Genomic DNA, 104610 nt, shown 5'->3' with positions numbered 1-104610 from the left:
ACACATATTTTTATCAGATTCCTTTGAGAACATATAACCAATCATTTGAGAGCATACCACCAGAATTAGTTATAATCACCCAGTTGTAGGAAATTTGGGTTTGTCCTCTTATTGCTATATTTTGATCTGAGATTCATAGTACTGCTAAGCTAATAAATAATTTTTTTTCTAGCTGTTTTCCTAATAATTGAGATCTATTGAAGTATCAAGAATTATGGATAATACATCATCATCACCATTATGAAAACCTACAAGCATTATTTTGTCTAACTTGCTACAGTGATTATTTCTAATTAGTATGGGTTCTGTTGTCTGCAACATGAGTGTATAGTAATCCTGTTGTTTAATTAAATAGAATTTTAAAAAGGAATGTTGCCTAATTTCTTGTAGTTCTTCCTATCGTGATATATTTTCATGCAATTGTCAAAACATTTTCTTTCTTAGACCTAATACAGTATTATTTCATGCATTCTTAAATATTACTGTATCTTCCTAACTTAAAGCACGTGTTACTGAAACAATCTAAAACCTGTTGAAATTGATGCTAGCCTCCTCTTTTCTTTTAAATTTAATATTGTAAAGAAAGGGGGAAAACTTTACTTGTTGGTTTTTCCATACTGGACATCTGTTCCAAGAGCAAGAACAAGCTAGGCTTTTTAATTTTGTTTTTAATCTTTTCCCAGGCTAGTTACAAATCTTTTTGATTTCTTTTTTTATAAAAATATTTTTGGTCTTGGTTGGATTATTTACAAATGAAAGACTTCTGTTCCTGAATTTGAATAGCATCTTAATCTTGGAAATTGAGCACATATGGCACTGTGTTTAGCTTTAGAAAGCTGTAATCTGGATTTAACTTCAAACAATGAATTGACCATGTGCTCTTAGCCCAGCTCCCATTCTCTGAAAAGTCTCAACCCCAACCTGCATATGGTATCCTTTACAGAAAGGGATACAGCATCGTAATTAAATATGCAGAATTTTAATATTGGGAAACAGTTGGCTTTTAGTTGAAAGAGCTTGTCTATCTCAGTAAATATTGTTTTAGTCTTGCAACAGCCCTGCAAGGTAGGGACAGGTAATCTTATTAGTTCTGAGGGCCATGTCAGCTGTCAGATCAGGCCACAAAATGTGTGCAGTTTCAGATAATACACATGCACAAATATTCATTGTATGTAGAAAGACATTTTAGGGTTAGTTTTAAAAATTTTAATATTTATTTTAATTGACAAGTTTTAAATTATGGGCCAAATTTATAAATTATTTTAACTTTATTTTTAACTGTGATGTTTGTATAGATGTTTTTTTATCTGGCTGTTCACCGCCCTGAGTCCGAAAGGAGAAGGGCGGTATAGAAATTCGAATAAATAAAATAAATAAATAAATAAATAATACCTGAGTTGTCCATCTCTACCTTGCAATAAATATTATCTCCATTTTGAAGGGAGGGGGACAGTCATAAGATACTTAGGGCCACTTTCCTGATCATGGTGGCTTCCAGGTACAGTAGAACCTCTGATCACGACCATAATTTGTTCCATAACTTTGGTCACAAACCAATATGGTTGTGACCCGAACCTAATTTTGGAAGTTTGGTGCTTACAAAAAAAATGGTGCAGAAGGGGAAATGGCCGCAAAAAAAAAAAAAGTGAACTTTTTGGTTGGAACCCAATTTGTTCGTGGTCAGAAGTGTTCGTGACCAGAGGTTCTACTGTATTTGAAACTTCAGTTCTCACCATCCTTCAGAGTATTGTGTTAGAAAAAGCTTTCATTATTTGTGGTACTGGAAGGATGCAAAGAACAAGGGAGACTTCCCTTGTTCATAATTTAGTTTTTTTTAACTATTCCCTTTTTTTTTTCTTTCTCACACTAAATTTCTGCACTTTAGCTTGCAAGGACAAATTCAAAAATGCAGGCAGGTCTTCTCTCATTCAATTGTGACTTTCGTTTATCCTTCCATCTGTGGCCTTGGAACCACACCCTGAAAATGTTTCCTAGGGATTCAGGTAGGAAGTGGTTAATAAGAAAGAGTAAAGGAGGAACATTGTCTTTCTTTCACGTAGTACAAAGATACTGTGGGAAGAAGCCTCTGATTTCATCACTCCTGCAAAAGGAATGTGGAAAAGCTGCATCGGCTGTCATTCTTGTGTGTGTAACCCAAATGGCTCATCCTTTCTCCACAGATAGGGGACGTGTCCTGGCATTTCCGCATCTAGTTTTCAGATGAAATTGAGAGTAAGAATGGCAGGTTGCAGCTGGACACATTCTGATTTCTAAAGGTACAACATTTCAAAGAGAAAGTGAGCAAGAGATTCGCTTTTTGGGAAAGGTGAGGCAACCTTCTTCAGAATTAATGTCACATTCTAGAAACACTTTTGTTCAATAACCTTTTGGGGAAACTCTGTAAAGAACCATTTCCTCTCTTTTTCGAGGAAACATATTTTTTTCTCTACAGAAAATGCAAGGCTTGCTTTTGAACTGGGATTGTATTTCACAAAACTGTCAAGCCGGACATTTTAATGGAAACCATCATGTTCGTCTTCTTTTAATGCTGAGAGATTGAGGACATCTGTTCCTTGAACTGTTTAGATCGCTGCCCTCCTGAACTTCACTTGAACGATGAAAATTTTTCAGCTGCCCTTAACGGACTCTGACTTGTCAGAGGAATTGTTAGATTTTTATAAAAGTACAGGAATATTTTTCTGGAAACTGAGAATAATGCACCAAGGAAAAGCATAAAGACCTGGAGGCTTGAGAAATAATTGGGTTCATGTGCTGCATTAGATTCTGGAGCTGGTAGATTATCCTGGTAAAGAACAGAATACAGAATTTGTAGCACTGAGGAACAAAAGTGGGGAATATAATCTCTAACCGGGGTCCGAGGATGGATCCCAATGACTTCAGGTACCCTTGCAATGGCAAGCAATCAGCACTGGATATTCAATCCTTAGCCAATAATCCAGAACTCCTGAGTGATATTTGGGTCACTGCAGAAGGCCTGGGTGGTAGTAAGTTCTGCTCTAACAGGCTCCTTCAAGTCACCAAGAATCTACGAGACATAGATAAAAAATTCCAGTGTTTCCGGGAACTTTTACAGCAAGATGGTAAGTACTGGAATTTTTTTATTTGCTGGTGTGTATTTTGTCAATTTCATCTTCTGCATTACTTATAATTAAGCAAGTTTATTTAGCCGCCCAACTCATACACAGTGGCTCTGGGCGGGGTGCAATATTAAAAATCTACAACTAAAAATGCACATGGTGGCAACAGCAAAATCAGACAAGCCATTTAATTGGCTCTAAATGGAGTCTCCAAGCTTGCAGACAAAATCATGGCTTCAAGGCCTTTTAGAGAAGAAACAAACTGAGGCCAATCTTATCACTGAGGGAAAGATTTCTATTATTCTATTATTTATTAAACAAATTTAATTAAACATCCTCTAGGACAGGGGTGTCAAACTCAAGGTCCAGGGCCCGGATCCAGCCCGCAGGGTGCAGAGTTCGGGAGCCCATTTTTGCTGGCAGAGTGCTTGGGCCTCAACAGGCACCCCCAACACAAGTGATGTCAAGCTGGCCATGCCCACCTTGGCCAGCCGCCACCCCCCCCTCCCACTTCCGAGGTGAAGCACAACCCTGATGCCGTCAATGAAATCAAGTTTGACACCCTTGCTCTAGGAGATCAGAGGAGACTATTACCCATGAAAACCCTGATGTAGGATGCCAGTTTAATCACTTATTTCAAATTCTGTATTTTGTTTGAACCATTGGTCTTTCTCTCTCTCCCTCTCCCTCTCTCTCTCCCTCCCTCCCTCCATCTCTCTCTCTCTTATATATCTGAATGCAAATTGTAAATCTTTTAATCTTGCAACTTTCTGAGAGGTGGTGGATAACTTAAGTCCCATTGCCTGAGTAGATTGTTTACATAAAATTGCAAAAAAGCTTGTACATTATTATTCCCCAAAATTAGCAGTGTACTACCACCCTTGTAAGCAATTTATGTTTTAGTATAATATAATATTAACTCAGAAGCTTTAATATATTTGTTAAAATGCGGGAAAGATGTCGATTTAGGAGTCATTTGTCTGTAATTACATGTAATTAATTGTTTTACATATATAGCTGGCCCCATCCTGTTTCTGGGCTAAATAAAGACTCTTAAATTATCCCATTAAAACCAAATGAGGTTAAGAGGTGAACACTTATTGACCACAAGCCGAATGAAATCCATGGGCTTAAATGTGCTTAATTTTGTATTGGCTGTAGCCAATTAATTTTAAAACTCCAATTGCACTATTCTCTAAATTACTAGTCTATGAATGCAACAATAATACCCTTTCATATTTTTACAGATTTTTATATTTCAGATATTTTTGTATCTCTGTAATAAACAAAAATATTGTGAAGATTTTTCTGACCTTGCTTTTTTTCTTCTTCCCCCTTCCTAAAGTAGTGCTTCTCTCCCTCTCCCCCTCTCTCTCTCTTTCTCTCAATTGTTTTCCAAGGCATTTTGGAGGGATTTTTGGCTAAAAGGTGGGATAAAGGTGGATTGATGCAGAATTCTGTATCTCCTCTGAAAATTTAAAGTTGATGTGGAGGGCAGTGTGGATCTGTAATACAATAGTTGTATGGTATTAATCAGTAAGTTGTTGCACAATTCTGCATAGAACTGCTCACTTTAACAAAGCAGTATAATTAGGGGCATCCAAAATTACATGGCAGCTACAGAAAGTTAAACCTTTAATCGAATGGTTGAAATACCCACATGTTTATGAGCCATCTTAAATCTGATCCTTAATTTGCCATTTGTAGTTCATCTTTGGGCTGTTTCAGCAAGTCCTCATGGTGCTTCCAGGTTTTTCAAATCAGTCAAGGTTCCCACAAGATGGTAGACTTCAGATATGTTATTCTTGAGGTTACGGACAATATGGAATGGAATGGAGTGGAATATTCTTTATTGGCCAAGTGTGATTGGACACCCAAGGAATTTGTCTCTGGCGCATAAGCTCCCAGTATATATATATATATAAGCAACAAAGTGATAAATCATAAATCATAAGATACACTCATAAATCATAAAATACTATCAGCAAGGTGATACTCATAAGATACCAGTAACAGCTATGGGGTGCCATGTTATAAATAGCTGTGATATAATCCTATCATTCCTTGAGGGAACAGAGGAGCTACACTATTTGCAATCTATGTTGGCATTTCCTTGATTTTTCCCTCATGGAAATACTGTTTTCATATAAAAGAGAATTATTTTTCTTTTTTTTTCTTTTTTGACAGAATAATATGAATTCTTTACTAGCAGTTGGTTTACATATCAAAGAATAAGAGGCACCAGTTCTAATTGGTGAGGCCCAAGCAGACATGGTTTTAGGTTTATATGGGATGAGTAGTTGACTTCTCCCCAGTCATTAGATTATTGCAGCTAGGACTGGCAATCTAGACTTGTTGACTTTCCCTTTACATACACACATAAGGAAGTGTGAACATAAAAAGGTGTGGAGCAGCTGCCTGTTTTTTTCCCCCTTAATTATACATTCTCATTCACAACCTTGCCCGTCTGTTGAGTTAGTTCTATAATAGGCAAGGAGCCACACACCTCCAACCACTATTTATTTATCTTATTTTATCCCACCTTTAATACTTTTATTAATTATTATAAAGTTATTATTTCATAACACAAGGCAGTGAAGATACCTGATACTCCTTCCTCTTCCTGTCATCCCCACAACAATAATTACAAGCCTCTAGTAGCAGATAAAGCCACAAGTATCGAAAGGTGGAGATGGAGGGTGGAGTAAGTGTACAGTAGCAACTTCCATTAAGGGACGAGTTTCTACCTGGCCTTAAGGACTTGAAGGCTCCATACTGAAGCCTTCAAGTCCTTGTTTTTCATGATAAATAGGCTGGAAATCAGTTTAACAAATCCTTTTCTGGATTTCAACCCCTCTGTTTTAGTCACAATGATAGCAATAGCACTTAGACTTATACATCACTCCATGACCGAAGAATCTTCCCAAAGCATGTTTATCAGGGGTCCAACTTCCTTGGTTTGCTAAATAATTGAACAAAAAGAAACTTTGTTTTGCCATTTTTCCTGTCCCTTGGACCCTGCCTATAATAGTACTGCTACAAAGCAGGAGTTTCAGACATCAGCATCATAATGTTAGAAGAGTCACATTCTCAAAATGGCCACCATGGCTGGATGCTTATTTTACAACATAAAATAAAAGGTTGTAAAAGGTTGTTTCAGGCAGAGAGCCAGAATTTTTTTTTTAAAAAAAAACTCTCTTTGGTAGAATGGTAAACTAGGGAAGTTAAATATCATAATTTCCCAAGACTAAATGAGGATACAGATGAGGGCTGAAACACATATAAACCCAGCACAAAACTGCACTTGGCACGACAGTTTTCTGCTTTAGCTAAAAGCCATTTCTTTCTGCTAATGCTAAAGGAGAAGCAACTTCATCCTGCAGCTTGCCTAATGGCCAGGAGCTTTTTGAGTTTTGTAGATTGCTCTGAGACTGAAAAAAAATCATGAATGAGGCCTCTTATTTGCATAAATATAAAGCATGTGAGAAAGGATCACCAGATGGCGCCCAGGAACCAAGAACTGCTCCTGATCAGATTTTTTTTCAGCATCTCCCCTAAACTATATTTACATCCAGTCTGTTCTTACCTTCTGATCCAATGATCTAATAACCCATCTCTTTTTAATTGGCAATGTAAACTGCACAGTAGTATTTTAAATAACAACAAAAATGAACTTTCATAGTACATTATTTCACTGACAGTTTAGTTTTAATCCTAACAAATGTCAAGAAGAAGCTAAGTTAAAGAACCAGGAGGAAAATAAGTATTTCTTCAGTGGTTCTGTCAAAAATAGTTAGTGATAATGCAAAAAATGGATCCAGTGAAAATTATGTGAAATGGCATATCAGCAAGTATTATTTATATGTGCAATACAATATGTGTAAAACACAAATACAGACAATACAGGATATTGTTCATCCTTCATTACAAAATAAGATAGTATCTTAAATCAGGGAGAGATAAATTGGTGCTCTCCAGAAGCTTTCCATTAAAACCATCAATCTTTTGACAAGCGGAAACTGATGGATACTGAAGTCCAAGAATCCAGAAGTTACGAAGTTATCAATCCTTGCCTTAAATGGTAGAAGTTCAGATCCATATATTGTGATATAATTTCATTAGGCGTAAAGCAATTTATTTAGAAGACATGAGGTGAACAATTCCACATTTTAAGCTGTACTTGGGCACTTAATTGTAATACAAAATTATATTATAATTTAGATGGCAAAGTGGTGTTAAATACTTCACTAGACATATTATTCCCTGTCAGAAATAACCAGATACCATTTTCATTCAGTGTATCTCCCAACAAGGCTTCAAACATGGCCTGGCAGGAGATAAATTGGCTTTAACCAGACAAAGCACAAGTAAATATCTGTAGGAATCAGTGGAGGTTCCACTCTTCCAACTTGATAATTTCCTTCTACAAATTCATCTTTCAATGCTTCCTTATGTTGTCTTGGCAAACACATAATTAGAAATGAGCATTTGTTACGATAATGTGTTGTTTTAAACACATTCATAGGATCTGAGGCACAGAACACAATATTCTATCTACTCTCATCCCAAAAAATAGTGGCTTGAGAATTGCAAGAAATAATGTATACACACTCTGCCAAATTATTAATATTCTATATTGTTATTATTGACAGTCATTTAGATATAGTGTCTGGAGCACTAGGCTAGAAACCAAGAGATTATAAATTCTAATTCTGCCTTAAGCACAAAGTCAATGGACTGACCTACATTTTCAGCCCTAGGAAGAAGCTAAGGGCCAACCACTTCTGAAAATGTAGCCAAGGAAACTGCTGGGACCAGTCCAGGCAGTTACAGGCGTCAACAGTGACTCAAAGGCACAAAATAAAAGTGATGGTGATTTAATCATTATTATGATTATTATTATAGGAGGCATGCTTTCAGGCCCTGCTGAAATTAAATTGGCTGAATTGCTCCAGTCTGTCTCCTGCTTTCTCAGCAAGTATCCAGTTTTAAATGCTTGCACCATCCAAGCAGACATAGCCTCTCTTATCACATGTGTGAATGGTAAGTTTCTAAGCTCAGATTCTTTCAGAGCTTCATTAACAATAATGACAACAAACATTAAGATCATCTTTACTTGAATCAAGTTCTCTTCAGATGTATTAGACTATTATCCTTCTCAGCCTGTGCCAGGATGGCTAATTCTGGGAGTCTGTCTATACCACATACATGCCATCATGCTTTTCACCATGGCCAACTCATTTGTGGCCAACTTGCCTTGCCCAACTTGCCTGAGGCAACTCACTGCAGGATAATTCAACAATTCAATTTAATTAAACTAATTTAAAATTTATTTTAATTTTTGCCATTCACATTTCATTTTGTCCCTCCTTTTGCAACCTTTCTTTAATGATGTTATTCCACCATTTCTTTGATATTAGTGTAAGTCTTGTCCCATATCGAGCTGTCCCATGGCAAGTTGGCTGTGTGAGAGGTCCTGTGGTGAGTTGGCCACAGCAAGTTGGCTGCGGTGAGTTGGCTGTGGCAGGTTGGGAATAGGAGAAGATATGCAAACTGCAGGAAATGAGTTGGGAAAAGTAAATAAAAGGCACTCCATAAGAAAAAAGGAAAAGGAAATGCCACTGGATGGTCCTTCAGTTCTGCTGCCCATTGTGGCTTTAGTCAATCAGAGTTTTCATGTAATGATTTTTTTAAAAAATAAGATAGAGAAGGAATAGACTAGCTTGCCAGCTTTAATTGCACTGTGTTGCATGCAGCATTTCCTGCTGAATGTAAGGGCACATTACTGGTCAATTTGGATACATTTTAGCCAATCCCAGGCCAGTTTTATCTCAAACATACTAATGCTGTTCTATGTAAGCAATATCTAATGCATATCTAATCAAGAAACCATCCTGCAAGCCAAGATACTGTTGCTTACATTCCACCAACTAGGAAGTACATGCCGCATTAGGCGAGGAAGCCTTGTTTCAGAAAATACTATTAAGACTATAATCTACCTTGTTGCAATATTTTCAGGATCAGACTCAATAAAAATAATAGAAGTTAGAGATTTAAATATATTTCTCTTTAATCATAATAGACATTCTATATTCGCTGAATATTCAAGATAGAAGCAATGAAAATGGGGAGGATGGCTCCTTATATATACAAGGGGTGGAGTCAGGAATGGGAGTGGTAAATTATGAATACATTAAAGTCCAAAGAATAAGTTAACCCCTGATGTTCCATATATACATTATTTACACATTAGAGAATAAGGCATTTACATCTGACAAATCCCCCTCTAAATGCCGGTTCGTTATACAACACCAGTTACATTCAGATTCAGGACAATATAATACATATAATTTAGAAGTTAAATATTTGTGTTGTTTAGAAGGTAAGGGTTTTGTTAATATGTCAGCTAATTGTTCAGAAGTATCACAATGTATTGCTTTGATGAATCCGTCTTGAGATAGTTGTCTCACGTGCTTAAATTTTATATCAATATGCCTGGACCTTTGTCCAATTGCATCGGATCTAGATATTTCAATGGCCGCTTTATTGTCTTCATGCATAATAAATGGTAAAGTAGGTTTCTTCCAAATATCTGTGATCAAATCATTGAACCATACAAGGTTATTTGCAGCTTTAGACAAGCAAACATATTCCGCTTCTGTGGTAGAAGTGGCTACCAGTTCTTGTTTACCAGTATACCAGTAAACTGGACAATCGTTCAATAGAAAAACATAACCAGAGGTACTCTTTCTGCATGATGTATCACCAGCCCAATCTGCATCAGCATAACAAGTAATTTTTGGTTCTTTGTCATTATTGGGTTCCAATATTAAACAAAAATCTAATGTACTTTTTAGGTATCTTAAAATTCTTTTGACAGCTTCCCAATGATACAAGGTTGGTCTGCTAACATATCTTGACAATAAATTGAGAGGTAATGCAATATCTGGCCTAGTCCAATTAGATATATAAAGGAGTGAACCTATAACTGATCTGTAAAATGTGTTGTCTTTAAACTCAGGGGAAGATTCATCAATGTTTCTGAGAAAATCAGTTTGCATAGGTGTATCACATGTTTTGGCATTATTTAAGTTACATTTGTTTAGGAGTTCAATGATTTTATCTTTCTGAGTAAGTTTGAATCCCCTTTTTGTTTTGTTAATTTGTACACCAAGGTATTTGTTCACTCTACCTAGTGATTTCAATGAGAAGTGTTCGTTTAACTTATTTACAAAGATTTCCCTGCTCTCTTTATGCTTTCCAATATATAAAATATCATCCACATAAATTAATACAAATTCAATATGATCATTACTCTTTTTTACAAAGAAACAGTTATCAGCAGTGGTGGCGTTGAAATCCATGGTTTTAAGTACTTTTACCAAACAATCGTACCATCTTTTGCCAGATTGCTTCAATCCGTACAGACTCTTATTTAATAACCAAATTTCGTTCTTATTAGTGTATTGACTGTGTGGTGCTCTTACATATATTTCCTTATCTAATTTTGCATGTAAGTATGCAGTCTGTATGTCATATTGAAACACGTCCAGATTGAGTGCAGATGCTACTACAAGAGCTGTTTTGACACTCTCTGTTCTCACTGTTGGTGAATATGTGTCAGTATAGTCTTCTGGATATTTTTGTGCATAACCTTGTGCAACTAGTCTGGCCTTGTATAAGGTATTACCTCCTTCTAAATTCTTAATTTTATAAATCCACCTGGTACCTATAATTGTTTTATCCTTAGGTGCGATCGCAGGTGTGAATACATTTAATCCTTGTAAACTTTCCATCTCTTTTTCCATAGCTAGTTCCCATTTTTCTCTTTCTTCACGGGGAAGTTTCAATACTTCCTCATATGTATTAGGTGTTATTTGTTCTCTATCCATATGCATTATGTAATCTTTGTATTTATTTGGTATTTGGTTTCTATTGTTTCTAATATTTCTTTCAGGTTTGCTATGGTTGTCATGCAGAAATCTAGCTTCCTTTTTTGTTAATGTGTCTGTCTTTATTTTATGCTGACTATTTGTCCAAGTTTTGGTTTTGTTCTTACTTTTGTTAATACTTTGATTTTCTGTTGTTCCTTCCTCGCAAGATATATTATCTTTGCTTTTATTAGGAAATATTTCATTAAGGTGCAATTTAGACCAATTGGCCTGCTCATGGAACACAGCTGTTCTGGATACTATAAATTTGTTATTATTATCAATGAATCTGTACCCTTTGGTTCCAGTTTCGTATCCCATGAATTTTAATCTCCTGGATACGTTTTCTCCCTTTCTCCTCAATTGTTTAGGTATGTGTACGTCTGCAGTAACTCCAAATATGTGCATGTGTGCTAATTTGGGTTTTCTATTGTACATCACCTCATATGGTGTCTTATTCACAATACTGGACCATGTCCTATTTTGAGTGTAATTTGAATAATGTAAGGCTTCTGACCAAAATTGTTTGCCTAAACCAGCATCCTCTAATGTGCATCTAATCATGGTTTGTAGTGTGGAATTCTTTCTCTCTGCAATCCCATTTTGAAATGCAGAAAATGGATTGGACGTGAAATGTAGCATCCCTCTATCCTTTAACCATTGGGAGAATTCTTTAGACATGAATTCACATCCCCTATCTGTCATAATTTGTTTTATTCTAATATTATGTTGTGTTTCTATGCGTTTGTAGAATTCCTTAAATTTCTGAAAGGTTTCATCCTTGTGCTTTAATGTGTAAACAAAACCATAGCGACTGTAATCATCCACTATTGTTAGGAAGTAACGTTTTCTATAGGTAATTGATGGAGTTAATGGACCAACTAAGTCCATATGTACCAAATCAAAAATATTGTTGGTTGATCTGTTAGATTTTTTTGGTCTGGGACTGGTTTTTAGTTTGGTGGATTTACATACTGAGCATTCCAAATAATTTTCACAATTTTTTATTTTGACACCTTCTGCGTGTTCAGTCATTTTTTGTACTACAGGAAAGCTTGCATGTCCTAACTTCCTATGTAAGATGTGAGCACACTCATCATGAATTGGTTTACCTATTTTTGGTTTCTTCTCATTGTGTGTATTTTTGTTATCATGAGTTATTTTACATTCATCATTGTCACTGTTACTGACATTTTCATCATCTGCTTCAATACAATCTTCCATATTTGAATCAATGTTATGTAACCATCTTTCTTTGGTTATCAGATAGGGTAGACCCCCTTTTATCATCACAGTGCCTACATTTGTTTTGTTCTTTTCTATAGTTGCTTTCCCCTTTGAGAAAACTATATTGATGTCAGATTCTCTGCTTAGTTTTATAGCACTCAGTATGTTGTGAGGTATTTCTGGGATTAATAATACCCCCTCTATTTTCCCTAAACCAGGCAAGTTCACATTTCCTCTGCCTAATACTTGAACCTTTTCTTGATTAGCTACCTTTATCACAAACTTATCTTCTGTAAATGAAGATAATATACTTTTGTTGTTAGTGGTGTGATTTGTTGCACCAGAATCAATAAGCCAATTATTGTTCTCATCTTGTTGTGTTCTGGTGCTGTCTTGTTTATTTAGCCCATTTAGTGACCCAGATTTTCTCTCTTTTGAATTTTCTCTACCCCCTCTACTTTCTCTGTAATTTGGTGGACTTCTATATTTGTGTCTATCTGTGGAAGATTGTCTGTAATTGTATTTGCTCCTATATTCTGGTCTATGTCTCTCTCTTGGGACTTTGTGACAATCTCTTCTACTGTGTTCCCTGGGTCCACAATTGTGGCATCTAAAGGCCTCATTATATTTATCTTGGAAGACTACTTTCCTAAAAGATTTGTGTTCTGTTTGGTTACTGAAACGATTTTTTCTTGAATTGTCTTCTGCTATCAATTTGTTAGATAGACTTTCTATTGATAAATATCCCAAATTAATGGTATCTAAGTGTGACATAAAGCTATCCCATGATGGATCAAGTGAATTGATAATAACACTTTTCATTGTTTGATCTGAAATCACTTCCCCCCTCAATTGCAGCTCAGCTCTTATTTTGTTTAGATTTATCAAATGCTCACTTATAGAAACCCCTGGTTTCACTCTAGAAGAAAAGAAATCCTTAGACATTCTTGTGGTTGTGGCTACGCTATCGCTGTGAAATAGATTAAACATGCATTGAATTATTTCTGATACAGTTAGGTTTGGTTTGATGCTATGATACATTGCAGGAGACACGCTAGAAATTATTATGAAAAATGCTCTATGATGTAAACAATCTATTTTTAAAGTCCAAGGTCTTCTTGGAGGACTAGTTATAAAGAATAGTAAATTTTCTTTCATAAAAATAACCTGAAGCTGTTGGTACCACTCTTGTAAATTAATGCCATCAACTCTAAGTTTTGGGAAGTCACTGGGTAAATTCCCTACATTATTCTGTCCATTACTTACAACCTGAGGCAGTCCGTGGTCTCTCAAGTGCAGGAAATTACAGAACGGCATTGGGATGCTTGTAACGAGTCTGCGCGGTTCTCTGGCCAGTTCAAGTCTTTCGGGGCCGTCTATGTAGTTTTGCACATGCGCGTTGCTCATTTCTTCTTTGGCGCCGTTGTGGAAGGTTCTCTCCATTTCAGCTCTCTCGATCCGCTCCTCTTCAGATGAGTCGGTCTCTGGCTCGGTTTTTGGGGTTTTGGTGATGGCGACGGTTCTTCTCTTTCTCTTGTGTGCGCTGACACTCGATTCTGTCTGCGGTGTAGGACGGAATCGGCATGGCTCTCTGGGCTCGGGTGTCGTCGTTTTCGAAGTCAGGATGGGAGCGTGCAGGTCTTGAGTTGTCGGTTTGATTTCTTGCTTCTTTGTTGATGTCTTGGAAATTTTCAATCTTGGCCCAAAAGCAGCAAAAAGCGTTTTCATTGCTAACTTTACTTGAGACTTTGTTAAATCGTCTTCACTTTCTGATTTTGGTTCATCTGAAGAGTTTGTGACTTCTTTTTCACTTTCTTCGTCTGATAGCGTTTTTCGCGCCAGAAATTTTGAACTGAGCGTTTTGATTGGCTCTGCTTCACTCTCTTTTGAAGTTCGTTGAAACCAAGATGGCTGCCATTCAAAATTTCGCGCGATGTCACATCTTTTCTTTTTTACAACTATTTTCTCAGTAGTCATTTCACTCACAGTTTTTTGGTCTTTGGGTTTTTCTTTAATGACGTTTTTCTTTCTCGCTGCTCCGCTGTTTCTCAGCATCTCCTGGAGGTCCGCGATGAGGCTTTCATCATTCTTTTGGCTTTTTAGTATCTTTAATATCTCTGACCTGAGTTCGTTATTTTCTATCTCGATTTCTTCCTGGTCGTTATTTTCACTCATCAGTTCTTCTTCTTCAGTGGTGTATTCTTTGGATTCTCTCGAAATCGCATTAGTGGATTCGTTGATTGTCTCTTGATCAGTTTCTATTTCTTTGCTGTAGGCCCTGGTGTTGGGCCTATCTTTCTTGGACATTTTTAATTACTTATTGAGTCAATTAACCATCCTCTGCTACCAGCTTGTTGCAATATTTTCAGGATCAGACTCAATAAAAATAATAGAAGTTAGAGATTTAAATATATTTCTCTTTAATCATAATAGACATTCTATATTCGCTGAATATTCAAGATAGAAGCAATGAAAATGGGGAGGATGGCTCCTTATATATACAAGGGGTGGAGTCAGGAATGGGAGTGGTAAATTATGAATACATTAAAGTCCAAAGAATAAGTTAACCCCTGATGTTCCATATATACATTATTTACACATTAGAGAATAAGGCATTTACATCTGACATACCTACTCTGAGGGAGATGGGAAGTTAAATGTGAAAAACAAATAAACAAATAATGGAGCTAGAACATTGTGCCCAGTACTTTGCATCAACATACAGAAGAGAGTGTGCAGTCTATTATAAGAGGTGACACTTGTCTCTACTCAGATACTTTATATTATATTTATATCCATCTCTTTGTGCAAGGAGCATGAAGTAACAGGAGTAGTTTCACAGCCTCATTTCTCTCTCAGATACAGTAATAGGCTGAGAAGAGCATGATTACTTCAAGATCACTTCATTTGGGCTTGGTCACTGAGGGCCTGTCCCCATAGACAACTAAGCAGTCTCTTTTTTCTGCCATGTCTTCATGATACTGCATTACCTCACACCTGGATCATATGCACTCAGGGGTTAAAATAAGCAGGCAACAAGTTCAGTTGCTTTGCTGTGGATACACTCTGATGTGTTTCACCAACCACTTTACTGGTGGCTCTGTTAAATGAACCCATCTGACACCTATCGGCATCTTTAGATTGGGGTGGACTTCCTCATTCCCTGGGCCCTGCTCTCAAGGACACTTCTGTTATGGGAATGGGACAGACAGGGTTTTTCAAACTGGCCTGTTTCCAAGCTCATTCTGGTTTGGAGATCTGGGTCAGCTCAAACAGTAGATGATCAACCACAGCTGCAGAAAATCTAGGCAGTGAAGAAGGAAGGAGAGAACTGTCATTTTCTTTGGCACTTCATGGCACGCAGTCTTCTAAACTCACACCATGCAATTGTTATCCTGGCTGTTTTTGAATATAGGCTCAGAATTCTTCCTGGGTTCAAAAGCAGCCCAAAGAACTGAGAGGCCAAGGTGGGGATGGTGTGAGCCAGAAGGTTCAACTCTTAGTTCAACTATACTTTGCATCCGAGAGATTAGAGAAGCGCAAGGATTGTACAGGGCAGCAGGATTCCTGCTACATTGTACAACCTTCCTGCATGCTTGTCAAGTTATTTTTAAGTACAAGTAAAATTAGCCAGGCTAACAGGTGATGACTGTACGATACAACAGAGGAGCTCTTTCATCCCACTCTTTCCCCTTCCCCATCGCAGGTTTTTCTCCTGTTAGTTGGATAAAAGCCAGATATCAAAAGTCATCTTCTTCTGGGTCCCAGGTCTATCCTGCATTAAAGACAGTGACTGCAGTATGTTTTCCCATGCTGATGGGTTTTGGTTTGAGGAAAACACCTTTGAGGGTATCCACCCATCTCTTTCCTTAACAAGCTCTATATTTAATGGCAGTATGCCTGTGGCAAGTTAGAAATTGGCAATGAGAACAAAGCATTTTAGGCCAGTATAGTTTTTTATTGGTTCGAGAATGAGTTGGTAGCCATTTAAATGAGTTTTAATATTTCATATTAAATATTAAATCCGTGTATAGGGATTAACAAGTTAACAACCCATATGATTTTATATATGATCACAACCTCAGTAAAATATTAATGATGTAAACCAATAGGGTTTCATATTTGGCAACCAAAGTGCATGAAGGGAGGCTGTCAGACACTAGAACTCAAAAACAAGGACGAGACTGAATACTATAAAATTTGGAACAAAGTGTACCAATGGTTGGAAAGGAGAAAAAGAGTTGGAACAAAAAAGAATTATGGTTTGTAAAATGGATACTGGTTATTTAGACAAATACGTAAATGAGGACATAATATAAGAACAAAATAGTAATGTATGTTAAATAGTAATTATATTTGTTATGTTAAAAATATGGATGGATATGACAAGACCGGGATGGTCACACTGTGTCCAATGTTTTTAATGTTTGCTTAATAAAAAACTTTTAATAAAAAAAAGAAAAGAAAGGCAGTCAGAAAAAACAGAAACATATAACATATAACTTTATTATTTAATAAGCACAGTTGAAAGCATTATTACACGTACATAGTAAACAGGAGGGAACATACCTTTGTTTCTTTGGAAAATGGATTGCCAAGACTTTATGGAAGAAACCACTGAGCAACCAGAGTCCCAGAGATATATCAGAGGCAGCCCAGATACAATCAATGCATTATCAATCTATAACCAAAGTTCAACCAAGAGACGCCCAGAAGGACTAGAACTTTTAAGCCAATGTAGAATACTGGAAGGAAATCTTGTTATTGTGATGTCACGCTAGACTTTACTTTCCGCAATGAGCACCAGTTTTTAGTAGAAAGTTCTGGAAACCCATGTCATAGAAATGGGACCTCTACTCTTAAATCTCTGTATTAAAGATGATATCCAAGTCACTATTTAAATGAAATGTACATTAAACAAAACAACTGGGGTCATAAAAGTTTCTTTGCTATCTTTTGAACATTAGCCACATATTAACAAATCTTTTCTCCCTTTGTTCTCTGAGGATTGCCTCCAAAGAAGTAGTGTGGTGACTCCAAAACTGCTTCCAGACATTTTTGATGAAGCAATGGTATCTTTTCTGACTGTGTAGGGGCTTTCTGAGATAGGATAGGCAACAGTGGTGGGTTCCTCCCGGTTCCGCCCGGTTCCGCCAAGCCGGTAGCGGTGACAATATGACATCACCGAACCGGTTCTACCCCCCGCCTCCCCGTCCCCCCACCCCCCGCGTTATTCATACTTTTTATTTGGCCCCACCCCCAATCTATTGCTGCCTCCTGAGTCCCAGCTGATGGGCTATAAGGAAAAAAACTGTTTAAACTCTTCCCCTGGGCCTTCAAAGGGCCACCCTACAGCTGATCAGTGGTAAAAGGCAGTTTGGTGGTAGACCGGTGCCTCCAAAAACAAATAAGTAGACCGGTGCCTGCAAAAATACATGAGTAGACTGTGCCTGCAAAAATACATGAGTAGACCAGTGCCTGCAAAAATACATGAGTAGACCAGTGCCTGCAAAAATAAATGGGTAGACCGGTACAGCTCTGCAAGCAGTTAAAAGCCTGGTAGACCAGTACCTCTGCTAAATCCTAAAGAATTGTCATATGACCGTCAAGCCACGCCCACAAAATAAGCCACGCCCACAGAACCGGTAGTAAAAAAATTTAGAACCCACCCCTGATAGGCAACATTACTTTCTCTGAGGAATGAATGTAGCTCTTGATCCTTTTTTATTCTCAGAGACCCCAGAACTAATTTTCAGCATAGTGTAATAAATAATATTTAAATAAATGTATTTAAATAATAAATACATATAAAAATATTCTCTTGTTTGTCGGTTCAACCGATTCAACAGAATTTCAATTCTGCTTTTCTATTCATAGGGTATTCAAGGCAACTAGCAATAAAACAAAAGAGATCTCAATAATTACATATAGATTTTAACCAGTGATGGGTTTCAAAATTTTTTACAACCGGTTCTGTGGGTGTGGCTTGGTGGGTGTAGCATGGCTTGGTGGGCATGGCAGGGGAAGGATACTGTAAAATCCCCATTTCCGGAGGCAGAGAATAGATGGGGGTGGGGCCAGTCAGAATTTTTACTACTGGTTCTCCGAACTACTCAAAATTTCCGCTACCAGTTCTCCAGAACTGGTCAGAACCTGCTGAAAGCCACCTCTGATTTTAACCCAGGCTAGTTTTTTGAACTTAATCCATATAGCCACTGGACATGTATGAGAAAAATATATGGCTTGGAAATAATCATTTTCCATGCTTAGCATACAAAAAGAATTTTTTTCATGTTTATTTTATTTTTTTATAATGTAAAGCTGCCCAGAATTATCTGGACTCAGGCAGACTCTAAATGTAATAAAATAAATAGTGACTACATAAGGAGAGACAGGATTTCATCACCATCCCGATGAACATAGTTTTTGATGTAAGTAGGTCAAGGATGGATTTTGATTAGCCTTCAGAGTCCTATCCTACTTGTGTCAGTTTATCTGTTTTATAAAACATAGGTAAGAGGGGTTTTTTTTTATCCTAAATGAGATTATTTGATGATTTGAGTAATCACTGTTGTAATCAACTAATCAGACTTTTCCCCAATGTGGTTGTATATAATAGTTTAGGAGTCACCCCACCTTCCCCGTTTTTTATGGTGGGCACTGGGCAGGATTCTTCCTGAACAACCTGCTGGGATTTATATGCTGGCAGTGCATGGGACCAAAGTCTGCCGTGGGATTTTAAAAAGATGTTTTAGATGTCATCTCTTTCTCTATACCGGGAGTCCCCAACCCCCGGGCCATTGCCTGTTCGAAACCGAGAGGTGGGAGAAATGGGCAAGCGCGCGCGTCTGAAGCTCCAATCGCGCGAGCTGCAGGCAAGCGCGCGCATGTGCTCGAAGCTCCATTCGCGCGAGCGGAGGCTGTTTGGGCTCGCGCGCTAAATTCTACTCGTGCGAGCAGAGGCGAATGGAGCTTCGCGCACGAACGCAAGCGCCTTCCACTCGCGAAGCTCTATTTGTGCGAGTGGAGAGCGCACATGCGCCTACCGCTCACACACCGGGCCAGCCCGGGCCACCAATCTGGAAAGATAGAGGACTGCTGCTCTGTACTATTTCCTTCTGCCCTTCACTTATTTCTTGCCAACTGGTGGCCAAAAAAAGTTAGATAGCTCCTGTCAGGAATAAAACAAACAAACTATCCCTTTTAACCAGTTGCTTATAGAAAGTTTTTAAAATTAGGCAGAGGTTTGAGAGTGCCATATTAACTTTGGGTTAAGAGAGTTTGAAATGTTGGCAAGTAAGACTGGGAAAGATGGTTCCTGAGATATTTTTTGTGGCTTCAAGAATGCAGAAGTAGAAGCTCAAGAGCTTATTTCCTCCTCCTGACTCACTTGTCATTCAGTTAACAGTTCTTCTAATCCAGCTATGTGACCTTGGGCTAGTCATTTTCTCTTATGGCAATGGCAAACACTTCTGAACAAAAACCAAAAACCCAAAAAAAAAAAAACCCAACCCAACCCTGCTTGTCCAGATGGTCTCTGAGAATTGGACACAACTGAATGGAAGATGGACGGATGGCTGGATGAACTGGCAGGCAGACATCTGCCCTCTCAATCATGTGACTCAGGGTGGCTAACAAAAATTAAAAACAGGTAATTGATCAAAAAAATTAAAACACATTTCACTGAAGACGGTCAGCTCTTCAGAGTGTAATATATACGGTAATAGCTTGTTGTGGGAGATTCTAAACCGAAATCCTCAGTATTATCCCAGAGGGCAGATTATTACACAGAATACTTTGGGAACATTTTTAAAGTCTGTAAAATAACATTACAGCAGCTGCCATGACTTCAACAAATGTTGAAAGTTCTGAGCAATTTCTGCTGTTGCACCACAGAGGCACAAGTTATTGTTCAGTTGCTAAGTTGTGTCTGACTCTTCGCAACCCCATGGACCATAACACACACACACACACACACACACACACACACACACACACACGGTCTTCAGGAGTTTGCCTAAATTTCTGATCATTACATCGATGACACTCAGAAGCAGAAGACTTGGCATTAAATTTGAGTATTTTTTTAAAAGTATAGTTTTACTTGCATGAGGGTGAATGTTAATATTTTCCAACTGTTCTTACCAGGGACAGTCCCTAATTTGAAGAAATCATTACTAGTAAATCACTGTTCTTATTTTGGCTTTCCCAGAGACTGGGGGCTGCCTTCTTAAAATAAGCCCAGGATGTAAACTCCCCCCCCCCGCATAATAAAATAATTTGTCTGAGCGGAAGTTACTGCAGCACAAAAAGTGTGCAGCAATGGTGCATGAAAGGTAGACTGCTCTCCATCTCATTATGCTTGCTAGTCTTTACAACTGTTGTAAGGAATGCCAGATGAAATAAGCTTAAATTCTTAAGAAAGATCAATATTTAGATAAATTATATCTTTAGTGGTAAAAGATTCTTTGTTCCTATTGTTACTTTGTAAATTGAAATATCTAAATTCACCTTGCAGATTCAATGACTGGATTCACATATTGTGCTAAGCAATTTTTAAACCATGGTTTGTTGAATAAACAATAATTGGTTGGGTTCATATAACAGACTAAACTATAGTTTTAAATCACGGGGTTAAGTCCACATAGTGCGCAAAATCAAAATCAAACAAACAGCATCCTGGTTTGTCTCTAATGCCCTCGAATAAGATCACCTTAAACTGAAATAATCATTTGTAGGATGATCCTTATCATCATCACCCTCTTATTTGCAAATTTGCCTTGAACTTTTTTTCTTGTATTTTGTTACCCAACATCCCTCATGTTGGAATTCAAAAGGAAAGCGATGGAGAATCTTTGGCAATTGAAAACTAGACATCACTTTTATGGATAACATAACTCCATTTGATTGGGCCATGTTATCTGCAAGGGCAGAGCCAATGTATATCTTCTGGCTTCTGGGGCTGGATATGTTTTTATTTCTTTGCTTTGCTTTTCAATGTGGTTAATGCAGCCTCTCTCATTGAACCATCTTTTGCCAAGACATTTGCAGGTTTGGTAAAGACATGGTGCAGCATAGTAACTAAGAAGAAGGACAGCTATAGACTAATCTAAAACAAAAAAAACAAAAATGGGATAAGTGCCTGCCTGATTAAAATGGTCTTCAAAAATTATTTCGAAGCAGATAAAGTATGATTAGAACTTCTGTGTAAAACAGATCCACAGTTTTGATATCACAACAACGTATGCCTTGTCTCTGTCCCAGTTCTAATGCCACGAAAGGAATAAAATGCAGAACAGTATAACACTGTTTTATAGTATAGTTTTCAGATGGTTGTTTTCTTAATAGAAAGTAAGAGCAGCGATCTGCATAGGCTAAAGGCAGACTTTATGCATTAGGTTTATTACCAGAGGTTGGGGCTCTTATTTGTAAACTGAAAAATATGCAAATGAAAGAACGAGTAAGTTTCTTTGTACGGAAATGTAGTCAGCAGGAAGCAGTGAAGTTTCAGTGGCTGTGAGCTCAGAAACTCTGCAAAGTATGCAGTGTCCATGGGGCTGCCTATCAAAATTAGTGGCTCCTGAGGTATCCAAGGATTTGTGCTGGGGTCCAAACCTGGGGGTCCTGCTGAGGATTTCATCATGGCAGAGCCTAAATCTTCTGGTAGGTAAAGCAACCTTTTTATGCAAGGACTCTGAAGCCTTTTTTCAGCATACAGCAAGTCATTGCAGAGGGTTCAAAACCCTTGAAGTTTTTAGGTTAGGGCAACAAAGGATTGCTTTGAGATCTCTGATCCCTGAAAATAAAACTTGATTCAGTGCAACTACCACAATCAAGGCTAGAAAGGGATGTGTGTATGTGTGTGTGTATATGTGTGTGTGTGTGCGTGTGTGCGCGTGTGTATGTATGTGTATCCCTTTCTAGCCTTCATATCAATCACTTCATATCAGTCACTTCAGAAATCATTGCTGTATTTTAAAGATGTGTTCTAAATGAAGGTGATGGTTAAAATGTACTTAAGATTTTAAAAAGAGCATATTTTATTTAGGATCAATAACGTTTTAAAAAGTAGATTGTTAAGTATTGTCTCACACATTTTAATATTTGAAATTATATTTTTATACATTTCTGTTAAAAAATATGCTGCAGTGTGACATGGGGATTTTTAAACACTTGTTTAAAATTTCTATAAATTTGGTTCAGTTATGGCCTTACAATAGAAGTTTTAGGAGAAAGCATTTAACAACTGATGAAGTGTTATCCTTCATCCTCTTCTTCATCTTCATTCTCTGTCAGCCATGTTCACAATTACAATTTTTGGAAGTTCTTATTTCCTGGCCTTTTTATTTTTTTGCCTAGCTGAATGATATACATGCCTGCATACTGGATGGAATGCTTGCTCTACAAATATTGTTCCACATGCTAATCCTGCTATATATTTTGTGCCTCTAGCAAATGTGTCTTCTAAAGAGGAGCTTGTAAGAAGCAAGAAATAATTTAGGAGGGAAAAAAAAGTCATACTCAGTTCTTTGCCAACGGTTGTCCTCCAGCTGATTTGAGGAATTTTTACTTTTAAATCTTACTTTTGAAATCCTGAGAGGTGGCCCTTTGCCATGTGCATGTGAAAATAAAGTACCTATGAAAAGACTGGAAGAAAAAGAAAATGATATCATTACAACTGATCTATTTGTAATTGTAAATATTTGTAATATTTAAACTATTAATTAACAAATTACAAATAGATAATTGTGATGACTATTTTCTGTGACGGCCCTTTCACCGCAATTCTCAAAGACTAATGAAAAAGGATGACTGTATTGTTGGATGCAGCAGAAAATTTTAACAATGAAAATGGATCATGAGAGTGGAGATGCTGCATGTACACAAGAAGAAATCTAGAGAAATTCCACATACTCGCCATTGCCACTCTTTAAACCTTACAGTTTCTCAACAGGCTGATTGTCTTCATCACAGCCACTGAGAACTTAAGCCAATCAGCATTTCCCAACTAACCAGTGGGAAAATGAAAAGATAGACATCACCTAACAGCGTATATTTTTCTTTGGGAGAAGTAAAAAGCATGCTCCTTTGCTCTATTTAGGAAGCTCAATCTGAGAATACTATGGCAACATGGCAATTTACCAGTTATGGCTGGGTGGGGTGTATAACTGAGGATTAGGAAGTGGGCTGAAGCAAGAGTTTCCCTGATGAGAAACAACTTATTTCTAAGCTCTAGAAGCAGTGTTTCTCAAATTTGGCAACTTTAAGATGTGTGGACTTCAACTCCCAGAATACCCCAGCCAACCATGAGCTATACCTGAGTCAGAAGGAAATATATTCTACAATTATGGCAGAAAAGGACACAGGTATGGTTCTAAGCTGTGATTGAGACCAAAGACCCAAAGAGTTTGCCTTTAAAATGGGTGGCTATCTTACATTCACTGAAAATATGATGTTGGTAGACTATTTTTCGATTATTATTTTTTTGTTTAGTAGAGATTTTTTTAATTGCAAAATAATCTTTCAGATACAGTAATCTTTCAAATAAATATTTTATTTACTGTATATTGGATTAGGTATATGATTAGATATATGAGCAAGTGCAGAAAAGTAACCTTTGGATGTAAGCCAATGCATTTTGGGTATTATTGTTTTATACTTTGTTAAATTCAAGGTATTTCATATTTATCATATCAAGTATTTGATGGATCAAGATGCCCAAATACTATATTGGGAACAACTGGTTTTTGTTTTTAATTAGTGGTGCAAATCAAGACTAATTTGAAATTTCTTGATGTTAAGCTATTTGAGGCAAAATATCAAATGACCCATCTTCAAAATGTTCTTTATTTTTTATTTATTTAAAACGTATCAGTTTTGATGACCTATCATCCCCCTATTCTTGTGGACTTCAACTCGAGAATCCCCCAGCCACTATGGCTGGCTGGTTGAGGAATTCTGGGAGTTGAAGTCCACAAGTTTTAAAGTTGTCAGGTTTGGAGACCCCTGCCCTATTCCAATAGACAAATGGGGGAGCTGAGCTTTGGATTCAATTATTGTATATTTGTAAAATGTAGATGTTACGTTGAAAAAAACGTGATGTGGAAATGAATGGAAAAATAAGAAAAAGGTTATACTTTGCTTTCTATGTTAGATGAGTTGGGTCTTCAGATCATTCTAACATAAGCATATTTATAACTCCCATTGGCTTGATTTCATGAATACAGTTATTCAAGACCAAAGATGCCATATTGTGGTTTAGCACTGGGTTGTTGTAATTGGTAAATTACAGATTATGGTTTGATTAAATTGACTTGAATTATACAATCATAGATATCTGGTTATGCAAGCCATATTTTAGCACATTGTGTGACCAAGATTCTAGATTCATTCATACAATGTTCAACTAATGTATTATACAATTATTGATCTTAGTTCAGACCAGCATTGAACTACATAAAAACATACGCCTGAGTAAAACAGACCATAGCCTTTTCTGAATGTATGTTTTTACATTTAATTTGTGCTTGGCAAGAAGGCAGAAGTTCTACTTCCTCTTCTTCCCCCTCTTACCTCACTTCACAGGAAATATCAGAAAGTTCTAAAAAAATCAGCATCTTTCCTTCATTAGCACTTTACTTCCAGTTCTGACACATTCAGAATCATGTTGACACTGGCAAACAAATGAATGCTCAGAAAATAGTACATAGCAATACTTCCCTATTTATATAGGTCGTATATGAGTGAAAATCCTTCCATATGTAAATGAATGTAGATTTCCTATATAGATCATGATGTACGAAATGGAATAACCATCAGACCAAGATGTTTAGATATTAATTTCTATGCAGACATTAGAAGTATTCTTTAAAAATAAAACAATTTTTGACAATTCACTAATAGAAATTTGTCTAAGCATAGGATGGAAAGCAATAACAAATAACAGCTAAATTGCTCTATTTCATGATATTCCATCAAGATTATCTGTAATCCTTAACTTCAAAAATGATGCATAATATGGGGATTTGGCAAAAATGAAACTTGGAAATCATAACCCTTAAGTATTTCACCTTTTTCTCAACCCTAAAACCTGACTTTTTGTTCAATATATCACTATCGTGAGAAGACATATTCTTGATCAGCATTGTTGTTTTCTGTTTGTTTATTTTGAAACCTGTCAAGGCCCCAAGCTCATTCAATTTCCTCATCAAATATTCTATATTGGAAATCAGCGGATACACAATCATGTTTGTATCTGGATCCATTCCAGTCGGGCTTCAGGCCTGGGTACAGCACGGAAACGGCATTGGTCGCGTTGGTTGATGATCTCTGGAGGGCTCGGGACAGGGGTTGTTCCTCTGTCCTGGTCCTATTAGACCTCTCAGCGGCTTTTGATACCATCGACCATGGTATCATGCTGCACCGGCTAGAGGAGTTAGGGGTGGGGGGCACCGTCCTATGGTGGTTCTCCTCCTTTCTCTCTGACCGGTCGCAGTCTGTGTTGACAGGGGGGCAGAGGTCAACCCTGAGGCCCCTTGTATGTGGGGTGCCACAAGGGTCGGTCCTCTCGCCCCTTCTGTTCAACATTTATGTGAAGCCGCTGGGTGAGATCATCCGTGGTTTTGGGGTGAAGTACCACCAGTACGCTGATGATACTCAGCTGTACATCTCCACCCCGGACCACCCCAATGATGCCCTTGAAGTGATGTCCCGGTGCCTGGAGGCCGTGCGGATCTGGATGGGGAGAAACAGACTCAGGCTCAACCCATCCAAGACCGAGTGGCTGTGGTTTCCGACATCCCGATATAGTCAGTTGGTGCCATCACCGACTATTGGGGGCGAGTCACTGGCCCCCACGGAGAGGGTTCGCAACTTGGGTGTCCTCCTGGACTCACGGCTGTCTTTAGAAGAGCACATGACGGCCGTGGCCAGGGGGACTTTTTATCAGGTCCGCCTGATTCGCCAGTTGCGTCCCTTTCTGAATCGGGACTCGTTAAATACGGTCACTCATGCTCTCGTTACTTCCCGCTTGGACTACTGCAATGCTCTCTACATGGGGCTCCCCTTGAGGAGCACCCGGAGGCTCCAGCTGGTCCAGAATGCAGCCGCGCGGGTGGTTATGGGAGCGACGTGGTGCTCCCATGTGACCCCCCTCCTGCGCGAGCTGCACTGGCTCCCGGTGGTCTTCCGGGTGCGCTTCAAGGTTTTGGTTACCACCTTTAGAGCGCTCCATGGCATCGGACCGGGGTATCTACGAGACCGCCTTCTGCTACCAATAGCCTCTCACCGACCAGTACGCTCCCATAGAGAGGGGCTCCTCAGGGTGCCGTTGGCCAAACAGTGTCGACTGGCGGCCCCCAGGGGGAGAGCCTTCTCTGTGGGGGCACCTACCATCTGGAACGAGCTCCCCCCAGAGATACGGAAGATCCCGGACCTGCGCACGTTTCGCCGTGCTCTCAAAACTTTTCTATTTCAGCAAGCTGGCCTGGCCTAACTCCCATCTTTTAAATTTTTAAATTTTTTAATTCGTGATTTTACAAATTGGGTGTTTTAATCTGTGTTTCGGCCGAAATATTTAATAATTTTAAGGGATTTTTTAATATTTGTATTATCTGTATTTTATCTTGGCTGTTCACCACCCTGAGTCCTTCGGGAGTAGGGCGGTATAGAAATTTGATTAAATAAATAAATAAATAAATAAATAAATAAATAAATAAATAAATAAATAAATAAATGTTTAAAGACAAATAAAAAGGAAATATGAATGCTGAGCCAGGTTAGATATGTACTAGTAGTATGGACAAAGTGAAAGGGATGAAAGACTGTGGATATACTATGGTTTGAGTTGCTTGAAAATGCATACAGGTAATCCTTGATTTATGACCAGTCGCCTTGTGACTGTTCGAAGTTACCTCAAAGATTTTTACAATTCAGTTCCAAAGTTACAATCAACAATCATATGACCACATTTCAGGCATTCAGCAACTGGCCTGCATTTAGAGCCATTTGCCCATCCTGTGGCTATAATGAACACAATTTATGAAGTTTTTGTCCAAAATCAGCATTTACTTTGTTTTTGACAAAAATGTCCCAAAGCAAACAATGGATTTGCTGCAAAATTTGCTGCATGGATAATGACTGCTGCAAAATAAGATTGTAAAATTAGATCGGTTGTGACTTGTTTTATGACCACTATGACATATGACCCTAATGGACCAGTTCTGTTATGATCATAAATCAAGGATTACCTGTATAGCAGGTACAGATGAGAGTAAATCCTGTGTGTATGTGTGACAGAGATTTATAAGAGATAAGGAGGAGGTTACAAGAGATTAAGAATAAAGAGTAATTTCAGAATGCAGGCACTCCCTCTCCAAGTATAGACAAGGGGTATACTGAAATACATAAAGGAAACACTGAATTAAACATTAAGGACTCAACTTTTCTTGGTAAGAGAACCTGTCTTTCTTTGGAAATAAAATACTGCCTATGTTGTAAACTAGCTTGATAGCTCATGTAACTTATATTTCTGCAACAATACTGTTCAAGTACAAAACTTGATACAAAGAACAGCATTTTGTATCATAGTATTTCAGCTTCCTTATTTTCCATTTAATATGTCCTCATGCTTAAAAGTAAACAATATGAAAGCCTGAAGATGTAATTTGGGAAAACCTTAAATAAATACATGTCTATGCTACCCAACTGTCAATGAGTCTGGGTGGCTCACAGCAATCAAATAACAAATAGGATTTGTAATAATTCCATTATTCACAAAACTATTCATTTCCCAAAAAAGTAAAGAATCAATTGGAATCAATTTGGCCGACCTTTCATGGTCACAAGAAAAGGCAAACAATCTTTCAAAGCTGTCCAAGACTTGGCAAAAGAAGTAACAGGTGGAAAATCATTAAAGAGAGAACCAATCTAGAACTAAGGAGAAGTTTCCTGACAGTGAGAACAATTAATCGGTGGAATGGCTTGCCTCCGGAAGTTGTGGATGCTCCATCACTGAAGGTTTTTAAGAAGAGATTGGACAGCTGTTTGTCTGAAATGGCATAAAGTCTCCTGCTCAACCAAGGGGTTGGATTAGAAGACCTCCAAGGTCTCTTCCAGCCCTGTTTTTCTATGTTCTATTGTAAGAACCAATTTTGTGATGATATTAAAGACAACCCTCTTTTTTTCTTCCAATTAACATTTATTCTGACAATCCCCATAGTTCTGTAGGAAGGCAAAGAAAAGATAACATTTAGTTGGGTCAGAAGGTCTCAGAGAAGTGCTGGCTTTTCTTCTATCCAATGAACAAGTTTCCCATTGCTGCTTGATGAAGCAACCCTTTTAAGACAACCACATCCTGTTTCTGGGGCAGAGGAAAGGAAAACATGAAGATTTTGCTCTGCTAATATCATAAGCGCATGACTAGTAAAATTTTCTAAATTCTACAGCTACAGGCTTCCACTTTTGTTTGCCCGCATAAGTAAGTCAGAGTTCAGTCAGAGTCACACATCATGATAGTTTGTTTGATTCTGGGTTTATGGTTTAGTATGATGTGTGAACTATGTGATGATAGGTTGATCAACAAACTACAGTTAAAATAAAGCATGGCTATATATTTTAGAATAAGAATCTGAGGAACAAAAACGAAGTTATGAAAGATTGTTAACACAAAGACATATGTTAACACCATGAAAATTCTACTTATTGTAGATTTAAAACTGTGAAGACTAAGATAAGGAGAATAAAACAGAGTAGCATAAAAATAAAGATAGACCAAGATTTTTGACAGATCAAACAATCTAGGTTATGTTGTCATCTTCATATTGATTGCATGACATCGATATCATAAGTGAGCCCATGGAATGTTATATCATGTCTTAACCATTGAGTGGCAGCCAAAGCTCCACTACAAAAAGGAAAGAAATTTGCTGCTCCATTTACAAATAAACAACAATCCCAAAATATTTTAAAGATACCAGATTGAGAAAGACATTGGACTTTTGCCACTTTTGGTCTTGCTTTTTAGTTCCTCCCATTCAGCACACCCTTTAATCTTTCTCCCTCATTTATTTTCTCATTCCTAATTGTCCTTCTCAGTATTTTCAGTCTTTCTTGGGAATAATATATCCAATCTTGATTTTTCCACCCTTTCCATGCCCATCTCTTAGAGTGTCCCCCTAATCCTCCTCTCTGCCAATTATCCCTTGTTCCCCTCTCCCCCAAGCTGGCAGAAAAGCTGTAGCATTGTCAAGGTGGGTAAAATCTGACACATTTCACCAACTATTCTGGCAGCATTAAGTCAGGTGATCTGTAGGGAGCAGTGACAACTAAATGCCTAGTGGCAATTTAAGCTAATACAGCCACATCATCATCCTGGGTTCTTGGAAGTCTCTTCTACACCATTCTTTCTTTCTTTTTTTCCTCCAGGGAAAAATGCAGGGCACACTATTTGCTGCCCCCATAGCAGGAGTTCCTTGAAGCCTCCTGAACAGCCTGTTGGCAGCTGATAAGGAAAGAATCTCACCACTCTCAGAGCAGGGGATTTGAATTCTCCCATTACTGTACTGAAAAATTTCTATCCAACTGATCAAGTATTTGACAGACTTATTTTGACTAGAGATGTAAGGTTCTGCAATTGCAAAAGGGCACTAAATCTACTGCCAAAATAAGCCTTTTCTTGTTCTCAGCTCTTCCTGTTTTATCAGGCAGTTTATTCACCCTGTGATCAAAGGCAATTGAGGCAGGATAGAGATAAGGTGTACATATACATTTATCATCTCTACAAGTATATCTTACTTCCATTGAGCTATTGGTCATTCTGGAAAATGTCTGGTCCTGCCACATTATGCTAGTCCCACTTCAAACTCTGAAGCCGTTCAAAGCCCACCTGCTACCAACAGAGGAGAAATGGGGAGAAATCCTGAGCTTCAAAGAAATAGACGACTTGACACATTTTCAACTCCACCTCATAGAAATCACAAATACCCTTTTTGTAGGCAGCCACACAAATGTATATAATATGAAGTAAGGATGTGAATGATATATATGTGTGTGGGATCCTCGGTGCTCTCTGAGCTTAGTTGTTCTCTTGCAGACCTTTCATGATCAAACTAGGTAAGTGCTACTAGGGGTCCTGTCACTGTTACTGAGAGCGGTCTTGGTTGCTCCTTTTTTTTTCTTGACACTTTCCTCCCTTTCTCCCATTCCCCTGCCGCCTTCTCCTCCTTTTTCTTCCCCATTTCTTTCTCTTCTCTTCCTTTTTGAGACGTATTCCCCCATCTATTTTTATTCTATCACTATTAATCCCAGTGTGATCATCTTTTTTTATTTTATCACTGTTAATCCCAGTATAATCATTTTATTCTGTCACTATTAATCCCAGTGTAATCAACTTTTTTATTCTGTCACTGTTAATCCCACTGTAATCATCTTTTTTATTCTGTCACTCTTAATCCCAGTGTAATTATCTTTTTTATTCTGTCACTGTTAATCCCAGTGTAATCATCTTTTTTATCCTGTCACTGTTAATCCCAGTGTAATCATCTGTATCTTTATTTTCATTTATTTCCTTCCCAATTCTCCATGTTATCAATTTAAAAGGCAAGGATTTTTAAGTTTATTATTCCTTTACATATACAGTAATTCATATTCAAAGTCCATGTAGTGTCTCTTTTTTCTTTTTTATCTTTCCAGATAGTGTCTAATTCAAACGTTCCTTTGAGCCATTCCAATTTTAGTCTTTGTTCTCCCCGCTCCTCTTGCAATCACATTCTAGTTATATAAACAAAACATTGTACAGTACTTCCAGAATTTTCTCACGATGATATAAGTTTAGTACGATACTTTCTTTCCACCAGCAGATGTCTCTCTCCAATTCACAAATCCTGCAGCCGCAAAATATCCCTTTGTAAATCCACAAAAATGATTATTTCCTCTTCTCCGAATTAAATCCTTTTGTTGTTTAAAGAATACTTCTCTATCTCCTTTTTTCTTGTCTTATTTTAATATCATCCAAATCCAGTTTTAAATCCCGGTGAAAGGTTCCTTTTAAGGCTTTAGTTTGAGTTTTAAAATTCCTTTTGTTCCTTCGCTTAAATTCCTGAGTGCCAATTAACTGCTAATTAGTCATTGGGACTTCTTTCAAGCTTTTAAAAGTTTTTTCTTCTTACCTGTGAGTTGACCAATTACTCACCCGGTAACAATACTCTGTTCATTCTCCACTCCTGTTCACATCTTAATCCGGTTGCCCCAGCTTGTAGTGGACATAATGGCCGCCTTCCCCACCATCGGGTCAAAGAGCTGTCTCCGACCTTCCGAGGAGTTTGCCTGTTCCTCTTTGATCTTTTGAGATGCCTCTCTCTCTCCCCCATCCCTCCAAGACGGTTCTGGTCCAAAGACCCCCCGACAGCGGTTTGTCTGGTTGGGTTTTCACGAAGCCCATCGGAACTTCGCTATTTCCCAGCCAGTATCGCCACGAAGGTTCCGGTTCTCCCTTGGTTGCTCCTTGACTGGGTTGTGGTTTACTGTTTGTTTGACTGACTTGGTTATTCCTTGATTGGGATATTGTTTGCTTCTTGGTTGTTGGACTAATGTTCGTTTTGGTGACAATCTCTGTTCATCTGAGTGTTGATCTGAGCATCTCATAAAAAGTAGACATGAGAGATGATTGCTGTTGAGGTGTCGTGATCTTTTTGTTTCCTTTTTGGCTTTTTGATTGTCTCTTTTGAATGTTATGTAGATCTTGTTTATTTCTAATAGAAAGAAGGAGGAGAAGGAGGAGACTACTGGCTTTCCCTCTTTGCTCCTCTGACTACTGACATAAAAACAAAGTAACAAAGTCTGGCCAGCTTGTTGTTTTGAGATCACTCAGGAGCCTGACAGCAATGCTTCCCATTTTTTTTCTCTTCATTACCCAAAACCACTTATTGGAGCGTCTTTATTATCCATTGTAGGTAAAATACTTCAAGTCAGTTTAAAAGTCTCTGTTGTGATTGGGTAATGGGTTTGTGTGTTGTTATCCCTCCTCCCCTCAAAAACACCAATTTTGCCCCAATTTTGGGTAATTTACCAAAGTTTGGGAAGTATCTGCTTACAGTAACTGTGAGGCAGGTTCCTCAGAATTTTGCCTTAAATTTTGCCTTAAATCTACATTTAGAACAAATCTTGGTTTACTCAGCCCACTCTCCCAAACACACATATGCATATCATACTGAAAATTTCCCCTGCACTGTTGTTCTGTCTGAGAACTTGAACCTACACAAAAAGCAAAAAATGCCAGCAGAAAAGAATTTGTGGCATGCTTGCATCTCATAAAAAGTAGACATGAGAGATGATTAAAGAAGAGCTGAAAGAGTGAAGAAGCCCTCCAACCCATGCTAAAATCTGCACTTCTCAAAGGAGTTTAAGAGCTCCTCATTCTCCTCACCCCATGCATGGAAATGAGAAGTATCAGAGCTGAGTGTCATCTGCACATAGATGATCCAAAGCCAAATCTCCAGATAAAGTCCCACACTGATTTCATATATCAGTTGAAAATAGATTTTTGCTACACGCTTAAACAAGAAGTAGAACAGATTCTTGTAGAACTACATGGAACTGCCTTAAGTAGATGATCCTAAAGAATGTCGCATTCATTGACATTGAAAATTACTGTGAAGTCCAGGAGAGCATTACAGTTACCAGCCAGGGCCACAAGGATTATTTCTGTCTTCAAAACAGTCCCCTATTTAAACAGGAATAGATTTCTCTAATCAGCAGGTTGCCTGCTGTACTTGTAATTGGCAGATTTTTGTTTCATGCAACAGATATTTTTACAATATATTATTTAATCAATATTTAGTGTGGTTTTAAGATTCAAGTAAATACAGATATGTTGGATGGAACATCATGTAGCTTTTTATGATTCAGCAAGGCCTTTTTTTTTGTTTCTTCTTTTTTTTTTTTTTTTTGCAAACCCAATCTGTATTTACTGAAAAACCTGTTACGTGTAAAGAGACTACACTTTCATATAGGAAATGATGTGTCTTCCTAAAATGCCCTAAAAATGCCAGACCCCTGTATTAACCTCAAGCTAAAAAACAAAAAGCATTAAAAAGCATGCAGAATTGGGCGGGCTCTATTAAAATTAAAAAGGAATAAAGTTAAAATCAGGGCAGTAATAAAAGAAATGTGCAGGCATAAAATCAATGCATTCAAACTAGTCCCGTGTTCAGTACACACCTATTGAAGTTTGAAAGCACTTGTGCTGGATGTTGCAATATTAGCCCTGATGCAGGGACTATCATCCTTTAATAGAAGTGGGGCATAAGCCAAGTCAGGTCTATCAGGCTTCCTACTACTCAAGGAAAAATAAGTCTATCCCTTATTGGTCTATAGAATGGACAATGGAGGATGATATATTTCTGGGTTTCTACTTCTTCTGGGCAATGTTGACCTCCTATACAGCAGATGGTAGTATCTGCCACCTTGTCAGTATAAAAGTTTTTCTGTGGTTCAATGTTCCTAACTGGGAAAGCTATCCTATAGGAGCCACTAAATAATTTGACCCACTCCAAGGTTAAAACAACTGATACCTTCCCAGTAACTTCAGATTTCTATATCAAAGATTCAGATAAAGCTGACCTTCATTTTAGTCATGCCCACCACCAGCCAAAAGATGCATTCAGAGTCCATTGGAGTTAGGTAAATACATAAATAAAATAGCAACCCTGCTCTAAAAACTTAGACTGCACTTGTTCTAGAAGGACAAAATAAAAGGAGAACGGGGCTTTATATTTTATACTTAACTATCAGTAAATCAGAATAGAGTTGGAGAGACCCCTCCAACTTGAAAGGGACCTTGGAGGTCTAATCCAAACCCCTGCTCAAGCAGGAGACCCTATACCAGTGATGGCTAATCTTTTTGCCATCACGTGCCAAAAGCGGGGGGAGCGGGGGGCGGTCGCGCACCGGCGTGCCCACACCATTTAATGTCTCCCCACCTCCGCGCATGCGTGCTCCCCCTGCTTTTGGCACGCAATGACAAAAAGTTTATCAATGGGCCCAGTAGGCCTGTTTTTCACCCTCCTCAGGCTCCAGAGGCTTTCTTGGAGCCTGGGGAGGGCAAAAACAGCCTTCCCCACCCCCCCCGGAGGCTCTCTGGAGGCCAGAAACAGTCTGTTTCCTGACTTCCGGTGGGCCCGGAAGACCTGAAAATCAACTGGCCAGCACATCCATGCGTGCTGGAGCTGAGCTAGGGCAACGCTTGCATGCCCACAGATATGGCTCCATGTGCCACCTGTGGCACGTGTGCCATAGGTTCGCCATCACGGCCCTATACCATTTCAGATAGGCGGCTGCCCAATCTTTTCTTAAAAACCTCTGGGGATGAAGCACTTACAACTTCTGAAGGCAAGCTGTTCCACTAGTGAATTGTCCTCACTGTTAGGAAGTTTTTCCTTCTAGGTTGCTTCCCTCCTTCATTAGTTTCCATCCATTACTTCTTGTGTTGCTTTCTTGTGCTTTGGAAAATAAGTTGACCCCCTTTTCTTTGTGGCAGCCCCTCAAATATTGGAACACGGCTATCATCTGACCCCTAGTCCTTCTTTTCTTTAGACTGGCCATACCCAAATCAAGCAACTATTCTTCATATGTTTTTGTGTCCAGGCCTTTAATCGTCCTAGTTGCTCTTCTCTTTTTCCAAGCTCTCAACATCTTTTTTTGTGATGTGGTGACCAAAACTGGATGCAGTATTCCAGGTGTGGTCTTACTAAGGCTTTGCAAGATGGTACTAATACTTCACGTTATTTCGATTCTATGCCTCTGTTTATACAACCAAGAATTGTATTAACTTTTTTGGCTGCTGCCTCACACTGCTAGTCCCTTTGCTGTGCACAATATGATATCTCATTCCCTCTAAAATCTGCTGCATGTGGGGAAATATTACGGTATGTTATTAGCAACAATCTTTATCTTTTGCTGTATCAACCTTAAGAAAAATATCTATTTATAGTTACCAGGGGAAGTTCTATTGTAACAATCTACATCATTTAAAGAGAAGCAATTGCGGGCTTTTGACCTGTAGGCTTCTTTCTAAAACACAGGACATTTTTAAAGCAGTTGTTTTATGACCTTACCAGGCTGAATGCTGAGCCCCTATCTGGCCTACCCTATCTGCCTTTGTCTTCTCACATCTTACAAGTTATAAATGTGTGGCTATTCTCTTAAATTTTATATTTCTAAACTTCAGCATTCATGTTTCCTCATTTGTAGTCCCTTCTCCATCTTGGCATTGGGCTTCAGCTTCCAGAATTTCTAGTCAGTATGTCCATTGGTTGTACGTTAATTAGGTAGTTTATTAACAGTATTAAGCAATGAAGTCTATTTTATAACTTTATATTCAGGTTTTTTTTTTTTCTTTTATGAAAATTTATTTTTAGAGTTGCATAAGCATTCAGTTCAGAGGACTGAATTTGGTGACATTACAGGTTGTTCCTCATGATCAAGTTAAAAATTTGTCAACCAGCCAACAGCACAAAATATCCTGTTCTCAGTTGTGAGACTTATCCTGCCACAGGCATAGTACCAGCAACTATTTCTGTCCTTATTTTATAGGGCTCATTAAGGATAAAGACGGATGGATCATTTCCCCCAATTTTGTGCCTCTTTCCTTCCACCAAATGTCATTAAGAGGTGGAAGACATCAATTCATCATTCTCCTTAACATGGGAGGGGCTGGGAGGCAAGCTTAGTTTTGATAGCTGGTTAGATTGGCAGGTTTAGTCATCTGTCAAAGCTTACTCTGGTATGGTACAAATGTTGTGCACGTGCAAATTCAAAAGTAGCCTGAATATCAGTTGATATTTTTGGATTATTATGGTTGGTCATACAGTCAGCCAGATGTTTAGCCTAGTTTTGGCTTTTTTTGTCCACCTATCGAGTCCTTCCCAATGCCTTGGGATGGGCAGATGTTGTAACAATAATATTAAAGGTAACATTGCAGGATGTAAGCTGTTTCACTGCCTTTTACAATTGACTGATGGCAACTTTATCAATGTTAATGGTGTTTAAGTGGTGCTCCAGATGTTTTGGGATTGCACTCAAGGCTACCTATTGCTATTGGTACTATCTTTGTTTTCTTTTACCACAGTCACTCTATTGTTTGTAGAACCATATATTTTCTGATTTTCTCTAGGTTTTTTTTTTTCTTCTCTTCTGCTATCTCAGGTATTGCAATGTCCATTATCCAGACATTTTTTTAGCTCTTCTTGTCAAAGATAAGAAAAGATACTTATCTGTTTGAATTTTAAAGTCCCAGAGCACTTTAGCTTCTTCATTTTCTATTACTTTGTCTATTTTGTGGTCTCACCAGTTCTTGCTTGCAGGCAAGTGGTATTTCTTGCAGATATTATTATAGTCTCCTGACTCCAGTTGATTCTGGCTGGCTCACAGCATGAAAGCAAACAACATTATAAATAAAAAAGAACACATAATGTTAACAACATACCAAAAATCTAGTCAACAACACAAACATGTCAAATATCAACAAGAGTTTCCAACCACCCTAGCCTGGGGTATTGAAGTCTGGGAGCCTCTCAACCAATGCCTGAGAGAAGAACCAAGTCTTTAAGGTCATCCAGAATGCCTTCAGGGTAGGTACCCAGATCTCAGGGGGAAACACATTCCATAGGGCAGACACTGTGACAGAGAAGGCATGTTTCCAGGGTCCAGATACTGTAGGTGGCATTGCTTAATCAATCCAGAGAGCCCCAGCTCTGTTGGAACCAACTGGTTGGGTGTACACTACAGGAAATAGGTCATAACCAGCACCTTGAATCTTACCCAGAAGCAAACTGGCAACCAGTACAGCTCATGAAGTCAAGATGTCATGTGGGCATTCTGAGTTATGTTTATCGCTGCCTCCACCCCTGCATTCTAGATTAGGTGGAAGTTCTGGATGGTCTTCAAAGGGCAGTTCCAAGTCGAGTCCATTGCAGTAATTGAACTGATCACGAGTAATTGTCTGAAGGGCTTCCCAATCTAAGAAAGGGTGCAGTTGGTGCACCAAATGAAATTATGCAAAAGTCTTCCTCATCATAATTGCTACCTATCTACCAAGCAGGTGTTGTGAGTCCAAAAAGATTCTAGATTGCACACCATTCTTGAGTGGGTAAGTGCTACCCCATCCAAGGTCCAAAAGATGAAATATCCCTACAACTAGATGGCCCTAACATCCAGAACTATCCATTCTTTGTAGGATTGAGTCAGATGTGGCTCCTCCCTATCCATTGTAGTATTATTGTGTACTAATAGTACAAGTATTACTTATTATAGAATCATATTACTCTGGAGTACAGGTAATCTTGGTTTAACAATCCTAATTGGGATTGGCAACTTCATTGCTAAGCAACACAGTCATTAACAGAAATGTCATATGACCACTCAAATTAGTAACAGCAGTTCCAGCAATCCCAGTTGCTATCATTGAACAAATCCCATTCAGTCATTAGGCAAGGATCAACCTGGATCAGGCCATTCTTGGAAAGTGAGGGATTACCTCCACTTCCCCAATCCAGCTATGTTTCTTCCATCTCTGCTAATTTGGCTGCCCGCCTGCTCGCTGCTTTCAGCTGGCCCCACTGCACCATGTGCCATACCATGTGCCACTCCTAGCCAGGGCCTTCTTTTATACCACCTTCTTTCACACTGGTCTTCTTTATTCTGAGTAGAGTTTTTAAGAAAAGACTGGACAGCTACCTATCTGAAATGGTATAGGGTCTCCTGCTCCAGCAAGGAGTTGGACTAAAAGATCTCCAAAGTCCCTTCCAGCTCTATTCTGATTGAGTGGAACAATCAGAATAGAGTTGATCGTACAAGTAGCTATGTACAGTAAATATGGTTTCCATCTTTATTTCCAATTGGATTTTTCACTAAGCCCATTAGTAGGGTTTGGAGGACAATCAATATTAAGCTTTCAAATCAATTTCAACAACTTTTTGTTTAAAAAGAAAGTGAGGCCTTAGTGCAGTTTTTCATGGCAACCATGTCCATGATATTTGATGTATGATTAAGCCATCTTCTTGCATCCATCCACCTTGAGAATCTTCTTGCATCCATCCCCTGGTGTCATAACATTTGCCAGTAGTTTGAATTTCCTCTCCTTCCGAACTCTGCATGCTGCATACTCCACAAATCTGTTCTGGAGCATGTGGGTGACATTTTGAAATTGGTTTAGGGTGTTTGAAGGAATGCAGCAGGAAGGAGAGCTGAGTAACAGGAAGTTCCATTGCATCAGTGGAAATCCATATACTGTGCTAAATAACTTGCTGAATTTAAAAAAAAAATTCTTATTTGTTTTTTCAGATCTGAACAGCCAAGTAAAAGGAACTGAAAACAAAAAACGCTACAGTGAGATTTTCCGAAGTTTGGATGCCCTTGAAATTTCAATTGGAAATGCGTGCGTATTTTGTGTCTTTGTTGTCCTCAGCATGCACTAAAGACATTTCTTAATGCTGTTGTGAATGTGGTATGTGATGGTGGGAAGATAAGTTCTTGTAACCTGAAAAATCCAGGCCATGAGTCAACACTCATCTCTGTGGGTAGCGGCTACTAGAAAATCAAGCACTACAGATTAGGATTGTGCTGTAGAACTGACACCACCATAATTTTCTGAATTTACATACACAGAATATATTTTTCAAGGATACAGAGACAGAAATGTTGGAATTGAAGGTGATGTTAGAGGTGCTTGGTGCTATATTGCACGTCCAATGTTTAAGGAACAAAATATTTTATACCATTGAACTATTCTGCTGCCATTCTTCTGATGTAAATAAACTAAAATTTATGTAAAGAGCAAACTGTTAAGCATAATTTAAATGTCTGGCAATTCATGATTTAGTAGAGGTGGGCTGAAGCACTTTCTAATAGTTATTTACTATTGGGACTGGCTTCTGCAAGGAAATGATACTTGTTTCCTTGACCTCAAGAAGTGTTTCAATCTGAAGGTTGCATCAAGACCCACACACACACTCTGAGCGTTAGGACATGACTCTTTGCAGAGAAGAAGTCTGTTGCCTTCAGTTGAAAAAAGTCTGATATTGAATCTCGAACTTGATTTTAAGTATACTAATAAATTAAAGTCATTTGAGTTGGTGGCATACTTGTTGTTGTTGTTGTTACTATTGTTATATACTTCTTTGGGGCATGCATACACCTGCCTAGCATTTTGAATTCCTGTATTGTTTGTTTTGGACAGAGGAACAAACAAACTACAGTACAGTAGTACTGTAAGTACTACTGTAGTTTTCATGAGAATGAAAGGTTGTACAATATGTTAGATCATAGACCTTTTCACCCCGATCTGCTCTCCACTGGGACAGAGTTTGTAAGAGTTACTCATAATCTTTGCTTGTGGCCTATTATTCTATAGATGTCACCAGTCTAATGTGTCCTTCCCTAAGCTGTGATGTATAGATATTAGGACTCCAGTTGCCATTATCATCACACAGCCTAGATCAACAGCTAGTTGGAAAAGCCTGATTTTATTTTGTAGACACCAATGAATGGCAATTTCTTACTGAAAGACCATGTATTGTATATATGTATGTATGTATGTATGTATGTATGTATGTATGTATGTATTTATTGAATTTATTTATTTATTTGTTTGTTTATTGAATTTATATTGCCGCCTATTCGCCCATGGCAACTCAAGGCAGCTTTCAGAATATAAAACCACATTTAAAACAATGAAAACTAACAAAAAGAATCAAATAAATTAATATAGTGCAATATAACAAAATCACCCCCTACCTCCCACCCCCCGCCCCAGCGACAGCAGATCACACGAGCCATTTAATGGGTTCCATCCCACTCTGGGTTCCCCAGCCCCATGTAAAGCGCATTGCAATAGTCAAGACGAGAAGTGACTAGGGCATGAGTGACTGTGAGTAGGGACTGTTGGTCCAGGAAAGGATGTAACTGGCACACAACCCGCAGTTGCGCAAAGGCCCTCCTGGCCACAACTGCCACCTGCTCTTTGAGCAGGAGTCGTGAGTCCAGGAAAACCCCTAGATTATGCACAGGGTCTGTTTGGGGTAGTGCCACCCCATCCAAGACCAAAGGTGGCAATTCTCCCTGAGCCAACAAATCCCAAACCCAGAGCCATTCGGTCTTGCAAGGATTTAGTTTCAACCTCTTGCTTCCCATCCAGCCCCTAACAGCCTCTAGACACTGCAAGAGGGAGGACATGGCATCACTTAACTCACCAGGGGCTGAGACATATAACTGAGTATCTGTTGTGGTCCGCCAGCAGCCTGCGGAGCTGGCAGCAGAGTCAGACAGTGAGGAGGCTGGGGAGGAACATGGATCAGTCCGGGGGGCTGGGGAAGGCTCAGACAAGGGCTCTGTGTTGGAGACAGAAATGGGGCCAGGCCGCCAAGGCCATCTGGGAGTTATGTGCAGACTCCAGAGCCTCCAGAGTGGGATATCAGAGAGGCAGAGGTACAGGAGAAGCCTGTTCCTAGTGCACACATGTGCAGAGCTGCCAGAAGGCAAGAACAGTTAAAACAAAAAGGACGACTCGGGAGTAAGGCCTGGAGATGATTGGCTCCTCCCATAAGGCTTAAAAGAGGAGCAAAGGCACGTGGGCCCTTTGCAGGAAAGCGATGTTGTTAATTCTGTTCCCAGTTGGCATCTCTGTTTGATTCTGGACTCCGTGTGGCTTTGCCAAATAGGTCTTTGGCAGCTTGTCAAGGGAGATAAAGGTTGGTGATTATCCCAAAGGACTTCTCCCAAAGGACTTTTTGCAACTAATTGGGACTCAACTGTGAATGAACGTAATTCATAGCTGTTGCAATAAAAGAGGTTTTTGGGACTACTTGTGTGTTTTAATGACTCAGGAAACCTAGGTCACAACAGTATCATCAGCATATTGGTGATACCTCAGTCCATGGTGATGGATGATCTCATCCATATAAATGTTGAACAGAAGCAGAGAGAATACCTAGGCCTGTGGAACCCCGTAAAACAGTGGGCGAGGGCTGGATCTCTCCCCTCCTATCAACAGTGATTGAGAGCAGCCGCAGAGGAAGGAAGTGAAGCAGGTTAGCACAAGGCCTCCCACTCCCATTCCCCAAAGCCGCCCCAGGAGAATACCATGGTCGATGGTATTGAAAGTTGCAGAGAGGTCAAATAGAGCAAGGATGGATGCACTAGCCCCATCCCCTCCCGTCAGAGATCATCCAAAAGTGCTACCAATGCCATTTCTGTCCCAAATCCAGGCCTGAATCTTGATTGGTAGGGGTTGAGATAATCAGTTTCATCCAGAAATCTCTGGAGCTGCTGCGCAACCACCTTCTCAACAACCTTCCCCCAAAATTTGCATGTAAATCTATAGTTAGAACAAATGTAAGCTATTGTCATATAATTTCATTTGGAAGAGTGGATGATGATATAAGACATTTTCTGTTTTATTACTTTTAAGGTAAATGAATGCATATTTGTCCAGTTCTGCAGGTTTGAAATAAATCATATGTTTATTTACAGCTGTGCAGGTGCATATTAGGCGCCCACTAAAAATAAAAATGCACACATTAGGTACACAGTAAAAACCTCACTCCCCTCCAGAAATGTTGATCCACTACTCTGGTAGCATTTTTTACTACCGGTTCAGGCAAACCGGCCCGAACCGGTAGCATTTCATCCCTGCTTTGCTTGCTCCAATCAAAGGGAGGGCAATGAGAAAGTGCTGTAAACCTTCTGGATACAGCTTTGAGCTTATTGCATTCTTAAGATTTGTTATTTTTCTTACTGCCATTGAATTGTGTCTGATTCTTGCAGAATGGCATGGTTTTTCAGAAGTGATTTGCCATTGCCTCCTTCCTATGCTCGAGACGAAGTGACTGGCCCAAAGTCATACAAGTGGCTTTGTGCCTAAAGTAGGACTAGAACTCACAGTCTTCCAATTTCTAGCCTGAGCTCTTAACCACTACACCAAACTGGCTGTCTGGTTTGAGAGTTTGAGGAACTCAAACTAGTTCCTTGATTAGGCTGCTGTTTACTGCTTGTTTGTTTGTCTGGTGTTAATCCTAATGTTAATCTCTGTTTATCTGGGTATTGATTGCTGACAAAAAAAGGTATTCTGGTCTTTGGGGGGGGGGGTTAGCTTTTTTTATTGGTTGTATTATTATTAACACTTTTGAATGCTGTGTAAATGTTTGTCCCTATGTGTCTATTAATGGCTGATTTGCCTGAATGCCAAGCTTCAAAGAATTACCTTGAATTTTTGAATTCAGCTTGGTTTTTTTTTTTGAATTTTTGAATTCAGCTTATAGTTTTCCAAATGAAACTATGGTTAAGTCTGTCCATATGTTGTGAAATTAAGAAGTCTTCATTGTGTCTTCTGGCTGCAAGTTGGTGTTCATGGGTGTACTCTGCTAGTCTTAGGCCTGTTTGTCCTATGTAGTGACTTTTATGGCCCTTACACTGCATGTTTGTTTGTTTGTTTGTTTGTTTGTTTGTTTGTTTGTTTATTTATTTATTTATTTATTTATTTATTTATTTATTTATTTATTTATTATATTTCTATACCGCCTTTCTCCCATAGGACTCAAGGCGGTGTACAGTCAAGAAAAATATAGATACACAAACATCATAAAATTGCTAATTAAAATTATTATTATAACATAGTTTGGCCCAATTAAATAGAACCTAAAATTAGGTAACATTTTAAAAACATTCACATGTTCATATATTTAGCCCCACTTGTTGGAACATCAGGGTTTTGAGGGCACGGTGGAAAGCACGGAGATCAGGGATATGTTGTAGATGCCTCCTGTTTTTCTTCTTTGGCTACTGGATGTTTGGTTTACTTAAGATGTTTTGGAGGGTTTTAGTTGATTTGTAAGCTATGGTGATGCCATGTGGTTATAACTGATCATTTTTGAGATGTTTTTGATGTATGGTAGTGACATATTTTTCATAGCATGTTGATGTACTGTAGTGAGTTGAGTAGTCAGGAACTTTTAAAAAAGTTGCGTGGGTATCCATTTTGTTGGAAGATGTTGTATAGTCAGTATGTTTCCTTTTTCTGGTGTTCTGGATTGTGTTTGTGCTCGTCTGAATAATGTTCTTATACAGCTCCTCTTGTGGGAGGTTAGGTTGTTAGTTTTGTAGTGGAGCACTTGGTTGGTATGAGTAGTTTTACAATAGACTTTTGTTTGCTGCCGTTTCCTCTACTGGTAAGAATACTTGGAAAGGGTAGCGTGTTGTTTTCTTCTTCCATTATGAATGTTATTCCATTGAAGAAGATGTTGATTTTTTAACGTGTCTTCTCTAATTGTTCCTGTCTTTTTATTATAACAAAAGTGTCATCCATATACCAGATTCATACAGCTACTGTTGTATATTCTAAGAATGGTAATCACACTGGTGTTCATTTGCTGGTATATTTGTCCAGGAAACTGAAAATAGATAGTGAGGCAGAGGTTGGTGAGGTCTTATCATTTTAAGTAGTTGGATCTTAGTGTATTTGGTTAGGTCGTGTGTGTGTGTGTAGTACTGCTGCCATAAATTTTTCAATAGTTCCAGGTTTATAGATATAAAGAGTGCTCTGACATTGAACCATAAAACCATGATCTTATGTTATTATATAATTATTATGTTATTAGGCCTTTGATTCTCTGTAGGTACAGTAGTGGGGAGTTGATAGAATATTTACTCCCCTCTGTAAGATGTCCAAGCTTTTTTGTCATTTCTTTAGTAATGTTGTATGTTGGGGTCCCTGATAATGATACGATTGCATGAAGAGATATGTCGGTCTTGTTTTTGGCACCCATAAAAGCAGGCTAAAGGAGTCCACTGCTATTCATCTGCCACTGTTCTTCTTTTGTGATTTGGCCTTTCATGATTAGGTTGTTCAGAGTTATCTTGATCAGGTTGTCTAGTTTCTGTATGGGATTGGTTCTTAATGGAATATAGGTTTCTTTGTCCTCCAGTAATTCGTATATACGGCTTTTTGTATACATTGTGTTTTGTCCAGGATACCTGTAGTGTGGTTTTTTTCTGCTGGGAGGATAATGATAGCTTTAGGTTCTGTCCTCTGCTTTGAGTTGGTTCAGATTCTGTATTATTCTGGTTTGTGGTACAATTGTATGCCTTGTGTTTTCTTGGGTCTCTATGGAAAGCCCTTAGAAAATGCTGCTTCTAAGGCTGCCAAGAATGATAACTGATTAGCATCATCTATGTCATAGTTGAGGCGGAGGAGGAGGAGGAGAATGATGATCATGAATGCTCACCTCAGATTAAATAAATACCAACGTTGCCTAGATAACCTGAAGAACCAACTGGAACAAACCATGTTCCCCAAACACACTGAAATGCTGACAACCACCATCAGGACTACATCCCTAAGACAAGCTGGAAAAAGAAAATGAAAGTCCAAACCAAACTGCTCAAGCTAAACCTAATTCCCACAAGCAAAGAGTTACCTGAACTGGAATGAGTTGTGTCAATATATGTTCAGAGGCTCACTATCCATTGCAAAACACAATGTCCTACAGAAAAGCCTCAACGGTAACATATATGGTGCTGTGGCTGAGGTGAATTGAGATGGAAAGAATCCTAGATGATAATAAATATAATAATAAGTAGAGAAGGACTCACTGTCCTATATTAGGGCTCAATTCTGTCTCCCAGCTTTGCACAATGGTATGAGCTATTCAGTGCTGTTTTGTACTAATGAAGAACAGTGCATTTTGCCTTTTAAGTAATTTGTCCTATTGATTTTTTCCAATTTCTAGGGCAATTGAAATGTTTAGTGATGATGCTGATGACAACAGGAATGAATCTTCCAACCCACAGCCTGAAATAGTACAGGTAGAAATAAAAGTTATCTTAATTCTGACTAATAATATTAACAATATGCTAATAGGACGGTGTCACATGTATTTATGTATTGAAGTGATGAAATCTGGAAGTATTCAACTGCTCTTGGGAGTCCTTAGTTGATAGAAGATAGAAAAGTTGGGCACTGCATAGTATTTTTGCATGTCTGTCTCTCTCTGTTTTTCCTTCCTCCCTCCCTCCCTCCTTCCCTCCCTCTCTTTCTCTTTTCTTTCTTTCTTTCTTTCTTTCTTTCTTTCTTTCTTTCTTTCTTTCTTTCTTTCTCATTTATATCATGACGTTTTGATTTTGCTAGCAATCAGAAAAGATTCAGATCCTAAATTATGAATGATCATATGACTTCCTTTCTTTTTTTTCTACCAGTACCTAAGGGATGGAACACATATGTAACCTCAGTAGCTTTCTTATTTGTAGAATTAGAAATGGTCAGATACACTTTCCCTCTTTTTTTTCAAATTGCTTTTGAATTAGTCTAGTGCACAGGTGCACGGGTGTCATACTTGCTGCGTCAAGTTGCCGTCACATGACATTTTGCAACATTTTTCCCATTCACAGAGCTGGGATGGGCGTGGTCTGCGTGTGATACATCCGGCCCATGGGCTGCCAAGTTTGACACCCCTGGTGCTTGTGAGTACAGGTAGTCCTCATTCCTGTGCTTGTGAGTACAGGTAGTCCTCAACTTGTAACAGTTCATTTAGTGATCGTTCAAAATTACAACTGAAAAAAAGTGATTTATGACCATTTTTCACACTTATGACCATTGCAGCTTCCCTTTGGTCATGTGATTTACATTCAGATGCTTGACAACTAATTCATATTTATGACAGTTGCAGTGTCCCAGGAGCACATGATCATCTTTTGTGACATTCTGACAAGCAAAGTCAATAGGGAAGCCAGATTCATTTAACAACCAGATTACTAATTTATCAACTGCAGTGATTCGCTTAACATCTGTGGCAAGAAAAGTTGTGAAATGGGCAAAACTCACTTAACAAATGTCTTACTTAGCAACAGAAATTTTGGGCTCAATTGTGGTCATAAGTCGAGGACTACCTGTAGTCAACCATAAAACAAAAAGAGCTCTAGTTGGTCATCATTTTCTGCTCAGCCGTTAGCTAGCTCAGACTGAGCAGTGATTGGCTGAATGCAATCCAAGCATCTGTGGATTTCCAAGTGCATGGACCAAGCAAATACGTTAAGCATATTTTCAGACAATGAACAAAATGCATAGAAGGACTGTCAAATGGGAAGGCTGATAACATGTGGTACTTCAAAATGTATCATCCTCATTGGTGGCTAGTACATACAGATTCATTTTATTTAAAATATGTTGATTTGCTTTTTTTTAACTTTAAAAGCCCATAAAATGCTTTCGGACTAATAAGTCACAAAAGTTAAGTATTTCTCACCCTCCACCTAGGAATAGTGTTTTCATATTGATATACTGAGTTGGCATTTGGCCTGTAATAACATGACTCGCTCATATATTCAAACTTTGGGAATATGATTAATTAAGCAGGAAAAATTAGTTATTATCCAGAATTCCATAAAATGCCTAAAATATAAAATGGGAGATTTATGTGACTAATTTGATTGGGATTAGATGGGAAGAATATCATTTTATTTATTTATCTAATTAATACATACTCAGTCATATCGTCTATCGAAAGTGTGTTTCATTTGGGACCTTTCTCGCTATAAAAAATCAACATATTTTTATTTTGCAGACAGATGAACTTTTCTGTAAATATGAAAGAAATTTGGAAGCAGCAGATCCAGGAAATATGTCAGGTATCTATGGAAGAATTTAATTGAAATATTTGGCATGAATTTTGATTTCCATGATTTCATTTCAAAAACCATGTATTGGTTTTTGCTAGTACTTTGCAATGAAGATGGTGGAATAAAAGTGTTACAGTCCGTTGCCCTCAAATCCTACATTTGGATTCCAGGTCACATATTGACTAACTATTTTGGAAAGCTAGAGGCTGGAGTAATCGAAGCTTTAGTCTGATCAGCAACAAGTTATAAAGGTCTTAGTTTGATGACTAAAGATGTTGTCAAAGAAATTATAAAGTATCTTGATTGTCACTTAAAAAATAAAGCTGTATAATATTTTTACCAATAGTCTACTACAAAATGGCAGCCTGTTCGTCCAGAGTTGTTATGAGTTGGGCAGCTTTTGTGAATGTGATTTGTAAATAAATGATTTACATTAGGATAATTCTGTTTTTTTCTGTGGTTACTAAAAGTGTAGTCTTGTATATCTCCAAAAAGCACCAAGTTGGGGACCAAATTAGAACTTCTGATCAGGGCCAAGAAGAGTGTTTGCAAAGGAGGCTTTCATTATGAATTGTCTCTGTTTCAGTCACATATTAGGTTCAGACAAGATTTTTCAGCTAGAAAGCCAGATTGAAAGGCAGGAAGAAACTGTATTTTGGAGTGGTGAATTGATGGCAGTTATAATTTATACAGATCAGGAGGCCTGTGCAGAAGATAACAAGGTTTCTAGAAATAAAAGGATTGATGGAGAGGAAAGCAAGATCAAGCAGTGGAAAAGGATGGAGGTGTATTGTCACACTGACTATTTAAAATAGAAGAAATTACAAAGATGGAAAGGGGAAGTAATGAGTCTCTGAGGAAAATGAGGGCAGAGAAAGGTTGCTATAGAAGGCTTACAGTTAGCCCCAGAAGGCTTACAGTTTTCCATAAAAGCATTGCCTGGGTTTACACAGTGTATTAAGACATAAACCAGTTTACAAACCATAATGAATGTGTTCGCAGATGCTAAATCATGTAAACCATATGAAGGCTTGCTTCAGTGTGTGAATCTACCCAGAGTAGTTCTGCGTTCATGTCTAGGATTCAAATATGTTTGTCTTGAATATCCCTGACACAAGAAACTTACACAGATTGTGAGATCTTTGGCCTTCCAGAGATTGCTGAACTGCAGTAAACAGCTTCAGCCAATATATGTAATGGTGAGAGATTTGCAAGTTATAGTTCAGCAACAGCTAGAAGGGCACAGGTTTTCTGTTTGGGCAATAAGAAATTCTGAAACTGTTAATAGGCCAGCCCTTTGTTAATGAAAATACTGATTTCATTGGCTGTGTTCTAAAATCAACCTGTTAATTTTCTCAGTTGAAGAAGCTGATGAGATGCTGATCAAATGTGAAGGTGGTGTAGAAGCAGCCCTAAGGTATGCCAAAATGTGGTGCAAATACATCAAGGAGCTCTTGAACTGGATAGACAAACGTATTACTTATGGTAAGTATATTTTTTTTGTCAACATCTATGCTTTATAGAAACTTGGCAGATGACTTTGACCCCGTCATTCTTCCCCTCATAGATTACCTATTCAGATAATATACTTCCAGATTTCTTCAGTAATGGGACTGTCCCCCAGGCCATCATGAGATTAAGGAAGCAGAATTTTGCATTAGAGTGGGTAAACTACTTACAAACTTAGCCACAAAGATTTCCAAAATTTTGAGGTTTTATCCAGCTCAGCAGAAATAAGCTTCCTGCTCTTATCATGGATTTCTGATGGAGATTCAATCCCTTCATGTGTTGGTTATTTGCAGAAATTGAATTTGCAAAGAACATTCTGAAGATAGCCGAAGCTGGAAGAAATATCATTTTTTCTCAGGTAATGGTTCCAGGTTTTGTCTTCTGTGTGTTCATTTTGCAATCCATATCAAGTTACTTTCGTGCAAATGTTATAGAGTTTGTACACAAACACAAACATTTTCTTTTTAAATCATCCTTTATATTTATGGGCAGGAATGTAGACATCTCATTTTCAGGCTCCACTTTAATAACAATCTTAATAATGAATTTATCCCTAATCACAGAAGCATAGGCAACATTTATATAGAAATAGCACAGGGGTGGGTTCTACTTACCTTTACTACCGCAACAGGGCCGCGCTATTCTGCTCATGTGCAGAAGCTTCTGCATGCGCAGAAGTGTTCTGATGATGTCGGGTCAGTGGGCGGAGCCTCCCACTGGTTATACTACTGGTTCTATAGAACCGGTCTGAACCGGGGGCAACCCACCACTGAAATAGCATGCATTAAAATGTCCCATTGTAGTTGTTGGGGCAAAATGCACTTTACCCTCATAAAAAGACAACATGTGACCAAAACATTGGATGAAATATTTTAAATAAATGTATGTGCTCTTGATAAAGCAAAATCCTTGTACCAATGATGTTTTAAGTATTATTTACATTTAACAGTAAGAGTTTAATTCATGAAACTTAAGAAAGCTAAGTAACATTCAACCATGTTCTATCACAGTTTCCCAAAGAGATCAATACTCCTCGACTTTACAAACATTTGGTTAGTGGGTAGTTTGGAAGTGGTCCAGGTTTCATAAAACTTCATACTGTCAGGTTTACTTCATTATATGGCAGTTGCTGTCAACCATTGTTATGTGGTTGGTAGTCTTAACAAAAGAAATTCAATCTCTTGGAAGCACCAGTGTTAGTGATACACAGAAATTTTAATCAAGATATTCTTGTTCCACATATTAAGATATAAGAATAAGCTATGTTTTATGCATAAGCACTGAGTCTAATGCAGGGGTCCCCAATGCCCAGGCCATGGCTCTCTACTGAACCATGAGCTGTTCAAAACTGGACTGCCCGAAGCAGCGGGAGAGCGCATGCACACACACTCTATTTGCATGAATGGCGGGTATGCATGCGCACCGCTTGTGCAAATGGATCTGTGCACACATGTGTGCTTGCCTGCCGCTCACGCAGAACCATCCACTCTCCTCCCTCCCGCCAGTCCGCAAAGCCAGAAAAGTTGGAGAACTCTGGCCTAGTGAGTTTCCCAGGCTAACAAAAGACTGCTATGGAAACATGCCTCAACTACCTCTTGTGACCCAGGCCCAAGTAAGTAGTAGGAAAATCAAGTCAGTGAAAAAACAAACAAACTTTATTCGAACAGCTGAGAATTACTTCATTCCCAGCGTCGTTCAACTAAATTAAAGCAAATTCCTCCCAACACAAATTCCTCAGTCCTATCGCAAATCTTGATCCAATTAGGCAAACTGCTAAAGGCCTTTCTAGGCAAACGTTCAGAAGTCACAGATACAAAAATAAATACAAGACATAGACGAAGAAGACGAAGCTACTAACGTTGTTTTCCAACAAAGCCCAAACGCCGTTGCTGGCCTGTTTTAAGCCTTATGGGAGGGGCCAATCATCTCTTGGCCCTACTCCCAAGTTGTCCTCTTTGCTTGAGCAGCTCTTGCCTTCTGGCAGCTCTTCTCATGCATGCATTAGGAACAGGCTCCTCCTGTTCCTCTGCCTCATTCCTATCAGTCTCTGGAGGCTCTGGAGTCTGCACCTCACTCTCTGATGGCCTTGGCCCCATCTTTGCCTCTGATGCAGACCCCTCATCTGGGCCTTCCCCAGCCTCCAGGATTGGCCTATGTTCTTCCTCAGCCTCATCGCTCTGCTGCCAGTTCCGCAGGCTGCTGGCGGACCACAACATTACCCAAGACTCATGCCAAGGATCAAAAGCCTCAAGTTTAAACTATTGAGAATGTGTACATGTTCCTTTTACCTTTGTACTGCAGTGAGAAGAAGCTGGTGTGTGTGTGTGTGTGTGTGTGTGTCTTCATTCTTGTCTTCTATATGAATTCTAATCTATACTAATCCCAGGTGTGAAGCCTGGTACTGTGGCAATGGCATTGAGTGCAGAATGAAAGCACTATACTATAAAAAATGAAAAGGGATGTGTGTTATTACTTTGAATGCTGGATCTGACAGAGAGCCTGGGAATGACTACCTCCTGTCAGCTAGAACGTGACTGTTCTAGCATGTTAATCGATGCTTTTGTCTCCCCAGAATGGTATGCCTCTCCAGGGCCTCTATACCATGGTCATGGAGCATGACATAAAGGCAGGGAACGTAGCCATTGAAACAGCTGGAACGTTGCATATGAAAGAATATTATGAGGTACATCATTTTTCTGATTTAGATAAAAGCACCCCTATGCAAGAGCAACAATTTCAAATGCCCCTTGAGTCTATGAGACTAGAATCTTGCTCCTAAAGAGATTGTCGCTGGAACAACTGCATTTGAAGAAGATGGGGCTGGGAAATAGAAATGTAATGTTAAAACTGAGGGCGTTGGTTTGATCAATTTTCTTCAAGCACCCATGTTAATTCAGCATATGGTGGTGTTTTGTTTTGTTTTTTAATTCCTGCTTAATACTACATTCTCTCCTGCTATCTACCCCTAACGGTCCTCTTTCTGTTGTAGCCTCTTTGGGCCAAAAGGAATGAAATTGAGAAATGGCGGAAGGAATTCAAAGATCAGTGGCAGAAAGAACAGAAAAGGATGGTAAGAGCAGATGAGGGGATGAGGTTGCAATCAGGGTTGGTCTTTTGACGGATATGCATGGGCCAAAGGTGTGAAAGTGCTATAAATGCTGCTATACATTCAGGATTTTAAATAAATTTCTGAACACTGGAAGTTCAGGTTGGGAGATAGATTAGGAAAACCTTCTTTAGGGAGACTGGGAGTTTTTATCCTAGAAAGTACCAGGATGGAGAAGAATGGACAAAGGATCACATCAATGTCTTGCATGCTAAATCATATTTCTTATAACCTGAGTAGACCAGATCTTCACATTGAAAGAAAGTGCTCTATTATTTTTCCAAGGAGTCTGTTCTCAGGAACATTACTTCATAAATAAAGTCTACTTTTCCTTCTACTTATGAAGGTATAGATGAAAACACATAGATGATAAACTACCAAATTCTACTTATCCATCCATGGCAAGTGTAAGTGGCTGATGCCAAAATGAACTTTCCAAATCTAGGTTAGAATATGGCTTTTACATCAATGTTCATATCTAGGTTATGACAGCTGATGTAAAGAAACTTAGATGATTGACAAAAGTTGATTTAGATACTTGTTTTAGTTTTTTGTTTGCTAAACTGCAAATCTCTTGTATGGGTTTGTCAAGATCTGCAAACTTACGGTTTCTAAAAATATTAAACATGATTTTAAAAATGAAAAAGGATCAAGCATAGATTGACACTGGGAGGCTGAATCAGGTATGACGCCCAAAATGAAGAAACTACTCTTTTTTAACATACTCATTTGTATTTTGAAGTCCACTTAGAATACAGGTAGTCCTTGACTTATGACCATAATTGAGCCCCAAATTTCTGTTGATAAGTGAGGCATTTCTTAAGTGAGTTTTGCCCCATTTTATGACCTTTCTTGTCACAGTTGTTAAGTGAATCACTGCAGTGGTTAAGTTAGTAATACGGTTGTTAAGTGAATCTGGCTTCCCATTGACTTTGCTTGTCAGAAGGTCTCAAAAGGTGATCGTGTAACAGTCATAAATATGAGTCAGTTGCCAAGCACTTGAATTTTGATCACGGGACTGTGGAGATGCTGCAATGGTCATGAGTGAAAAACAGTCATAAGTCACTTTTTTCGTGCTGTTGTAACTTTGAACAGTCACTAAATGAACTGTCATAAATCAAGGATTATCTGTACCTTGCAAAGAAGTCGCTTGTGATTTCTAGATGTCAAAATATTCAGTTGTCGGCCTGTGCGAGCACATGTATCATAGCCGGTTAAGATTCTGTAATGTTTTGAAAGTAAGTACAGAGATAGATAAACAACCTCCATCTCTGACAACATAGCAAAATCTGGTGCTCCATCATCATTTTAAAAGCAATCAGGGTTATCAGAAGGCTGTGGTGGGCGTGGCCAGCTCGATGTCACTCATGTCTCACATGTGACACCCCCCCGAACTCCGTTTTCCCTGGCAGAGGCACCATGGGCCAGTCCCCCACTGTGTCCAGGGTGGCCCCGCAGGCCAGATCTAAGCACCCCTGTGCTACAAGAATTATTCTTTAAGCCTCAAAAAATAGAATAACTTAGGGCATTTATTATTAACATTATTACTGAGTGCTGGGAAAGACTACCCTTTGGGTTTTTTTGGAGAAATTCATGCCAGCTGCAGATGGCCATGTGACATAAAACTGGATGGGAACCATGGGTATGCTGCAATGGTCGTAAATGTGAAAAAACAATCATGTCACTTTTTTCAGTGGCGTTGTAACTTTGAATGGTCACTAAATGAACTGCTGTAAGACTACCTGTAATACAAATAATACAAATACATTCAAAAAGCCATTAAAAAACAAAGCCTACAGTAGAGCTACTGCCCAACAACAGTTTGCCTCCTCTAATTGCAGAATGATTCCTTGTCTTCGATGCGCAAATCTCGCCTCCATTACCTCCAGCGCTGTGAGGATTTGGAAAAAGCCAAAGTGCAAAGTGCCAAAGCAGAAGAAGAGTTCCAGGCTATCACAAGTAGTGGAAACAAGCAATTGGAAAAACGGCGGCGTTATCGAGATGAGGCTCAGTTAAAGGTATTGGTCTTGGGACTTAAAAGTTAAATGCTCTGCCTCTTCAATCTGGTCTCTGTTGAGTTTGAGAATTCAGGTCCTCGTGACAGCAAGGAAATGATATAGAAATGTATGGGGAAGACACAGAAATGAATTACAGCTTTTTGTAAGCTTGCTGTGGACTTTTGCTATTGCTGACCACATATTTATCTGGATGCCACAGGTACAGATATGGGAAAGTGGCATGTAGTAAAAGTTTGTTAACTCATCAGAAGTGATTTTTGAGATGAAATAAAAAATGACAGCTCCTGAACATAGAGTCATACCATTAATTGGTCTGATTCCGCAGATACTGCTCAAGTCATTTGACCTGCCACAGTTTTGTCAGGCCAGTAGTCTGAAAGGTGCTTTTTCAAAAGGCAACTGGACTGTTTTTTCATTGAGGAAGAAGGTGTTTTGCTTCTCATCCAGGAGGTTTCATCGGTTCAGAACAGATGAAACCTCTTGGATGAGAAGTGAAATATCTTCTTCTTAAAGGAAAAAACATAGTCCAGTTGTGTTTTGAAAAAGCACATTTGAGACAACCATGACCTGGATGACTGAAAATCTCCATAGATACTATCAGAGCAGTATTTTGCCTCCTTCACTGAAGTTTCTCCCCACTTATGAACCTGTTAAAATTGATGTGAAAGGAACTGGCCACTTAATTTGTAATTCTGAATGGTCGTTTGGGAATTCAAATGGATTTTGGGCCTCTATAGAGCCCTTTCTAATCCTTTGATAGCAAACATTTCTCTTCATTCCTAGAGGTCTGTAAAGCTCCTTTTTAAATCAGTTTTTATTTTACTGGGTTTTCAAACCCCAGCTCAAGTTTTATTGGCACCCATTTTAGGATTACTTTCCAATTACAGTTGTTTTTAGCAACATTGGTTTTCTTTTTATTGTTGTTTTTATAATGTGAATGTGTTGTAACCTGCTCAGAGTCTTTTGCGTTGGATGAGCTATTAGAATAGTTAAATAAATAAATGGTAGACAAAGCACTGAATTGCTCACAAGGTATACTTTCAAGAAAGAGAACATGCTGCTTTTAATCCAGTAGAAAACAATGAAATCCACATTATGTGAGATCAAGCTGTTTGTTTGTTTAGCTAGCACATCATTTACTTTGTGGTGAACATTATTCTTGTTGATGTTTTTTGGGATGCTGGGGGGAATGTATGTGATCAAAGGAAAGTTGGAAGGAATCAAACTCTGGATTCTAGACTTTTCTCTAATGGAGGGACAATAAGCTTGTGTGGCTTAAAAACCAGTGATAGTTCCCTGAATGAGGTGTAATGTGGAACAAATCAAGTTGTCAAGGCTGCCAAGGAAGCAGATCTTGGCAAGATCATGAATGGTGACAAAAGGAAGTGGCTTAGGAGAAGAAGAAAAGACACTGTTGATTATGGCATGATATGAGGAGATTGATCATTGAATTTCCCCCAAAGCATCTGAGAAGATTACTAACTCATAGAGAATATTTCATATGTATTAGTAATGGAGCTGGCTCATTAAATCACACAAAATATTTCCCCCCCCCGATTATTTTCCCCAATTTGGGTCTGAGCCTGGTGCCGAAGCCAATGATGGACGCCAGATACGAGATGCACGTTTTCTGATTGCTTTTTATTGGAGTACTCCAAGGAAAAGGGCTCCTGGCCAAAATGCCAAGAAGCTAGAACAAAGGATTAAGAAAACATTATACATTTTCACTAAAAGAGAAGGCGGGACAATGTGAGATAATAAGAAATATCATCTAATAAACATTTTAGTAATAATTCTACAATTTGTTCTATTGGTCTCTAGCTGTCCCTATTCCTAAACCTTGGCTAATGAATGCCCCGGGAGTTATCTAATACACATTTAATTGGCTGTAGGCCATCTGTATTCCTAATTTTTAGCTGAGGCCTGCAAGTTGTCTAACTGTTGTTATTTTTATCAGTTTTCTAATTCTACCCAGAATTGTTACAAGATTTACACATGCATATTTCCTGTAGATAAACATTCTTTGTTCTTGCCAGACATACTCTGCAATTACAGGCTTCCTGATTTACTTTCAAGTGTGTGTCATGACCTGGCTTTATTTTAGCATACAGCCCATCACAACTATGTTAATTGTCTTTAAGAATACTGTGCAGGTCTTGTATAGCACAGAATGAAAGTTGAGCAGATTTCATGCAACTGAAAAAAAAGTTGCTCTTTAGAGGGGGGAGGGAATTACTAGAGCAACTTGTGATCTTCCCTCCCAGCTACCGTATTGATTTGGCCTGGGAGAAGTTGTCAAAGAAGATTGCAAATGGTGATCATGTGACCATGGAATGTCGCAAGTGTTATCTGGCTGTAAAGCACCCAAATTGCAATCTGTGATGGCTGGACAACTGGACCTTGAAGGAGCGGCCCATATGTTCAATGCTATTGCAACTTTGAATGGTTGCTGAACAAGTGGTCAGAAAAGAGGAGATTACCTGTAACATTTGTGAGAAAGATCTGAGTGTCCTGGTAGATCCAGATTAAGCATCAATCAGCAGTGTACTGCAGCTGCCAGGAGAGCCAATGTAATCTTGGACTGCGTCCACAGAGGCATACTGTCACAATCATAAGTGATAGTTCCATTTTGTGCTGCACTGGTCAAACCCTACTGAGAATACTGGGTCCAGTTCTAGTTATTACAATATAAGAAGGAGAGAGACTAAAAAGAATGTAGAGAACAACAATGAGAATAGTATGTGGCTTGGAGGTTAAATCCAATGAAGAGTGATTGAAGGAACTGGGTATGTTTTTCTTAAAGAAGAGAAGTCTAGTGGAGAGATGGTTGCAGTCTCCAAAAACCTGAAGGTCTGTCCCAGGAAATGGGTGTGAATTTATTCTCCATAGCACCCATGGGTAGCAAAAGTAGCATTGGGTGGAAGCCTTGCAGAAGAAGAACCAAACTTGAAATAAAGAAGAATTTCTTGATGGAGAAAGCTATTAAACAGTGGAATGGCCTGCTTCCTTGGAGTCATGAGTCCTCCATGATTTGAAGTTTTTAAAAAATGCTAAATAGCCATTTGCTTGTGAGGATTCCTGCCCATGGCAAGGGGGTTGGACTAGATCTCCCAGGTCTCTTCCAACCCTTTAATTCTATAAGTGCCCTGAGAAGAGTCAATTATAGTTGAATTGGAGGTGGATGTAGGAACATGTAACAGTCTTTGTTGCCACCAGTAAAGCTTTAGAAGTTAATTTTCAGTATCTTGCATCTTATCTTGGCCTGTTAATTCCAAAGCATATGGGACAGATTTATATTTATAACAGAAGGAGATGATGATTTAGCAATAGTTGCAGACACTGGGGTTAATTGTTCAAGGAACAATTGCTCAGCTGTCCACCAGTGAGAAGATTTGGATTCTGGCTCAATATATTTGCTGCAATTCCATAGTCCCAAACTGGAGGAATATGGTGAGGAAATGAACAGATTGAAAAGAGCAGTATGGTGGTTATGGAAATGACTTTCTAGCAGGTGATTCCCAAATCCAAATTTGTTCCTGGGAGCTAAAATTGTTCCCCTTCAGGTAAGGAATATAATGCTTGTCTGCACTGAGGAAGAATATGATTCTGCTGACCCTGGTCCTGTGGTTTAGACTGAAGGAACAAGCACTATGATGATCTTGAAGAAGCTATTAGAATGTAATGATAATGGAGACTAGTAACTAAGTCCTGGAAACAACTGAGGTGAATCATCAAATCTTTGAAGAAATGGAGGACAGGGATTCTTAATGCCAGAGTGGATTAGTCCTAGTGTAGTGTTTTCTATTCAGAAATAAGACAGAAAGTGCTCAAAGGCAGGAAAACTGCCACAAATACTGCAAATTTTATTTTATGTCAGAATGAATTGCACAAATGGTTTTTCAGTTGATTCCCTAAAATAAATTATACAATATAGAAGCTTCTTATTTTGGGTGCATAACTAGCATCCATATCAGTTCTTACTGACATCCCCACTGTGAATTACTTCAACTATTGGTATAACCAAGTCAGCTTTTCCATTGCTTTCATCAGTTTTTATTTCATGCACACAGGTTCAGGAATCAGAAGTCACATATAGAAGCTGTGTTTCTGAATCCAACAATCGTCGTCTCGAACTGAAAAAAGTCAGAGAGAGAATTATCTCTCACATTCGCAAGCTAATGTATCAAGGAGATGAAATGCTGGTGAGGGTAAGTTTTTATGATTTATGATTAGATGTTTCTCTTGATTTCCTCCTTCACTTCCCAACTTCATTTTTCAAAGACAGGGTGAGAAATGGGAAGGTTCTCTCACTTCAACAGTTATTAAATAGGGGTGAACAGAATATCCTATTTAAGTCAATTTAATGCACTCATAACGGAGACTGGTTGAATTTTCAGACTCTTACTACTGAAAGGTAAGTAGGGAAATATTGTAACAGGTTCTACAAATTTGAACAATAATTCTTAATTCAAGGAAATGTATTCATTTTGTATTTTATATCTTCAGGTGTCCTTGAGGATGTTCAAGCTCCAGCAAGCTCAAGCAGAACGGATCCCTGTAGGATACCAGAACTTGACTGAATTCTGCAAGCCCTACAAGATTGGTGAAAAATATCTGGAATTTATTCAAAAACTGCCAAAAAAGGAGCTTCCCATTGAGGTGTACAGATTTGAAGAATTTGTACCAGCAGGGCACAGGTAAGGAAGCATAGCCCTTTTTCTTCTGTCCTCTGACCCATCCATCCATGGACATTCCCATCCTCTTATCAGCCTGATCAAAATTTCTTATTACATGGCCCTGAAGATTTGCAGCCATGGGAAAACATGTGTCTCTCCAGATGTTGATGAATTATACTGTAGCTCTCAGCAGTCCTATCCACTGTAGCCAGTTGTGAAGAATGCTAGAAATTACAGGTTCCACAACGTCCAAGAGCTACAGGCTTCCCATCCCAAATGCCTATAGTTTTAGCGTACGAAACATGCATATTGCAGGATTCCTTTGATGGTAATCTCTATCAGTGACTGGCATATTGAAAGTTCAGATTAAGTGTTTTCAGGAGACAAGAGACAAAAAGTCTTCCAAGTTATTTTAGTAATAGCATCAATTATTTCTTGTACTTAACCTTTTTAGACCCAGTCCTTTGATCAACATACACATTTTAGAAGAAGCTTCTTAAAGTCTTGATCATATATTCATGTGGTGATAATGCCATAATGGTTTGCCACTCCTCACACCCTTACACTATACTGGATCCCATTGGTGAGCTCAACTGTCCGACTGAAAACTGATGCAGTAATGTAAAGCTTCCATCTAAATAAGAGCTATGGTAAATTCTTAAAAAGTGCTAGGTCACCAAGATGTGGCACTATTTCCAGCAGGGGGCAGAAAAGACATTTTAAATAATACCTAGAGACAGGAATTGTGAACAGCATGCTGAGGAAAGAGGGAGAAAGAGAGAGAGAGAGAAGGTCCTGAAGTTATAAATCTCTCCTCCAACCATCACAAAATGGAAAGCAAGGGAATGAATAACAAGCATTGAAGACAAAACAAGAAGCAATGGATGGAAACTAATCAAGGAGAGAACCAATTTAGAACCAAGGACAACTTTCCTGATAGTAGAACTGTTAATCAGTGGAATGATTTGCCTCCAGAAGTTGTGGGTGCTCCAATACTGGAAGTTTTTAAGAAGAGATTGAACAACCTTTTGTCTGGAATGGTATAAGGTTTCCTGCTTGAGCAGGAGGTTGGACTAGAAGACCTCCAAGGTCCCTCCCAACTCTGTTATTCTGTTTTTCCTCCACAAGGAAGTCTCCAAAAAATCTTTTGAAAATCAGAAGAGTCCAAATCTATCCCACCTGTTTCTAATGAGCCAAATATTCTTTTTCTTAACTATAATTTTTGAGAGACCCACAGCACTACAGAGTACATGTTTGGTGTTTTTTTTTTTCTGAGCAAGTGTCCTATTTGAAGGATGAAACACCTCTGTGGGATTATTATAGGCTTGTACTAAAGTTAAACCTGAAAGATATGTTTGATTTGAGTCCTCTGTGCTATATAGTATAATTTGAACTTCAGATATTTTTCTAGAGGAAAAATTATATTTATAGTAAAACAAATTATCTGGACAAAGAATGTAAATTGGAATAGTTATTGTCCTTTCAAAGGATCTGGGAAGAATTGGATGTTTGAAGGAAAGTTTGGTAGATGGAAATACTATAGTTGGGGGGGTGGGGTGGAGAGAGAGAGTTTGTATAATTGGGCTCTGAAAAATGATTCATCAATAGATGAATTCATGGAATAAGGGTGCAACTTCGGGGAAAAAGTCATTGGGAAGAACTACCAACTGTCTGTTTCTACGGTCACAGGACATGACAGTGGAAGAATTGCACTTGAGCCTTTCCTCACCAGCATCCCTTGTTTTGACAAGGGAAAATGCTGCTGGAATAATGATGAATTGTTCTGACTTTGTTCACTGTCCTTTGTGTTTTACAGTAGCAGAATCAGCAAGATAAAGTTACATAAATCACTCTTGGGATGAGAGAAGGCCAGCATTGTGGGAAAAGGGGATGGCACTGGAGGTGGCAGGTTATTCAAGGGGCTTTGTAAACAACTTGCAAGGAAAGTTCTTAATTAGTGCCAGTCTCAATAAGAGACAGGAAGGCCAATCCCTAAGAAATGCTGTCCCAGTAATAAAACCTTGAAGGGGAAAAAAAAAGTATTCTTCCCAGATTACCTGCCTCTTAAACCAGCATGAATCCAGTGCAATACTTTGAAGGATCAAAACCATGTAATATTAAAAATGACTATAAATTCTTAACATAACCATGCACACTACACTAGTGATTCTCAAGTTTTAGGATGTCGTGATACCTATAGTGAATTTGTATGATACCTACAGATAAAACCATTTATTCATTTGAGACAAAAATAGATTTGCCACTTAATTTGAAGCGTTGCATTTTAATTTACATATCAAATGACAGACATTTAAAACTATTTCATTGGAAATAAAACAAACCAACAACCCCCCTCACACATTCCCCTCAATAAAATTTACAATCATCCATTTAATGAAAAGGTTGAGCTTATTTACTTTTGCATAATTCCTGACATCTGGGATTAATTTAAAGATAGGCACATTCATTCCATCGGAAAGGAAGGAAGAAAAGAAAGCTTTTTGCCTGAAATTAACTTCTCTTGAAATGCTGCAGTACACAAATCTCTGGCAGGCTGTAAGTTACTTTTAGTGCTCTCTTCTGGTGCAGCCCCATTGAGATAACTATCACAGAACCATCTTCTTTCTCAACCCACCACTCCCTTCCCCTCCATATAATTCCCCCTGTAGAGTGAGCATTAAGACACATAGTCAAAGCTGTGCATAGAAGCCTCTAGGCATGATTATTCCTCCTTTGTAAATGTATTGTGTTTAAAATAAAACAAGCACAAAGAACATTTGGGCTTCATCTGGGGCTCTGGATGCCATTTTGCATCAAAATAGTATGGCTGTTGAGGGAGGAGGCTTCCTTCCTTTCATGAATGTTGCACTATAGTCACAACTGATTATTGATTTATTATGAGGTATCAGGACAGGTTGACGACTAGCAACCACATGCATAGACCTCCAGGATGCCAATAGAAAGAGACAAAGCAATTTTGATGAAGGAAAATTCACTTTGTACTGCATCTAACTATTCTTTGTTATATAAAGTTTCTGCTTTTGTTGAATGTTGTTTTAAACAAACTGATTAGTGATTGTGTAACACCATATATTGAAGTGTGGGAAAGAAAAATATTCAGTTTTAAAGCAAAGATTGGTGGGATTAAAGAAAAAAAAATGCATGAGGCAAATACTGGATCCAAATGAGGAATTTAACATATAATTTGTGTATCTTACTGTACTTGGAATGTCCAGTTGCCTCTTGGAAAATGCACTTAGAATATTTCTCAGCTTTTTGCTGAGTTTTTAATTTAATTTGGGGGTAGCATTAACTATTACTTTTAACACAAGTGTGTACTAGGGTGTGGCAATGTTCTTTAAGACAACAATCATTTGTGAAACTTTTTTGAAACCAAATGTCTACTAATAAGCAATTACCTGTAACTGTTTTTTGGGGAAATAGTAGTCAACTACTAGTTGATAGTAGTTGATGGGCCTTTGCTTTTTCAGGTCACCTTCTTCTGGTAGAAGAAAAAATATTGCACCTTGTTCTCGAATTTATTCATCAGCTGCTGACCTCAACAACTCATCAGAAGACACTTTTGGAAAGCCATCTTCCTCAAGCAGTGAGCAAAGTACAGTCAATTCCATTACAATACACTTCTACCTTCTTCTCTGGGGTCATTTTATAATCCTTGCCATGGTCTGGCTAGATCAAGATATGATGTCTAGATCTGGTTACAAAAAATTACTTCCCTGCAGGTAGTCCTCAACTTACAACAGTTCATTTTGTGACCATTCAAAGTTACAAAGGCACTAAAAAAAGTGACACGACAATTTTTCATACTTAACAACCATTGTGGCATCCCCATGGCCCCGTGATCAAAATTTAGACGCTCAGCAACTGACTCATATTTAGGACAATTACAGGGTCCCAGGGTCATGTGATCATCTTTTGCAACATTCTGACAAGCAAAGTCAATGGGGAAGCAAGATTCACTTAACAACCATGTTACTAACTTAATAACTGCAGCAATTCATTTAACAACTGTAGCAAGAAAGGTCGTAAAATGGGGCTAAACTCACTTAACCAATGTCTCACTTCACAACAGAAATTTTGGGCTCAGTTGTGGTTGTAAGTCGAAGACTACCTGTACTTGAATGATGTGCCATCAAATCATTTTCAACTCCTAACGACCACATATATTTCTCCATCATAGTGTGTCCCTAACTTGCTTTATCAGGTCTTCTAATGGTGCACCCATCACCACTGCAACTGAGTTTATCCACCTTATTGATGGACATTCTCTTCTTCTCTTTCCTTCCATCCTTCCCAGCACTGAACCTTCTTTAGAGAACTAGACCTTTGAATAATCTGACTAAAGTAGATTAATTTGAGCCTGATCATTTGTGCTTGGAATGAGAACTCTAGTGATCACTCCAAGCACAGGAGGCAGGATTGAAGAATTTTTTAAAAAATTGGGGGTATCTTTGCTACCATCCGTGATTGGATTTCTTTGCAGTTTAAGACTGTAACTTTAATGTGTAGTTCTTGAGTGGAGAGTGAAAGGGGGAAAAGCAAGCACATCTCAACAAAAGAATAACCCCACATAACTCCTTCAGTAACTGAGGCAAATGTTATTGCTTTTGCTCAGATGAGATTTCTGCATTATCAAAGGCCTCTCCATTTTCCAAGAGCCAATATTTTGCCACTCAACCCACTTCTCATATTTTACTAGAAAGCTTTAGTTATATACAAAACCATCTTCCTTCCATTGCCAGGTGCCAACCAATCTTTCTACAGTGACACAGAGAGCTTGGGAGGGAGCACTGAATGCCAGTGCTTGGATTCACCCACATCTAGCCCAGGTGAGAAGATATATTCCCTTTTTGCCTAGAAAATTAAGTAAGTTCATAAAGAAGAGATGGGACAGGGAAGCTTTATTAAAATATTAGCTGAAAACTTTATAAATTAGTTACATTGCAAACAGACTGTGGCATTTTTTCCTAATCTATAGCCTTGTTTTCGTCAGATACTGCTTTTTAATAGATAGGACATTTTGAAGATAGAACACGTTTGTCTTTTAAATGAATATATATAAATCCGTTTTTTAAAAATACATTTTAAATTGCAATTTTGTTTCTCTATTAAAGCTGACAAAAATCATTTTAGGCATCTTGAGTCAAATTTATCCTACAAAAGAATTTTTTTAAAAAAATTATAGTGGCAGTATCATTTTAAATGCCCTGAGATCATGAAATTAATGCGAAAGAATATACCAGATCTGTATTGGAAGCCCTGTGAATGATCTAGGCTAGGGCAAGGGTCCCCAAACTTGACAGTATGGCTGGCTGGGGAATTCTGGGAGTTGAAGTCCACAAGTCTTAAAGTCGCCAAGTTTGGAGATTCCTGATCTAGGGACACATGACACACTTCTTGTTGCAGCTAGATGAATTGTTTACCTAATCAGAAAACTAGAGGGAGAGGGGGAGCTATCCTAAAGTGAAAGAGAGGAGAAACCAGAAATTGTACCTGAGCTTTGATTTCAATTCTGCAATACTAATGACTGAATTTGTGCATTGTACTGAGTCAGAGATCAGAATTATGAACTTTTGTGGGAATGTTGCTGCACCAATGGCTGGATGGCTTCATACAAAGTCACCAGAAGAGTTTATGATGTCACAGAAAGTGGCAGAGCTGATTTTTTTCAACCTGCTTGTGAGGATTTTAAACCACTGGAATTGAAACCCTGCTCCAGTTTCCACTTTAGTGAGTCCTCTTATCCTCCCAGGTGGTCCGAGATGCTGCTACCAAATTTTGGAAATGTAATGCCAGAATGCTGGAGAAGGGCTGTGAATGAACTATTAGGCAGCTGTATTCACGCAGCCATAATGTGGTTTGTTTAATTAGGACTTTATGAAATTGTGTACTAGGTATCATTATGTATCATGATTGTTATTGTAATCATGATTATTATGAGTATGCTTCTCTGATGTGTGAACCCAGCCATAGCCTATATCTAATCAAATCACAGATGTAAATCTTGTTATCAGGTGATAAAACAAAATATGTCGATTGCAGCAAATTAAATTATAATAAACTTGGTGTTCCTGATGTGGTGGGTATTAGGGTACCGGTAGAAAGGTCCTGACCTTTTAAAAATAATGTTTTAATTAAAAAAAAGGAAAAGAAATTAGAAACTGACCAACTGCAAAACAAAGGGGCAGCCTTTGCATCATCTTTATTATCAGAGTTATTTTGAGGTCCCTCATGGGCCCTGTGAACATTTCAAAAAATAAAAAGGGTCAGGGGACTACCTCTTGTGGTTGCTTGAAAATGTGCCTATCTGTGCAAATAAAACAAGTTATAGCTTCAGAGGTATAGAAAATTGGGGTGGGACAGGAAGCTTCCAAACCAGTTTGCTCTTTGGTGATTTTTTTTTTTTTAATAGCTGTTCCTAGCCACTGTGACAGCTATTGTGGTATTGCAGAATCCCCACTCCTACGAGAAATTATCTACAATAAATGTCTTAAAATTTCAGACCTGCCTATCAATTCTGGAAGGCTGGGGCTCAGACAACAGTTGGTCCTTATTATTTTCAAACTTATTTTTTAAAATGGCAGTCAGTTTAAACAGCTGAATATGTCTGAATTGATTTGATAGTTAAAATGGCATGTCTCCACAGTTTGGAGATTCTTGAGTTGCATTATATTGACAATAAAAAAATGAATCTTTCATGAATGCTAGCTTTAGGAAAGTACATTATGTTTTTTCACATAACAAATTAATTTTGCAGAACTCGGTGTGCTGTCAAATTTAACTGTTTGGGGTTATTTTAAGCAGCTTCCATGATTGTTTAAAAGATTATTTATTTGATATTCAGGCCACAAGAAGTTGCTGAAAGCTTCATCCACTGGAACGGTATCCTCTTCAGAAGACTGTGAAGACAAAGATTTGATACAAGCCTATGACAATGGTGAGAAGCAAAAGAATTCTATGGTTTTGCAGAATAAGATCAGAACTCTTCATAGCTTGGGAAAGGAAAAAGAGATGAGAAAAGGACTATAGTTAAAGAGCTCCACAACTTACAAATGCATACTCCGTATTTTCTTGGTTTTTAATGAAAACATGCCAAGGATTCTTCATGTTGGGGTTCCCACTTTACACAATTATACCACACATGAATGTTTTTAATTACCAATAACACTACTTGGAGCTTTCCATTGTCCCTCTTTTAAAGACTTACAGCTTTTTGAAATCAACTGCCTCAAACTTTCCTGTCAAAGTACCTCTGGAATTTTATTCCCCTAGAAGATCTTCCCTTTTTATCACTCTTCTTCCTGTGGTCAGGCTATGCTAGATGTCGCGCTGTTGTCCATTCTGACCTTTCAACTTTCAGATCATTTTCTTTTCCTTTTTCTTCTGGGCACTAACCATTATTGACTTCATACTCTGATATCAACTGTCATTCACAGTGTAGTGCTTGATCTTTTATTTCCTCTAGCTAGAATTTCTAATCAATCATAATATATCATCATCTAAGAACCAGTGAGGAAATATTTCCTCCCACATCTATCACTGCCTATCCTTTTTTCCCCCTGGGGTTCCCCAATCCACTATGAAAGTAACTGACATAATTGTAAATCTAAACAAATTAATTACTACTGTTGCTTGACAGGTTTTCAATTGTGTGATTTTTCACACTGTATTTGGAGATTGCTCTTGTGAACATTGTAGGATGTAACACTTCTCTACCATATCTAATATTTTATTTTATCCACTGGGAGATTCAGCCATGAAACAACCCCTCCCCTTTGGGACACTGAATTATTGAAGGAATATTTTTCCTTGGAGTATGTATGCTACATTTTTAGATCACAAAATAGGAAAGTTGTAGTGGTCGGAGTTTGCACTTTAACATTTGACCTAGTAAGTACAAAATGGAAGGAGTCACATCACATATTTGACCATGGGCAGGATTTCTCTTATTTAGTAGTGGAGGTAAGATATTTTAATTTGATTTAATCTGTTTTAATATTATGTTGAACCTATTTGCAATTTACTTTATTGTGTTGTGTGCTTCCTCGTTCAAAACCTGTCTTGTGATTTTGGAATTCCTCTGACTTTGAGTTTGGGGCATATCTTAAATATTTCCATATTCATTTTTCATCAGGGTTTTTTTTTTATCTGTATGTTGCTTTTCAACAAATATTCATTGTTCTTTAGGGGGGAAATGATCACATCTAATAGAGAATAATGGACCTCATCCTCTTTTCAGATCTAAATGACGTTGCATCTGAAAATGGCTTGTCCCATTATCAGTTTAAAAAAATAATCCTGTCAAGTGCTGCTCAGACTCATCGGCTGAGAAAACTGAGGGGCCCTTCAAAATGCAGAGAGTGTGAGAACTTCATGGTCAATGGTATCGAATGTGAAGAAGTAAGTGAACATAAAGGGAATTGTTTTGCTGCAAAATGGTCAAACAGCCTCCCACTCTCATCAGTGCAACATATGACAGAAACATTGGTAGTCAAAAAAAGGTGTGAAAGTAATTGTTATTTAGGCTTCAATGGTATACTTACATATATGGAGGTAAGCACAAGAAAGCTAACTTTTAAATAAATAGGTATACATCTAAATCTATTAAATTAATTCAATACCCTGCCGTGAGATGCGATCCACTAAGCATGAAATCATATCCCCAACCCATATTAACCCTCTAGTAGTTACATATCTTGGAAATGTAAGAATAACAGGTATAGGAAAGATTCACTATGTGTTCTGACTTGTAATGTGCCTGGTGGGTGCAGGAATAAAGGAGGCCAGTCCCATTCCAATTAGGATCAGGTCTGGATCATGGTTTGTTGTTTGTTTATTTCTGGCCTTATGACAAGCATCTCTGCAGATCCAGTGTTTAAGCTGTGGTCATTCAAGATGATTGCAGAGATTGTCAAGAGTAGTAAGTAATCTGGGAGAATTTTCAATTCTGTAAGATACAATACATTTTTGAAACAGTATATTTATATTATTGAAGAATAGTAAGAGCTGAAAGAACTTGAAGCTTTAGTTTCAATCAGTATGTTCCTGAATGACTTAATCTGAATTAGTTAACATATCTTTGGCCCAGGGGTAGGTTCTAAATTTTTTTACTACCGGTTCTGTGGGCGTGGCTTATTTTGTGGGTGTGGCTTGGAGGTCATGTGACTAGATGGGCGTGGCTAGCTGGTCAGAGTCATTTCTGGAAGGTCCTCGCACTTACGGCCAGTCCTCGCACTTACGACCCGACTCATTTGTTTGCTTTTAACACTGATCAGCTGTACGACGGCCCTTTGAAGCCCCACGGCAAGAGTTTAAACAGTTTTTTTCCCTCTAGTCATCAGCTGGGACTCAGGAGGCAGCAATAGATTGGGGGGTGGGACCAAATAAAAGGTAAGAATAACGTGGGTGGGTGGGTGGGTGGGAAGGTGGGGCGGGGGAGAACCGGTTCGGTGATGTCATATCATCACCGCTACCGGCTTGGCCGAACCGGACTGAACCGGGAGGAACCCACCACTGCTTTGGCCCATTATGAAAAATAGACAAGTAGGCTAGAATTTTGAAGAGGTCCAATTTTTGTTCTGTGTTCATTGAAAGTACTAAAAACTCAGCAGACATTAAGCATCAATTTGAATTTTTGATCCACCTCTTCAGACATCTAAGTTCAGTACTGGGAGGAATAGACTTCATGTTTCTATATAGTAAAGCAAGAAAATGTGTTACATAAGTGCACAAAATGGTGGCCTATTACAAAAGCTCAAAATAGTATGGTTTAAGAAATAGCTATTTGATAAGACTGATCCAATACTTTGGGGATTTTTTTCACAGTGCCTATTGACCTGCCATAAAAAATGTCTGGAGACTCTTCTTATCAATTGTGGTCATCAAAAACTGCCAGCCCGGGCATCACTATTTGGAATTGACTTCAGCGATGTGCCAAGGGATTTCCCAGAGGAGGTGCCATTTATTGTGATGAAATGTACATCAGAGATAGAAGCTCGTGCCTTGGGAGTGCAGGTAACTCATTCTTCTATGCATACATTCCAAGTTTTATTCCTGTTTCAAGGTAAGAGCAGGAACAAAATTTTCATTCCCTTTCCTAATACAAAGATGGAATTAATTAAGTCACCTATGCATGCTTTATATTAGTCCACTTCTGTGGAAGCATACAATTCTTCATAAATGAGAATGGCAAGCTGTTTAACAGCTGGAGCAAACATGTCTGACTATACCTTTGTCTGCATATAGATCAGAATTTTATATATATTGTAATTTCAGGATCCTTACATGTATTGTTATTGTTACATGCTGGTTTTTCATCCAGTCTGAATTTCAGACTGAACAAAATATATCTCCAGGTTTCTGAGCTGGCAGAAGTATATTTTCTATAATAAATTAACTAGAGTTTGGTGTTCTAGCATTTCAGTCTCTCCTCCACCTGCATCTTAGCATTTCTGAATCAGATCGATGTTCCGGTTGTCATTTGGGCACCTATCTATATGTGTTGTTCATCAAACTGGCTTCCTCTGATTTGGTCTCCCTTTGCCTCTCCTCAATGCAGGGAATATACCGCATTAGTGGGGCGAAAGCACGCATGGAGAGATTGTGCCAAGCCTTTGAAAATGGGCGAAGGTTGGTGGAGCTGTCAGAACACTCACCCCATGACATCACTGGAGTCCTTAAACATTTCCTTAAGGAGGTAAGGAATGAAAACGGAGAGCATCCTTAGCACCCCATTTCCCTACAGCTGAAAGTGGTTTTCTGAGATGTGTCTCTTTAGCTGTGGGAGTTCGCAAGGAACATTTTTCCAGAAACACATTGATATTAAAAGACAGCTCACAGTTATTCCTTCCCTTATAATAAACATCTTGCATTGCCCCCAGCTTTCACAATCTAACAGACTCGTATATGCTGGTCTATGGCTAATTTGATTGACTGATTGATTGACTTATAGACATCATATAAATTGCAGTTTGCCTACTATTTTCCAGATGTGCTCTTATATTTTTGCATCTATTCTTATTGTCCTTGGTTTTTTAAAAGCACAATCTCTTATGTGGTTTGCATCAGAGAAGGATCTTCATTGGCAACTACTTACTACTTTCTACTTCCATTCTCATTTTACAAGATATTTTCAAAAATAAGGTTCTGATCTTGGCCTCCAGAGAACAAAGTCCATTCACTGCACTGTAAGATGACTGCTTAGGATTCGCTCCTCAGTGTTCTCTTCTGCAGACTAAACACACTCTGTTCCTTTAACCATTTTGGATAGGACTTGGTTTCTTACCATTTTGGTAGCCATTCTCTGAACTCATTCCATGTGGACCTGGCTAAGGCAGAGTAAAATAATAACCTCCTGTGATCTGGACATGTTCATACATTTACAGTATCTATATAGCTGTCCATTTGAGTGCACAAATCTGTGCAGCTCACAAAAATATATCCTCAAATTTGATTCAACTTTTTAGCAGCTGCATCATACTGTTGTTTCATGTTCTACTGGTGATTAACTAGAACATTCAGTTTCTTTTGACATGTACAGGTACTCCTCGACTTATAACAGTTTGTTTAGTGACTGTTCAAAGTTACAACAGCACTGAAAAATGTGACTTAATGACCGTTTTTCACATTACGACCTTTGCAGCATCCCCATGCTCGCGTGATCAAAATTCAGATGTTTGGCAACTGATTCATATTTATGATGGTTGCAATGTCTTAGGGTCATGCAATCCCCTTTTGTGACCTTCTGACAAGCAAAGTCAATGGGGAAGCCAGATTCACTTAACAACCATGTTACTAACTTAACAACTGCAGTGATTCACTTAACAACTGTGTCAAGAAAAGTCATAAAATGGGGCTAAACTCACTTAACAAATTTCTCACTTAACATAAATTTTGGGTTCAATTTGTAAGTCAAGGACTACCGGTAGTACCGTCAAATTAGGTCTCCCATTTTGATTCTTATATGTTTCATTTCTTCTCCCTACATGCAGACTTTACATTTCACCCTGTTAATTTTCATTATATTTACTGTATTTCAGCCCACTGTTAAATTTCATATTGTTTATTTCAGCTCAGTTATGCTGTAACCTGTCTAGATTTTATTATTATTATTATTTTCTTTGTAAAAGTTACCTGTTCCTCCTCATTTTGTACATGTGTGTAACAGGAGTTCTGAGTTCATAAAGGAAAGATGTAAAATTCTAGAATTTTCTGAAATGCACAGAATTCCATTGCTGCATAGGAGATAGCTCATGGTATGGGCACATCTTCCTTAATGGGGATCATTAAAGTTCAACAGCTCAGTTTATCTGACATTCTCAAAATTTGAACACTTGTTTTGAAATATGTATGTGATGTGAGAAACTGAGATAGAACTATTCTCTGAAACTGGGATAACATGGCAGGATCCAGTAATACTTGTGATCAAATTTAAACCCAAGAAATCTGCACCAGTTAAATATTATGATGCATATTTTGCAATTTTTTTTGCTACAGCTTTCCAGCCCTGTGCTTCCATTTAAACTTTATGAAGATTTCATGGCTTTCTCAAGAAATTTGCAGAAAAGTGGGGATAATTCTGAGACAGATCCCATCAAGACCACCAAGGATTTGCTGAGCAAATTACCAGCAACAAATTATAATACTATAAGGCATCTTATTGCTCATCTGTACAGGTAATGAAAGAAATAGCATTGAATATGCAGCTTTTGTCATGTAGGGCAAATTAACTCTGTTAAATTAATCTGATCTGGATATCATTTTTATTGCCAACAAATTGACTGTAACTTTTATCAGTGAATTCTAATCATACCCTTTTTTAAAAATGAATGTAAGTTAAGAGAATGGGGCAGTGACTTGGAACAGAGCAAAAAACATTATTTTAAGTGGTACAGAAGTATATGAAATTACATTAATGGAAAGTATGAAAAAGGAATGATAGAATGATGAGGTGAAAGAGATTAAGGGTGAAAAAAAATGCTTAAGCTGCAGAAGTAAGAATAAAAGGAAGACATCCCGTAGAAAGTATTTAAACTCTTTTACAAGTATAAGAATGCATGAGTTCACTCTCAACCTCTAATTGGCAATTTCCACCTAATCTTCTATTGTAGTGGTATTGCCTCCTCTTCTTTAGTCAATCATTGCACCAAGCCCTTTGTTCTTGGCTGCTAGGCTATCCACTTCCTTTTGAAGGGACTTTGCTGTCATAAATGGGTGAAACACTTGTAGAAAGTTAGCACCCACCCCTTTCCTGGAAGAATGAAATATTTTAAGAAATATTAAAAAGGCAGAATATTATGTTTCCTTGCATGAGAAATGGAGAAGCATGTTTTAAAGACAAAGCAGCTCCCACCTTCCTGCCTCCCCCCTTTTTGTCAATGGGCCAGAGGCAGAAACTCAATCTTTGTCAATGGACCATCATCTGCAACACAATAGCAACAGAAACTAACACAATGGGACCCATCGAGGACAGAAACTCACCACATGGCACTTGGGAAGATTACATCAGCCAGCAAGGCTAGCTAAGACCTCCACCCCCTGGGAGTCTGACAACCAATCAGGATACTCTTTCTGGGCCCCAGGAAGTTCAAAGCCAGAGAAAGCATAAAACCTGGGGACTCGCTGTATCTCGGCCCTTTTTCTGTTCAGGAAGTCAAACTATGTGATCCTGTCCACCATTAAACCATCTTTCCAAGCAGTCTCCGTGTTTCCAGTGTCTTTTTTCCCCACTTGGAGCTGAACCCAGAAGGATATTTCTTCCTACACACTGCATTTTTGTCCTGCCAGTTTCCCCTTTAGTTGGAGTCATAGGAAGAATGATAAAAAATACACTTTTCCTTTCTCTTTTCCTTTTTCCTCCCCACTAGTCGACAGCTGGATGTGCTAAATGGGAAGGTTCCAGGGGCAGGTTCCAAATCCCGTTGCTACCTGTTTGCTAGTGCGTGTGTGCGCGCAGTGCTTCTGTGCATACGCAGAAGCGTCCGGATGGGTGGGCGGAGCCTCCAGCCGATACCGGTTCACCCGATCCAGTGCGAACTAGTAGCAACCCACCACTGGAAGATTCTGAATACAAAGGGAAATCAACTAAGGGGCTGATACAAATGTCTATCAATGAAAATCCACATCCTCAAACCCACCCAAAGAAAGAAAATGTCCAGTGGTTGTTTTACTAGCACGGGTGAGAAGAGTAAAGAACTAGGGGAATCTATCAATCAGGGCTGGACAGGACAGGACACCTGGCAGCATCATTTCCAAAACTGAAGAAATGGAAAACAATTTCTTAAGCCAGTTTCATTTTTAGCTGGTCTCTGCACAGGAGACAAGTAGCTTAAAACAAACAGAGCAAGGAATGGTTAAAATTAGAAGAGGAACACAAAATGCAATGCAGTTTTGATAGAAACATAAAGTTGGTTTGGAAGTGGAGAAAAACAGCTTAAGAAGCCTCTAGCATGGCGAATGGAATTAAGAATAAAAACAATGGAATTATTTTCAATGAAATTGAAACCGGAATCTTTTAGATATTTAATAATACGTTGCTGCAAAGAAGGATAATGAAATGTCATAGGGTGGGACTGCAATAAATATTATGTTAGTGTCCAGGAAAAAAATTAGAAAGGAAAGTCAGAAATATTTTGAGAATAATGAAAATAGTAAAGCAGCAGGTATTTTTTCTTTAGATATTTTTATCCCACATTTTATAAATAACTTAAGGGAATGGACATAACTAATATTCCTTCCTCCTCCTATTTTCCACAACAATCCAGTGAAGTGAGGTGGGCTGAGAGAGAAGGGTTGGCCCAAAATCAACCAGCCAGCTTTCAGGCCTAAAGTGAAACCACAACTCACAGTCTCCTGGTTTCTAGCCTGGTACCTTAACTGCTAGACCAAACTGGCTATCTAGGTTTAGATAGTATATTTGAGAGATATTAAAATATTAATGTAATTAATTGTGCAAATTGTATGAAGGCTACGTCTGTGCCTACGAACTGGAAGAATACTATACTTTAATTCAGTGATGAAATCCAATTTTTTTTACTACCGGTTCTGTGGGCATGGCTTGGTGGGCAGGATGTGGCTTGGTGGGCGTGGCAGGGGAAGGATACTGCAAAAACCCCATTCCCTCCCCACTTCTGGGGGAAGGATATTGCAAAATCCCCATTCCCACCCCACTCTGGGGCCAGCCAGAGGTGGTATTTGCTGGTTCTCCGAACTACTCAAAATGTCTGCTATCGGTTCTCCAGAACCCCTCAGAACCTGCTGGATTTCACCCCTGCTTTAATTCCCTTGTAAAAAAGGAAAGTTAGCAAATGGGTAGACTTGCATAAATGGAATGCTTTCTTTGGGAAGAAAGCCTTCAGAAATGGGACAGTGTAGATGTCAAGGAAGAGAGGCTTCCTGGATGTTGATATTTCCCTGTGTATGAGTTTCCAACTCAGGCTGGCAATAGATTTGGAATTCACAAAGGAAGAAGAATGCTGATTACTTGGACATCATATTTCAACTATGTATCCCTGTATGTGTGCATGCTTCTGGAATGTTCTGCCTCTTCCTGTGACAACTTGCCACGGCAGAAGAGGAGAAGGTGGGAGAGAGTATGAAGTGTCGTCAGTGACAATAGAGATGGCAGTAGGCTTGCCTTTGGGACAGAATGCTTTGAAACTGGGACGCCGCAACCCATGATGGATCCTTGGCAGTCTTTTGAAAGAAGCAATTTTTCTGGAAGGTGCAGAACCAAGAAAGCAGAGGGAAAAGTTAGAAGCCATTTTCCTTCCGGCTGCACATGCTGTTTCTATCCAGCCCAAAACAACCAAGAGCTGCAAGAAGATAATGTGTATTCTATTGTGTGCAGCCAGCAATTTGCCTGTCTTGCTGCAAAGGTGCAATCAAATAACTATTTTCAGGGTTAGACAGAAATCTCAGGAGTGAGAGGAAAACACGGTGATGTTTCTGTGTGTGCAAGAGCTTTAAATTACAGTGACATCCACCCATCTTTGAGTCTTCAGAAAACTAAATTAGCATGAAATTTGCTGTCCCTTTTGCCAGTCCATATGCTGCCTCTCTCTCATCTCTGCTCCCAGTTGTCTATGGAGATTCTCAGTCATCCAGGTCATGGTTGTCCCAAAGGTGCTTTTTCAAGAGGCAACAGGACTTTCTTGTTTTTCTTTGAAGATGTTTCGCTTCTCATCCAAGAAGCTTCTTCAGCTCTGAAGAAGGTTCTTGCATGAGAAGCGAAACGTCTTCAAAGTAAAACAAGAAACTTCAGTTGTCTCTTGAAAAAGCACCTTTGGGTCTGTTCCCAGTTATTGTCGATCACCTAATTTTCCTCTAAAGTGATAAAACCTAACAGATTTTTTGATGTTTTGAGACTGCCCTTGCAGAGAATTGGAATATGGAGAAAGATGTTACAGTACAGCTAAAAATGACATGATCATTCAGGACAAGATGAAGACCACATCAAAACATGAGCTTTTCTGAGGATATGACCTAGTCATAATTGAAAACAAAACAAAACAATTTTTTTTTTTGTTATTTTGGATACATTACAGCAGAGGTAGAAATTAATGGATTTAACTGCCCAATGCAGATAATAGCAAGGGAACACAGAATTGATTCTGGAGTCACACAAAAACCATGGTGAAAGTTCTCAGAGTCTGGTATAAACTCCTGGTATGAAGAAGACGTTTGTAGAATAGAGGACGGGATTGCTGAAATACATAGCAAGAACCAGGAGGAAAGAAGAGACTCCACAACTATATGTTAGCACAATTGTTTTCACACTGATACGATGAAGTGAATTGTTCCTTATTTATTATATAGGGGAAACATTCTTCCTTCAAGATGACAATTTGCAAAGATACTGTATTGGTTGATGTTTATGTTGCTACATTTTATTTCTGATAATTTCTGCCCCTGCACAATTATTGATGTAAAGTTGTAAAATGAGTATTAGTTAATGTGTATGTAAGAAGGTGTGTGTGTGTTTGTATGTGTATATGTATGTATGTGTATATGTGTGTATGTATACATACATACAGATACACACTTTGGGATAAGATCTCTGGTAAGTGACTGGCATGGCAACTGCAAAACCAGCTGGAAACACAGTTTAGAATCTACACGCCATTATGTTCTCCATTCATGAAAAACTATTGTGCCCAAACTTTTTAACCTTTTCTAACCCTGTATTTTTCTTTTCAAGGGTGGCTGAAAGATATCAGGAGAACAAGATGTCCCCCAACAACCTGGGCATCATCTTTGGCCCTACTCTGATCCGCCCTCCCTGTAATAATGATGTGTCCATGTCATGCCTGGTGGATTCAGGATACCAGTCCCAGCTGGTTGAATTTCTTATCCTGAACTATGAAAAGATATTTGGGATGGATGACCTGCCTTCAGCTGGACTTTGTGACTGTGAAAACTCTTTGAAACAGGCAAATACTAATGAAGTTCTTTCAAGCAATCAAAGACTTTCCAATGCATCTTTAGAGGTAGGAATCAGAGATGGCCTGGCCTTAATTGAAATAAATGAGCCTCTTTGAGCAATAGACTGAGATAAATGGAAAAGTGGATTCAAACTACCCAACCTTGGTGGCTATGGGCTTTTAGTCCTCTGGGTCCAGATGATATTTCATCTGACTCTGGACGGGCTGGCACTCCCCCAGACGGAGCTGGTGTGCAATTTGGGATCTCCTGGACTCACAGCTCCTGCTCTTTGCCCAGATTGGTCCAGTATGACAATTGCACCTCTTTCTGGACCAGAAGGTCTTGCACATGATTACCCATGCCTTGGTCATCTCCTGTTTGAATTACTGCAATGCACTCCTAATGGGACTGCCCTTCAAGACCACCTGGAAACTTCAACTGGTCCAGAACATAGCAGCACGCATGGTAATGGGTGCCTCTGGGTTTGCACCAGTGGTGGGTTCCTCCTGGTTCAGCCCGGTTCTCCCAAGCCGGTAGCGGTGATGATATGACATAACCGAACCAGTTCTGCCCCCCCCCGCCCCCCTCCCTCCCCACCCACCCCCTGCATTATTCTTACCTTTTATTTGGCCCCACCCCCAGTCTATTGCTGCCTCCTGAGTCCCAGCTGATGGCTAGAGGAAAAAAAACTCTTGCCATGGGGCTTCAAAGGGCCACCCTACACCTGATCAGTGTTAAAAGAAAACAAGTGAGTAGACTGGTGCCTGCAAAAATACATGAGTAGATCAGTGCCTGCCAAAATACATGAGTAGATCAGTGCCTGCCAAAATAAACGGGTAGACCAGTCCCTGCAAAAATACATGAGTAGATCAGTACAGCTCTGCAAGCAGTTAAAAGCCTGGTAGACCAGTACCTCTGCTAAATCCTAAATAATTGTCACATGACGATCAAGCCATGCCCACAAAATATGCTTCTGCGTATGCACAGATCACCGATGATGACATCAGGGGTGGTAGGCGGGGCCTCCCACCAGTTTTACTACCGGACTGGGGGCAACCCACCATTGCCTCTGTTGCTTGAGCTGTACTGACTTCCAGTTTCTTTCCAGGAGTAATTCAAAGCATCTTTAAAGTCCTGTATGACATAGGGCCACATTACTTAGGGGCCACTTTTCCCTAAGAACATTTACCCATCCTACCAGATCACATAGGGTGGGCATGTTCCTAGTCCCTTCCTTTAGATTTTGTCATTTGATAGGAGCTAGAAAGTATGCATTTTCTATGGCAGCCCCTGCCCTATGGGACACTCTGTCCCCTGAAGCTCAAGAGGCCCATGCCCTCTTAGCCTTCTCTAAAACACTGAAGATCTGGCTTTCTCCCCAAGTACTGGGATAAGGTGATTGCATATCTTGGCACCAACTTTTTGTTTTTAATGTGATTGGCTTTTATAGTTTTAACGTGGTATTTATCTTGTTTTAATTTTTCATTGGGAGCCATCATGGGTTTCTTATAAGATGGAGCAGGGCTATATACATATTTTTTAAAACACTGCCACTTTTTTCATTCTGCCTAAAGCACACAGCCAGCCATTCCATGCGTGTCTCTCTAAGGTGGCCCTCTGTGATATATTCCAAAGAGGCTATAAAAGGCTGCATAATTTAAGAATAATAATAATCAGCTGTTGTTATTAGTATTAGTAATATCATAGTTAGAGGAAATAAAGGGAACCTATATAGGAATTGCACTTCATTTTACCCAGACAATAATCCTGTAACTTAGGTTGGAGTAAGAATGAGTTTCCTTGGCTAAGTCCCTGATCTAACCCCATAACCATTACACCAAATATGACATTCAAATATGTAAGTGAAGCAACCTAGAACTAAGAAGAAATTTCCTGACAGATCAATTAACCAGGGGAAAAACTTGCCTCCAGAAGTTGTGAATTCACCAACATTGGAAGTTTTTAAGAAGAGATTGGACAACCAGTTGTCTGAAATGGTACAGGGTTTCCTGCCTGAGCAGGGCATTGGACTAGAAGACCTCCAAGGTCCCTTCCAATTCTGTTATTCTAAATTCTAAAATATACTGTAGATTCTCAGTGTTAGCAGAACTAAAGGGTTGAGTGGATAGTCTGCCATTTTTGTTTTCTCAAAGTACATCTTTATTTTGATATTTCAGGGTACCGTTAAAATTATTATCATAAATAAAAATAAAAATTTGAAATACAAGGGATGTTTCTCTTTAGAAAACCTATAACACTAATTTTTTTTCAAAAAGTAGCACAGAATTTACTTTAGAAAATAAAAATGTCTAATGAGCCAAGGTGGCGCAGTGGTTAGAGTGCAGAACTACAGCTACTTCAGCTGACTGCTAGTTCAGGGGATCAGCAGATCAAATCTCATTGCCTCAGGGTTGACTCAGCCTTCCATCTTTCCGAGGTGGGTAAAATAGATTGTTGGGTGCAATATGCTAATTAGTATACTGTCTTTGGTGTAAGCCGCCCAGAGTCCTCAGAGAGTGGGCGGCATAGAAATATGACTAATAAAATAAATAAAAAAAATATATCACCCTACTAAAATCTCACACAGCTTTCTTGCTGCAATTAGGTAAAATTGGTGGAGGAACTCAACCAGATTCATAGCAATATTTTTTTTTTCCAAACAGAGCTCTGCCTCCAAGCTATGTTTGGGTGAAGATGATTGTGGAAGTGAGGACAGTTCCTTCACTGAGGTCAAGCAGAAAGACACCATGGAGCAAACTGTCAACCCCGTAGGTAATTTTTCTTCTATAGCAAACCATTTTTTTAAAAAAATATAATGTTGAGAAATCTTCATTCTACCCCAAATGATTAATTATCTAAAATACCATGTTCTTCAGAATGAGAAACAGCAGCATAAGGCAGTTCTGAAATTCTAATTAATTATGCCATCTAAACTGAGTTAATTAGGATGACTTTGTCTTCCCCAGTCCAAGACAGTTTTGAAAAGTGACAGCATTCTCCTAAAGGATGCATAGCACGGAATATCTTAATGCTGAAATTTATGAAGATTTAAACTATGTTATATGAAAATCACGTATAGGTACAAAATGGAAAATGATCATATTTACATACCTGGTTGCAAGCTGATTTGGTTTAATTTAAAACAATTCTATGTAGGTAAGGCCAAGGATTTTCATGTTTCCACCAACTATAGCCCCCCCAAAATTCTTTGTAGGAGAAAAGCAGGTGGAGCTAGGAGGCAGAGTTAAGTGCATCATCAGTTTAGAGTCCTTGTGTTCCCACAAGTGATCGAAGTCCAATCCTTCCTGAATTCTGTTGATTTTTATCTGGCAACAATTCAGTTGACCAGATTCTTGTGTATCAGCTTGAATAAATCTTCTATACCAGTGGTCACCAATTGGTGGTCTGTGAACCACTGGTGGTCCATGAGAAAATTTTGGTGGTCCGCAGAAAAATTATTTTCATTTTATATATTGCACTAAATCAGGGGTCTTCAAACTACGCCCCCTGGGCTGGATACGTGCAATGAATGTTTGTGTTGCTGCAGAGTCTCACCCTTCAGGGTCTTTTTGTGCGGGTCGGAGGGGGGTAGAAATTCTGACTCAGGGTCTGCTTCAGCCTCCTAGTATGGGGCTTTGGGTGAAATCTGGAGAGAAGTGCCGCTGGTGGTGAAGAGCCAGAGGGCCTTGTTCCAGTGGACTGCATCATGGCCTAGAACTGGCTGACTATCTCAGCCCGCTGAGCCTTCAGGTGCCGGTACCTGGCCTTGCACTCCCGTAGGTCTTCCTTCTGCTTGGAAAGCCTACGCTCATAGTCCTCAGTGAGGTGCTTCTGCTGAGCCTCCTTCTCAGCCAGATCCAATCTGAACTGAGCTGTTTTGCCAACTCTTTCTCATGGTGGCCGCTTAGCACCAACAACTGCTTCCTGTTGGGGTCCTAAGGAGCCCAGGTAGGCAGGCAAGGAGTGGCTGGGAGGGGAGGGGCAGGTAGAGGCCGGCAAGGTGCCCCTCGACACGAGTGACATTGATTTGGCCATACCCACCCAGTCACATGCCCATCTAGCCACGCCCACCCAGCTGGTCATTAGGCAGATCATATTAGTGGTCTGCAGGATTTAAAATTATGAATTTAGTGGTCCCTGAGGTCCAAAAGATTGGAGACCTCTGTTCTACACTGCAACTTTTCTAATAGTCCTGACTAATAGTATCTGACATTCTTCAAAGTAAAACCATTGCATATTTTCCAGAAGTGTCTGATTAACTATTATGTAAAGGAAGATGTTGAGGATGGAACTTTGGGGCAGGTTCAGCTAGTCTCTTACATTTTAGGATAGTAAATAGCATTAAATGATATATGAGTCTGAGATGCAGATACATCAATAAAAAAAATAAAAAGGCTATAAAACATAGATGGTTGATGGATTTGGTCCTTTTATGAAATACCTATAACAGAGTTTGTGGCATATGCAAAAAACCTGCTGCTGCCCTGATTGTAAGAGATCTGTATTATCTTATACCAGTCAAAATGTGTGAAGGGTGGACAATAAAGTGCTTCCTCAAAGAATCCAGCTAATCTTTCATTGCTTTTAGAAAAACACTATGTGCCTTTAAACTCATGGTCTGCTGGGTGATGCATGGAACAAATTGCCTTTCCTCATTCTTTATCAGATTCTTTTTTCTTCCCATTCAGAGCTGAACAGGACAAATGACACAGAACTGCAAGACTTTATACTTGATCCAGAAGTTACTCTCAACCCACAATCCAGAGGACGCTTCAACCGGATGCCAGTAAAACATCCTCGTACCATTATCCCCAAAGTTTCCAGTCTGCCCCTGCTGGCTGCTGTTTTGTCTAATTCAGAGGCAGTCAGTAGCCGGTTGGAGACAAGTCCAAGTAGACGCAGTGCCTCACCTGATACCTCTGGAAAGCGTAAACATTTTTCAATCACACCAGAAACTGCTAGGATTGTTTCCAAGTTGCAGGCTCAAAATGGAACAGAAGATTATTATCAAGCTCAGCTTGGGGCAGCTCTCCAGGAAAAGCCTCTGGATGCACTGGTAGAAAATAAGACTGAATCCCAAGCTAAAATATTGCTTGGGAAATGAACTGGACAAAGGACTAAAATCTCAATTCTTGGAGATATTCTGAAATGCATACATCTCAAAACATCAGGGCTCTCTAGTGAATTTGGAGAGTAAACAAAGCAGCCCTGGCTAAGTCTAAGAGGAATGAGGTATTTATACGACTGTTCCTGAAGAAAGGGGTGAAATAGAACTGAGCAGCTGAGATACTAGAAACTGTAAACCCTGTGAAGCAGGCTTTCAAACAGGGAGTATTACTGCAAAGGCACTGTGGAGCAGCAAAACATTCCTAGGGAAAGTGGTGGGAATTTTGCAGAAATGGACAGAGCCTTGGAAATAACTGGTATGCCTGTTCCCAGTGGCCATATTGTACAGTATGTTAATACATGGTATGAGCGTTCAGGCTTATGTTTGACAAGGATAATGTGACTGTGTTGAAACCACATGATGGAAATTTTGATCCGATTACTATCAGAAAAACGGCATACAGTATATCCAGAACATTTAAAGTTATCAAAATGATCACTAAAGAAAGATAAATTCTATGTAAATTGTGCAAACCAAACCCCCCACCCCCCTTTCAAAATCTTGAAATGCCATTTCTTTAGCTTCTGAGCAACAACATGTTTATCCATTATCAATCCTGGAAATGTACAGTACTTGTTTTAAAAAATGAAATTTATTTTTGGGAAGCTGAGTTCTGTATTAATTGTATGTATCTGCGCTTTTTATTATCCATTTGTACAGAATGGTCTAAAATAGTATTGGCTAAACAGTGTAGTGGTTCTCTACTGAGAACTAATATTAGGAGGAAAGTATGAATGATTGTATATAAGAAAGCAATGTATGTTTCTTGTAGAGACTGCCTGGATAAGGAGATGGGCCAGGGCAGGTAGATGGTTGATGTGACGTTGCTGGAATATTTTCTTATGAACATGTTAACACCTATAAGGTTCTCTTTGTGTAGAGTTGCCAGTAGGACATTAGGCATGAATTTTTACAGGCAACTTCCCTCTATATATATTTCTTAAATTCCATCAACCATCTCTTCTCACTTTTTGTATAACAAAATTGGTTGAGCATAATTGGTTGAGTTCACACAGTGCATTAAATACTCTGGTGTGTTTTAATCTTGATTTGATTAGGAAGCTCTAATGCTTGGTTTACACATGATGCTAAGGCCAAAATCATGGTTTACAAACCACAAACCGTTTATACCTAAACATAATGTTTAGGTATAATGTTTACAACACTGTATGAAAATTGTAAGAGTTGGTAAGAGGACAGATTGAAGAAGCCATGGCGGCCTCAGCTCCCATATCAATAACAGATGTCTGCCTGATCGTTATGGGGCATCTGCCACTAATAGAAACTTCTGATTCTATGTATATGCACTGAAATACGTATGTACCTATGTAATTTTGCTGGCAAACTTCTCTCGTAGAGATGCTCAAATGCCCCATTCATAGAATTTGCCCTGCAATAGTGAAGTCTTCCTCTGATGAACTAATGGCTTTTGAAGCTTCTCAATAAGTCCGTTAATAGTTCCAAGAATCAATTTTTTCTTGTGACCATCCTGTAACAATCTAGTCTAAATAATATTTTGCAAATCACTAGGCAAATGTGTATCAGTGCATGCCAATTAACACATGTTCAGAATGTGTGCAAGTTGTCGGGAAACCATTATAAATGTGTTTGTTGCTCTTTTTGCAAATGAAGGGGGAACCACCTGATTATCAATTCAGAAAGGATTGGAAAAATCTGCAGGCAGAATAGGTAATCTTCAACCCACACCATAATGGAGTCTGTCCATTACAGTTGCAAGTGCTGATAGTCATTAAGCAAGATGGCCTTGCTTAATGATCACCACCCACTCCCTGATGCAGTCATTTTTAACGTGTGGGTCATTAAGCAGAGCGTAGGATGCCTTCTATGGGGGAGGCCCTGGGAGCACAAGGCCAGGTCCAACTGACCTGGTCTCCCAAGGCTTCCCCCACCTGCAGAGATACCCTGGTCTCCACTTCCCTGCTTTCCCCCTACTAGGTCCCCTCTGGCCTTTTCACCCTCCCATTTGGCCCACACAGGGCTTGGGCCTCCTCCATCCTATCCCCATTTGTGCATGTACCTATGAAAGATCTCTGCAGCTCTGGTGATTTCCTCAGTGCTGCGCAGACTGCCTTGGGGAAGTAGAGCAGAGCAGTCCGTCCCTTCTTCCAGAAGCAGACGCCATTTTGGGGTAAAGGCAGGGGTGAAATTCAGCAGGTTCTGACAGGTTCTGGAGAACCGGTAGCGGAAATTTTGAGTAGTTTGGAGAACCGGCAAATACCATCTCTGACTAGCCCCAGAGTGGGGTGGGAATGGAGATTTTGCAATATCCTTCCCCCAGGAGTGGGGAGGGAATGGAGATTTTGCAGTATCCTTCCCCTGCCACGCCCACCAAGCCCCCCCCCCCCCCAAGCCACACCATGCCCACCTAGCCACGCCCACAGAACCAGTAGTAAAAAAATTTGAATTCCACCACTGGGTAAAGGCAAGGAATAGTGGCCATTCTGAAAATAGCAGTCACTTTTTCTGCCTTAAAGTGGCTTACACAGCACTGAGGAAAACTCTGGAGCTTTCCAGTTCTGCGCAGCTTGCGTTAGGGAAGCAGAATGCAGCAATTCATTCCTGGGCCGTGTGGCTGCCTCCTGGAAGTGGCTGCCATTTCAGCAGGACCACGAGGAATTTTGGGCATGCTGAAAATGGCAGCCACTTCCAGGAGGCAGCCACATAGTTCAAGGATGAATGGCCTGCCCTCCGGCCGAACATGAGGTTTGGAGATCTTTAAAAGGCAAATGGGTGATGGATGACAGGTGAGTAGGATGCAGGCCTGTGGGGCACCAGCGGGGAAGGATACGTGGGGGGGAGTGGAGGTGGAGAGGCTGCTACAGCATCCGTGCAGTCAGCTGTAAGGGCAAATGACTGCAGGGGTGCTATAGCAACCATAATTTCAAAACGGGGGTAGTAAGTACCTGGGGGAGGTGTCTGTCATGACTTTCAACAATCGCTAAGTGAGGATGATGGTTAAGAGTCAATCTGGGGTTTGTTTATCAGGCACGAAGATTAATCAATGATTCAGAGTCAAGGAAAGTGGAAATTTGTCACTTTATTTCTGAATTTCAGATGCAGAAATTTCAAAACAGCAATACAATGATTGGCTACAAATTTCTTATCATCATTAAAATAGCATGTGTACAAGTAATGGTGTTCAGGTTGGAATAGCACATGTACAGGTGATGCTGTTCAGCTATTTTTAGCATGACCTATACTACTAGACCACTGCCTGCCTCCCAGCCCAAGCTAATAAATATCACATTGCCTTACTTTTCCAGCAAAGGGTCTTCTTGCAACAAGCTTCTAGCTACTGTTCTAACCGCATCCTGCAGAGCTAAATATAATTTCTTGCTTTGGTTTAGCAAAGCATTTTGCAGTTTTCTGTTTTATGCTTCTGTGCAGACAGGGTACAATGAAGCAAGAGCCGTGTGGACAGAAAAACAGAGGCTTCTGTAAAATGGGTGTTTTTAAAGATGAAGTTTAAAAAGAGGATGTTTGAACAGATGACGTTTGGGATCCCAGAGATGAAGTTTGGGATCCCAGGCCTTCACTCCCTACTTTTTGACACTTCTGAGATACTTCAGTAAGTATCAAACCTCATTAATGAGTCACTTGGGAAATTTCATCCTAGGGGTATTCTCTCTTTCTTGTATCCTACATCTATGTATATAGCAGGGGTGAAATCTAAAAATTTTTGCTACTGGTTCTGTGGGCGTGGCTTAATTAGTGGGCGTGGCTTGGTGGTAAGGTGACTGGGAGGGCGTGGCTTTTTGGTCAGATGGGCGTGGCCAAGTCAATGTCACTTCTTTGCCCTTTTTGAACCTACACAACACAACACAACATAACTGGCTCACCCACAATATAAAAGCAGCTGTGCTAGAGCCAGAATGGTCCCTGCAACAAGCAGGAACCTCACACAGCCACAAAAAGCCCCAAAAACCAACTTTCACACTTTACACACACAAAATTCCACATACAGCTTTGGGAGATTTTGTGTGTTTTTATAGTTAGAGTGAGACACTACAGAAACACACTAAATCTCAGAAAGCTGCACAAAAATTATTTTATTTTAATTTATTTTTATTTTTATATAAAAGCAGCTAAATTTAAAACTTCCTAAACTTTAAATGGCTAGGTGTAAAAAAAGAACAACTAAAAAAAAAACCCCAATTAACTATTTTTTTAAAGCTCCCAAAGGGGAAAAAAAATTACCCAATAGAACAGGGGTCTCCAACCTTGGCAACTTTAAGACTTGTAGACTTCAACTCCCAGAATTCCTCAGCCAGCTTTTCTTTGCTGGTTGAAGAATTCTGGGAGTTGAAGTCCACAACTCCCTGCCTGCTTGATTGCAGGCAGGGAGATTCAGTTGCTTGCTGATGCAATGGATTGCAGGGATTACAACAAGGCATTGAGACCAGCAGCTAAAATAAGCAAGCTGAGGGGGGGAGGGGGGGATTTTTGCTACTGATTAGCAGGCAACTCAGCTGGGATCGTCAGAGCTTGGCTCGTCAGAGCCATTTAAAAGAAAAAAAAAGGCTCTGATGATCACGCGGCTCAGCTGGGCATGGGGGGGCGGGGCATTTACTACCGGTTCTCTGAACTGCCCGCCACCATCGCTACCTACTCACCTGAGCCGGTCCGAACCAACTTTTTGTGGCTGTGTGAGGTTCCTGCTTGTTGCAGGGGCCATTTTGGCTCTAGCACAGCTGCTTTTATATTGTGGGTGAGCCAATTGTGTTGTGTTGTGTTGTGTTTTGTAGGTTAAAAAAGGGCAAAGAAGTGACATTGAGTTGGCCATGCCCACCTTACCAAGCCACGCCCTCCCAGTCACCTTACCAAGCCCTGCCCACTAATTAAGCCACGCCCACAGAACCAGTAGCAATTGTTTTTAGATTTCACCCCTGTCGTAGGTGTATGGTTGATCTGAGTCAGGCTTCAGTTGGCTATAGCAGGAAAACAGGTACCACAATTTTGGTCTGAGATGGATCTGAGTAGCCTGCTCCAGGTAATTGTGTCATTTATGGCGAGGGGGGGCACTTGGATTACTCCTTAGGAGAAAAGTTTCTGTTTAACAAGCAATTGTCTATGAGTATGATTGTGGAGAAACTTCCTAGGTGGTGGCAGCTTGCTTTCTTGACTCGTGAAAGTATGAAGAATTTTTTCTTCTAGAGGTAGTCATCTAAACAGAGTCTAAAGACTCTTAGTCTTTTAGTCTTTCAAGTAGTTCTGCCTTTCACGTGGGTGACTTTTTCTAGGGGTAGAACTCTCTTTTTCATATGTATGATGAATTTAGGACTTGACTCTACAGAACTTGAGAGAGATAAAGGTCAGGAAAAGCTGGGAGGGTCTTTTCTACTTCAACTGAAGAGATTCATCATTCCAGGATTTTAGCAGAACTCATTTCTGTGTGGATGAACGGGTTGGTCCAATCCTATTGGTTGGTGTTATTGGACATCTTTGGAAGGAGAAGGTAAAGCAGCAGAAAGCCGCAACATGTACTGTATTAATCCTTCTAGTTGAGGACAGCAGGCATTTTTGCACTATAAGGTATGGCTTCTCACACAGGTCTCAAAGGACTCTCCTCCCAATCTTTTGCTTAGAGTGTCTTTACATGCAATTGTGCAATTGGCTGTGTCTGCAAGTAATTAAGTAGGGTTCTTGAGTTATTTTAGTTAAGTGATGTTTTAATGGGCTCTTTAGCTCTTTCTACTTGACTGCAAAAAAAAAAAAAGGTAACAGAACAAATACAATTTTGACTTTATTCTTAAAACTTACAATTTTGGCCACAAAATGTGGGTTGTTATTGGATTTGATTTTAGTTTGCAAAATTTCATGATTCAGAAATGATTTCCTTAAGTAGGGCTCTTATTACTTATTTTGTTGTATTTCTAAAGGCATGTTACTTTAAACAAACAAAACTGCTTTTGTTCATTCATACTCTAACATGTTTATTCCATCATCATTCTGTTGCTTTTCTGTTCAACATGTATACTTACACATCATTGAACTAGCTGGGGAGAGGTCTTAAAGGGACTGGGCACCAGCAACTCAAATACTATTTAATTTACAGGCAGCCTCTCCTCTCACAGACTGGGGTTGGTTCTGACAGTTTATTTATCCTGAACAGGTATTAACTAGAAGGAACAAATATTTAACTTTTTGTTGTTTGTTTGTTTTCTTGAGAGTTTCAAAAAGTCAATTTGTCAAAAATCTCTAGATTCCTTCCCCTCCTTTGGCTGGGCTTTTGAGTAGAGACTTTTTATTGACTTAAGGGTTGTTCTGTCAGGCAACACAGTGTTTTTCAACTATTATTCAATTCAAGTATCTCCCTCTTCAGTTCTTTTTGCCATTGATAAATCTTCTTGTTGTATATTTTACAATGTTTCACTGCAACTTCTTTAGGGAAGAGTACAACTTTAAAAAGACTAGAAATTTATCATATACGTTCTATCTCTGTGGTTTGAGCTATGATCAATTTTTATTTGAAGTCTGTGCGAATGTCAGTTTTTTTCTGCTATCAATTTAAGAGCACTTGGTCTTTTACAGACACCACATAGATTTTCTCTTGGATTTTTTTCATTTTTGTGTAATTTAATTTTTTTTCTTGAAACTACATATAAAACCCCATTTCTTCAGCGACACCCTCTTCCTCTGTACTATTTTGCATAATTTACATTGGAAACACATTTTTTCCTTATCTGTTTATACATCTTCCATAAATAATTCTTATTAGCTGTGAGATGGTATCCCAGCTGCTTCTACATTTTCTTTTAATCTCATTGTTACTTGGGCCTATAAACAGTGGACACAGTGTGCATGTGTTTGCCGAGTCCTCTAGATCCATAAATATTCTAAAAGACTGTTTAATTAAGATTTGTGTATTCATCCAAATTGGATTATGGGTAGGGAAAATAATTACAAACAACTTGATTATTTTTATGTAAGGTTTTTTTCTTCATGTCTGAATATGATTTTTAAGCTAACAGAAAAATGGACAATGAGATATAAACAGAACATTTTTATCTAGTTTAGTGTTTTTTTTACTCTAGTCTACCAGATAAGTGATAGATTTTTTTTCTCTTTTTAAATCTACATATGGGTCAAGATTTTATAGAATTATTTTGGTCTTCCGGTTTCTTGCGCACATGCATGCGTGACGACCAGCTGTCCAGAGCGCATTTGCCGGCTCTGCCTGGTCTTTCGGGGGACCTCGTGCCTCCCTGCCTGCCCCCCTGCATTCCCCCCTGGTCCCTGTCAGGATCGTGGGACATCCTCACCAACAACCTGGTTCCACAGCCCTGGACAGGGAGAGAAAGTTGGGTGGGGAATGCTGCCTACCTCCCCTGGAAAGCCGGAGCCCCTTCTCGGTCTCGGAGGGACGGGGGATCGGTGTTCCCAGGGCTCGAGTTAGGGAGCCAGCAGGTGGGAGAGCTTCGCCATAACTCTGGCCAGGATGAAGCACCTCCCAGCCTGCTACCAAGAATAACCCAGCACAGCCCACACACCCACCCCGCCATTTTTGCCAAGAGAGTGTGACTGCTTCCCGGCCACCGTGCCTCTTACCCCGGCACCAGACAGATGTTCCTCACACGCAGACTCAGCTCCTGTGCAGCCCCACCACCCCATAAGAGCAGCAGCCGCAGGGCGAGGGGCAGGAGTGACTGGCGGGCCCCCACAGCCTCTCCTCTGCTGGTGGCTCCTCCTCCTCCTCCTCCTCCTCCTTCTCCTGGCTGTTCCAGCATCCTGGCCAGAAGCAGCAGTGCGAGAACCACTGCTGCCCCCTCACCCCTACCGGCGGCAGGAGTAGCGGGTGGGGTGGATGTATGCCCGGCCAGCAAACACTGCCCCGCTGCCCCATGCACCTTAGCCACCCAGGTGCTCCAGACCGCGGACATGCATTGGTGCCACAGGCTGGAGGGCTGGGGCCCTGCAAGAAGCATGCTCGGGCGGGGTGGGAGGGAAGCCCTGGCCCGCCTCTCCTGATGGCAGCTCTGCTCCCCTTTCTCCTCTGGGTTCCAGCCCATGAGCACTGGCCAGTTGGTCTTTGTGCGTGCATGCACGCCAGAAACCAGAAGACCAGGTGGCTGGCACGCATGTGTGCACCAGAAACCAGAAGATCATCTTCCCAGCATACACATGTGCACCAGGCAGCTGCTCTTCCAGTTTCTGGCCCTCCTGCACATGTGAAGACCAGCTGGCCGGTGTGCCGGAACCCAGAAGAACAACGGGCAATGGTTCGCATGCCCAGAGAGATGGTTCTGCATGCCACTTCCGGCACACATGGCATAGGTTTGCCATTACAGTTCTAGGAGATATTGAGACCAACTATCCCAGCAAAAGCAAATCAATTTTGTTTTAGTTAATGGATCACCTCCACCTATTTCCATAAAATGCTGCAAAACACAGTTCAAAGAGATCATTCTACGGTCATGACCTATCCCCACTGGAGCCGGACCTGTTTAACAGCAAAGTCTCTTGGGGGGAGGGGCAGAAGGTTTTCCAAAGAATCAGAAGACTGATTGCTCTCCCCCGGGGCCCTTGGGGCTTTCTGTCAAACCTCCCCTTCCCCCCATGAGACTCCAAAGTCAATGCGGGAAGCTGGATTTATTTCCTTCCAGGGTGTCTTCAGTCTCTGTCAACAAATACCCGCAAAACTAAATGTGCATAACAGCACCTCTAAATGGGCATATATTATTTTGTCTTTTGGTAGATACAGCAGCCAAATATACAAATTAAGAAATACCAGAATACTGAGGAATCTGTTAGCATTTGGTTGACCATAAGTTTGAATTTAACACATTCATTTGGTTCACACATTGTTCTTAAACACGATTGGTTGAAAAAGCCACAACATCCTAGGATTAAAATCACTAAATTCATAGAGCACATCAACACAAAGTCACAATTGGAGGCCAATGAGTCATTTAATAAGTGGAGATGACTCACCAATACTCTTAAGTTTTAGAGTCTAAAACCTGTAAAGCCAGAGGATGGGATACAGTTAGAGATTTCGGTATTTTGCTGGAGAATTTCTCAGGTCAGCTGTGGTGGCACCTGTCTGATGGGAAAGTTCTTTCCCCAGAGATAGTGATGGCTATCTTGGACTTAAAGAAGGCTATGAAGACCTGGCTCTTGCCCCATATGTTGGGGCCAAGATGTTAGAGGAGCCCAATGTGTGTGTTTTGTGAGTTTGTTATATGACCAATATAAGCCTTGGTATTGCATTATGATTTTAAAAAAAAATTGTGCTTTTTATTTTTTTACAAGGGTTTTTATTTTATATATATATATATATATTTCTCCCTATGGACTACTTGTTACCCACCCAGAGTTATTTGTTTAACATGGGTGGCCATATAAATTTTCTAAATAAATAAATAAATACACCGTGTTTCCCCGAAAATAAGACCTTGTTGTTGCAATATTTTCAGGATCAGACTCAATAAATTCAGTAAGAGTTAAAGGTTTAAATATATCTCCTTTTATTTACATTAGGCATTCTATATTCGCTGAATATTCACAGATAGAAGCAAGGAAAAGGGTGCAAACAGCTCCTTATATATACAATGGGTGGAGCTAGATATGGGAGTGGTGAATTATGAATACATTAAGAAGTGAAGAATAAATTAACCCCTGATACCCCGTTCATATACTATTTACACATTAGAGAATAAGGCATTTACATCTGACAAATCCCCCTCTAAATGCCGATTCGTTATGCAACACCAATTACATTCAGATTCAGGACAGTATAAAACATACAACTTAGAAGTTAAGATTTATGCTGCTTAGCAGGTAAAGGTTTTGTCAATATGTCAGCTAATTGTTCTGAAGTTTCACAATGCACTGCTTTAATAAATCCATCCTGAGATAATTGTCTCACATGTTTAAATTTTATATCTATGTGTCTGGACCTTTGTCCAATGGCGTCAGATCTAGATATTTCAATAGCTGCTTTATTGTCTTCATGCATAACAAAAGGCAAAGCAGGTTTTTTCCAAACATCTGAAATCAAATCATTAAACCATACAAGGTTATTTGCAGCTTTAGATAAACAAACATATTCTGCTTCTGTCGTTGAAGTGGCCACTAAATCTTGTTTACCAGTGTACCAGTAAACTGGACAGTCATTTAAGAGGAATATATAACCAGATGTACTTTTTCTACATGAGGTGTCTCCGGCCCAGTCCGCATCTGCGTAACATGTAAGCTTTGGTTCTTTATTACCGTTAGGTTCCAACATTAAACAAAAGTCTAGTGTACTTTTCAGATATCTTAATATTCTTTTAACAGCTTCCCAGTGGTACATTGTTGGCTTGCTGACATGTCTGGATAGTAAATTGAGGGGTAAAGCGATATCTGGTCTTGTCCAATTAGATATATAAAGAAGTGAACCTATGACTGATCTATAAAATGTGTTATCTTTGAATTCAGGGGATGATTCATCAGTATTTCTTAAAAAGTCAGTCTGCATAGGAGTATCACAAGGTTTGGCATCACTTAGATTGCATTTGTTTAAGAGCTCTATGATCTTGTCTCTCTGAGTTAGTTTGAATCCTCTTTTAGTCTTATTAATTTGAACACCAAGATATTTGTTTACTTTGCCTAAAGATTTCAATGAGAAATGTTCATTTAGTTTGGTTACAAATGTTTCTCTTCTCTCTTTATGTTTTCCTATGTATAAAATATCATCCACATAGATCAATACGAATTCTATGCAATCATCACCCTTTTTGACAAAGAAACAGTTATCAGCAGTGGTGGCATTGAAGTCCATGGTTTTAAGTACTTTTACTAAACAATCATACCATCGTTTACCAGATTGTTTTAACCCGTATAAACTCTTGTTTAACAACCAAGTCTCATTCTTGTTTGTGTATTGACTGTGAGGTGCTCTTACATATATTTCCTTATCTAGTTTTGCGTGTAAATACGCAGTCTGTATGTCATATTGGAATACATCGAGATTAAGTGCTGATGCTACCACTAGAGCTGTTTTGACACTCTCGGTTCTTACTGTGGGGGAATACGTGTCAGTATAGTCCTCTGGATATTTCTGTGCATAACCTTGTGCAACTAGTCTAGCTTTGTATAGGGTATTGCCTCCCTCTAAGTTCTTAATTTTATATATCCACCTGGTACCAATAATTGTTTTATCCTTTGGTGCAATTGCAGGTGTAAATACATTTAATCCTTGTAAGCTTTCCATCTCTTTTTTCATTGCTAATTCCCATTTTTCTTTTTCTTTACGAGGGAGTTTTAACACTTCCTCATATGTATTAGGTGTCATTGACTCACCATCCATATGCATTATATAATCCTTGTATTTATTTGGCATCTGATTTCTGGTGTTTCTAATTGTTTTTTCAGGTTTACTATTGTTATCATGCAAATATCTTGCTTCCTTTTTCGTTAGTGTGTCTGTCTTTATTTTGTGTTGGCTATTTGTCCATGTTTTGGTTTTGTTTTTATATTTGTTGATATTTTGCTTTTCTATGGTCCCTTTCTCTTGAGATTTTATATCTTTGTTGTTACTTGGAAATATTTCATTAAGATGTATTTTAGACCAGTTGGCCTGTTCATGGAACACAGCTGTTCTGGAGACTATAAATTTGTTATTACTATCAATGAATCTGTACCCTTTAGTGCCTGTCTCATATCCCATAAATCTGAGTCTTCTGGACACGTTTTCTCCCTTCCTTCTTAGTTGCTTAGGTATGTGTACGTCTGCAGTGACTCCAAATATGTGCATGTGTGCCAATTTTGGTTTCCTATTATACATTACTTCATATGGTGTCTTATTTACAATGCTGGACCAGGTTCTATTCTGTGTGTAATTGGAATAATGTAATGCTTCTGACCAGAATTGTTTGCTTAAGCCAGCATCTTCCAATGTGCATCTAATCATGGTTTGTAATGTTGAGTTCTTCCTCTCTACAATCCCGTTCTGGAACGCAGAAAATGGGCTAGACGTGTAATGTAACATTCCTTTGTCCTTTAACCATTGGGAGAATTCTTTAGACATGAATTCACATCCCCTATCTGTCATGATTTGTTTTATTTTGATATTGTGTTGTGTTTCTATGCGTTTGTAAAATTCTTTAAATTTTTGAAAAGTTTCATCTTTGTGTTTTAATGTATAAACAAATCCATAGCGGCTATAATCGTCTACTATGGTCAAGAAGTAACGTTTTCTATAAGTGATTGATGGAGTTAGTGGACCAACTAAGTCCATGTGTACTAAATCAAAAATTTTGTTTGTTGATCTAGCAGATTTTCTTGGCCTGGGGCTAGTTTTTAGTTTTGTAGATTTACATACTGAGCATTCCAAATAGTTTTCACAATTTTTTATTTTAACACCTTCTGCGTGTTCAGTCATTTTTTGTACTACAGGAAAACTGGCATGTCCTAACTTCCTATGTAAGATGTGAGCACACTCATCATGAATTGGCTTACCTATCTTTGGTTTTTTTTCATTGTGTGCATCTTTGTGATCATGAGGTATTTTACATTCATCATTGTCACTGTTGCTAATGTTTTCATCATCTACTTCAATACAATCTTCCATATTTGAATCAATGTTGTGCAACCATTTTTCCTTCGTTATTAGATAAGGTAGGCCTCCTTTAATTATTACAGTGCCTATATCTATTTTATTTTTCTCCAAAGTCGCTTTTCCTTTAGAAAAAACAAGGTTAATATCAGAATCTCTACTTAGTTTTATGGCACTTAGTATGTTATGAGGTATTTCAGGTATTAGCAATACCCCCTCTATTTTTCCTAGACCAGGTAAGGATACATTCCCTCTACCTAACACTTGAACCTTTTCTTGGTTAGCTACCTTTATTACAAATTTATCTTCTACAAATGAAGATAATATATCTTTGTTATTAGTGGTGTGATTAGTTGCTCCAGAATCAATAAGCCAATTACTGTTCTCATTCTGCTGTGTGTTAGTGTTGTCTTGTTTATTTAACCCATTCAGTGAACCAGATTTTCTATCCTTTGAATTATCTCTGCCCCCTCTATTATCTTTGTAATTTGGTGGGCTTCTATATCTATGTCTATCCATGGAAGACTGTCTGTAATTGTATTTGTTTCTATATTCTGACCTATGTCTTTCTTTTGAAATTTTGGGGCAATCTCTTCTATTGTGTTCCCTGGATCCACAGTTGTGACATTTAAATGTTTCATTATATTTTTCTTGGAAAGCTACTTTCCTATATGGTTTGTGTTCTATGTGATTGTTGGAACGATTCCTTCTTGAATTGTCTTCTGCTATTAATTTATTGGATAGACTTTCTATGGATAAGTATCCTAGATTGATTGTGTCTAAATGTGACATATAATTGTCCCATGATGGATCAAGTGAGTTGATGATAACACTTTTCATTGTTTGGTCTGAAATCACCTCCCCCCTTAAATGCAGTTCAGCTCTTATTTTGTTTAAAGATATTAAATGCTCACTTATGGAAACCCCTGGTTTTATCCTAGATGAAAAGAAATCTTTAGACATCCTTGTGGTGGTAGCTACACTGTCACTGTGAAACAAATTGAACATGCATTGGATAATTTCAGAAACAGTCAGGTTTTGCTTAATGCTATGATACATTGCAGGAGACACACTAGATATTAATAAGAAAAATGCTCTATGGTGTAAACAGTCTATTTTTAGAGTCCAAGGTCTTTTTGGGGGACTAGTGATAAAGAACAGTAAGTTTTCCTTCATAAAGACAACCTGGAGCTGCTGATACCATTCTTGCAAATTAATGCCATCTATCCTTAACTTTGGGAAGTCATTGGGTAAATTTCCGACATTATTAGGTCCATTACTTACAACCTGAGGTAGTCCGTGGTCTCGTAAGTGTAGAAAGTCACAAAACGGCGTGGGGATGCTCGCAACGAGCCTGCACGGTCTTCTCGTCAATTCATGTCTTCCCGGATCGTCTGCGTAGTCTCGCGCATGCGCGTTGTTCATTTCTTCCCTGGAGTCGTCGTGAGAGGTTCTCTTCGTTGCGGCTCGCTCGTTCTGCTCCTCCTCAGACGAATCGGTCTCTGGCTCGATTTTGGGAGTCCTGACGATGGCGGCTGCTCTTCCTCTTCTTTTGAGGGCGTTGGTGCTTGCTTCGGTCTGTGGCGTGGGGCGGTATCGGCAGGGCTGTCTGGGTTCGGGCGTCGGCGCTCTCGTAGTCAGGATGGGAGCGGGCAGTTCTTGAGGCATTGGCTTGCTCGCTCGCTTCTTCGTTAGTTTTTTAGTAATTTTTAGTTTTGGCCCAAATGCAGCAAAAAGCGTTTTCATTGCTGATTTTATTTGATTGTTTGTTGAATCATCTTCACTTTCTGATTCTGATTCTTCTGAGGTGTTTGAATCTTCCTTTTTGTTTTCGTTGTCTGATAACGTTTTTCGCGCCAGAAGTTTTGAATTGAGCTTTCTGATTGGCTCTGCTTCGCTCACCCTGGAGGTCTGTTGAAACCAAGATGGCTGCCATTCAAAATTTCGCGCGGGATCACCGTTTTTCTTCTTCACAATAATTTTTTCTGCAGTCATATCACTCACTATTTTTGGGTCTTTTGGTTTTTCATTATTGATGTACTTCTCTCTCGCTGCTCCGCTGTTCTTCAGCATATCTTGGAGGTTCGCGATGAGGCTTTCATCATCCTTCTGGCTCTTCAATAGTTTTAATATCTCTGACCTGAGTTCGTTATTCTCTATTTCGATTTCCTCCTGGTCATCATTTTCATCTATTATTTCTTCGTCTTCAGTGGTGTATTCTTCGGATTCTCTCGAAATCGCGTTTGTGGATTCGTTGATTATTTCTTGTTCTATTTCCATTTCTTTGCTGTATGCCCTGGTGTTGGGCCTATCTTTCTTGGACATTTTTAAGTTTTTATTGAGTCAATTAACCATCCTCTGCTACCAGCTTGTTGCAATATTTTCAGGATCAGACTCAATAAATTCAGTAAGAGTTAAAGGTTTAAATATATCTCCTTTTATTTACATTAGGCATTCTATATTCGCTGAATATTCACAGATAGAAGCAAGGAAAAGGGTGCAAACAGCTCCTTATATATACAATGGGTGGAGCTAGATATGGGAGTGGTGAATTATGAATACATTAAGAAGTGAAGATTAAATTAACCCCTGATACCCCGTTCATATACTATTTACACATTAGAGAATAAGGCATTTACATCTGACACTTGTTTTATATTTTTTTGAACCCTGAAATAAGTGTTTGGCTTTATTGCCATGTGCTCAAAAGCCCAATTAGGCTTATTATCAGGGGATGTCTTATTTTGGGGCAAATAAGGTATCATATTCGCTGGCTTTAAAACCTAGTCAGAAAAAAATGTTACAAATGTCTTCTTAGCCATTATAAATGGATGATTATCTGGAAAGAAATAAAGGAAAGGTCATGTGGTTGCTCATTTTTTTCATTTCCTACCCTTCTGATAAATTAATATTTAGGGTTGCTCGTTTGCCACCACCCCACTCTTCTGATTTCCTGTTGTGCATTCTTGAATATATCATCATTGTCCTTGTACACAGATCCAGCTCTCTATTCCTGGCATACAAACCCCCAAGTAATATTTACCCCAAATAGCATATGCATTTCCTTCCTCTGCTGAAAGAGAAGTGTATGACTGTGAAGTTTATGCAGATTGTGTTGTTGTTAGCATTATGTATATTTAAACAATACTAAGATTCCCCTCTGGTACGATGAGTGCATGTTATGCACAAATAATTCAGAATCAGTCTTCACCAGCATCCCAGCTAACTTCCCAGCAGGCGGAGTTCTGCTGCTGGGAATTTCAAATACCATTGGTGTTAGGTTTCTTTAAGTTCCATCCTGTTTTTTTGAAGAAATGGCAGAATCTCAGATAAGTAAACTAACATATTTCTTATGTCAGGGTCACGAACCCGCAACCCAGCTTTCCTAATTTGTATGAGATGGGGGAAAATAGACAAGTATTTGCTTCTTCCCACTGACTATTAGGCAAAACAAAGACATTTAGCCCAACCTTGCAGCCTGGGGTCTGAAAGAAACAGCTGTGGACCAGAGCCCATGCAGTTCTACAGAGATGTGTTTTATTTCAAGCATTTAAATAGAAGATATTTAGACTACTTTCAGCTGGGGCTGCAGATCGAGACACAGAGTAAGTTTATGCTCCTTTCCCCAGATGATCATAAATTACTACTGCTGGACCCTCATTGCACATGGTCTTAGCTTTCTCCTGCTACAGTTTTTATCAAGAGGAGTACTGTTGTTTGCAGATGGCAAATATCACTGCAGAACAGGGGTGGGTTCTACTTACCTTTACTACCGGTTCGCAATGGGAACACACGTGCATGCGCAGATCACCCATGATGTTGTGGCGGGTGGGTGGAGCTTCCCACCAGTTTTACTACCGGTTCTATAGAACTGGACCGGACCAGGGACAACCCACCACTGCTGCAGAAGTAACATTCATCTCATGCTTAACTGTGTGATCTAAGCTGCCATTACATTTTGTTGGAAGAAATATCTATCTGGTTCAGTTCCAAGCCGGGAGAAAGACACTGAAAACATGGAGGCTGACTGGAAAGAGGGTTTAATGGTGAACAGAACCACCAAGCACATGGTCTTAGTGCAGCTGACCACATGAAGTTGAGAGTGGGGGTTTTTTATACCTTCATTTGGGCTTTGAACTTGAACTTCCTGTTCCTGTTCAATAATAGAAATGTATTCTATTGACTGTTGTCAGATTCCTATGGGGTCATATTTGTCTGAGCTCCCAGGCTTGGTTGAAGTTTGCTGGGTGATGCAATGTCCTTAGGAGATTCTGCCACGTGGTGAGCTCTGCTGCTAGATGATCCTATTATGTCCTGGAGGGTCATGTCTTAATCCCATTACCCTGGAGCTGAAGCTCTTTTGTCTTGTAGATAAGATGGCCCAGTCTTTCTTCATGGGCACCAAAGATCTGCTGGGGGCAGGGAGCTGGGGCTGAGTTTCTATCTCCTTTAAGATTTCGATTTCTCTTTTAGGCCTTTTTAAATATTTCTCAAAATATTTCATTCTTCTAGGAGGGGTAACTTCCCTTAATTTCAAGGAGATGTTGCCTCCCTGCTCTTACTATTGCAGCGTGAAAGCTGGACTTCAAAATTCGGTAAAGGGACAGGTTAGACAGGAGAGCAGCAGAGTGATACAAGTATCTGGAGAAGACAGATTTGTTGTCAGTGATCACACCCAAGCTAGCCGTAGGTTTAATTTTTCCAAGCCATGAATCCCCTATTTTGTATATGCCTAATACATTTTTTCAAAGTGCCCTAAATGTACGACATTACATTTTTCTCCATTAAAGTACATCTTGTTCCTCCCAGACCAGTCTTCCAGTTAGTCCAGATTAGACTTGATGTTGTTTGTTGTCCTCTATAATGGTTAGACCTCTTGATCTTGTTTCATATAAACTTTTGAAGCAGTTTATCAATCCCTCCATCTGGGTGATAAATAAAAATGTTGACCAACATTGGCTGTGAAACTGAGCTTTGTGGAACCTTACTGGATGCAGTTCTCCAAGAGGATGTCGCATCATTTACACTGATTCTTTGAATGTGACTAATGTGATTAACCAGCCAGTTTGTGGACCTACCTTATTGTATGCCGACTATATTTTTGAAGCTTGATAGTGAGAATAGTGAGATGTGGAACCTTGTCAAAAGCTTTGCTGAAATCAAAGTAGATTGTTTCCACGGCATTCCTCTTGTACATCAGAGTAGTTACCTGTCAAAGAAGGAGATAAAATTTGCCTTACATGATTTATTTTTGACAGACTGGCTCTTAGCAATCTTAGAATTGTCTTCAAAAGTTCTAACGTATGGCCAACTTTATTATATGTTCTAACATCTTTCTAGGATGTTGTGTTCAACTCCGTGGTTGATAATTATTGGGCTCCTTTTTTTTTTCTTTCCTGAAGAGAGGGATTATATTTGCTCTTTTCTACTCATCTGATATCTCCCCGGTTTTCCTGGAGTCTTCAAAGATAATTGACAGGGATCCTGACAGTTTCTGACAATTCTATCAGAATTCTAGGATGTAGTTCATCAGGACCTGGATGCTTAAAATAATTTAGAATAGCTAAAGGTTCCTTTATTACACCCTTACTGACCTGTATCCTCTTCTATTGTATTCATTTTTAGCTTCAAATCACTCTGCGAAGACAGAGGCAAAGAATTCTTCTGCTTTTTCTTAGCCATTTATTACATTTTTTTCATTCATTGTTACCTTCTTGCTAATGGCAACTTCCTTATTATTTCTCTTAGTTTATTAAAATTGGCCTAACTCTTCCCTGATTTGACTTGAAAATCAGGGAAGGTTTTTTTCCCCCCTCTTACTAGACTTTTGCTTCAACCAAAAGTAATCCCTATCTGTGCCTCAAAATCCTTTACCCTCCTCCCTAGGCCATTTAGTCATTTGTGCTACACTGGAGATCATGCTTTACAGTATTTTTTGTGCCCACCTGGATGAGTAAGAATGGTTTCTAATCAGCAGGTCCAATGACTGGCTGACACATGGCAAGTTCTGATTGGCTGTTGGTCCCTCCATGACTTAGTGCCTGTTCCCATAGCATCCTGTCCTGCTAAAACTACCTGAGTAGCCTTTCACCTGGATCCATTTCTCCTTTCAATAAAGGAGGTGTGCTGTAGAAATGCTGATCCTCTGTGAATGAGAACCAAAATGCGCTTACTTCCTGCATTGCCAGCTGAAGAAGTGAGTACTTTGTATATTTTCCTCTGGTCAGTCTCTTTGAGTTGTGTTGTGTGAATTGTACGGAAGACCAGAAGAGTTAAATTGGGCCTCAGAAAGCTGGGCAGTTTGTTGTTTGCTTTGAAAGAAGAATGTGATATTGACAGATCCAATCTTATACATCAGTCTTAGATTGGCCTAGGGCAAGGGTGGGCTCTTTTACAACCTGTGGACTTCAACTCCCAGAATTCCTGAGACAGCCAAGCTGGCTCAGGAATTCTGGGAGTTGAAGTCCACAGGTTGTAAAAGAGCCACATTTGCCCACCCCTGGCCTAGGGGCTTTAGTCCCAAAATGGAAGGCTAATGGTTCTGTTTTCATTCTTTTCCCCTAGACATGACCTTCTTTGGTTTTTTTAAAAAATAAGATATATATTTAGACTTGTTTTAGGGATATACACCTTTCTGTATACTACAGGCTACTTTATTCCAAATTTCAATATATTCTTCTGAGCACCAGCAATTTTCCCTAAAGCAAAATTAGAACTTTCCCAGTTGTTCATTTGAATGAGATATATCTTTGGGGCACTACTAGAGATAAGAAAGTGAATGTCTATCTGTGTAACACTATCTGCCAGAAAACCTTGTTTGCAAAAGATTGCTGCTCTACGAGAATAGCTTGGTGGCACTTTTAAAATCTGCTTCTATTGCCTTCCCCCAGTTCCTCTGCTTTTTTAGAGAACAAGTTTTTGCTACCCATCTCTGTGTTTCAAGGACAAACATGTTGATTATACAGCCACAGCTGTAGCACTGCCAGTCTCATCGATATGAAAAAGAGATTCAGTAGGTATTTGGAGTCATAGTTTGACCAGTCTGCCTCCTTTCAGCTTTGCTGTCTATTTGAATTTCCAATCAATATCCACTCCTGGCTTCTTTCTCATTCAAACTTAGCTGGAAGGGAAGAATAGCATCTATTGTAGTTTGTTCCTTTACTGCACAGTGCACAAACTGCCAATTTCATCTATTTTTTAAAAAGATTAATGTCACTGTATACTTTAAAGAAACTTACAGAAGCTGTCATATAGCCTTGGAAAGCTTTCCTTTTCTAATCAGTGTAATTGGAGCCTGTATCATATGCAGTAGATAGGAAAGCATCTTAAAAAATTGAAAAACAGAAGCCATGTTAGTGTATAATCAAGTATAATCGGCACTTGGCTTTTCTTTCAAGGTAAGAAGCACTTTGTTGCTTTTAAAGGTAATTCTTCCATTTTTGTTTACATTTCTCCATCTCTCTAGTGCTTAATTTCTGAAAGGCTTAAGCTCCCTTTGTAGTCATTTTCTCTGCCTTGGTAGGCCTCCCTATTATACAGAGATTGGATACACACTGGAAAAAAGTATGTTAAAGATACTCCAGGGACCTCTTCTGTTTGCGATTATTCATTCTGTCTGGCAATGAAGCAGCCTTTCTGCAATGAGCAAAACATTAGTCTTCTTTGGCATGGAGAAAATAATCCAATTTAGGTAGAAAGTATGCATTTTGTAATTTCCCAACTTTCTATTACATGTTTTAACTAGAGAGTGTTGGAACACATTTGCTGAAGAACTTGGGCATCGCCAGATATGATTTCGATCCTTAGGGGAAACAAACTGAATTCTCCCCTAACCCCAAGGCGATTCCTGCCAACCAGTTGGCAGCATCCTTGCCATCACAACAGAAGGAAGCTGGGATCCAGTACAATTAAAAGACTCAGCCGCACCATCAACTGATTGGAAGTAGAAGCACCATTCTCTTACTTGTAGATTGGAAGCCACATCTTGTACAGCCCACTGTGTCTTTAAATCAATGTTTAAAGCAACAGGTGGGATTTCTGTAACACAATATAACTGAGGCAAAGCTTTTAGTAAACATGCAGAAGACAAGATGTTATCAGGTAAACCATTTTTATCCTGTTTCGAAAGAAAATGTCAGCAAGCTCATCTGTATATCTGGCTGGACAGAAGACACAGCATTCATTTATTATATTCCAAGAATTACTACTGCCTGTAGCTACAGCTGACATTATATCTAATCCAGGGATGGGTTCTACTTACCTTTACTACTGGTTCGCAATGGGATCGTGCATGCGCTTTGCTTCTGCGTAATGTGCAGATTGCCGATGACAACATCCGGGGTGGTGGGCGGGGCCTCCCGCTGGTTTTACTACCGGTTCTTGCGAACCGTCCGAATCGGGGGCAACCCACCACTGATCTAATCTGAAATAACTTGTAGTCTCTGAACAGTTAAAATCCCAAATTTAGCTGTACAGGAATCCTCACAATGTGGTTATATTCAGAATTTTAATGTATCTGCTCATTGATGAGCAGATGGCTTTCCCAAAATCTGAAGTTGGTGCAGTACTACCACCCATTTCTAGTTATTTTCCAGGGTACTTTAGGAACAGAAGATGTACAAAGCAAATTGGACAATGCCTTTGCTAAAACTGATCAAAATACCAGGAAAGTGTGTGTGTATTGTTTAAGATGCAGTGAAACAAACAAAAAGGCATCAGGCTAGAAATCAGGAGACTGAGCTCTAGTCTCACCTTAGCCACGAAAGGCAGCTGGATGAGTTTGGGCCAGTCCCTCTCTCTCAACCCACCTCACAAGATGGTTTTGTGGGGAAAATAGGAAGAGGAAGGAGTATTAGGTAAGTTTACTGCTTTGAGTTATTTATAAAAATAATAAAGGTGGAATAAAAAATAAATTCATTGCCTAAGCAAAGGGAGGCAGAATTTGAATAAAATTGATACCTGTATGTCAAAAAAACCCCTGCCATTTAGATGTGATGAAATAGGGATCTGGCAATGGGAATGGGAAAGGAATGAGCAAATAATAAAAGGAGGACTTTCAGAAAAGACCACTCCATCCAGAAAAAGAGGCCAGCATTTGAAAGAAACTCAAAATAATCCTGCCTTGATTTTGTTTGGTATAAGATGTAGCAGAGAAAAACTGAGAGGCTTTCAAGATTCTGTAATTCTATTCTATAACAATGAAGAGCATTTCAGAAACCTCTTCTGCCAAGCTTTCTTCATGCCTTTGCCTACTTTGAAGGGCTGATAACAGAGAATGTTAAAACTTTAAATAATCAATAGAGGTACCCAAGGTTCACAGATTTTATGCATTACCCTCAGAGAACCAACATGGTAAACATTTTCTAAGGCTTGTTAAAACCCTGTAATTTGTAGATTCAAATTTACCTACCTTCCTTCCTTATTATATTTCAAGGAGTGCTCCCCATTGGCCTTGATATATTTATTTTACAAAATAATACTTCGTTTATGACCACATCCAAACAAATATTTCTGGCAAGAAGCCTTCTGTTGCTGTTCAAGGTCCAGATCTTAACAACACACTGTAAGCAGCTGTCTGGATCTGGTTCTCCGCTTTTGTTACTTTCATTTGCATTTGTTTCTTTCATCTGAATGTGGACCCCCTCAAGAACATCTGATAAAAACCTTCCTTAACCCATGCTCAAAAGAGTTGTCACTGAACGTAGGGCATTGGTTGATTCATGGAGTGTGGATTTTTTGTAGGGATAACTAGCAGATCAAACAGAAAATTCAGTATAGACTTCTCTAATTTATTTTATTTGGCAAGGAAGTTTTGTTTTGCTTTCAAAATGCAGTCACCATCACCCCTATCATGTTTGGTAATAGTATCATCAAACCCTATCATGTTTGATAATAAAGGGATGCTGGAAATTGTACTTCAACAGATCTTTTCGCTCCATTCAAACCAATTTAGGGGATGCTGATCTAGGCAGTTTCTCACTTCAAATAGAACAAACATGGAACTGTCTCCATAAATCATCATATAACCTTGCATCTCTGCTGAGATGGATTGTCAGAAAACCATAGAAGCATGATATGTGCTATCCCTATTACAGATCTGTACTTGCTTCCATTGCCTCCATTTATCCATTTTAAATCACCACAGGCACTGGCTTTTCTCCAAGATAATGTGTAACAAAACTAATAGCATTTAAATAGTTTGAAGTGGCTTTGGGACACCATTGGAAAAAGAAAGAAAATACAACTTTAACACTGGTATTCCACAATTTAAGCCTCCCATTAGTTGGAGATGAGGTAAACATTAGATCATTAGGACACCAAAGAACCATGTTGCCAAAAGATATTTGTGCTGTGGTTAGGAGATGCAAAGGCCCAGCAATCGTTTAAGTAATCTTTCCTGACCAATTCCTCTTTTTTGGAAAGGTTGATTTTGTTGTTGGGGCCATAGCCGGGGAGCAAGGAGTTAAAGCCAATGCATCAGAGTGCCAAGTCCCAATCTGTTATTCTTGACAGATTTGCAGTTCAGAGATTTTTGTTCCAATTCACAAAATCTGAAGTAACATTTTTAGCATTCTATTACTAGTACTCTCCTTATTCTTAGGAAGTTGCATCTGAGCTAGACAAAAATTGTTTCAACAGTTTGTCAGCCACCCAATCACGTATGTGACATGGGGCAGGCAGCCATATACATGTGTTAAATATATAAATTGTTTTTTAAAAGTTTAATATCAGGTTCCGAATAGATAGATGAAAGGGAACAAAATCAGAATTGTAGTGTACAATTTCCTAGAAAGACCGAGATGGTTTTCTGCTAGTATCTTTGCATATATTGCCTCCTCCCTGCTATTTCCCCATTGAAAGTCAGAAAATGTAGCTGGACACCTGTCTCAAAAAAGAAGACTTCCATGATAGAGCCAATAATATCTTCCAAGACAGGGGTTTCTACTCTCTCTGTTTGTATCCTGGAGTATAATTTAATGTATTCATTGCATTTTTGTTCATCTAGTGTCAGGCAAGTTGAAAGGAGAAGATTTGACTCTAAATAATATGTCAGAGACAGAAGTCATCTTGAGGTAAAGTTTGCAAAAGCCCAGATCTTTTCTACCAAGAAAGATTTCCTATAGTCAGTAAAAACAAAAAATAGACAGAAATTGCCTTCTCCAAACAAATTTGTGCAGCCCCGTAATGTTCCAAATCATTTAGGATTTGGCTGAGG

The 104610-nt window shown here is 39.1% G+C and overlaps 1 protein-coding gene across 1 annotated transcript; it reads left to right on the top strand.

Annotated features, from left to right (window-relative positions):
• Positions 1-2881: 2881 nt before the first annotated feature.
• Positions 2882-81366, top strand: GMIP (GEM interacting protein). The gene is made up of 22 exons (XM_070935037.1): positions 2882-3101; positions 8004-8141; positions 38594-38687; positions 45034-45109; positions 46864-46927; positions 48278-48403; positions 48721-48785; positions 51000-51110; positions 51417-51497; positions 53375-53551; positions 57622-57759; positions 58058-58248; positions 61719-61843; positions 62991-63077; positions 65093-65185; positions 66488-66648; positions 68074-68262; positions 68807-68944; positions 70744-70922; positions 75446-75734; positions 78333-78441; positions 80358-81366. Exons 1-22 carry the CDS (start codon positions 2882-2884, stop codon positions 80771-80773), a joined length of 3267 nt encoding a protein of 1088 aa, XP_070791138.1. The 3' UTR covers positions 80774-81366.
• Positions 81367-104610: the final 23244 nt, after the last annotated feature.

This window comes from Pituophis catenifer, unplaced genomic scaffold (genome assembly GCF_029215685.1).
Source record: "Pituophis catenifer annectens isolate HBS135680 unplaced genomic scaffold, rPitCat1.0.hap2 SCAF_2, whole genome shotgun sequence".
Lineage (NCBI taxonomy): Eukaryota > Metazoa > Chordata > Lepidosauria > Squamata > Colubridae > Pituophis > Pituophis catenifer.
Note: the sequence above shows the minus strand (reverse complement) of the source record. Positions and strands in the feature narration are given on the sequence as shown.

Bases quoted from the DNA above. Each gene is read 5' to 3' on its own strand.
- GMIP (XM_070935037.1), top strand. From the start codon at position 2,882: ATGGATCCCAATGACTTCAGGTACCCTTGCAATGGCAAGCAATCAGCA. The intron at 38,688-45,033 runs GTGCGTATTTTG...TCCAATTTCTAG, and splicing joins GAAATTTCAATTGGAAATGC to GGCAATTGAAATGTTTAGTG. The intron at 51,111-51,416 runs GTACATCATTTT...TTTCTGTTGTAG, and splicing joins ATATGAAAGAATATTATGAG to CCTCTTTGGGCCAAAAGGAA.